The 129,329-nt window shown below is 47.8% G+C and overlaps 42 protein-coding genes and 2 non-coding genes across 44 annotated transcripts in view; 19 read left to right on the plus strand and 25 right to left on the minus strand.

Moving 5' to 3' along the window:
• BDV37DRAFT_295022 (SDR family oxidoreductase/polysaccharide deacetylase family protein) overlaps positions 1-2,586 on the plus strand; it is a gene marked incomplete at its 5' end in the record, with an annotated part of 3,758 nt that extends 1,172 nt beyond the window's left edge. Inside the window, 4 exons of the mRNA XM_032089769.1 lie at positions 167-746; positions 809-1,104; positions 1,168-1,545; positions 1,608-2,586. Of these exons, the coding sequence (XP_031940077.1) occupies positions 167-746; positions 809-1,104; positions 1,168-1,545; positions 1,608-2,080 (1,727 nt within the window). The 3' untranslated portion in view covers positions 2,081-2,586. The remainder of the gene's footprint in view (positions 1-166; positions 747-808; positions 1,105-1,167; positions 1,546-1,607) is intronic.
• On the minus strand, positions 2,264-5,387 carry BDV37DRAFT_153780 (ATP-dependent Clp protease ATP-binding subunit). Its single transcript, XM_032079029.1, has one exon. The coding sequence runs from the start codon at positions 5,230-5,232 to the stop codon at positions 2,446-2,448; it is 2,787 nt and encodes a 928-aa protein (XP_031940078.1). The 5' UTR covers positions 5,233-5,387; the 3' UTR covers positions 2,264-2,445.
• A 2,545-nt stretch (positions 5,388-7,932) lies between these two features.
• Positions 7,933-9,516, plus strand: BDV37DRAFT_272619 (uncharacterized protein; the record flags this gene model as incomplete). Its single annotated transcript, XM_032084902.1, has 4 exons — positions 7,933-7,995; positions 8,062-8,211; positions 8,591-9,292; positions 9,373-9,516. 4 exons carry the CDS (start codon positions 7,933-7,935, stop codon positions 9,514-9,516), a joined length of 1,059 nt encoding a protein of 352 aa, XP_031940079.1.
• A 448-nt stretch (positions 9,517-9,964) lies between these two features.
• On the minus strand, positions 9,965-11,453 carry BDV37DRAFT_153939 (autophagy-related protein 27). The gene is made up of 3 exons (XM_032079030.1): positions 11,100-11,453; positions 10,445-10,964; positions 9,965-10,391 (listed from the first exon to the last, which is right to left on the minus strand). Exons 1-3 carry the CDS (start codon positions 11,362-11,364, stop codon positions 10,196-10,198), a joined length of 981 nt encoding a protein of 326 aa, XP_031940080.1. The 5' UTR covers positions 11,365-11,453; the 3' UTR covers positions 9,965-10,195.
• Positions 11,454-12,142: 689 nt separating this feature from the next.
• On the minus strand, positions 12,143-12,216 carry BDV37DRAFT_t142. The gene has a single exon. It is a non-coding gene; the product is annotated as a tRNA-Val (tRNA).
• A 2,048-nt stretch (positions 12,217-14,264) lies between these two features.
• BDV37DRAFT_154007 (tubulin-binding prefolding complex subunit GIM3) lies at positions 14,265-15,321 on the plus strand. Its single transcript, XM_032079031.1, has 4 exons — positions 14,265-14,378; positions 14,436-14,570; positions 14,709-14,776; positions 14,850-15,321. Exons 1-4 carry the CDS (start codon positions 14,361-14,363, stop codon positions 15,040-15,042), a joined length of 414 nt encoding a protein of 137 aa, XP_031940081.1. The 5' UTR covers positions 14,265-14,360; the 3' UTR covers positions 15,043-15,321.
• BDV37DRAFT_154014 (transcription factor domain-containing protein) lies at positions 15,195-18,600 on the minus strand. The gene is made up of 4 exons (XM_032079032.1): positions 17,761-18,600; positions 17,584-17,681; positions 16,755-17,528; positions 15,195-16,696 (listed from the first exon to the last, which is right to left on the minus strand). Exons 1-4 carry the CDS (start codon positions 18,220-18,222, stop codon positions 15,601-15,603), a joined length of 2,430 nt encoding a protein of 809 aa, XP_031940082.1. The 5' UTR covers positions 18,223-18,600; the 3' UTR covers positions 15,195-15,600.
• A 4,085-nt stretch (positions 18,601-22,685) lies between these two features.
• On the minus strand, positions 22,686-23,612 carry BDV37DRAFT_252007 (uncharacterized protein). The gene has a single exon (XM_032082364.1). It carries the CDS (start codon positions 23,439-23,441, stop codon positions 22,968-22,970), a length of 474 nt encoding a protein of 157 aa, XP_031940083.1. The 5' UTR covers positions 23,442-23,612; the 3' UTR covers positions 22,686-22,967.
• Positions 23,613-25,007: 1,395 nt separating this feature from the next.
• BDV37DRAFT_284408 (proteasome assembly chaperone 4 family protein) lies at positions 25,008-25,740 on the minus strand (the record flags this gene model as incomplete). Its single annotated transcript, XM_032087491.1, has 2 exons — positions 25,008-25,235; positions 25,513-25,740. The coding sequence occupies 2 exons, from the start codon at positions 25,738-25,740 to the stop codon at positions 25,008-25,010; spliced, it is 456 nt and encodes a 151-aa protein (XP_031940084.1).
• Positions 25,741-26,115: 375 nt separating this feature from the next.
• On the plus strand, positions 26,116-27,580 carry BDV37DRAFT_272623 (N2227-like protein-domain-containing protein; the record flags this gene model as incomplete). Its single annotated transcript, XM_032084903.1, has 2 exons — positions 26,116-26,234; positions 26,455-27,580. The coding sequence occupies 2 exons, from the start codon at positions 26,116-26,118 to the stop codon at positions 27,578-27,580; spliced, it is 1,245 nt and encodes a 414-aa protein (XP_031940085.1).
• An 853-nt stretch (positions 27,581-28,433) lies between these two features.
• On the plus strand, positions 28,434-31,935 carry BDV37DRAFT_252012 (Hsp70 family protein). The gene is made up of 4 exons (XM_032082365.1): positions 28,434-29,631; positions 29,694-30,626; positions 30,680-31,118; positions 31,171-31,935. Exons 1-4 carry the CDS (start codon positions 29,032-29,034, stop codon positions 31,368-31,370), a joined length of 2,172 nt encoding a protein of 723 aa, XP_031940086.1. The 5' UTR covers positions 28,434-29,031; the 3' UTR covers positions 31,371-31,935.
• A 3,241-nt stretch (positions 31,936-35,176) lies between these two features.
• Positions 35,177-36,359, plus strand: BDV37DRAFT_272625 (heme-dependent oxidative N-demethylase family protein; the record flags this gene model as incomplete). Its single annotated transcript, XM_032084904.1, has 3 exons — positions 35,177-35,709; positions 35,773-35,895; positions 35,948-36,359. 3 exons carry the CDS (start codon positions 35,177-35,179, stop codon positions 36,357-36,359), a joined length of 1,068 nt encoding a protein of 355 aa, XP_031940087.1.
• A 247-nt stretch (positions 36,360-36,606) lies between these two features.
• Positions 36,607-38,275, minus strand: BDV37DRAFT_252017 (thioesterase-like superfamily-domain-containing protein). The gene is made up of 4 exons (XM_032082366.1): positions 38,095-38,275; positions 37,599-38,028; positions 37,008-37,531; positions 36,607-36,932 (listed from the first exon to the last, which is right to left on the minus strand). Exons 1-4 carry the CDS (start codon positions 38,194-38,196, stop codon positions 36,885-36,887), a joined length of 1,104 nt encoding a protein of 367 aa, XP_031940088.1. The 5' UTR covers positions 38,197-38,275; the 3' UTR covers positions 36,607-36,884.
• A 585-nt stretch (positions 38,276-38,860) lies between these two features.
• BDV37DRAFT_154113 (uncharacterized protein) lies at positions 38,861-40,055 on the minus strand. Its single transcript, XM_032079033.1, has 3 exons — positions 39,676-40,055; positions 39,444-39,614; positions 38,861-39,388 (listed from the first exon to the last, which is right to left on the minus strand). The coding sequence occupies exons 1-3, from the start codon at positions 39,798-39,800 to the stop codon at positions 38,992-38,994; spliced, it is 693 nt and encodes a 230-aa protein (XP_031940089.1). The 5' UTR covers positions 39,801-40,055; the 3' UTR covers positions 38,861-38,991.
• A 658-nt stretch (positions 40,056-40,713) lies between these two features.
• On the minus strand, positions 40,714-42,749 carry BDV37DRAFT_272627 (MFS transporter; the record flags this gene model as incomplete). The annotated part of the gene is made up of 7 exons (XM_032084905.1): positions 40,714-40,860; positions 40,906-41,336; positions 41,390-41,437; positions 41,536-41,911; positions 41,981-42,394; positions 42,460-42,553; positions 42,691-42,749. 7 exons carry the CDS (start codon positions 42,747-42,749, stop codon positions 40,714-40,716), a joined length of 1,569 nt encoding a protein of 522 aa, XP_031940090.1.
• A 1,503-nt stretch (positions 42,750-44,252) lies between these two features.
• Positions 44,253-46,725, minus strand: BDV37DRAFT_154147 (alpha-amylase). The gene is made up of 8 exons (XM_032079034.1): positions 46,366-46,725; positions 45,890-46,297; positions 45,242-45,831; positions 45,163-45,186; positions 45,082-45,102; positions 44,808-45,030; positions 44,498-44,750; positions 44,253-44,426 (listed from the first exon to the last, which is right to left on the minus strand). The coding sequence occupies exons 1-8, from the start codon at positions 46,433-46,435 to the stop codon at positions 44,402-44,404; spliced, it is 1,614 nt and encodes a 537-aa protein (XP_031940091.1). The 5' UTR covers positions 46,436-46,725; the 3' UTR covers positions 44,253-44,401.
• Positions 46,726-47,715: 990 nt separating this feature from the next.
• Positions 47,716-48,808, plus strand: BDV37DRAFT_272629 (putative mitochondrial phosphate carrier protein (Mir1); the record flags this gene model as incomplete). Its single annotated transcript, XM_032084906.1, has 3 exons — positions 47,716-47,849; positions 47,948-48,367; positions 48,424-48,808. The coding sequence occupies 3 exons, from the start codon at positions 47,716-47,718 to the stop codon at positions 48,806-48,808; spliced, it is 939 nt and encodes a 312-aa protein (XP_031940092.1).
• Positions 48,809-53,137: 4,329 nt separating this feature from the next.
• On the minus strand, positions 53,138-54,449 carry BDV37DRAFT_295039 (glycosyltransferase family 32 protein). Its single transcript, XM_032089770.1, has one exon. It carries the CDS (start codon positions 54,296-54,298, stop codon positions 53,228-53,230), a length of 1,071 nt encoding a protein of 356 aa, XP_031940093.1. The 5' UTR covers positions 54,299-54,449; the 3' UTR covers positions 53,138-53,227.
• Positions 54,450-56,166: 1,717 nt separating this feature from the next.
• On the minus strand, positions 56,167-58,289 carry BDV37DRAFT_154199 (cytochrome P450). The gene is made up of 4 exons (XM_032079035.1): positions 57,849-58,289; positions 57,754-57,788; positions 56,881-57,687; positions 56,167-56,817 (listed from the first exon to the last, which is right to left on the minus strand). Exons 1-4 carry the CDS (start codon positions 58,237-58,239, stop codon positions 56,284-56,286), a joined length of 1,767 nt encoding a protein of 588 aa, XP_031940094.1. The 5' UTR covers positions 58,240-58,289; the 3' UTR covers positions 56,167-56,283.
• A 329-nt stretch (positions 58,290-58,618) lies between these two features.
• On the plus strand, positions 58,619-60,649 carry BDV37DRAFT_252030 (GPI-anchor transamidase). Its single transcript, XM_032082367.1, has one exon. It carries the CDS (start codon positions 58,736-58,738, stop codon positions 59,945-59,947), a length of 1,212 nt encoding a protein of 403 aa, XP_031940095.1. The 5' UTR covers positions 58,619-58,735; the 3' UTR covers positions 59,948-60,649.
• Positions 60,630-63,882, plus strand: BDV37DRAFT_252032 (cell division control 45 family protein). Its single transcript, XM_032082368.1, has 2 exons — positions 60,630-61,563; positions 61,617-63,882. The coding sequence occupies exons 1-2, from the start codon at positions 60,790-60,792 to the stop codon at positions 63,423-63,425; spliced, it is 2,583 nt and encodes an 860-aa protein (XP_031940096.1). The 5' UTR covers positions 60,630-60,789; the 3' UTR covers positions 63,426-63,882.
• A 195-nt stretch (positions 63,883-64,077) lies between these two features.
• On the plus strand, positions 64,078-65,658 carry BDV37DRAFT_272633 (uncharacterized protein; the record flags this gene model as incomplete). The annotated part of the gene is made up of 3 exons (XM_032084907.1): positions 64,078-64,858; positions 64,921-65,384; positions 65,458-65,658. The coding sequence occupies 3 exons, from the start codon at positions 64,078-64,080 to the stop codon at positions 65,656-65,658; spliced, it is 1,446 nt and encodes a 481-aa protein (XP_031940097.1).
• A 146-nt stretch (positions 65,659-65,804) lies between these two features.
• On the minus strand, positions 65,805-68,933 carry BDV37DRAFT_252035 (polynucleotide adenylyltransferase). The gene is made up of 8 exons (XM_032082369.1): positions 68,535-68,933; positions 68,324-68,472; positions 67,884-68,258; positions 67,609-67,820; positions 66,943-67,552; positions 66,784-66,898; positions 66,615-66,732; positions 65,805-66,476 (listed from the first exon to the last, which is right to left on the minus strand). Exons 1-8 carry the CDS (start codon positions 68,681-68,683, stop codon positions 66,405-66,407), a joined length of 1,800 nt encoding a protein of 599 aa, XP_031940098.1. The 5' UTR covers positions 68,684-68,933; the 3' UTR covers positions 65,805-66,404.
• A 206-nt stretch (positions 68,934-69,139) lies between these two features.
• Positions 69,140-70,995, minus strand: BDV37DRAFT_252039 (homoserine acetyltransferase family protein). The gene is made up of 6 exons (XM_032082370.1): positions 70,376-70,995; positions 69,820-70,315; positions 69,647-69,756; positions 69,445-69,592; positions 69,315-69,394; positions 69,140-69,259 (listed from the first exon to the last, which is right to left on the minus strand). The coding sequence occupies exons 1-6, from the start codon at positions 70,518-70,520 to the stop codon at positions 69,162-69,164; spliced, it is 1,077 nt and encodes a 358-aa protein (XP_031940099.1). The 5' UTR covers positions 70,521-70,995; the 3' UTR covers positions 69,140-69,161.
• Positions 70,996-71,000: 5 nt separating this feature from the next.
• Positions 71,001-73,023, plus strand: BDV37DRAFT_252043 (flavin reductase family protein). The gene has a single exon (XM_032082371.1). It carries the CDS (start codon positions 71,492-71,494, stop codon positions 72,287-72,289), a length of 798 nt encoding a protein of 265 aa, XP_031940100.1. The 5' UTR covers positions 71,001-71,491; the 3' UTR covers positions 72,290-73,023.
• Positions 73,024-73,730: 707 nt separating this feature from the next.
• On the plus strand, positions 73,731-79,692 carry BDV37DRAFT_272637 (putative C6 transcription factor; the record flags this gene model as incomplete). Its single annotated transcript, XM_032084908.1, has 9 exons — positions 73,731-73,846; positions 73,919-73,968; positions 74,028-74,360; positions 74,421-74,518; positions 74,566-74,614; positions 74,736-76,499; positions 76,594-77,193; positions 78,586-79,215; positions 79,640-79,692. The coding sequence occupies 9 exons, from the start codon at positions 73,731-73,733 to the stop codon at positions 79,690-79,692; spliced, it is 3,693 nt and encodes a 1,230-aa protein (XP_031940101.1).
• Positions 79,693-81,233: 1,541 nt separating this feature from the next.
• BDV37DRAFT_295045 (multicopper oxidase) lies at positions 81,234-83,280 on the plus strand (the record flags this gene model as incomplete). The annotated part of the gene is made up of 3 exons (XM_032089771.1): positions 81,234-81,642; positions 81,695-82,169; positions 82,239-83,280. The coding sequence occupies exons 1-3, from the start codon at positions 81,396-81,398 to the stop codon at positions 83,278-83,280; spliced, it is 1,764 nt and encodes a 587-aa protein (XP_031940102.1). The 5' UTR covers positions 81,234-81,395.
• A 908-nt stretch (positions 83,281-84,188) lies between these two features.
• On the plus strand, positions 84,189-85,456 carry BDV37DRAFT_252048 (DUF1014 domain protein). The gene is made up of 3 exons (XM_032082372.1): positions 84,189-84,263; positions 84,429-84,529; positions 84,648-85,456. The coding sequence occupies exons 1-3, from the start codon at positions 84,210-84,212 to the stop codon at positions 85,150-85,152; spliced, it is 660 nt and encodes a 219-aa protein (XP_031940103.1). The 5' UTR covers positions 84,189-84,209; the 3' UTR covers positions 85,153-85,456.
• On the minus strand, positions 85,444-86,846 carry pex7 (putative peroxisome biosynthesis protein (Peroxine-7)). Its single transcript, XM_032082373.1, has 2 exons — positions 86,571-86,846; positions 85,444-86,514 (listed from the first exon to the last, which is right to left on the minus strand). The coding sequence occupies exons 1-2, from the start codon at positions 86,732-86,734 to the stop codon at positions 85,611-85,613; spliced, it is 1,068 nt and encodes a 355-aa protein (XP_031940104.1). The 5' UTR covers positions 86,735-86,846; the 3' UTR covers positions 85,444-85,610.
• A 748-nt stretch (positions 86,847-87,594) lies between these two features.
• On the plus strand, positions 87,595-89,130 carry BDV37DRAFT_272641 (uncharacterized protein; the record flags this gene model as incomplete). The annotated part of the gene is made up of 4 exons (XM_032084909.1): positions 87,595-88,206; positions 88,321-88,704; positions 88,778-88,960; positions 89,014-89,130. The coding sequence occupies 4 exons, from the start codon at positions 87,595-87,597 to the stop codon at positions 89,128-89,130; spliced, it is 1,296 nt and encodes a 431-aa protein (XP_031940105.1).
• Positions 89,131-89,628: 498 nt separating this feature from the next.
• Positions 89,629-91,053, plus strand: BDV37DRAFT_295050 (uncharacterized protein; the record flags this gene model as incomplete). Its single annotated transcript, XM_032089772.1, has 3 exons — positions 89,629-89,673; positions 89,731-89,806; positions 89,853-91,053. 3 exons carry the CDS (start codon positions 89,629-89,631, stop codon positions 90,503-90,505), a joined length of 774 nt encoding a protein of 257 aa, XP_031940106.1. The 3' UTR covers positions 90,506-91,053.
• Positions 90,804-93,129, minus strand: BDV37DRAFT_284430 (transcription factor domain-containing protein; the record flags this gene model as incomplete). The annotated part of the gene is made up of 4 exons (XM_032087492.1): positions 90,804-91,790; positions 91,846-92,872; positions 92,923-93,008; positions 93,064-93,129. The coding sequence occupies 4 exons, from the start codon at positions 93,127-93,129 to the stop codon at positions 90,804-90,806; spliced, it is 2,166 nt and encodes a 721-aa protein (XP_031940107.1).
• Positions 93,130-93,513: 384 nt separating this feature from the next.
• BDV37DRAFT_295060 (putative tryptophan dimethylallyltransferase) lies at positions 93,514-94,977 on the minus strand. Its single transcript, XM_032089773.1, has 2 exons — positions 93,726-94,977; positions 93,514-93,667 (listed from the first exon to the last, which is right to left on the minus strand). The coding sequence occupies exons 1-2, from the start codon at positions 94,865-94,867 to the stop codon at positions 93,529-93,531; spliced, it is 1,281 nt and encodes a 426-aa protein (XP_031940108.1). The 5' UTR covers positions 94,868-94,977; the 3' UTR covers positions 93,514-93,528.
• BDV37DRAFT_154355 (uncharacterized protein) lies at positions 94,978-95,356 on the plus strand. The gene has a single exon (XM_032079036.1). It carries the CDS (start codon positions 95,089-95,091, stop codon positions 95,278-95,280), a length of 192 nt encoding a protein of 63 aa, XP_031940109.1. The 5' UTR covers positions 94,978-95,088; the 3' UTR covers positions 95,281-95,356.
• Positions 95,357-95,749: 393 nt separating this feature from the next.
• BDV37DRAFT_252062 (putative CUE domain protein) lies at positions 95,750-97,198 on the plus strand. The gene has a single exon (XM_032082374.1). The coding sequence runs from the start codon at positions 95,791-95,793 to the stop codon at positions 97,192-97,194; it is 1,404 nt and encodes a 467-aa protein (XP_031940110.1). The 5' UTR covers positions 95,750-95,790; the 3' UTR covers positions 97,195-97,198.
• Positions 97,199-97,862: 664 nt separating this feature from the next.
• On the minus strand, positions 97,863-99,583 carry BDV37DRAFT_252063 (putative ubiquitin-conjugating enzyme). The gene is made up of 4 exons (XM_032082375.1): positions 99,416-99,583; positions 99,252-99,346; positions 98,414-99,168; positions 97,863-98,332 (listed from the first exon to the last, which is right to left on the minus strand). The coding sequence occupies exons 1-4, from the start codon at positions 99,475-99,477 to the stop codon at positions 98,249-98,251; spliced, it is 996 nt and encodes a 331-aa protein (XP_031940111.1). The 5' UTR covers positions 99,478-99,583; the 3' UTR covers positions 97,863-98,248.
• Positions 99,584-99,979: 396 nt separating this feature from the next.
• On the minus strand, positions 99,980-101,817 carry BDV37DRAFT_272647 (uncharacterized protein; the record flags this gene model as incomplete). Its single annotated transcript, XM_032084910.1, has 2 exons — positions 99,980-101,089; positions 101,128-101,817. 2 exons carry the CDS (start codon positions 101,815-101,817, stop codon positions 99,980-99,982), a joined length of 1,800 nt encoding a protein of 599 aa, XP_031940112.1.
• Positions 101,818-102,021: 204 nt separating this feature from the next.
• BDV37DRAFT_154403 (uncharacterized protein) lies at positions 102,022-103,811 on the minus strand. The gene is made up of 2 exons (XM_032079038.1): positions 102,860-103,811; positions 102,022-102,781 (listed from the first exon to the last, which is right to left on the minus strand). The coding sequence occupies exons 1-2, from the start codon at positions 103,311-103,313 to the stop codon at positions 102,156-102,158; spliced, it is 1,080 nt and encodes a 359-aa protein (XP_031940113.1). The 5' UTR covers positions 103,314-103,811; the 3' UTR covers positions 102,022-102,155.
• A 57-nt stretch (positions 103,812-103,868) lies between these two features.
• On the minus strand, positions 103,869-107,054 carry BDV37DRAFT_154396 (putative homeobox and C2H2 transcription factor). The gene has a single exon (XM_032079037.1). It carries the CDS (start codon positions 106,734-106,736, stop codon positions 104,157-104,159), a length of 2,580 nt encoding a protein of 859 aa, XP_031940114.1. The 5' UTR covers positions 106,737-107,054; the 3' UTR covers positions 103,869-104,156.
• Positions 107,055-108,611: 1,557 nt separating this feature from the next.
• Positions 108,612-108,683, minus strand: BDV37DRAFT_t141. Its single transcript has one exon. It is a non-coding gene; the product is annotated as a tRNA-Glu (tRNA).
• Positions 108,684-108,949: 266 nt separating this feature from the next.
• On the minus strand, positions 108,950-109,778 carry BDV37DRAFT_272649 (LamB/YcsF family protein; the record flags this gene model as incomplete). The annotated part of the gene is made up of 2 exons (XM_032084911.1): positions 108,950-109,660; positions 109,728-109,778. The coding sequence occupies 2 exons, from the start codon at positions 109,776-109,778 to the stop codon at positions 108,950-108,952; spliced, it is 762 nt and encodes a 253-aa protein (XP_031940115.1).
• A 443-nt stretch (positions 109,779-110,221) lies between these two features.
• On the plus strand, positions 110,222-114,462 carry BDV37DRAFT_284439 (bifunctional urea carboxylase/allophanate hydrolase; the record flags this gene model as incomplete). Its single annotated transcript, XM_032087493.1, has 9 exons — positions 110,222-110,292; positions 110,355-110,474; positions 110,527-110,800; positions 110,854-111,574; positions 111,636-112,939; positions 113,001-113,154; positions 113,208-113,637; positions 113,724-114,127; positions 114,227-114,462. The coding sequence occupies 9 exons, from the start codon at positions 110,222-110,224 to the stop codon at positions 114,460-114,462; spliced, it is 3,714 nt and encodes a 1,237-aa protein (XP_031940116.1).
• A 112-nt stretch (positions 114,463-114,574) lies between these two features.
• On the minus strand, positions 114,575-116,396 carry BDV37DRAFT_252076 (putative JmjC domain protein). The gene has a single exon (XM_032082376.1). It carries the CDS (start codon positions 116,337-116,339, stop codon positions 114,678-114,680), a length of 1,662 nt encoding a protein of 553 aa, XP_031940117.1. The 5' UTR covers positions 116,340-116,396; the 3' UTR covers positions 114,575-114,677.
• Positions 116,397-116,615: 219 nt separating this feature from the next.
• Positions 116,616-118,635, minus strand: BDV37DRAFT_252077 (GTP-binding protein Obg). Its single transcript, XM_032082377.1, has one exon. The coding sequence runs from the start codon at positions 118,401-118,403 to the stop codon at positions 116,751-116,753; it is 1,653 nt and encodes a 550-aa protein (XP_031940118.1). The 5' UTR covers positions 118,404-118,635; the 3' UTR covers positions 116,616-116,750.
• Between the last annotated feature and the right edge of the window lie 10,694 nt (positions 118,636-129,329).

Here is a 129,329-nt window from a genome sequence, read left to right on the forward strand (position 1 = left end):
CGCGATTGTATACTACCTCTATTACACCATGCCTTCTGACGGTAGAAGCTGGAGAGGTGGATAGTCTAATTCCCATCATTGCGTTCCACATCTCATGCATTTATGTTCTTTCTTCTTTTTTTTAAATGAATGGCACATTCCATGATCTAACATAATATTTATATAGATCAGGGGTGCAAAGTGACAGCACTGGACATCCAAGCCTTGGAGGTTTCTGATATACAAGGGGAGCCCTACTCCCGGCTACACGTCCTGAAAGGTGATATCACGGACGAAGAATCCGTCCAATCTAATATTGCGCAGGCCAGCAAACGATTCGGGCCTATCAACATTTTGATCGCAAATGCAGGTATCACAGATGAAAGCAAAGACTACCCTATCTGGGAATTGCCAGTGGAGACCTGGGACCAGACATACCTTGTCAATGTCCGAGGAACATTCCTGACAATCAAGCATTTCTTGCGAGCAGCACGTGCATCTCAACAGACCCTTGGTAAAGAACTGGATAACCTAGCTATCGTAGTAACGGGAAGCGAAACGGGAACGTTTGGCCAGGAAGGCCATGCCGAGTACGCATCTGGGAAATCTGCCTTGCAGTACGGCTTGATCCGCAGTGTGAAGAATGAAATCGTTCGCCTCAATAGCAAGGCCCGAATCAATGCTGTTGCGCCTGGATGGGTAGATACACCCTTGATAGAAGGAAGGCTCGACGACCCGAAGGAGATGTGGGCAGAAGCCCAGGCTACGTATGTTTCTCACGTTCAATCCCCTACTGCCGCGCCTCATGGATCCTCGCTAACTAGAGTAGTGTACCTCTAAAGAAAATCGCAAGGCCGGAGGACGTAGCCCGTACAATGGCTTTCCTGGCCTCTCACCGCGCGGCGGGACACATATCAGGACAGTGCTTAAGTGTCGACGGAGGAATGGAAGGTCGCCTGATCTGGAAGGAGAACGAAGCCGTCAAAAAGACAGAGGACCAAGTCGCTCACCCCAAGTCGAGTATAGTCCAATCAATTCCAAGGGTTGTATCAAAGCCAAAGCGGAACAAAATCCGGATAGCCATTTCCATTGACCTAGACGCGGTATCTGGATGGCTAGGGACAGGTAAGCTATCTTTTCCATCTTTAAACAGTCTACAAACGCTGAACAAACCCCTACAACGATCAGGTCAGCATCCCGACAACATCCTCGCAGACTACTCCTCCGGATTCTTCGCCGCCAAAGTTGGCGTACCCCGTCTCCTACGGATGCTCAAAAAGCTCGACCTAGCCGATCGTTGCACCTGGTTCATCCCGGGCCACTCCGCCGAGAGCTTCCCAGAGGAAGTGCAACAGGTAGTCGAGTCAGGCTGCGAGATAGGACTTCACGGCTACGCCCACGAAGGAGCATACCAACTGACAGTGGAGCAAGAACGGGACGTGCTAACGCGGTGTATCGACATTGCAACCAAACTAACAGGCAAGAAGCCCGTCGGATACCGCGCACCTCTATACCAACTGCGCGAGTCCACATTAGACCTACTAGAAGAGTACGGATTCGAATACGGTGAGAGAGTTCCTCCCTTTCTACCCTGACAATCCCACCATTCTAACTCAGTGCAAAAACAGACGCTTCCCTAACAGACCACGACTGCCACCCTTTCTTCGCCCCCAAACGTCCGCCGCTCCAACCCATCAATTTCTCCCTCCCCGCCTCGACCTGGATGCACCCCATCCCACCTACAACAGAAGACCGCCGGCCCCTCGTCTGCGTCCCCTGTAATTGGTACATGGAAGATATGACCCCCATGCAGTACCTTCCTCATACGCACAACTCACACGGCTATACCGATGTCCGCGTGGTCGAGAACCTCTGGCGGGATCGGTTTTTGTGGATTCGCGAGAATGAGGACGAGCCTATCTTTCCCGTCCTGATGCACCCTGATACCAGCGGGATGGCGCATGTCATTGGGATGTTGGAGCGGCTGTTGACATGGTTGAAGGGGTGGGGGGATGAAGTTGAGTTTTGTCAGACGGGAGAGATTGCGAGCTGGTTTAAGATAAAGGAGTTAGAGAGAAGTGGGAATTCGTCAGTTGTATAGGTATAGATACATTAATAATTTTCTTTTCTGAAGTTTAGAACATCTACGATGATTACCATTTGGAAGCATTGATTGGAATGTCAATACCGTTTGTACATTCAATTTAACGTATAGAATAAATTATTTGATTAATACATCCAGGTAATTCAGCTGAATCTATTGTTAAGGCACATCGTTTCAATGCTGTGTACAAAGTGCATATAATATGTCCAAGATAAGAAATATCGACAACAAACGCCAGTATCCATATTCAGGCCAGAGGGAAAAAATAAGTCAAGTTATCATCATCAGTCATCATTCCATGTCTTCAAAAGCATACACCCCCTTTTTATTATTTGCTGATAATCCTTATTTTTTCGGCTAATTTACTCGTAGAGATCCATGTCACCACTGCCGTCTTCCATCTCGGCTATGGCTTCATCTTCACTATCGAGCATATCTTGATCTTCGTCAACCGGGATCTCATGATTCGGCAAGACGTCGATACGACCATCGCGCATGATAACGCGAGCCACCTCGCCATCGAGGATGCTTCCACGGAGGATAAGAATAGCGAGGCGGTTAAGGACTTCACGCTCGATGATCCGAGCCAAAGGCCGAGCGCCATATGCGGGCGAATAGCCTGCGTCGCCGAGGTAGTCTTTGACCTCATCTGTACATTCGATGGTGACGTTTTTGTTGTTTTGCTCCAAGCGCTTCTGAACTTCGTCCAGACGGAGATCGACGATCTTGCGGATTTCCTTCTTCGTGAGGCGATTGAAGATGACGGTGCTAGAGATACGGTTGAGGAATTCGGGAAGGAAGTAGTCACGGAGAGCACCCATGACCAATTCACGAGTTTGAGGGTCGATCCGTCCATCCTTGGTGCTGGGACGAGACAGGAATTCGGCACCCAGGTTGGATGTCATGACAACGATGCAGTTCTTCGCATCGACAATTCTGCCTTGACCATCTGTGACACGTCCGTCGTCCATCAGCTGGAGGAGGACGGTGAGGACCTCTTTGGCTGCCTTTTCAACTTCATCAAAGAGGAGAATGGAGAACGGGCGTCGCCGGAGGCTTTCGGTCAGCTGGCCACCAGCATCATGTCCGACATATCCCGGAGGTGCACCAATCATACGGCTCAAAGAGTGGCGTTCCTGGTATTCAGACATATCGAATCGAATCATAGCCTTGGGGTCATCGAAGAGGAACTCCGCAAGAGCCTTTGTAAGCAAGGTCTTACCAGTTCCAGATGGACCACAGAAGAGGAAACTTGGCGGCGAGTTGGGGTTGCTGAGGCCAGATCGTTGGAGTCGGATTGCATTCGATACGGAGGTCACAGCCTCCTTCTGGCCGACGACTAGCTTGGCGAGGTGTTTCTCCATATTCAATAACTTGTCCTTCTCAGTGGTCTTAAGTCTGGTGACAGGAATACCAGTCCACCGGGCAACAATCTCATTGATCTGATCGGGGCCGACAGCGTCAGCGAGCAGTGTCTCTCCAGCGTCTCCGGAGCGAGAACGCCGTTCTGCATCCGCTTTTGCGCGATCTTCCTCGAGCCTTTCGATCAGAGCTTTGGTCTCCGGAATAGCATAGTACTCCAAGTCAGCAGCGGTTACAGTATCTCCGGACCGCTCTGCCTCGTCTCTCTTGACTTTGAGAGAGTCGAGCTTGATCTTGGCATCCTGAATGGCTTTGCTGCGCTTCTTCTCGCTTTCGTATTTCTCACGCAGCGGGCGCAGTTCCTCGGTAACATTGGCTGCCTCCTGCTTAGCTGCCTCCAAGCGAGCTCTAGATGCGTCGTCTTTCTCGCGCTCAAGGGCATGGATTTCAATTTGCAGCTGTCGGAGCTTTCTCTCCAAGTTATCCAGGGCCTCGGGCTCGGACTCGCGTGTCACTCTAACAGCGGCGGCAGCTTCGTCAATAAGATCGACTGCGGAGTCGGGAAGACGACGAGCGGTCAGGTACCGCGAAGCCAGGGTGGCTGCGGAGACAATGGCACCGTCGAGAATGTTGACACCATGGTGCACTTCGTACTTCTCCTTTAAACCACGAAGGATAGAGATAGTCTCGTTAACAGAAGGCTCCTTCACCAAGACCTGTTGGAAACGTCGTTCAAACGCCTGGTCCTTCTCAATATATTTCCGATATTCGCCTAGTGTCGTGGCACCGATACAGTGCAGTTGGCCGCGAGCCAACATCGGCTTCAGAAGATTAGCGGCATCCATGCCACCCTCACCGCTGGAGCCTGCACCCATGAGAAGGTGGATTTCGTCGACAAATAGAACGATCATTTCCTTAGACTCTTCGATCTCTTTGAGGACTCCTTTCATTCTTTCTTCGAACTCACCCCTGTACTTGCTTCCTGCAACCAGTGAGCCGACGTCAAGTGAAAGCAACTTGCATTGAGCCAAGTTGGCCGGGATATCGGCATTCACGATTCGGCGAGCTAACCCCTCCACAATGGTGGTTTTTCCGACACCAGGCTCACCAATGAGCACTGGGTTGTTTTTCGTTCGGCGACTGAGAATACGAATCACTCGACGAATTTCTTCCTCACGGCCAATGACAGGATCGATCTTTCCCTCTCTTGCCAGGGCCGTCATATCAATGGTGAACTTCTTGAGGTTCTCATTCTCGCTTTCTGAATCCGCTGTCTTGGAATCTACTCTCCTCGTACCGCGAATTTGCTGAACGGCAGAGTCTAGTAACTTGACGTTAGGAATGTTGGCATCTGCTAATGCTCGCTGGACCTGAGAGTCCTGAGCGACAGACACAATCAAATGGTCGATAGCGACGAAGCTGTCCTTCTGGGTTTTGGATAACTCGCTAGCTGACCGGATAACCTTGGCTAGTGCTGGAGAGACACTAACGGACTCAGGTGGAGGATCTTGGCTTGGGCAACGGACCAGGATCTTCATGAGAGAGCGTTCGAGGAGCTGAGGGTCGCCATGGGCGCGTTCAATGACTTGGCGGAAGAGAGGGGCGGAGGCGGAATCGTGTGAGGGGTGCGCCGGAACTTGTTGGTCTTTTGATTCATCTAAGGAAGGATTTAAGAGGGCAACTGCGAGGTGAACAGGGAGTATCTGAGAATGGGAGTATTGTTCAGCCAAACTGCTGGAATCCAGCAGGGCCTTGTTAGCTCTGTCTGTGAATTGAGCACCGTTCATGGTGAAACGGGATGATCAGTTGTGTGTGTTCGAATATATGCAAAGTTAGTTAAGGCAGTTGAGGTAATTAAGAGGAATAGGAAAGGTTGATTTAACTATTATTATAGTTATCTGTATGATTGATAAGAAAAAAAGGAGAAGGATGCTGGTGGTTGGAATTCTTGGATGTCTATATAGCTTGGTGTTGGGCATCCTTTTACCTTCTAGGCCTTCCATGACGACACTAGGGACTTCCACCGCCTTCCAGAAGCACCTATGAAAAGGAGGGGTGAGTTCTTGGTCACTGACGTCACGTGGCGTGGTGGCCTGATTGAACGGGCGACTGTCAGCTACTCTTCAACACACATGACCTGTGTCAACTGGACAATTCTATATACTATGACAGTACGGAGTACGGAGTATGTACATATTGCACGTGCTATGCTTAAGACTCAGTACAACACTTTGTAGTACATCTTCTAATATGCAACTGCATAGCTTCCTACAAGTACCTTGAACTAGTTACGCTAGTCTATACTAGTAGTTGCCTGAATGCCTGAATGCCTTCACTGCCTGGCAGCCTGAGATCAATCTACGCAGTAGTCTACCAGTACGATGGTACATCAGCGTTACTTGTCAGTACACAGTAAGGTACTGGAGCTTCCTACCTTGTTCAGTATTTCCGAGTACCTCCAAGTCCCCACCCACTCCATATGGGCCAATGATCTGCCGGACCGATTATCAACCGGCGACGATGATTGGAGTAGCGGTCGCTGGGTCAACTTCCGACGGTCGAGTCTCGAGTTTCTGCCCATCTAACTTAAAACCTTGATTGTCCCTCAGCTTTTCTTACCCCCACGATGGGATGAATCGTGATCCGATTGAATGCGATTGAACCGTCCAACAAGGAGAGAAAGTACTATACCGCGTTCGGTCAAGATAGGGACACTGGATCACCTGCATTGGCACGATAACTTAAAATATAACCAATGCCGTCCGACCGCTGGTGCCATGAACGGTCAATATGGACCGCGATCGATCTCCATTGGATGTTTCAGACGCATCTGCCCTTGGAAACTAAGGTTACTAGTCCATGACACATCATGACAACGGACGAGAATTCAACTCGGCATGTTTTCCCATCACCATGGACGCCTTGCGTGGTCTGCACGATGCGCGAATAACTCTTCTCATAATACATAATGGTAATGAGAATATTTTTATTATCCGCGGCTTTTTTTTTCTCTCTCTGTCTTAACATCTCTTCTCTTCCCTTTGAATTTTGTTTGTTTTATTTTTCAATTTTGTTTCTAGACTGAGAGATTTTCGGGTCTAGTCCATCCATACATACTAATCAATGAACATCCCTCATCTGGCTCAATCTCGATTTTTTTTAGTTTATTCTTTATGTTATTTTTTCGACTTTTCCTCTTAACCGCCTTGATTTGTATATTAACTCCACGATGTTAAGATCGTCGACTCTCGTTCCTTTTTCTTTCTTTCATCCCACGTTTTTCCCTAACAATCCCCTGTCCTTTACCTTTCTCTCGAGTTTTTTTTTTATCTTCCATCCGCCTCGTCATGACGTCAAAAGTGGGCACGGCCCAAGTTGCCCTGGATTTTTGACGGATGGGATGACTTCAGGCAGCCGACTGTTAGCATATCGTCCCGAGGCATGATTGACTATCCTTGGAACCTTGATCCCCTCCGGTACGTAAGTACTAGCCCGTCCTTGCATCTTGCCTGTCCACTTTTTTCCTCCCTCAGCGCAGGAGCCTCGTTATGCGCCCGTGGTTCAGGAACTGGAGTCCACTTCGTGTCTTGTCTAGACCCTAAGTGCGCCCCTCGGCGCAGGGGATTCGATGAGAAAGGAAGGCAATGCGGCGGAGCATCTGGTAGATCGTAATCCGAATTATCCTAGAGAGGGGACGTTTACCTTGTGGAGGTACTATCATAACAGCTATATCCATACTACTTCTGACTACCCTGCACCGGTGTCAAAATCTGTGATCGGAGAGACCACCTGGTTTGTCCAAGTGGATGTGAATTAGTATCTTAATCGCTGTTTCATTTGGGAAATAGTCGTCAAGCTAAATCTGCAAGTTATCATGCTGCTTCTCCTTCGGTTTGCCATCCATGTCGTAGTCTCTCGTTGCACTTGCTTCTTGGGGAATAATCCTCAGGCGTAGTTTACTTTGTGATAGCATCTCTACTAATCAGAATCATGGAAATTCATTTTGATTTTATTTTAGTATCCTTCGTCAGTGGCTACCATCGTATATTTTTCGATTTTATTTTTGAATTTCTCTTTTCTTATTCTGGGCCCCCTCATCCATCCAAACCCAGCGGCCCTATGAAAATCTATAAGAACCCACTCGTTCCTATCTTTCGTTCCCTAGTTCCAGTTTTTTTTCTTTTTTATCGTGTTCAGTCTCAGTTCCTTATCGACCTGAGTCAGTACTGATCTGGAAACATCTTCTCTCCATTCCCCATACCTACTGAATTCTCTTCATCGCTTTCTCTTCCGGTATATTGCCTCCCGGATCGTCCCCCCATTCTGTGTAAGATTTCAACCAAAGAAGACCAGATATCAGTAGCTACGCCTGTGGTGAAAATCCCTGGCGGTTGGTGTACACTCCATATTGCTCAGAGCCCTTATTTGAATCGTTTCACCACCATTCAAATAGATAGTGTCTGTCGCAGATACAGACTATTGCAAAGATGTCGCAGAAACCCATCTTTGTCGCTACTCACCCGCGCGCATGCTCAACAGCATTTGAACGAGTAAGATAAATCCCTTGGATCCCTCCTAGTCCAACTACATAAATGCGGAATTACTAACATTCGCAGGTCTTCATGACTCGCCGGGATACCATCCAGTGTATCCATGAGCCATTTGGCGATGCTTTCTACTATGGCCCAGAACGACTGGGTACGAGGTTTATGGACGACGAGAAGGTCCGCCTTGAGAGCGGCTTCAGTCAGTCAACCTACAGAACCGTGATGGATAGAATAGAGCGCGAAGCTTCTGAGGTCCGACCCTTGCTCTTTTCTCTTTTCCTCTCTTCCTCTTCTTTGGCTCGTAATGCACCGTCCTGACAGGACGGTGATGGATCGACCTCATTGGCATTCAGAATGCGTATGAGATTGATGTAATCCCTGTGCCCTATTGAATCTCAAGCACGTCTGCATGGCTGTCCCCTCTGGACTTCTGCAAATGCCAGATGAGGCACTCAACCCTTTTCCTCTTTTTTCTCACTTTTCCCACCGAAGGTGTCGGATCTCAATTCCCATCTCGCAAGTGAACCACGATTTTCTCTTGTTTTCCTTTAGATTGTCACGTCGTGGTCTTCAAGACGAGTCACTTACCGGATCACAGGGCAAAAGAGTTTTCATCAAGGATATCATCCACTATCTCCTTCCACCAGGCGGGAAGCCAGCCAGTATTGCGCCATCTCTGCTTAAAGTGAAGCGTGGTGTCGGCACTGAGACCAACGGTCATGTCGAAGCTGGGCAAAGCACCAAGCAGACGTCCCAGTACCCATACCCCACAGAGCCAGAGCCAGGTAACCCCACCGTCATGCCCAAGGAACTTCTCTCCAAGTTCCACTTTGCCTTCCTTATCCGCGACCCCCACTTCAGTGTCCCTTCATACTACCGCTGCACCATTCCCCCTCTGGACGACGTCACCGGGTTCTATTATTATGATCCGGCTGAGGCTGGATACGACGAGACCCGTCGGACATTCGACTACCTGCGGAGCGTCCACCTGATCGGGCCTCATATCGCAACGAAGGAGCAGGACGCAGACGAGATCGACAACAAGCTCAGGCCCGTGGTCAACGGGGTTGGTGCGGCGCACGAATCGGCTGAGATCTGCGTCGTCGATGCGGACGATATGCTCGAGAAGCCGGGTGCGATGATCGAGGCGTTCTGCCGCAGCGTGGGCATCGACTATGACCCGTCGATGTTGGACTGGGACGATGAGTCCGAACAGAAGCAGGTGTGCGATGCATTCGAGAAGTGGAGGGGATTTCACAACGATGCCATCGAATCGAAGGGCCTAACAGCCCGGAAACATGTAAGTTCGCAGCAACAAAATAGAGCCAGCAACGTCTGGACAAGGGGGGGGGTAAACAGTCACTAAACCATGTTCACCAGGGTCGTCCCGTGAAAACCGAAGAGGAATTTGACGCCGAATGGTGCAAGAAGTACGGCCCAGAGGCTGCCGCCCTAATCCGTAAATCAGTGGATGAGAACATGGCGGATTACCTGTATCTCAAGCAGTTTGCCATGAAAGTGTAAGTCGAAAGGAAGAGATGAGGAGGAATTTAGGTTGCAGGAGAACAGACAGGAGGAATCCACTTTTTCTTATTAGGTTTCCTGGGTTGTTTGCTTGTCTGTTCAATGCCGGTGATGATCATGATGAGATATTAGCTCTGATGACGCCATTTGATACTCCGCGCTCATTCGTGTTGTCCTTTTCTTTTTGAACTCTCCTTGCGTTGGATCCTGGGGTTTTCTGTTTGAATTACTGTTGTATCGTGTTGTATTGGGAGACTGAGTCTCATCGCTGTTACAAAGTTGTTTTGTTTTTTTGACCCTGCGTAGAAGTCCGAGTAGATTCAGGTAGGGTACTCTATACAGCCTCGGCAACACTACAACATACCATAGACACTACAACATACACCATAGAGTTAGAAATTAGATTCCGCTCACCCTACCCCGTATTCTGCACCAAATGTCTATTATTCAAAATGTGTAATGGTATATAGAGGGAAAAGCCAGAAAGACCAATGCATATCATTCATCGTACAGTACTATCATGCACGTGCCCAATCCACCCAGTCTGCAACTACCTTTCATAGAGGTTTTCTGAGATAATATCGCACACACGGCCCCATCGTGCTGTAGAAACAAAAAGCGATCCCAAAACATAAATGAGCGAAAGAGAAATACCTCCACCACGCTATACCTCACGGCATTATACCGCACTGTAACCGCCTCTGGACCCCGATCCTTGGAGCGTGTTGATCACCCGACGGAGCCAATCCTGGAAGATATAGGGGATATCCCGGATAGTGTCGCCGTGAGGGAGGAGATCCCATCCTCGGGCGCCGTAGCGGTTATAGTTAAGCCAGGAGCCAAAGATAAGGTAAGCAGCGATGCAGAGGAAGAGACTGAGACTCATAATTAGCATCCATATAGATCAGGGATAATGAAAGGAACATACATAATAATCAACCAAGTAAAGAAACCCCAGTGACTAGACGAGTCACCTTTCTTTCCTTCCAGGTAATGATCACAGGCATACTTGGTCTTCCAGTTCAGCTTGAGCACATACGAGTCGTCATCGGCCTTTCCGAAACTCTTGAATTGGAGACTGTGCGACCGGTCTTTTTCCTCGTCAGGCGGCTGTTCTTTATCATCCCCACCTTCTGCGCGTCTCCGCTCGGCCTCTTTCTTCTCGTCGTCGGTCTCATCGGCCGTCTTGAGGCCTTCTAATCCTGACCGTTCAGGATCACATTGGAACTCGAGCACCGCGCCCGCATCTTTCTTCTTCCCCTCGTCATCGACGTAGTTGCCTCCGGAAAGTTTGACCAGTAGGCCCTCCTCATCCGGGTCGAGTTTCTTCAGCCGGGTGATCTCAGGGTCTTTGGTTCCGTGGCCAAGATGCTCGAGTCCGACGATGGGGAAGGCACGGCTTGTTTCCTCGGAGCCGTCGACCGGGTATTTGTATTGGAATCCACAAACTTGGATATAGAATAGTTAGTATTGTGCATTGTTTGTTTAGGTAGGTTGAGTGGTTAGGAATATGACCAAGGTCCGGGGTGTTGAGTCTTTGTATGAAGAGCGGATAAAAAAAAAAAAAAAAAAAAAAAACATACTGTTCTTCGATGTCCCGCACTTCAGATGGCCCTTGATCGAAGCTCCCTTCAGAATGTTACATATGTTCAGTACATATGTGGTGTTCACGACGTGTTCCTCTGTTTTCTCGACATTGTAGAGCGAGTGGACACCGCCCAGCTCACTTAGGTCATACTTGAACCCGTCGACGTTGATGTGAGCGCAGTCAAAGCCACTTGCGGCGCTTAGACTCGGTAGTAAGGCGGAGGAGAGGATAATCGAAGAGAGGCCTGCGGGTATTCGCATGGTGTAGACGTGAGGGAGGGAGGGTAGACGAAGGGCGCCGGTGTCGTCGGTGTATTGCCTCGTCACGGTTTGGTGATAGCAGTGTTGCTGCGGTGATCAAGGCGACAGAGCTTGACTTGATACAATCTAGAAAAATAGCTCTTGAGATATCACCCTATATTTGTGGGTTTAGTGCTATATGGTGGTGAAGATTGATTTGATGGAAGGCTGGGATATCGACGGCCGGTATGTTATGTTTGGTGACGATAGCTTTGGTTTGGTCGTTCGGGATTATCTTTCTTTTCTCCGAGACCAACGTCAACCACTGCTGCTGTATAATTATGTATCAATGGATACAGAGAGGATCACTCCAGTAATCCAGTGATATACTTCAGGCTTCAGTTTGAGACTGGAAACATATAGGACAGAGAGACTCTATTAATGTGTTGTAAATATGCTCTTGTGTTGCTACAGTACTTACTCCGGGGCACTTCCTCAGAGCACATGACATGGCCGATGATGATGTCACCCGACCGAGAACCAATCAGCTTACTACGGAGTACATCTTGTCTCTGAGTACATGGATGCTACCTAGTCGCGAAGAAAACATCAATGCGCTTGGCCAACAGGTTGCAGTGAGAGTGAGTTCATCGGACACTGCGGAGTATACCTTTGTTCTTGTTGAATATGCATATAAGGACGAATGGAGTACCGAGTAGACCAGGACGCTATACTGCGCAGTAAACAAGAGAGGAAAAAGAAAGGAAGAGACAAAAAAAAAAATATATGCAAAAAGAAATGACCAGACTGGGGCTCGATCCCAGGACCTTATCGGTGTTAACGATACGTGATAACCAACTACACCATCCGGCCAACTTATTGGAAAACGGTTCCCGTTTAAATCTTAACAAGCAATACAAAAAAAAGGCATTCTCCTATTCTCCCACATTCAAAGTTATTGTAGTATACTCAGCCCCGGGCTCTATCCAAGAGCGTCAGTTCGTTCATGGTATACCCTAGACCCTTAGATGAAGAAGAATAGTCTCTCTTTTAACCTTCCTACGTCGAGAGGTTTTATCATAGTCAATTACAGGGAAATCAGTAAGGCAGGCCATGAAATGATATATATAAATTCCGCATAATATGCAGGTATTCCCTTGCATATAACATCAGACATTTTCCAGCAGCAGGCCTGGACATAGCTTCTATCGTCCAAAGAAAAATACACATCACACCAAAACGAATGTGAGTTTCAACACGAAAGGAATGAATATAAACACGTCTAGCCCCAAAACAAGAATCTGGATATAATCCAACGAAATGATTAGTACCGTCCCAAGCCTTTCCATCCTGCAAAAACATTTCGATTTCGTGTCATAGTCCAGCACTCGAAGCAGCCCAGTAGCCTGATAGAAATTATGATGTTGTTCAAAGGCGCTAGATCGTTGTTGTGCTCAATGACCGCTTCTTCAAACACTGAGCTTACCCGCAATACTGCGTCATCACTTGATGGATCTCGTCTGGGACGGAATCAGCTATAGCTCTACCCTATCCACAGGAGATATGCGATACTCACCATCCGAGACGGGGCCACATTTTGATTCCACACATGGTTTGACAGAATTCAATATCGCCTGCGAATGGGAGCAAATGCACCTGATATCAACACCGCACTCGGGTGCCGATTGCTGTATACCTTGCTGAATACAAGGTTTGGCGCAGCTGATGTCCTGTGCATTTGCGATGGCAGCAGGGATAAGCGCAGCGAGTACAGAGAGTCTCATCTTGAACGGTAGACGGCGATAAATGAGTTGGGTTTACGTTGGGGGATCAAAGTAACGTGAATCGCAGATGAAAGTGAGGAAGGAGAAAGAGACAGATGCGGCCTTTATATACTATTAGTATCTTTGACCAAATGCAAGACCGGATCTCATATGCTCTCATTTAGATGAGATTTGCATGCATGTCTCAATTGTTACCATAAAACAGTGTCTTCCAGATGGTGTGTCGCACCTTAGGAGCGAATCGGGATACCAACTGAGAGAAGATGGGGTACTGAGGTACTGAATATGCATATCATGTGAGGGATCTGATAAGACATTCAATAGTCGTGCCTCGACCTACGTACTACGTAGTAGTCTGGTAGTCTCCAGTGATGCACAGCAAACAACATAAGAACCACATATATTGAACCTGAAGCGCAGTTCAACCGCCCCGCACAATCCACAGTTTATCTAACCAAAGGGCCCCTTACTGAGTGTGAAAGCCTCCGGCCTCACTAAATGTGAAGTTTCCGAGCCCTTGACCTGGCTTGCATCTCTTCGATCCACTTTGTGGATTTGAATATCAGTCCCTTGCTCCAACCATCGAGTTAACACCGATTAAGTCTCCGAATCTGGGCCGACCACTCTAGCCAGCCAGATGAGATAAAGGCCTTAACACTTGTCTTCGTCAGAACTCTCCATCTTAAGATACAGTAGCACTATATACTGCGAGACAGGTATTTTGACGATCCATACTCTATAGATTATGCCCCGGCATCCCAGAACCTCAAGATCATTATCGAGCACGAGTAATCAACGCTTCTAACCCCCTGGGATGAGCCCTGTCAACACACACACACATGGGATACTTTCTGGGAGCTATTTCTGAGTGTTTGCCAGGGCTCTATCGGCCTCTAGAAGTATGTCCCGACTGTAGGTCATGTTCTTCCAATTAGAAGGGATGCCACGTGCCGGGCATTTCGTCACAGTCGACTTCTTCTCCGGGATATAAACAAAAAGTAGGTAGATGTATGTATGGAGTATCAATATAACGCACTTATATGAGGACAACAAGCTTCAAGTAACAAGCCCATGAAAACAATCAGCCACAACATCCCCGCCAAGAACAGCCGTGCACAGACCACCCACCGAAACCACATCCAACCAAATTAAACTCAAGATCTATCAAGACACAAAACCCTCCACCCCTCCCCTGTACTATAAGATATAAAAACCGACAACCCAGTAGCAAAAATGATGCAACATCGCATGGTAAGTCGGCTCAAGTTTCCCGGTCCAACATAGCCGAGCTAATCAAACACCCCACAGCTCTCGAAAGAAGACGAAGTCTCCGCGGCAGGCGAAGAGAATGAGGTCCGTCGCGAAGACCAGGAGAAGATCAACCGCTTCAGTCGTCTTCATCAACGTGAGACGCTGCTAGAGGAGCAGTTGAAGGCCAAACAGGTTGGTTTTTGCCTATCCCGTGTAATTGTTTGCGTTTTTGTATATCTTCTTTTCGAGTCACTGGCTCCGGGAAGCGATGCGTTGATACTATCATGGCTTTTGTGGTCCGCATACTGACCTATGATGTCTATATCGCAGAAAGATAAAGAGGATCTCGAGGAGATTTCTACGGAGCTGGAACTGGCCGATGAGGATGAACTAGTGCCGTGAGTGTTCATTTATTTTAATTTTCGACTCGGTTTTCCTGCTTCAAAGTATTTTTCGCTCTGACTCGAACAGGTACAAGATTGGGGACTCCTTCTTCCAACTTCCCCTTGCTGATGCTCAATCTCTCCTGTCTTCATCGACGGAGCAGATCGACTCCGAGGTGTCGGGGCTGGAGGAGAAGTTGAGCGATCTGCGCGACGAATTGCAGCAGTTGAAGGTGGCGCTGTATGCGCGTTTTGGACGGAGTATTAACCTGGAAGTCTAAATTATCATCGTAGTATTCAAGGGTCTCAAGGATCTGTGGAATATGCAGTATGAGGGTGGATTGAAAGGTTCTATCATTAATGTATAGAGGTCAAAATAAAATCATGATGTCACTGTATATGAAACATAGTCTATTTGTCTAATAAGACAAGGTGAATTTTACAACACAGAAATGCATCTTGATGGTATGCTCAATGTAATCAAACGTATCGTATGGATATCAAAGATTCGGTCGTAAGACATATCTCGTTTCACATGCTCCACTGAACCCCAGACCATCATCTAGACAGATAATACAAATAGATAATACAGTCCACCTCCTCCCTGGCGAAGAAAGCCGTCGCTGCCCTGGGCGCCTGTGTCCTTGGTTTGTCTCGTAAGTTTTTAATCTGCAGAGTGTTGACTGCTCTAAGCCGGTCCTCAGGGCCCGCTTTATATGAACTGACGATGTTTCATGGTCTTTCACAAGCTGACGCCGCTAGAGTGGGTATCGATATGGAGACAAGGGTATGCGGGAGAGCCGCAAAGTATCAAATTATGAGCGACAGATCCCGTGGTATTAGATGATGCTTGCGATTGTCATGCGTGAATGAGATGAGGCCGACTGTGGCTGAGGTGCTGGCTCATCACCTCCAGGGCTAGTCTGCACATCCATTCTGTTATACTCCTGCTGTTGCTTTTGCTTCTCGCTGATTAGATATTGAACCGTCTGTTCAACCCAGTCCCACCCTTCCCAATCTTCTACTTCCCCTGTAGACAAATTGTCTCGGGCACTGGGGTGTGGCATTGGGACAGGACTACCGAAGTCAGTCAATGTCTCCAGCTGAGAGCCAGTCTCGCTGCCTTGCCACACCCAGCTGCCACCAGTTGTACCTTGCATGTCGCCCGACACGTATGCCAACATTTCTTCGTCTCGCTCAAGATCCCCACCGTCGGGGTGACGTAGCCGGTCCACAAGGCACTTCAGGAAAAATGCGATGTACCGCCCACAGGCCGCATTGACCGCTCGGGAGTCTCCAACCACAGCACTTGCCCGGACGCACACCAGTGCGGCATCATATTCCTGGCGGAATAGCAACACTAGCACACAACGCCAGATGTGGGTGCAGAGCACAGTTCCCGCAGAGGACGCCAACAAAGGCCGCCAGTCATCATCCCCAGGAGGCGAAGAGTAACCATGAGGACCCGAAGGAGCCCGCATGCAGCGTGAAAGGAGGTGAGCAGTGTCCTGAGAGATTGAAACACAGTAATCAAGCGCCAACGAGCGGACCTCAGGGGCACAGAAAGGGGAAATATTATGACGATAGAGGATGAGACGGGCGTTTTGCAGGTAGATGAGTGGGAGGATAGAGCGGGGGTCGAGGTATTGGTCGGACTTCGGATGGTACTGCGGGGGAAACGTGGCCTGACAAGTTTGAAAATGTCGCTCGAATATTTCCAGGGTTGCCGGGCTGATCGTGGAGCTTCTCAACGTCCGGACCAATTGACCAATTGACCGAACGACATGTATAGTGGCCAGGAGTGGAGTAGTCTGTTGGCCTTCCGCCACAATGCCACCTTCTGAAATACCCCGTTCGTCGACTGGACAAGGAAGATCAACATCGCAATCTTGATCGTTGATGAGGACTGGTTTTCCCATTTCCAGGGCGAGAAGCCTAAGGAGATAACAGTCAATATAACGGAACTTTGTGTCATGGGGGACTTGAGTCACACCTGTCCCAGGCATACACCCCCCACCATACCCGCTTGCGCATTTCCCCTTCGAGGGCTGACCACGGCCCCGACTCAATATGCAGTCCTATCTCCTGTGCAACCCTCACTGCAGATCCGATCCATACCCAGCTGGCTGACTTTGCGTTGACCTCGTAAAGAAAAAGACTAACCAAAAGCGCGGCTCGGGCTTGATCCAAGGTGAAATTGTCCTTCCAGACATCGATGACCCCGCAGGAGATTCGTATGAATTCTTTACCGTCGTTTTCCCTAGTCTTTTCCAGTGTGTGAAGTGAACCACAAGCGAAGATACCAAACAGAACGGCCGCCCATTCTCGAGGTAGGCCCAGAAGGGAACCAGTTTGGTAAACCTTTTCATACTCCGCCACGAAGCTAGGCCAATGAACTACTGGCAGAACCGAATGAATACATTCATAGTATTGCATGAGGAGACGGTCTGCAACCTCCTTCGGGGGAAGCGGCGGAGGGTCGGACGTCAGGAGCGATTTCGGACCCGGCTGGCGATACGGAGTTGGTACTTTTAGAATTCCTCTTCCATACTTTCGCAGATTGGCTCGAGCTTCGGTTAGGTCCTGTGATACCGGAGCTCTTGGCTGGCGCGGTGGCCGATACCCAATGTCAGGGAGCTTCAATTGAGACTGTCCGATTCCATCAACATCGAGATCAATCAGGTTGTCCGGCCTTAACATGCCCGATCGCAGTTGTTGTAGTTGCTGCTTGGTCGACAGAAGCTGTTTCTCTAAGTCCTGTACTTGCCTATGACTCAATTAGAACGACAAGGCTTTTTATAACAGGTATCCGTGGTACAAACTTGATAGACGACATGCGCCTGTTAGTTTCCTTCGTGAACTGGCATCGCACTTTGCGATTTGTACATTCTGTACAACTAGACGACTCCGAAGCGTCACACTGAACCGGGGAAAGTTAACAAAACCGCCTTGGATGATCTTAAGCCAAAAGGACAGGGGCGTCGGCGAAAACTCGGTACCTTGACTTTGCGCTCACGACATGCATCACAACTAGGGTCTTTCCTCCTCTGACGATAGGCTCTCTTTTGTTGTAGCGGCTGCTGCATTTGCTGCTGCTGCCCGGCACCACTGGGCTGAGGAAGAAGCCCCGACGACCCTGGGGCCGAACCATTGAGTGGTGGCGCATCCGGAAGAATAGAGGCGCCTTCGGCCGGCGAGCCGCTTGATTCATAGGATCGTGAGTATGATGAAGGAGGGGGAGGCGGGGGAGGGTTTGCCATCTGGTGCGGCAGGGGTTGCAAAAGATGAGCCATTCTCAATCCGCTGGCGGGTCTACTCGGCGGAGCGGAAAGAAGAGTAGGTGGAGGGCCAGCCTGTGGAAAAGGACCTGAGGGAGATGTTACCGATTGCACCGGCGGCAACTCATAGGAAACGCCCGGTTGCCCTTGGCTATTCGGCGAACGGAAATACTGCGTCTGCATCTCGAGCCACCGAACGCCAACTCATAGAGGGAGAACAAGAAATACTAATGGGTGAAGTATGGCGAAGGGCGAAATGATTCCGAGTGGAAAGGAGTGACAACCCAACAAATCCCGACACGTGCAACCTTAACTTATTTTTTTTATGGCTCCCTCTCTCTTTCCTTTTCTTTCTTTTCTTTATCCCCTTGTGTTCAAATTTTCTCAATAGAGCGGAGACAAGAAACAAGAAAACAAAGAAGAGAAACAAAAGACAAGAAAAGATGGAGCAACCCCCGAATCCACCCAAGCCGGATGGTAATGGGAAGCTCGAGGCTTCTCCTTTGTATATATGGTTATGACACTAGTCCAGCGTGTCAAGTTACCAATGATTGAAGTGAAGAACGGAAAGCAAGAATTGAGATCCCGACGGATCGAAACCAATGGATAAGGGAGAAATCCCGAGTGGTGGCGAGTGAGTTGCCAATTGGGATTGTGTATCACTTTAAGTTGGGACGATGGTTGACGCCTGAGGCAACCGGTATAGTCCCAGTAACGTAATATAATAGAGGAGATTATAACGCAGAGCGGATGGATACTTCTATTACCTAGCCGAACGGGCAGGTACGGTACGATAAGTTAGGTCGTTGTCGTTCAGTCGGGGAGAAATTAAAGTTCACGTTGCTGGGTGTGTCGACATGAATTGCGCTGTTTGCGGATAGATGGAGGTTGTTAAACCATTACTTTGTTTCGTTCAAAATTTCTCCACCGAGCAGTTTGCTAAATACCGAGGTCGCCGTGAAGGGTTGTGTGAGAGCCAATGATGGGATATGATCGGTTGAAAAAAGGAGTGGGGTCCCAGCGTGGGAAGTATGCTTCTTCTAGAAACAAGGAGGAAGAGAGGAGGGATGGAATTAAGGAAAGGAAGGGAAGAAGAGAAGGAAGAGAGAGAGTGAGGCAAAAGCAAAAAATGGTTACCGGAGAAGAATGACCGTATGGAATGATATTATAGTGATGATGGCCAGTGGTAATTTTAAAAATAAAGAAAAAGTAAAAAAGAACAGAAAATAACATAATAATAAAATTTAAGCATCAAACCGTCGGGGGTGAAGAAATAAGATGATGATGATGAAATTTCCCTTCTGTATTTATTTTATTTCATTTTCATTTTTCTATTTCTCATTCTCTTGCTCTGGTGTCCCTCAAATTTCTTTCTCTTCGTTTACTAGGAATTTCTTGTAAGAAACTACATCTCCAGAAGAAGAATTCTTTGCGATATCATAGACCCTAAAAGGAACATCGATCGACATGATGAATTAATTTCCCAATGCCACGCGCTCAATGCGTCAAGTACTTTATCCTAGACACGCCTACTAAGTAATCGGCCGGGACGGACTCCATTCTCCAGGGTCTTCCTTCGTTCAAGAGCCAGGAAGCGACTCCGAAAGTCTCTCGGCTGACCCCAGTTACTTCTAACCATGGGCTGAAACGACACCGGCTCCTACTCAAATCAGATCGTGAGGAAGGTGGAGATTAAGTAAATTGGAGCTTACTGCAGAATTTATCTTTCTCAGGAATCTTCTGCCGACAGGCCTTCTTTTTGAGTTTTTCTCCGGAGTAGTATCTTTTCTTTGGTTTAGTTGGATTTAGTGTCGCTTAGCTTGATCGTTAGCCTTTTTTTTTCTTTCTTTCCTTGCTTTTCCTATTCTTTTTTCCCCCCATTTTTTCCATTTCTCTTTCTTCCCCCCCAATTACCAAAGTAAGAGTCAGAGAGGGGGTGGAAAAAAGAAGAAGAGAAAGAGTAAAGGGACACTGGGGTATAAAGAGGGGTATTAAATCTTGGTGGTGGACGAGGTTTATACCTCGAGGTATCCTTATTTTCACTGTGAAACGGCCATGGTGGTGAAGGAAACATACAATGTACAGTACATACATACAGTACATGGTGCTCCAGAAGTATGTTCCTGTCATCCACTTAATATATTAAAATCGATGTGAGATTCGGATATCTTCCCGAAATCTATTAAATCCGCGACGAAACCCGACAGTGTTCATACCTGTAGATCGCAGCGTTCGTATGTCTCGAGTTACGGAGATATTACTACCATTCTGATCTATTTCTACCGTGCTCATCAACAATCGTAGTACTCTTTATAAAACTACTTATTTCCTTGACATTAGGCAACAAATGAGAGATCAGACCTCTGGCTAACACTCAAGGTAACCCGAGATCGACAGTGGCAGTGTTAGTGTACTAGGAATTTGAAAGGTAACGTGTCTGTCGCCTTTTCCCACGGTTCATGGTCCCAATGGTCCCACTCTAGACTAAGATACTCTCGGTATAAGTATCATAATGAGATGAATTAATGTTGAGGGATAATCCTAGTCACCGTAATTGCTCATACTGAGCTTAAATGCGTTCTCGAACATACTCCGGAGTAGTCCGTATACCCTGAGAGCTATAAATAAACAGGATCTAGCAACGGGTTTGCTTGACCATGTACCTCGTTACAGGCAACCACCCTGCCATGAGATTAAAGAGCCGATGCTGCCTACTTTCTTCCCAGCACTGAGGGGGTACTGCCACCAAATGAAATCGAGAAGGAGAAAAGGGAAAAAGGGGAAAAAAGGAAGAAAAAAAAAAAAAAAAACGGCGGCATCTATGAGTGATTGGGTGGGAATAAGGAAAGTCAAAAGGCCTTTACCTCATTATTCCTGTGGGTTTCCAAGGTTGATGGCTTGATTGGACCATAATACGGTTTAAGGTTCTATTCTTATTCTCTTCACCGATGCCTCTCTGTGTCGTGCAGTCAGTGCACCCCTGAAGCTGCCTGTCAAAGCTAAAATTAATACTGCTGTAGTAATCCTAATATCCCTGCACACTCGATAAACAGCACAGAGTAGGCAGTGATTGAAATTGCATGGGAGCTCCATAAAGGATCCTAAGAATAATAATAAAGGACCTAAGACCTAATAGGGAAATTGTGTTCCGAGATCCGAACAGGTTCAGAAGGAGCTCTATTGTAGCATTCTCCCAAGGAATCTCATAGGTAGAGAACCTTTTCCCCCCCATTGTAGTCGTTGTGACGATCTCTCGGAATCCTTCCTCGGATGCAGCCATTGGACGGGCCACATGGAAGGCCAGCCCGGAAGCTCAACCGGGACGGCTGAGAGGAGTTTAGCGGGTGGACCGGCTGATGATAAACTTGCTCATAATCAATGAAATGAATATGTGGCGACCCAGCACAACCTACGACATTGGGATCTCCCGAAATTGCCTACTCTCCCAATGGAACAAAAAAAAAAAAAAAAAAAAAAAAAAAAAAAAAAAAAAAAAAAAAAAAAAAAAAATAGAAACAAATCCAGAATGGACTCCTGGCAAGAATTATTACTGGACAGGCGATGATTGTCACTTTTTGAACCCCGAAATATGATCCCCGCTTCCAATCACCGCGGTTCTTCGAAAATTACAAAAGACCCTTTCCCCATCGAACATCCCCCGGAGATTTTTCGCTACCACGTTTTCCGTGTTTCGTCCGAATAACGTCCTTGAACGAAATATGGTTTGTACTACGGGGTACGTAAGCTTTTGGGTAGGTTTGGGGACTTTCCTCGTCAGGTCGGCTTATAAATGTATGTGAATCTAGAATACTCGAGCAAAATAACGACCTGGTCGTCGAGGTTATTACAGTATGATTCTTAATCGTCGTAACACACGGGAACCTCCGTGGTGGGTAATGGTGCCTCCTGCTTGTGGCTGGTGTCGATCAGAGTGCTAAGGTTCTTCCCATAATGCATTTGCTTTCGGCCTGACCTAACCGGCATTAACTGCCTGGCAATGTGATAGCGGCTTGTTAGTGTCTTTCCACTGGTTTCTTATTGTTGACAACATCGAGCGATCAGTGATCAACCGTAGTATTTAGTTACTAATGATTAACTCATGCTACGACCCTTGGATAGTACTTCATTAACCTCTACATTGTCGGTGAATGATACTGCGCTTTGTAAGAGGGGCAACCTGAGTTCGAGCTCCCGTGCACGTCCAGTACCCTATCCAAAACCTCTCGGAGAATATATCCTAGATTTGTTGACGGTGCCTATTCGACAACTGTGGTCTTGTAGACCAACTGACCTTCAGGCGATTGGTTGGGCAGTCTGGGCGGGGTGTTATACCTCAAGGCCTATCACTTTACTAAAGCCTTTTCACACCCGCCTTTTGTCAACTAGATCCATCCATACTGCCCGCATAGGAGTGCCGCAAATTGACCGGGTTGGCTACTGCTACTCTGAACGGAAGGATTCCGTCGGTAGTTCTGACTGGATAGCAATGGCATGATTTAGGGCATCAGTTGACGACTACCGATCCCTGTGCTGCTAACCTCACTGGGACACATGGACTGCGAATGAACCCTGCCCAGGAGACGAGGGATGTAACTATCTATCTCCTGCAGCTGTGATTACAGTGATCAAAATGCATATTTTTTTTTATTGATCTGTTTGTGAATTTTACGACAACCAGCTCAACCTGACTCGGAGCACCAGCGCCCGCGCACCAAATGGAATCAATCTTAACCGAGATCCGCTCTGATAAAGATTGATCATGGGATGGACAATGAAAAGGGTAAATGGGCGCACCGGGATTTCTAGCCTGGCCTTAGCACATACAGCACAGAGGACTGCGCCGCACGCACCTCGGGATTCGGGTGTGTTTTTTACTTAGCGCGTGTATCGGACCTTGTTGAGTGTGGCGCCTCATTCGTTAGGCAAACTTAGCAGCCGTTTACCTCGTCTTTTGGGCTTGGAGGAAAAGGGCTGACCGCACGGGAAATGATCCTTTTAGAGGCTGGTCTCCCAGCTGTGATTGGATCGCCTAGATTCCGGTCCCCATGTGGTCCCTCCCGTGACAATCCGCTGCTGTACCCCATCCTGCTTGATTGATGAGGGGTTTTTTTTTCATTAAGTTTCTTTTTCTTTTTCGTTGTCATTTTTTTTCGGCTACAACGCTTGATATGGTCTTGTTGAGATCTAATCGGTGGATTCCGTGGTCTGGAATCCCACCATGCCTCTATGCAAAACAGGTTCCTGCAGCTATCGACCTCGTGTTGATAATGTTGGCTTATAGCCCAATGTGACTGGTCTAATATCCCGTGCCTTGCCCCCTCTTTATCAGCCTCGATCGAGACTTGTGAGGCTATACCGGTCTTCATTGGGTCTTGAAAATGGGGGACTGGCGACCGCGACATCGCTTGGCTGCAACAGCACACGTGAGGATGAATGGGGATTGTCGCTTCTTGATATAAATCGATTCAACCAATGCGATGGCGTCAGTAGTCCCAATCTATCTGGAGAGCGATGGGAGTAGCCAATCTATAACGCAATCCCGCCTTCACGATAAGAATTTCATTACCGAGTCCCCGCTTTCTACGTTGTCTCTTTCAATCAACCTATATATAGATTTGCAGGGCAATCAGGCGAAATGAGACGCCTGAATCAGCTCCTGTGGCCGCGATAATACTTCTGAATCAACATCGGAGGTTTCACTATGAACGCACTACGGTGAGTGGTGGAAACCCACTCTTGAGGCTCATTGACATTTCAGATACAAATGTTTGTCTCAAATCGGAAAATCCGAGCGAGCTGTTGCACCCAATTAATTTTCATTTATGTTATGGATTCACAATTATATCTAATCCAAAGGGGAAGTATAATAAAACGAAAACGCAACCAATTTTGGTATATTAGGCGCCGAAAAACACCCACACCTAAATAAAGGGGGAAAAAAAAGAGAGAGAGAGAGAGAACACATGGAACCTGGCGCTCCACTACTTTAGACGGATTCTAAATCCGCCGCCTCGGAAACGATTCCGAATATAACCGTTCTTTATTATTGTAGACTGGTTGAATGAGTGCTCAGTGTACCAACTGGAAGACAAAGCCGGTGAAACTCGCAGCATTTAGCTCGCATGATGTCCATACATCCAATACCACCTTCTACAAGGGGCCTCTGAAACCATGGTCAAACTCCACCCAGGAAGTGGACATGTTTCAACATTGCGCAATTGCATCGGAGTCGACCGATGTCCGACATCTGTCATTGAACTGCAAGCTTGGGGAATCGTCCAACCGGAGTTGGTGGCTTAGATGCACTAAGTTATTAGAGTAGTATCGGTAGCCCTAAGTAAATTAATTATGGATTCCTTTGGATGGAGATTACTTTTTGTTTGCTCCTCTCCGTTCTCCCTTTTTGTCCCTCTCGATTGTTTCTATTAGTTTATAATTTTACTGTTTCTTTTCTCGGCATCATGCTTGTTCGGATGCTCGGAGACTAGATACGCAAGTCCAGGTACTAGAGTCGTTATGGGGCACCTTTTGGTTCAATAAGATCCGATTAGGTGGATGTTAATTTGCTGTTCTAATTTTCTCGGTCGAGATGCGTATTCTCGGTTGCTGCAAATAGTAATACGCACCTTACGATCACTAGCCCAATCTTAGACTACCTATGAAAGATAGATGTTTATTGAGGGGGCTGTGCCTCCCTATAGCCGGAATCTCAACTTTGAGCGTCTTAGATAACGAGAATGATTAACACGAATTCTCATAAATTAATTCCATCCCAAATTGGACCCCATCCATCCACACCCAAAACACCACTTATGAAACCATTGAAATGAAAACGAGGGAAAAAGCCAGGGAGTTATTAAAAGAAGATATTATCAAGACTAAAAAGGGCAAATGGTGACTCCAGAGACCGATATCCTTACTCCATCAATACTACCAACCACCCACAACCATATGATCTATTCACTCTCTCATTTCCTGGATTCTTCCCACCGCTGCATAATTACCTCCACTATCTTCGTCAACCCTTCCATCTCTTCCTCAACCAATAGCCCGAGCGCTGTCGGATCAATGCTGCAGCCCACGTAGACTGGGATCCTCATACGACGAGCTAGGATCTTAGCGATCCGAGTCGTGTATTCCACACTTCCAGGGATGCTATATAGCGTTGTGGATATAGTGCTGCGAGGGTTCGAGCGCTGGTATGTGTGAGTATCTGAGTTTCAATTTGATTGGATGAGCAGGGTGTTTCAAGATCGATGGTTGCTTTTGTAGTGGCGCAAGATGCGAGTGGTGAAAAGTGTAAAGATGGTATACATGGAAGAAAGAGTCCCGTATTTTGGATAAACATTCGAGGACACATGGTATTCCAATGTTCCGTATAGTCTTCTGTCTATATGGATATACTCTCACACCGCCAACCCAACTATGTAAAAGTCCGACACAAAATTAATGCAAGAAGAAAAAAGCACTCACATCCGGCATAGCGTAAACGAAGCTCCCCATCGATTTCACGGAGCCCGCCGAGTCACCCGGTGTCGATGTCGCCAGGAATACCGTTGCGCATGTGTCCAAGAATGTGAGATGGACGTGTGCGGTCGTATGCAATGCCTTTGGAAGGGGAAATGATAACTCTTGAGGTTTGGCATGTGGCGTCACGTTTTCGACTTGAGGCGGTATGGGTGCTTCCGCTGCTGTCGCCATGTTTGGAGGATGGATTATTTTGCGAGATATCTATTTTCGATTTGCTGAGTGCAATATACTAAGTCTTTTCCTTCCGAGATGTTCTGTTTCGATGTGGTTGTTAATGTTGATATTGATTGATGAGTGAGACGTTTGAGGTACCGCTCTTGGTTCCCCGCCAAACAGAGCGGGTCCACTATTCACTCTTTTGAGCTTTGGCTACCATCTCAGATCCTCACATTCTTTGTTCCTCCATAATATTAAAATCAACGCTGAGTTATACTTCTTTTCTCTGCCTCCCATATCCATTGGAGGTGACTGTTTCTTTTGGTGTTGGACATATCACAGCTGTATAGAGTACTTCTTGGTTATCACGACGGTTCCAGTTAAAGCAGCATGCCTTCTGATTCGCAGCACCAGGATGATGAAGAGGTTCGCAGTTGGGCAGGGGATTTCGACCCGTTGGCTGACCCCGACGAACGACGAGTTCTCTTTGCTGCGTTGGACTCTTTTAGGTATGGACTTGTGCTTGTTGGTAGTTCGATTGTATTGCTGTCCATATGTGGAAATGTAACAGAGAGGAGATGAGGCGTGAGACAAAAGATGAAGGATATTTCGTTGCTTTGGAGCTCCAATATATTCTCTTTTGGTCTATTTTCTCTCAGTGCCAGTTTTGGCGTCTCGAGACTACATCGGATTGACTGTTCTTAAATTATGTGACTGAACTTCTGCTAGGCAATATCGAAGAACTGCTCACATGAACACTACGCATCGCCGGCGCCAGGCGTTCTATGCTTTGCCATCTGCTCACTGGCAAATGCTTGCGGAGCCACCATTCTCGATTTTGGATAATTTCAACCGGGTAGATGATGCCATTGATGTGAATGCCGATATCGCAGACGCCATCCTCTCCACGGGGCTTTCCTCGTTTGGGCTACCGGCGAACCCCGATCCAGAGGACCCGCGCCAGAATTGGCATAACACGGCGACTTCTTCAGACGTTAACAAAGCCCACTCAACTATCAGGCAATTCTATCGCGACTGGAGCTCCGAGGGCAAAGCGGAGAGAGAAGTCTGCGTGGAACCAGCTGTGCGCGAACTGCGAGATGAGTTCGGCGAGAGACTTGCCTCCGGGGAGGAAATCAAGGTGCTAGTCCCTGGAGCTGGCTTGGGGAGATTGGTCTTTGAAGTCTGCCAGGCTGGGTTTGCTGCCGAGGGCAACGAAATTTCATACCACCAGTTGCTTGCCAGCAGCTGGGTCTTGAACCATACGTCTGGGCCCCAGCACCATGCGCTGCATCCGTTTGCACTACACTTCTCAAATCTCCTATCCAGAGAGCAACAGCTGCAGAAGGTGATGATCCCAGATACGCACCCTGGAGTAGCCATGGTTGAGGCGCAGGCGAACCAGACACCCTTTGGATCGATGGGGATGTCCGCAGCCGACTTCGTGGTGCTCTACAGCAACCCGTCCAATAAAGAAGCATACGATGCGGTGGCCACGGTCTTCTTCATCGACACAGCCCCCAATCTCATTCGGTACATCGAGACGATCGGACACTGCCTGAAACCCAATGGGGTGTGGGTCAATATCGGCCCATTGTTATGGCATTTCGAGGACGGCAGCAACCGTAGCCAGCGGGAAGGAGACCACAATGAGCACCAGGGGATTGGGGAACCTGGTAATGTGGAGCTGACAGAGGAAGAAGTCTTTTGCCTTGTGGAGCGCATGGGCTTTACCATTGAGAAGCGGCAGGAAGTGGAAGATCGGCCGATGTGTGGCTATATTCAGGATCCTCAGAGTATGCTCCAGCCACTCTACAAGCCATCCAAGTGGGTGGCACGGAAGAAGAATCCATAATGGAACTTAGAATAGTACAGGCAGAGAAACTTATCCATATTTAGATCCATGAACAGTCCGCCTCGTTGCCTGAATGTCAAGGCTGCTGATTATTGGTCGGTGCGTAAAGCTTTAGAGTTTGTATGAAACGGTACGGTACATGGCGAGGGATCGACGATACAACATTCAGCCGCAGCCAGACAAAGAAAACGTGGGACCAACAGCAGGCTGAGCAGCGTGGCTGTAATCATAAGGCTGTCCCTGCTTGGGCGTCAATCCTTCCGTACCATGGCTCGCCTCAGGCACATCGCCGGTTTTCCTTTTTTTAGCATCATTCTGATTTTTCAAGGTTACTGTAGACTGAGGGTTCATTCAAGAGGGAGATAATATAAGGAGAAAATTGAAAATGAATTAGTTAGAGCATGAGGGATTGGGGAAATTTGGAGGATAACCTCCTTTCCTAGGGGTATTATGGTTTGGAGAAGCTTCTGTAGATATATATATAGTATTGTCAAATGAGCGACAGATATGTCAACAGCGGAACGGACAACTTGGCGGAATCCGCTAATCTTGAATCGGACATGGCAGAAAGATAACTTGGAACTTGATGCTTGGGGACTTGTCATACCCCTATTAAATACTGTTCGTTTGCCTGACATACACAAGAGAAAGTATAGTGGTATGTACCTGTATGGTACCGTACCACAGCGGTTGTCTCCGCAATGTGTAAATTAGGAAGTTGGGGGCGGAAGGAATGACTTGATGATGTGCCATCATCCATGGTAAGCATCATCAATCAACAAACGGTATCGCCACGTTTGTTTTCGGAAAAAAAAAAAAAAAGGAAAAGAAAAGAAAGACATACAGCCATTCGAAACAAATAAGGCTGAATGAACAAGATCAGTCTACTCTTCCAGGTCGGAGAAATACTGAATTGATATCCCACCGAGGGGTGCGCATTCCAGGGAGATTGATCTTGACGGATGATCATTCTAAACCAGTGACTTTGGGGTCCGTGACTTGCACCTTTCTAGCCTTTCGCTGCCCTTCGTCTCTTTGTTACTTCTTCAACCACCATTGTTTTCCTACGTTACTACGGACTTCACATCGAAACGCCCATGCGTCCCTCCGGGAACCAATTAATTGCCTTATCCTGTGATTTTTCTCTGTCCGGACGATCTCTTTTGCTCGTGTTCCTCCCGTGTTTCCCCCCATCCCCACTCCCAAACTAACAGTAAACTCGGGAGAGGCTTTTCTGACTGCCTAAGCAAAGAGTTGGCACAGCCTCTCTGTCCAAATACACCCACTCGTTTCTTACGCTCTCGCTTTTGACTTTTGTGCCTTTTCTTCCACTCGTTCTCCTCTTCTTCCTTTTTTGTCTTATATCTGCTCTGCATCACCCTCCCCCTCTCCCCCCTCCCTTGTCTCTTTAATACTCCGTTGACCCCATCGTGGTCACTTATTTGGACCTGATGAGCTCACGGTTTAAATCGTTCACTTTTGGAACGAAGCGGAACAAGCATAGTGCCCAGCCTGCGCCAGTTCAACAACAACAACAACCACCACCACCCAACGCATCAAGCAATACACTCGTCGCCCCGCCCTCGAGCGCCACCTCTCCTAGTTCCCCACCTTCTCACCATAGTTCGTCCACGACGAGTCTCCCGATGAACAATCAAAACCCTCTGGGGCGACCCCCCAGCTATACATACCAGCGGCCGACCAGCCCGATGCCCCCAGGCCAGCAGTTGAGTCATCACCCCGCACCGTTGAACACCAATTTGCACTATACGCAACAGCCGGTCCAGCCTTTGGGTGCTCCTCCCGGGTATGGTTTGCAACAGCCAGTCGCCGCCCATGGAATGGGCCAGGGAATGCCCCAGCCCCAATATGGGGTACGGAATCCCGCGGTTGAGGTTGAAGGTGCCGGTCGGAGTAAGGCTCAGCTGATTGTCGGCATTGACTTTGGCACCACATTCTCCGGTGTCGCGTTTGCCTTTGCGACCAACAATGAAGCAAGAGAGGACATCATCACGGAATGGCCCGGAGCAGGAACCCATACTAAACAGAAGGTGATTAATCCAAACCGCACTTGAGGGAGAATACTTCTGTCTGACCAAGCTATTTCACACAGATCCCCACTGTCCTATACTACGATCAGTACCAGAAAGTGGTGGGTTGGGGCCCTGATATTGCAGATGCGCTGGCCCCCACGGGCTATCCGAAGCAGGGAGTGCAGAAGGTCGAATGGTTTAAGCTCCAGCTTATGCTGTCCGGGAACACCTACATCGATCCGATTAATCTGCCGCCCCTCCCGCCCGGTAAGTCGGAAATCGACGTGGCCGCCGACTACCTCTTCAAGCTACGACAGGCGATGCGCGCTCAGCTACAGAAGACCCTCGGTGAGGTGTTTACTCGGGAAGAGCGCAACATCCGGTATTACCTCACCGTACCAGCTATCTGGAATGATGCGGGCAAGGCAGCGACACGAGCGGCGGCTTTACAAGCTGGGTTCTTGCGGGACGAGAACGATAATCGCCTAACGCTGATATCCGAGCCGGAGGCTGCCGCTCTGTTCTGTGCAAAGACCGGGTTGCTCAATTTGAAGGTTGGTGATGCGATCTTGATCGTGGATTGTGGTGGTGGAACTGTGGATTTGATCGCCTACGAGGTTGAGGAGGAACAACCGTTCAGTGTTGCCGAATGCACAGCTGGATCGGGTGACTCGTGCGGCTCAACGGCTCTCAATCGGAACTTCAGCAACATCCTTCGTGCGAAAATACGTAAGATGAAGCTCCCTGACGGTTCCCGCACGGCAGGTAAGGTGTATGCAAAGTGTATTATGGACTTCGAGAATCGAATCAAGGCCGATTTCCGAAACAACGGACAGAAGTGGGCCGTAGATGTCGGCATTGAGGCCGACTTCCCAGATGCCGGCATCGAGGAGGGCTACATGACGTTTACCAACGAAGAGATCCTTCAATGTTTTGAGCCCGTCGTCAACCGTATTCTCGAATTGGTCAGGAATCAGATTATCGCCATCCAAGCGCAGAACCGGTCTCTACAGGTATGCTTTAGTGTTACTCGTCTAGCTTTTCCTTTGACTAATCAGCATTGTAGAACGTTCTTGTGGTGGGTGGATTCGGCGCATCGGAGTATCTCTTCCAACAGATCAAACTCCATGTACCGCCTCAATATCAATCAAAGGTGGTCCGTCCAATGGATTCGGTCGCTGCGATCGTTAAGGGCGCTGTCACTGCTGGGATCACGGAACGTGTGATTACACACCGTGTGGCCCGTCGACACTACCTCATGGCCACATTGCAGCCGTTCAAAGAAGGATATCACCCGGAACAATATCGTGTCCCCAGCCTTGACGGCAGAGATCGCTGCAAGTACACGCGACAGATCTTTGTGCAGAAGGGTGAGAGAGTGAAGATCGGGGAGCCGGTCAAGGTTAGCTTTTTCCGACAGGTTGCGCCGGGAGCAACCCTGATGTATGAGGATATTCTGTACGCCTGTGACGAGGATGTCTGCCCTGAATACACGAAAGACCCCCGTAAGTTACACATCCTGCCGTTCCTTACGACGCTCTACTAACTGTGTACCAGGGATCAAGGAGGTCGTAACACTTACATCGGATCTATCGCGCAAGAACCTGGAAACCGATTTTGAGCGCATGGATACCCCTCAGGGAGTCTTCTACCGTGTATACTTTGACATCTACCTCACGCTGGACGGCAGTGAATTCAGCGCCGAGCTCGTCTGCCAAGGCGAGGTTATGGGCCGATGCCGAGCCAAATTCCGGTAAATCGGGCACATTCACTCTGTTATCGGTATTATAAAAAAAAACTCAAGGCCAACCGACGGACTCGGTTGACCGGCAACTGCACAGGGCGGGCGTTTATACCATCTTTCTCATCTATTCCCCTTCGAAGCCACTGGGCAATGTTGCCCAGAGGTCCATCATGGAGTTTACCTCTTATCCTTACCTTATGTTCCTTCATGTTTGATGTTTCCTGGATACCTTTATATGAGCCCACCTTGATGATTGGTTGATTTATTAATTCAGTTAATGAGAAAAGAAAAATACTCACGACGAATGCCCGTCCTTTACCATACACCTTACCTCATCATCTCATCACCCATCCGGGAGCATAGCACTAGTCAATCAGTACAATCTAATCAATACATAGCAAAGCACACCTTCCCTCGCCACCCATCAAGTCAAAGACAAGCGATACGTAACCAAGAGAATCACAACCCATCACCTGGACATACCTTTCAAGCAAACATAAAGAACAAAATCATCAGCCAGCCCAATAACTAACCCCACGTTTCCCTTCTGGATGTTTCCCCTGTAAGAACGTGGCAAAAGGAGGGTAAATAAGAATCAATATACATCTCCAATCCAACGTCAACTCAGGGAAGTAGAAAAAAAATATAACTCAAATCCGTAAGACAAGGATAGAGCAAACATAAGCTTAAACCCTACTTGATGCTATAAAGAAGACGGAATAACTACCCTTCAGGTGATCAACGGAAGGAAATGGAATATAGGTGAGCGGGTGGGTTCTGTTCCAGTCTCTCCTATAGGTAAACTTCCATCGAAGAGGAGATTGTCTCGCACACTTAGGTAATAGAGTGTGTCTTGAGGAACTGATACGCTATTTGTTTAGTATTCGGCGGGAATCTGCAATGGTTTCACTTATTAGGATCTACCTTTAGAGGGTAACTTAGTTGACTTGGCTACTTGGGGTGGAGGTAGTGGAGAGAAGGATTCGTTACTAGATTGCATGATTCATGTATGTACTTGTGTTTTGGTTCGATTCATGTTATCCTGCTCTAGTGGTGTGGGATTCTGGTTTACGACGGGGATAGATATATCAGGCAGCTAGGTAAAATCTCTATATGGGTGGTAGATCTCGAGATGTTTCTCCTGTGGCTTTCCAGAATAGGTAGGTGTGTGGTTGAATACGGAGTACTTTGTTGTCAGTACAGAGGACATAATGCATCGATTCATGGCTTTAGATGGTGTGCACTTCATTTAGCGGTAATAGCGAAATGTTGAATTCTACTTTCACTGTGTGAGATGCTCGATTGAGTGGACAATTCTTCCGAAAATCATAGTTACGTTAATGGGCCCAGTTCTGAAGCCAAATGGAGGATATCCGCCGAGAGGCCCCATTCTAGGGAGAATTTGGGAGCCACAGGAGGCCTTGACAATGGCCTTGAAGCGAAGTCCGTGCCCACAGCCCCAGTCCCTTGATACTGGAGAAGGTTAGCACGAGTAGGTGTCCCACTATCGGCCCCAGTAGATTCCTCCTATTAGACAGGATATCGCCGAGGAGACTCGAGGAGAAGGGTCTCGACTGAGTTTACCAGGCCTGTCTAGACAAGTCCATCATTTATAATGGAGGAAAGCCGTTTGGTCAGTGGGTTGCGAATGCCCCATTGACGAGTGGATCATTGCTAGTTAAGAGTGATGCTTTCGTGCACGGTGGGTAAGACCACTATTTAGCCTTGGTATCTCTGCTTTTATGGGCTCAGTACAGTCAGACTAGGTAAGAGGGGCTCATAAGTAAGTCTTAGGTCGTGTCGTAGCTGCTCTGGTCATTGATTGCAGGTTGGGAGCCCGAGAAAAGCAATTATATCGACGTCATTAGTCAGACGTAGTTCAATCGGAGGGTTTGGATACTAGTCTGTGTGAATACGTTGTGAGCGAGGGTGTGAAAGGTTAAAAAAAAAAGGATAAAATATAGGGAAAGAGGAAAAAAAAGAAAAAAGGTAGAAAAAGTAGGGAAGAAAGGGACAGCAAATGAGGCGTAAAATCTCGTCCGATCATGCCAGAAAAAGGAAAGATGCAGGAAAAAGCAAAAATCAAAGTAAAATGCGAGGGGAGAAAAGGCCACCTACATTGTCAAAATGGGAAGTGGGCAGCAGGAAAAAAAAGCGCATTCTTGGATGAGACACCGCTATACTAGGGGGCTGGCTAGTACACCATTGATTGTTGATTCTTACTAAAAACCAAGCAGGATTGCGGCAAGCGCGCTTTGCGCGAGATAAGGCGGTTGCAGCGCAAAACCCCAGATATCTTCAGTTTCGGGGAGGGTGGAGTCGCCCAACCAAACCGACTGTCTTAGAAACCCGAATTCTGGGCCCTTGGTGGTGGATCGTCAAGTGAGTAAGTGCGCACTTCCATAGTATGGATGTGCATACATTCGTACCGAAGTAGATAAGTAGTTAGTTGAGGTTCCCCACTGGCTGGGGCGTACCTACAGTGCACCACCCTAGCATGTTTAGTCTTCCTATAGCTTCGCGGGGACCGAAAGACTGTAAGGACTTGTCCCTCATGGTACGTCAGTGTCGGCCCCGTACCTTCTCTTCTGATCCTAGTCTCGAGGGTAGTGCCACGGTCGCCCAGAGAAGATGGACCAGTCGTAGTACTCCGAATGACTAGCATGCCAGCACGTCAGTGAACATGATGTACAGTGGTACCTGGACTGGATTCCATCCACAGCCCGGTGACCTATGACAACAGGCGCTCTAGAACTGTGTGACCATCAACCACCAAATTGGGACTCGGCCCACGCATCGACGCATGCGCTGTGCCCCAGAAGCTCCCAGGCAATATTCATTCTGTCGTACAAGTGCGCTTGGTTAGCACGATGTATGGGTTTCTGCAATACCAGGCCAGTCACCACGCAAACGTGCCACCCTGCGCTATTTCTAATTACTTTTTGTAATCCCAGGTTGATGTCATGATGCCATTATTGGCATTCTGCATCTGCCTTTCGGAAATCAAGTCGAGTGTTGCTGGAGCGGAACTGCAGGAACTGTTAGGCAGTAGAGACAGTCCCTAAGTCAGGCTCTTGGTTTAGCTCACGAGGCCTTTCATTCTTATGCGCACGGACGGTAGACGCGTGAACTCCGGCTGACGAAGAGCAGAGATACCCTCAGCCCTTTCGATCGGACGGGCCATGAAGCTAGTCAGTTCGTACTTAGTTCAAGGAGGGGAGCATCCTGGTAATGCAATTGTACGGCCGATTCAAGGACTCCGAGTAGTGCCCCAGCTGCGGATCTTGAGGCGCTGTACTCCGTACATTGAGTCCATTTGCCTGGCCCTTCCCTGATCCACTTAGAGTTCACTTACCCTGACTTTCTCATCCACCCCCGTCCCAGGACCCACTGAAGCTCAATTGCTATGATAGCTGAGAAAGTCTACTAGATCATGTGGATGCTGTCAGTTCTTTTTTCTCTTTTCTTTTTTTTTTTTTTTTTTTTTGGAGCGGCGAATTGCGGCTTTTTGCGGGGAAGTCCAGGACGTATCAGAGTTCGACCCAGCTGCCTGAATCAGGAATGTAGAAGCCATTGTAGCCTTTGTAGGTAATCGTCTGACCCAGACGATCATCGTTTCTTAGGGTCCATGGACGAGATAAATTTCCAGCCATTGCCCTCTTCCGAAGAAGGTTTTGCCATGTTGACGTTAACAGTGATTCCTGGTCGTGGCGTTCGATGAGTGAGAGACAACCAAAAGTTCCTTAACATCATCCTTTCTTTCTTTTTTCCTTTTTCTTTCCTTTTCTTATATTGATTGGATTCCGGGTAAAAAAGGCGATGAATACCCTTTCATGCATTGGATTTTTATTTCTTTTTCTGTCCTTCATTGCTGTTAGATTCCGAAATTATTTTCCTTGGCTTCAGCCCAAACACCGTCCACAAGATGTTAGTTGCGAGGATCTTAAGCCCCCTCCCATCAAAGGGAGGGAGCGATATAGAGTTATGATGGATATCCGGAAACTGGATGCCCAAAACTGGCTTACCATCGACAAGAACTACATGGCGGAGCATCAGGTCCGGAGTCAATTGCTGCAACAAGAAAAGCAAAAGGTCCTACAATGCCTCCCAGAGTCATATGAAGCATGCCTTGAAGCGTTGGAGGAGGTGGTTGATTTCCTGTGTCAGCGGTTTCCAGACAAATTCGAACATAAGAGGTCCGGCGACGAGTCGACCGTTCACAGCAAGGTGACCGGCGAAACGTTCGTTTTTGGGGGTCAAAACAAGCAGGTCGATCCGCTTGAGATAGCGGTGAGACTGACCATGGAAGACCTAAGCATCTTAATGAAGAATGCGGACGACGAGTACTACTTGTTAGTTTGAAGATACCCTCCTTGGCCTACTTTCAGGGTAACGACAGCTGACCAACAAGGCAGGGCCGCCAGTGCAAGCCTCTTTCCGGTGGGATGGACTGTTCAGGAACGAATTGGATGGACAATCTCGCGGCTTCATGAACCCGTGCCTCTGTGGCATCAGCAAGTCGCCGCTTCTGTTAGCAAGTGAGTGGATATGATGCTCTATAAAGAAGATGGGAAGCTGACTTCCAATTAGGTTCTTGAACCGCCTTACGCCATCTTCACCAATGGAACGGTCAAACTATTTTGTTGAAGTGAAGCGCTCTGATGAAGACTTGTTTGAGACCCTTTATCGTCCTACGACATTGTTTGAGGACAACCCCAACCCATCCCCTGAGGATATCGTCATCCGCCGTGAACGACAGACCTTCCGTAGACTGCCTCGGACTGGAACACTTGTTTTCGGCGTCAAGACGTTCCTTACCACCTTGAATGAACTTCCAATGCAGGAACTGCGAAATCTGGCCAAAGAAATCAAAAGTTGGCCGGACTATGTCGGCGAATACAAAGGAAGGGAGGTTTGGGGGGCCAAGGCGTTGGAGTTCTGTGAGAAGCGAAGCCGAGAGGAAGAGAAGCTGAAGGAAGAGGTAGGAATGATGGAGGTGTAATTGGGAGGGTCACGACACTTGTAGCACTATTCTTTTCCTTTTCTTGCATCGGGGGCATTGTTTTGGGCTAAAACGGGTGGGTGGCACTCTGATCTTTTTTTTTGCGAAAGCGTTCTCATTTTCTTTTCTTTTCTTTTCTTTTTTTTTTTTGCATCAAATGCTGTCATGGTTGCTTCGTTTTTTCTTTTCCTTTTCTCTTCTCTTCTTCCATTTGCCACCGTGATTTCATGATGGGCAGACGAGAATTGTTCAATCCATGTATGCTATACCTGCAAGATATATATGCAAGAAGATCGATTTCAACACCTCAAAGATAAGCCGAAGTGATCAACTCAAACGTATGTACAAAGAATGATGTATACAAATGTAGACTGGGGGACAGGAAGCACCCGAAAGGATATATGTGATGAATGTCTATGCAATAATGTATTATAACCAAAAAGCAAACGGAAAAGTCTAGTTCAGAAATATATATCGCCAACAAGATGAAAGGGTATTTGGTGTTGTTCAATACAGTGCAGCGGTCTATATCTTTGACCGAGGAGGCTCATCTTGTTTTAACCTTACAACACCCTATACCGACCATGCATTAGTGAATCGCATTCGACAACAGACCGGGAATCAACAAACGAATGATAGGGAGCATACCTCTTGCGTGCAGGTGGCGATTAATGTTCCATCTTTAGACCAGATATTCTGGAGGACCAAACCCCTCCCCTCGCCAGCCCAAGGGCTCTCCATCTCCGTGACCATCCACTCGTCTGCGCGAAACGCCCAAGGATTGTGGAAGTAAATCGAATGATCAAGACTGACCATCATGCCGACCTCTTTATGGTTGTGTTTGTTCTTCGGGTCCTCGGCTTTGCTGAGGGCGCCCTCCAACCGACGGCGCAATTCAGCGGCTTCTTCGTCCTTCAACTCCTTAAACGCTCGTGAGATTTCGTCATCATCTAAGTCGGATGGGTTCTTGAGTGCGTTTAGGGCTGCCTTGAGTTCGGCGGGGGAGGCAAATCGAGGGATGTCATGGACGCGCGATACAGTTCCGACAAAATAACTATCGGTCACATAGGCGAGGGCGGAAAGATGGGCGTGGTGGCCGCCGGCCTCGGAGATGTTTCCTCGTGCGCGCATGCAGCGCCGGATTCGCTTCTCCTCCGGCTTTGACGAATCCCCTGGGCCCGTTAGCATGACTGGAACTTCATCCCGCTCGTAGCATAGCACGCAGGTCATCATGCTTACGGTTCACAGTCCCGAGTTTGTGCGACTCGAATGGCCCGCCTCCAACGTTATAAAGCTTCCTCTGTGCATCCGCAGAAGAATCGTCTGGCAGCGTGACAACAGGCATTGACTTCGCATGCTCCAGCTTCTTCTTCCCACCACTGTTGGCCCTGCTGAAACTCAAGGTGGTGGTGAAAATCGGTCGACCGCGTTGCCTGGCTTGAACAGTGCGCGTGATGAAGCTCCTACCATCGCGCACTCGCTCGACATGGTATAGAATGGGGATCTCGGAATCGCCTGCGAGGACGAAATAGCAGTGCATGCTGTGGACGGCGAAATCCGACGGAACCGTCCGCATCGCCGCGGCGAGTGACTGGGCGATTGCCGCACCACCGTAGATGCCCCGCGCGCCAGGTGGGTGCCAGAGAGGACGAGTATTGGTAAAGACATCCTGTCGATAGGAATAGAATGGTTAGAGACAGAGCAAGGTAGGTGGTGTGGATTTGGACAAACGTACCGGACCAATATCTATCACAGGCGTTAACTCCAAGACATTTTCGATGGGGGCTTTGGAAGAATCTAGCGGGGGAGGTTCAAAGAGAGTCACCCTTTTCGCCATGACTGGGTTTAGATGATAACCGGATAGTTCTACAGAAGGAGATCAGATGAACAGTGAATAACGATGGAGGCAATGTATTGAATTCATGGGGGAGTGGGAAAAAGGTGGAGGGAGGACTCTTGACTCCGTGGATGACGCGGGCAGGAGATTCCTAATCGGGTAACTACCGAGGCGTTCCTGTTTCAACTTCCATGGTTGCGTGCCGAATCTCCGTCGGCATTCTAAGCTATGAAGAACTACCAGTGAACCAACAACTTGGTTGCTCCCAACCCACCCAGTCTTGTTCTTCTCTTTTCTTCTATTCTTTTCTCATACCCTCGTCTACACGATCGAGAAGACTCGCTTCACAGAGCACTGACTTCTTTTTAATCTAGGGAATAGAGTAGACATACAGAGTTTCTGTATTGCTGTAAGCACGACTGCAGAAAGCATGTGATGTCTGGATCAGGGTCGAAAGAAGGTATCAGATTATAGAAAGATCCTCGGTAGATCAGCATCAACGTTATTGGTTGGCCTTCGTCTTCCCAACACATTCACAGCCCCCGTAGATTTTTCGAACTCTGTCTTGTCGGATACGGTGTGCTGCACTGCATGCCTACATTGGTGTGAAGTATCGTGTAAGTCATACTTAGTTAGTCTCTTATCCTTAGACGATCAGAGACTGGAGATGTGAAACCTGGTATGCGCTTGGTAGTGATGAACACGATCCGCTGACCAGTCAAGGAAGAGCCTGGATATTTCGGAGTATATTACCCCATCACCTCGCTTCATTTATATGCACGTAGGTTGACCAACTCAGCTATAATAATTGTTCTCGCGAGGAGGAGGCATGAAAGAATCCCATCCTTTCCCGGGATTGATGTGTTCCGGAACTTTAACCCTGAAAGTCTTTTGCATAACCTTGGAGCTCGATCGCTTTTTATCTTGATTTTCTTGGAGAAGCCGGAGGAGCTGTTGTCGCTGCATCTCCTCTTCCGTCAAAGGGATCATTGTACGGTCGGACTCGTCGACTCGAGTATCATCGGCGATGCCTCTTCCATATGCCCATAATGCGCATAACGCGTAGACGACTGCGAATATAGAGGCAAGAACCATGCCCACTGTTGCCAATCGGCCGATGGGGAGTAACTTTCGACAGAAAATATGAAGAACGACATTCAACAGCCCGAGGAGGTTGGAGAATAGACAAGGTCTGCGTGGTGGTGAGATTGCAATCCAAGAAGGGGAAAAACACGTCGGGCATTTACAGGAAGACAGAATGAATCAAGTATGTACGCTTACGATACTGGGCGCCGATTAAGATGAGCGACAGAAGGTATGCATTTCCGATTAATGCCAATGCTGCTACAGCTGTGCCTGTCTTGTCTCCACGAGAATCATCCTTGGCGTCTTCAAATGCTAGAGGCATGACGAGAAACCTTTGCGATGGCATCTCAGTCATCAGATCGTGAATACAGAGGAGGGCAGAAGAAAACATACCCCACCAGCATCAAGTTCGACGATAAGCCCGCCAGGAATTTCCAAGTCGCTCGCACGTTTTCGTGATCGGTCGGCTGTTGCTCCTGAGACACAAGTCCAAGCTCCTGATATTGAGGCGAATCCATGTTTCGTCTCTTGCGAAATATACGAGATATGTTCTAGTAATACTATACAGGTCCTGGAAGAGACCAATAGCTCATATAGGATATAGATAACAGAGGTGTCCTGCTGGTAGCAATAATCAATGGTATTAATGTAAGTCAAGAATATATCACAATATTAGAACGACCGATTGAGGGAGATTAAAGCCGCAAGGGAAAGGCAGAATGCTGATAAACGAAGGACAGCAACCAGAATATCAAGAGGGTAAGTGGTAGATAGGACAGTTTAAGCGTACGATATCGGAGAAGAAGAAGGGAGAGAAGAAGAAAAAAGAAAGGAAAAAAGAGAGAGGCAGGGGGATTAAATGAAGCTGCAAGAAAACAAACGGTCTCCGTTTAGATTGTAAATCATCCGCGCCCGTGCTCTGGGATTGGCCCTTGAATCTGCAAGTAACAGGGGTGATTGGCTCTCTCCACTTAAGTTGCGATTCTTTGCATCTGAAAATCTCACTTGCAAGCGAGAAGTTCGTAAATCTGCACTGCTCAGCCACAGGTACATCAGCCTGCAGTGCGAAAGCCAACATTTGGACATTGATAAGCAGACAAAAATAGTAACTAACTTTGTCGACATCGCGAAGGAATGCCACAGTTCCCCTCTCCAATCCAAATTTCCCCACTCATCCCGAGACTAAGGATGAGCAAGGAGCATGTAAGTTCCATATCACAGCCACTTCCCCAATCCGTGCAAGAGAAGATCTAATCTGGAGATACTACCTATTCACATACATACCAGAATTCTCATGACCATGGGGGATTTGGAAGGAAAAACAGAAGAGTAAGAAAAAGAATTAAGATGAATTTCTCGAATTTGATCAATTGGTTTTGTTTCTTTTATACAACATCAACTTGGGTGTCGCTCGAAGTCAGACGAGCGTAGCTACAACCGATCGCTCTGATTCTCCAGGTCCTTGGGCTCGACATGAATCGTGGAAACCTCACCCGACCTTCCCACGCTTCGATCCGTTGGTGGTCCCTGAGCATCGGTCTCCTTTAACCGCTTGAGCTCTTGACAGAACTTGCTGCTCTCTCGGATCCGAGCTCCATAACGAATGAAGACAAATGGAATCACGGTGACTCCAAGGCTCAAAAAGCCAACAAGAGTGTATGCCCAATTTACCCCAAGGCGATCGAACATTGGCTTGGTCGCTAAAGGCAACATAGCCCCCAAAATACTCCGCGTACAAGCAGATGCGGACATAGCGCTAGCAGAGTAGGTTTCGTACGCGTCGGCCATATAGTTGGCCATGGCCATAAAATTCAACAGGTATCCCGCCCCGAACGGAATCCCCGATAATGCAGGAATCGACCAGTGAACGCTGGGAAAAGCTGTCCAGCCCATGAAGAAGATAGCTACAACGTATAATGGCCCTCCGAGGCAAGCAAGAGGAAGACGACGGTATTCTTCAATATGGGCCCATTTCACATTCCGGGCTTTTGCGCGGGATAAAAACTTGTCGTACCAGATGAATATCACGCAAGCACCTACAGCGCCGACGCCGACTGCACTGGGAAATCAGTACTGTTCTCGGGATCTCAGGCTTCATGACACTCACTTGGGAGGAAGCAAAGTCCAGATTTAGCTGGGTCCATTCCGTAGATATCTGCATTCATTTCCAGGTTAGTGAGTTGTAGCTGGGAGAATCTGTCTGGGAATGGTCGCCATGAAGCAGGATGGGAAACAGGCGGAAGTGTCACTAACCCTGGAAAACCAATGGATAGGCCTGAAAGTAGAGATAAAATATTGCGTAGGTAAGGGCGAGGTATAAACAGGAACAAGATATGATGGGCTCGTAGAACAACATTCGCAACGGCCGTGCCAAATGGATAATGAGTGTTCGTTTAAGATCTCGACTACCGAGATCCAACGGCGATACTATATCTGAATTACCCGTCTCCTTCCGTAATCTCTTAGCTCTTTGTTGAAGGATTATAGGCGCGTATGTTTCAGGCATCACGAAAGCCATAGGTAGACTAATGGCTGCATACGCGAGACCAAACCAAAAACATGATCTCCAGCCGTAACTCACGAGGAAACCTGACGCTAGAGGCCCGAGGACGGGTCCAATAGTTGTAGCCTATGAAGGTTGGTTAATATCCCAACAAATACTACCAACAGTACTAGGTACTGAAGATAGGGTATTTACCGTCATGTAATACGCCATGAGTCGACCACGAGCCGTAGGGTCTGCCTCTATATCGGCATAGATGCCGCCAACGATAGCGATGGGCGCAGAAGCAGCCATTCCATCGAGCAACCTGAGGGTAAGCAAAGATGGGTACGACTTTGCCAGGGCAGATGCCATCATGAAGACGGTATATAACAAGAAAGCTATCAATAACGGATACCTTCGTCCCTTAGCCTCCGAAAAAGGGCCCCATAACAGAGGCCCTAGAATATAGCCGACGAGGAATACAGAAATCGGTAAGACGAGGATCTGCTGATTTGTCACGCTAAATTCCTGGGCGATTGCTTTTGTGGCTCCGCCTGTGACCGAGGAACCGACAGTGCTATTCATGACCTCATTTGCACCAGTAACAAGCACAAATATTTTCCAAAACTAGTCCATTAGTATGGAGATATTATGCTGTAGGAAGCTCTTGATTTCGGACAGTTCTACTGTACCTTTGACCAATTATTAGGGTGATCTGGATCGTGTGGCTCAAAGGCCACCACGGTTTTCGATTCCATATGACAGCAGCTCCAACGAGAAGATGTGCTTGATTGACTGTCGGAGGAATGAGAGTCATTGGCTTGATCGTTACTAGACAAGCTATATGGTTTTTCTGATGAGGTGATCGCTTCCTCTAGTTAACATGTTAGCTCAAGCGTAGGATCTGATGAACTTTCGGAAACAAACCGTTTATTGTCTCTCTTGTATGGCATGATTTCGCTGAAAGTGAGGAGTTAGGCATATTTTATATAGTGACCGTCGACTAACCTATGGATCTTACACCGTACCAGGACGCCAAGGAGCTTTGAGAACTCATGTCTTAATAAATAACGGCTACCGTAGCCATTGATCCCAAAGGAGGCCAGAAATAACAGACAGGAGTCGTCATCTATGTCAATCTCAACTATTCCAAATATACCCCTGTGATACCCTCTATTAGCACAGAGAGGCGAAGTGGATCATGATCTACTCGATGAATATGTGGATATGTGTAAACATGTTGATCCCCCCACCAAGGAAGAGCGCTCCATCATTCTCGGATCAACGGCCGTGCAGTAACTGGACCGGAGCAGAGCATATGAGGCAAGGCATGATTCAGTCCTTTTGTTGCGCTTGGAACTAGTAGGCAGATCGGCGTGTTCCAAGTGATTCACCCTAAGCCCTACCAAGACCTTAGAGTTGCGGTTCGTCATGGCAAGAACGGATCATCATTAACAAAGCTCCTTTACTGAACTCAAGCTTAACTCAGAAAAGCTTGTCTATGGCACCCATAGTCCGGACAGGCAATCCGAGTTGCGGTGACTTGAACCTTGAAGTGGTATCTGAATACCTTGTTTCACATGATGACACAAGCCATATAGATTTAGCCGAACTTGAGAATGTTTAGGAACAGTTGCCAAGGTTGTTAGTTTGCGTGGAGCCCCTACCGTTAAACTTCGCCAATCCCTTGCATCGACATCTTTCCCTTCGGAAGCAGATCCGTCACAACGGACAGAACGCCGAAGAGAAAGAATATCGAGCTTGCCCTTTGGGAAAGCTCCCACACTGAACTGAGAATGTCTGGCTCTTCATCTTCGAGACCTATATCATGCATGATCCGACACTTGGATCATTGCAGTTGAAGGGTTCTTGTGCGCGAGTAGTAGCTTCTTTGGAGACAATCTGGTGGACAGAGCCACGTCATGACAAGCATTCCCGAATAACAAACCGATAACTCCTGACTTAAATAGTGGAGCATATCTACTTACCAGGAAGCTTGTAATGGCCAACCTCCCTGAATTTGCCAATGTAAACGGACACCAGAAGAGGTTTGAAATCATTGCACAAAAGAAGTTAAATAACAAGGTACTGCGGATATTTCCGCTTGTAGAACCTGCTAGAATTCCGTCTTTGAATTTGAGACAACAGGGAATCTTGTTTGGGGCACAGGAAGATGATGGGGATGTTGTGTGGAATCGTAAGCTGTACGCGTAAAATTGGATCTATCATCCACTATTCTGCGTTCAGGTTATCACGCTAGTTCAGCTAAAATTATATAAAACAAGGGTAATGATTTGTACACCGTGGCAATTCTTGATATAAGCAAAGCATAACAGTGCTCATAGTAGTCGGTGATAACCCTAGAAACAAGGTGGGGAAAAAGATGGAAACCTTTGTGATATCTGTAAGAAGCTAGCGATCAACGTTTTTTTCAAGTTAGAAACTAGCCTAATAACCATAATCGATATACACTTAAAGTGCCCGTTTCAACCACTAGATGGGTATTCGAAAACTCTTAGTATATAGAATTTTGATAGATCAAGCTCAAGCTATTGAGTGGAAGGAAATGGTAACGCCGCCGGATAATAGGTCAAATACGCCTTGTCAGATATCTGTATGAGACAGACAGGCCGGTCAATCCTCGTAAATCCCTCCCTCACTATCGATAGATTAGCTCAAAGAAACCTATGTTGAGAAAACATATGAGGGAACGGATGAAATGGCGCTCACAAAGGTTCCTGAAGACTTTCTCTCCCTTCTGCGGCCGAGTTGACCCAGACACTAACCTGCATTTCATAAACAGGAAATATCCCGTAACCTTTCTTATCAATGATAACTGTCCTTGGATGCCACCCCAAAATGTCTGTCCATTGTTCCTTGGCATGGTTCCGCCCGACGTACATACGTTTCTGAGACGCACCCGCGTTGCTCATGATGCACGCTAGACCAGACGGGTGATACAAATTGCCATAACGGACGAATCCTACTATTTGTTAGGCGGTAATGACCAAGCACCTCGAATACTGCTAGGGATGCACACCGATGCAATTGGCCTGATCAAAATAGTCGCATTGTTCGCCGTAAGCGTAAAGCTTGCGAGCACGTGCAAGAACTGGAAGCTTTCCACCACAGGATGGAGTCATGGGATTTTTGACACCGCATCTGATACCGTAGAGATCTCCATAAAATATACATGGTTGTCCCTTGTCTCGGAGTAGAATCAAAGCATAGGCGAGGGGCGTGAAGAATGATGCAATCGGAGCCTGGGTAGCTTATTAGTTGTTTTCAGGATCAAAAAGGGCCATGTGTCCTACCTCTAGGGACTGTCCTGGTTGCTGTAGGATGATCTATTAACATCTCCATGGATGCTGGTCCACGACAGGTCTCTCCCTTACCGTATCATGATTCATAACTAGTGTCTAACTCATGCGGTAAGCATAGTGTAAACGAAGGATAAAACCAGAGGGGTCTTACAATTGCGTGTGCTGGCTTGGTCTCTACAAGCGTATCATTGAAAATCTTGCGAAGATCTGCTCCCCCCGTGCGCGAGAACCTCGAGAAGCGCCCCACCAAGGGAGCATCAAACAGAGACAGCTGATGGTCCATTTTCTGCAGATAATGCATAAGAACCCTGGCATCGCCGCTCCAGTACTCTGCAACGAAGGAAAACTGCGGCCCGACGGTTGCTCGAACGTGATTGACAAACTTCTTCTGGAAATCAGCTGAGTAGTGTTTGCTTGCATCTAACCTCATGCCGCAGAGAGATAACTGGCTTCCTATCCATTCTCCCCATCGGAGAACGTCCTTCTGAACTTCTAGGTTGGAATAATCTAGGTCGGCGAACATAAGATAGTCATAGTTTCCCTTCTCGTGCGCCACGTCATCAGACCATCTTTTGCTAGCGACTTTGTATATCGCATTTTTCTTCCGAGCTTCATCCCAGTCAACGCCGCTGAAATGATGCCAACTATATTTCATGGGACTATATATGCCGCCACGGCCCGCGAAGCTGAATCCAACCCAGCCCTCGATCTCCTTTACAGCGGAGATTTCAACACTGCGGTCTTTTGTACCAGCCAAGAGCATTAGTTAGCCAACTGACACCACGAATAGAGGCCATACCTTTTGGATCCACTTTTACAGCCGGAAATCGTTCGGTGTAATCTGCACCAGCTTTGTGATTAAGGACTGCATCCCAGTAAATGCCAATACCGAGATTCCGCGCAGAAGAAGCTAGAGATTGGAGTTCTGCTTTGCTACCCCATTTTGTAGATCGTGACCCCTTCTGGTCAAATTCCCCTAGGTCGTATAGATCATAGATGTCATAGCCATTACCGGAAGGGGTCATTGCTTTACATCCCGGAGGAATCCAAATACTATCGACACCGATAGATTTCAGACTCATTAGTGAGCGTTGAAGACGTTTCCAATGCCCTTGATCATCCGGAACGTGCCATTCGAAACCCTGTAGCATGAGCGAATTATCAGGGGTATCCCATGATGGGAGTTTAGCTAGATGCTGTGCCTCTTCTATGCATAATCGCGTATTCAGTATCCACAGAGTGGCAGCTTATCTATAGAGAGGCAAGAGAACTGACTTTCAATCCTCTTCCATTTTCTTCTTTCATCCCTTGCTTTGGGATCACACCAGGACGGGATGGGTAACATTGATGGCTTGGATGGAAAGAAAGTCGCCGCGAGAGACTACGAACTAAAGCTGATGGAAAAGTCCAACAAGTGAAAACTCATTTTCTGACAGGTACCAAATATAGAAGAGGTGCGTCATCATGCACCGTTCTATTCAATAGACGTATCAACTGTTTCGGTACCCAAGCAGTCGGTGTGGAACAGGGGCCAGATACTGGATGACTTTTAAAAATATGATAAAACCGCTGTCAGGTGTTTAGTGGATACAAATCAGAGCAAGCAAACAGGCACCCTCGATTCGAGTTGAAGATTAGGTGGTGATTGAGCTTTTGCGTGGTTGACCGCCATGGGTGATCAGAATTGTTTATAATTGACTTGTTAATCACGGTGCCAGCAGTAAAGTGTTCTAGTTCCCTCCACAATGAACGATTTAGAAACTCGACCGTAGTTGTGAGATCCTTTGTTTTTTCTTTCTCCTTTTCCTGGGTAACCTTAGGTGGATTGGAAGTCAACCTTGGAAGTTGTGAAAGGAACCCAAGAGATATTGCACCAATTAAAGATTGTACAATCACCCGGCGGCTGCCTCAGGTATCCATAAGGGATGTCACGGGTGGGGATCCGAGGGAATGACATAGTATCAACCCGGGAACAGCTGAATGGCCAAGAGATATTAAGTAAAGTATTAAGTAAAGCCCGACAAAAAGTTGTAACAGTTATTGAAATGATAGGACACTGTGACGCAGTGCATTCTTTGCCCTAAGATTACTGACGGTCATGGAAATGCTCCGGTAATTCTATTGGCATAGTAGGTAGGCGTTCCTGTTCATCGGGCGGTCATGAATGCCTGAGGCGACCAATTGCCAGTACTATCAAACCTGGATGATAACATGGGCCACGTAGCTTTTTCTTGGTTTTTATCCCTTTCGTCGACTGTAAGTAATTGAAGAAAAATGAAACGAAGAAGACTGGTAGTCAGAGGAACTATATAGATAGTCCTGTAAAAGCAACCATAAGAATTCAAGAGGTAGATATCTATCTCTCTGCTGTTGACCGGGCGATCGGATTTAACGGTGGCAAGTCATCGTGCCTCCGACCCTCACCCGCATTGGCCGCGAAAAGTTTTCGGGTTGCGACTAGTGCCGACCGCCATCCCTTTCAAATCCTCTCCTCCCGGATTCAATTTCTTTCCATCTCAATCCCTGAGCTTCAATTGCTTGACATTTCCACCCTCCATCTCCCCACTCTTCTCTTCCCTTTTCCTTTTTGTGTTTAGAGCAGAGTACGACTCTCCATATAATATAATGTCCTCTAAAGCCGAAACCCCCGCTCCCGCTGCTCCTCAGCAGCTCAGCGGCCTTGCTCTCTACTCCAGATTCGCCTTCGCTGGTGCTGTCTGCTGTTCCGTCACCCACGGAGCTCTTACTCCTGTCGATGTGTAAGTCCAATTGGGTCGCCATAATTGCATTAAATGCGCCTTGTTCCGGCATTCCCGCTTGTACTGTCCGTACTGATATTTCCTTTCCTGCTGTGCAGCGTCAAGACCAGAATCCAGCTTGACCCCGTCACCTACAACCGTGGTATGATCGGTGGTTTCCGTCAGGTTATTGCCAACGAGGGTGCTGGCGCTCTCCTCACTGGTTTCGGTCCTACCGCCGCCGGTTACTTCCTCCAGGGTGCTTTCAAGTTCGGTGGTTATGAGTTCTTCAAGCAGCAGTGGATCAACCAGCTCGGTTACGAGACTGCCTCCAACAACCGTACCGCTGTCTACCTTGCCTCTTCCGCCACCGCCGAGTTCTTTGCCGATATCGCTCTTTGCCCTCTTGAAGCCACCCGTATCCGTCTCGTCTCCCAGCCTACTTTCGCTACCGGTCTCTTGAGCGGTTTCGGTAAGATCCTCAAGAACGAGGGTGTCGGCGCTTTCTACTCTGGATTCGGACCTATTCTCTTCAAGCAGTAAGTTTGCGCTAGTCTAGTCCAATTTGGGCAATCAAGTCTAATCGAAATTCCAGGGTTCCCTACACCATGGCCAAGTTCGTCGTTTTCGAGAAGGCTTCTGAGGCTATCTACCGCAACTTTGACAAGGAGACCCTCACCGATGGTGCTAAGACTGCTATCAACCTTGGCTCTGGTCTCATTGCTGGTTTCGCTGCCGCTCTCGTCTCCCAGCCCGCCGATACTATGCTGAGCAAGATCAACAAGACCCCCGGCGAGCCTGGTGAGGGTACCGTCTCTCGTCTCATCAAGATCGGTAAGGAGCTTGGTTTCCGTGGCTCCTACGCCGGTATTGGTGCCCGTCTGTTCATGGTTGGTACCTTGACTGCTGGTCAGTTCGCCATCTACGGTGACATCAAGCGTCTCTTGGGTGCCACTGGTGGTGTTGAGATCGGCAAATAGATTATTACCACATGACTAGTTTGGTGTACTATATGCTACTAGATTTGCGTTAAAAATATTTGTCCGCAATAGATTTCCCTTCGCGATTTCTTTCTCTGTGATTGCAATTGCAACGATATCCACAACAAACCGGTACTGGCTAAACATGCTATGGGCGTGCTGTAATGCTTTATTTTCCGTTCATGAACGTTCGGTTAGTGTAATAGTATTAATAGTAGGGTAATTTCAGGATGGAGTAGGAACCTCATTTCAACGAGGTTTCTGTTGAGGTGACTTAAAAGCCCTTGCGATTTCAAGCGAAAGAAAGCATCTCGAATATATATGGGCACTCTATTCTCTCCCACGCGGCCTACCGAAGGGAATATTCGACATGTATGATTGTTTAGTCAAGAGAGACCCAGCCAGGAAAAACGTCTATACCCTGATAGATTAATAGAGTACGATATCTAAACAAGGAACAACCACTCATGATTTGGTTCAGGCTGCAAGGTATATAATAGATAGATACACATTGGCTTCAGATAACACGACATCACATAAAAGATATGTTGGATACACACCCTTTGGACTTTTGTGGCCACCCAGTAGATAACAAAGTAGTGTTGAGCCTTCGCCAGAAAATTTTCTTCTGCGACACGCCTACAGATAAGGCTTTGTCGGCTCTCTGTCCAAATAGCGTGTACCAAGTGTCTATAGACTGGTATAAAAATTGGTCAGGGAGGATTGCGATGCGTATGAGAGGAATGCGCACGGAAGATAACCGAAGGACACATTCCCCGATGGCCTCATATGTGCACGCTCAACCACCTGCCTGTCAATGGTGACGGCACTCGTTCTCCATACAGCGCTTAATCTGAGGTAGCTCTCTGGGTCTAATCCAATCCTCAATGTGTTTTGTGCTGCAGCCGAGGCCCTATAGTGTTGAATGAGACGGATAGGAGAGTACTGCTGCAGCTTCATAACTCGAAAGGATTGGCCATTAGCCTAATAGTTATCGTGAAATGCTCTGCCATTTCCATTGCTGGCGGAGGTTGCGGCTAAGTCATTTAATGGCCTAGCAGAACAACCGCCATATTTGTGGGCAGGAATGTCAGTCCAGATCCCCATCATCGCCTCTGGCGACTTAAAGATCGACTGAAGACTAGCTGGCAATAGCTATGGCCATCGTTCTATGTACGTGATGCTCAGATAAAGATCAGCATAGACACCAAGCTAAGAGGTTTATTGTATAGTTTTTCGGTTCATATCAGCCGTCTACGGCGTGGGATTCACCGGCTCGATATCGAACAATCTGCTCATCGAGGATATCCCGAAGGATCGATACGCTTAATGCTGACCGTTTGGGGTTTTGTGTCGCTGTGAGTTGGTGCCGAAGGTGGGTGGTAGGTTTGCGTCGAAGGGGGTAGATGGAGGACAGAAGAGTGGCGATAGGGCTTCTATCTCAATGACTGGGTAAGGGGACGAGGTATGTATGTAGATGCGAACAATTCTCATTGATATACACCGTATAGAGTTAGATACACGTGTGGTACTATGAAGTCGTGCTCGGTCATACCTAGTTTGGCATTGATTCCATATTCAAAATTCTCTGGTATTCTCCGAAAACCCAGCTACTATTATGAGGACAATAACAACCGTCAAGTAGATCACAAGATGTGGAAGGTAACCCGTCAAGGCACAAGAGGGCGAGGAATCGCAGGTATCCATGAACGTGAGGCTGAGTCTTCGAGAAACTCCAAGGGAGATATATGAACGAGGCGAAAAAGACAGAATTTTTTTTTCCCACATGCTAATAACAGGGACATCAGCCCAGAGGGCACAGAACAGAAGATCTCTGAAACCAATGAGCCATCCAGCTCTAGTCTGCCACATTCGCGGCAAGTCAGAAATTTCTGCTGCTTCCTAAACAACAAACTCTGTCAGTGTATTGCCAAGGGTGTCCATGGGGGAGCTAAATCCAGGGTTGCATATGTTCTCCATAGTGGTTGCCAGATGGCGAGCCTCTATTGGAGAGTGATATGGCTACTTTCGAGTACAAGGGGGAAAGGAGCTGACCGAAGCAAGCTCATACCGTGTCTTCTTCGCCCCGCACTGTGCCTGCTCACTTTACCCTGCTTAACAGCGTATGCATCTTGAGGATGATAGCAGTGCAGTTTTGCAAATGGCATGAGGTAATGGAGTGCCACTTTAGATTACCACTACAGAGCATGAAAGATGTATAAAGGTATGGTGTGCCCTAAGGAGCTCTCGACTTCAGAACGAGAGTGTAATTGCGGTCTCGGGGAGTACTGTGAGTAGCATTTACATAACCCAAAGAGTAATTTGAAATATAATCAACCTTGGAATGGGAGAAAAACGGAGTGCCTCCGGACACGGTGCCCCATCGACTTGATTGTGTGGATCAAACCACAGCCCTTCCGAAAAAGTCCACCCGAGTCCTTCTCTGGTCACACCACCGTCAATAAGTCCAGGAGATCTGCAAAGAGCAGATGATGGCGTGGGTCGTTCTGTACGATAGATGGAGTACGAGTGGATAATTGTCGTATTGAGCGGGATATTACTCTTGATAAGGTGCGAATTGCAATGGTGTGCTGATAGGGTTGGCTGTAAAGCACGACAAAACCGCCAGGATTGTGATCACTATGTATGAAAACTGGTTAGGATCTTGGTTGGTGACAAGATAGGGTGGCTGCATAGGTTGACAATTCCGTGCGGGCCGCTAATGTACAACTCGAGCGCAAAGAAATACACTAGTATACAGGTTTGTATAACAGTTACCTTACTCGGAAAAAATATTGGTTATAGGAGCGATATACCAGGCATCTCGAAGATGTCGTGGTGGCAGAGTGGCTATACCTAGACGCATAGTGTCCAAGAAAATGGGTCTTCAGTCATATTCTTGTAGTGAATCTATTAGTACTTCCTAACCTTGTAGACTTTATGTTTATGCAGGGGAATCCTTGGCCTCTCATGTTCTATGCCATAAGGGAAGATAGTACATAGGTCCACTACCAGAATATACCATATGAGGTAAGAGAGTATAGTCGGTGGACACCTGAACTACATAGAGCCCCGGAGAAGTGAAACATGCATCCTAGACAGGGACAAGGCAGTCTGGAGTTACATCAGAAATGAGGAGGCGGGGACGCCACGATACATGAGCCGTGGACAGAGTAAGAGCGAGCAACCTCCGATATTAATGATTAGGGTCCGTCAAGGCAGAATCGGTGGGCCCCTTTGAAAGCTTGGCAGGATTGTCGATTTGCCCTAACGAGGTCGCTTTCTCTCTGTTGTCGGTGACATGCCAGAATAATCGTTCGACTTCCCTTGGGTTAGGTAGGACCTCAGTGTACCTCGCTCCAGAAAGAAGCATATGGAGTCTTAGCACGCCGTAATAGATCGACTCAACTACTCGTAATATCCATGTTCTATACCTTGTGATGAGTGGAAGAACCAGCATATCCCAAGCAAAATGCAGGTCGACCGGCAGTTGATACCTGCACCAACACTAGATAACCCAACTATTGAACCCTTGGCTTGGTACTACGGAGTACGTCTATAGACGCAGCGTAACCTATTGGTAACCTTGAGATATAGCTTACTCAACATATACCTCGCTTGAAACATACTGTTCCCCCATTCAGCAATACAAATGCCAGTATGATAAAGTTTGAGATTCAAAGATCAGCGTTATACTCTGTAAGAACCTCACTGGGAACTCCTTCAACGCAGCAAGCATTGATTTGGCCATGTTTCAGCCCCTGAAAAGCCGATGGTTGTGGCCAAGACCGAGAGGCGCAGCATGTTTTACCCTCCGCACTGCGGCACTGCCTCGCTGAAGTGGATGCTTTAGTCAACCTACAAGGGCAGATGGTTAGGGCCCCAACCCAACGGTTCTAGGGTTCGATACCCGCAACATCCCCACAAGGGTCCCAATCAATAAGGCTTTAGGGTCACTGTTTCTAGTAGGATTTGCTCTTGTTGGTAGCTCTACCTCAGATGTCAAAAAATTACTAAGCGGAAGAGTTTCATCGGTTTTTATGGGGCAAACAGAAGTTCAAGGTACCAAGCCACCAAATAGAAGCTTGTAACGGCCTGGACTGTCTTAGGGTGTTGCTCATACACGTTGCACCTAGGCATTATCCTCCCTCCCCTATCTTCTTGTTGGTGCTGTAGGGCCTAATCTTCGCTTCTTTAAAGATAGTGTTCCATTGTGTAAAGAATTTATTGTAGATCGCCGGTTATCTATTAGAATATATATTCAACATAATAGAAGCTTCTCGCTGTATAATGCGCGGCAAAGGAGAGTATGAATCAAGGCAGTATGGAGTGAAGGAAAGCAAGGAAGACAGTAGAAAGAACGAACGAACGAACACAGCACCCACATTCCATTGAGCTGGTGAGAAAACAAACGAATCATCACAAAATGCCTGCTTCCTCATCCCGCCTATCTAATATCAAGGTATATCTCGACCGTCTTCTTCTCACCCGTAGGATATAAAACGTCAACACCAGTACGCCAATTGCAACTGCTCCAAGACAAATCTCACGCCAGTGTTTGTAGATGTAACTAACTATCGCTACATCGTTTCCATGCCAGGTGGATCCTGGGGCGTGTCCAAAGAATGAGTACGCAGTGGTGTCGTACATCATAGAAGGAAGTATAGCAACGCCATGTGGCATGGTAATTTCCTCGCCCGGGCCATTTTGCACTTTTCGAAACCACTCTGTCAAGAGGCTGCTGAGATACATCGGCCCCGTCGTAAAAAACACAGTGATATACTTGGAGAGGTAGAAGCCGTCGTGATCATGCAGAGCCAGGGCAACTTTGGTGATGAATGGATGTCCTGGGGTACTCGCCATCAGGTCGTTACTGACACCGTATGGTTGGGTCTTGGGCATCCAGGCAGAGAAGTCCAGCAGCGGGTCCAACGGTCGGCGACAAGCTATGTCCATATCGATATACACGCCCCCATAATGCCACAGTAGAAAATAACGGATGGCATCAGCGCGTTGAATGTTGTATGGGTAGGCATCGTAGGTGGGAAGGAACCAGTCAAAATGGGTTTCGATGAACTGACGAGAGGACTCGTCGGTCCAGAAGTATTGCTTGTAGGTGGGATTCAACGTGCGACATGACTCGTAGGTGCCTTTCCAGTGAGAGGGTATATCTTCTGTCTTGTATGTTCGGTGGATGATTCGTGGGATGGAGGCAGGAGGAGTTATGCTGTCTGCAGCATCGAATTGGATCGGTTGACCAAGATGAATAGACTCATTGAGCGCTGTAACATAGGCAGGAGAAAAATTGTTTAGCGAAAGTGAATGGGCTCTAAGGCTGTCAGAGAACTCAATGAACGATCGTGTAAGAGATACTAAAAGAAAGACTAGGGAGACAGTAAAGAATGAAAAGAGAGGGTGCAGCCATAGAAAATTCCAAAGGGTAATGAGGGAACTCCAAACCCTGCGTAGAAGCCACCACAGCGATTCCATGGTAAGGTCAATCTTCTTTGGCCTTCCCTCTTGACTATTCCCCGTGTCTACGATAAAAAGATCAAGTATACTCTCTACATATATTAGGCTTACTCCTATCGTGGGCCAAGTGCAAGATGGCTGAAGGGACTGGTCCACTTAGATCCGCTGCGGGTGTTGGCTTGGATATTTGCCCGTTCATGCTAAGTTGTTTCAAGATACCCAACCAAAAATGCTCCACCTCTCTGTATTGACTAAACTCAGACATATGGCGGGGCTATGCCAGGTCAATTACATCAAACGGTACGTGATAGGCATCGCTACCCATAGTCAACATGGCTCTATCCTTTGTTTCGGGACAGAGTGTGTCGCTTGAAGGAATGTATATTCCGGACTTCAATGTTTTACTGATCTCCTAAATGGGTGGCGTGGCATTATAGTCTATAAGAGAGCGTCTGCAGATTATCGAAATGAGAGGGCTGAAGGTAGAACTGGGAGTGAAAATTTTGATGGACGGGCTCAGTCCCCCTGCATGACCGACGCTACTCGCTACACAAAGGAGGCTACTGTAACTCAAGTGCTTGGCGGAGTGAGATGCTAGTCCATTGAAGACCGTACTATAATAGACGTATCCTCTGCCATATTAGCCAACTATCTAGCTGCTCATATGCTTGGCCCTGAATGTTTGAAAGTGCAGCGTCTATGTTGTGTAAAGTTCGGCATCAGGTATAATCAGTGCCACAGACGTTACTTATATCAAGGATAGTATGTTGGAACAAAGTATGATAGGCCATTTGGGAAGAGAAAATATTCTAGTACAAAAGCACACCGCGCTGGCTAGTGTGGAAAGCGGAGGAAAATGGTGGATCACCACCAGGTCGATGTTGCTACTGCTGTGTATATACCCATTTGAAGAGCGAAGTTACTCCGAGAATGACAACTTGTTGAGGGCAGATAAACTTGTTGTAATCGTCCACATTACTGAAGCTGTTCGTTTTTTATGATGGAATGACCATGAGACAGATATAAGTAACCTGTGCATGCATACGTCCTCTAAAAGATGAGTTCAGCATGCTCTATTATGCTCTGAATTTATGGTTCATCAACAACATCCATTTCTTATCTAGTAGACTCTCTAAGAAGAGGTGCTATCACCGTTGTATCTGTGACAAGGCTGGAGAGCTTGGTCTCAACTGACCGCGATGGCCCGGAGCAGTGAAGGGGCCCTGTTAGTGGCATCGGCCATCTTCCGAGTTATGGTTCGTCCTGACCAAAAGCTGCACCACTGTTAGAGCTGGCATTTATCCAATAATTGGTAATTTGAAGCAATCGGCCAGATGATGCCTTGCTGCGCCTCGTCAACCCCTGATTTAGGGCTGCGGGAGATGCTTGGCGACGTTTGCTAACACCACTCACGGCTTTGGATTCAATTTATCATAATCCACCTTAACCACAATCCTCCCCACTACTAACCATGGGACTTGACGTAGAACATGGGTTAGGCCAAGAAGACCATAGCATACCCTATCCTACTGTTCACGCCCTCGTTTGCTATCCGTCCAAATGCCTCTCGTATGTCTTGCTATGTGCAGTTACTCGATCCTTTCTCCCGAATTATATACGAAAGCGTCGCGGTTATGTCGCTTCCATTGATCACAGAGATTATTTACTGGTGGCTATCACGACAAGGTATACGGCGGACAGTAAGGAGAGGCTTAATTCTGCTGTACTATTGTTGCAAAATGTTTCCATCAGAAACATCAACGACATCAACAACATCTCATACCAGAAGATGCTAAAAAAGAAAAAAAAAAAAAAAAAAAAAAAAAAAAAAAAAAAAAAAAAAAAAAAAAAAAAAAAAAAAAAAAAAAAAAAAAAACACAAAGAAAGGATGGCTGTGATCGACGGTATGAAAATGACCCCAATGTGACACCTAAAGCACTCATGGCACTTCCTCTGTCCATTCGAACTGCGACTAAGCTATATGACTCTCAAGCCTTGCTAACTCACCGTTTCTGGAACAGCAGCGGTACTTCATCACGCATTGACAATGTGATAAAGGAAGTACTTTCCTGTAAAACTTTCTCCGCCCTTCGACGCATATCGTCCTCGGTCTTACACCCACTGGATTTCGCCAACACAACATGATACTCACGGAAGATAATAGCCACGGCAACTACAAACTCGACCTGAGCGAATTTCTTGCCAAGACACACCCGGAAGCCGTCGCTGAAGGGAATATATGACCCTCGGACTGGTTTATGGATTGTGTCATATTCTAACCCAGGTCCAGACAGACCCACTCCCTCGTTCTTCGCAAGGAAGCTCTCCGTGTTCTGCTTATCCCACCTCTTGGGATCGTACACAGCTGCATCTGGCCCCCAGTACTCTTCAGAGTAATGAAGCCCACTAGCATTGACGCTGATATAAACATGCGGCGGAAGGAGATAAGACTGGTTCTGATACGTGATATCGACTGCGGAGTCTCCTGTCCATCTGGGAATGGTTGTCACTGGAGGATACATCCGAAGTGTTTCAAGCTGATGGACTCAGTGATCATTCTCGGAACAATGACAATCACAAAGGTGGGCTATGTCACATACCATTACACATAAAGGGCTAACGAGCTTTGGGTAAACCCGTCTGTAATCCCACTCGACAGGGTTATGAGGCTCGTCACATGTTGCTTCTCGAATCCCCTCGTACAAATACTCCTGTGCATCTTGATTGAGAGCAAGGAGCACAAGAGCAAACCGAAGAGCAACAGCAGTGGTTTCATGCCCAGCGATTGTGAATACGAACAGGTTCCCAAGTATCTCATCATCCGTAAGATCAGGGTCGAGTCCTTGGCCTTTATTTCTCTGCTGTTTAGATCTGACTAAACCATCAATCAAATTCTGTGTTAGGCTTTCCTTTGTTTCAGCCATCGATACTAAAGCCCGTAGATAACTGCCTATATCGTCGAACGCATCAAAGTCTTTCTTGAAGAATGGCAGTATGGACCGTGGGATACATTTGGGAAGGCCATTGGCTATAAATATCGAGGTTATGTGCTTATTCAAATACTCCATCGCAGAGCGGAATGTGAAGTGATAGCCTGGAGAAGGTGATATGGCGTCTTTGAATAAGCCTTCAGCACTGTCAGTCGAATTTTCAAGGATGGGTTTGAACGGAAGCTTCACTCCGTATCCAACACTGCAGATAATATTGAGAGTGAATTTTAAGATGTCCTCTCTAGCATCTGTCAGAATAAACTCGGATTGTGAAGAGCTTCGAGTGTGCTCATCCTTCCAATATTGCATCATTTCGTCCGTCTGGCGGATTGTTTCCTCCCAAACCAGGGCGCTAGTTCTCTCATTAAACGCTGCCGCTGTATGCCGACGCAGATGTGCCCATTGAGAGCCTTCGGACTATGATTTATTAGCTGAGCCTTTGAGCACTCGATGTCAATGCACATAATGCAGTGGACACCTTACTGTGACAATATTGGGACCATATATGTCCAGAGCCCCTATGATGTGGCTATTCATTAGTTTTACAGCAACACGTGAGCCATGCCAACATGATTTACCATATTGTTTGTGGGGTTTTGGGAAACCCTGACGAGACATGCAGATCTGAGAGGCCACTGAGGCGTCGCCCACCATGCAAGTTGAGACGGCTGGTGTAATAAGCATATAAACTCCCCCATGCCTCTTGTGGAGGCGGTCCTTTGTCATCCAGCGGGTTTTGAAGCCGCTATCATAGATATAATCGGCCAACTTGGGTGGGAGCCACGTGTTGATCACATATGGAACGATTCGAGTCTCGAAGAGAGATAGGAAGAATAAATTATGCGACGAGATAGGAAATGAGACGTATGGCAATCCAATCTTCCGCACACGGTTCCGGTGTTGAATGAGACAGAGACCTAGGTAGGCAGTATAGCTGATGAATAGAGAAAAAATGATGATTCCAATCATGCTTCTGCAGTTTGTTAGTAGTTGTAGCTGACAAGGTGGATATCGTCTCGGTCCCTTAGTATAGACAAGGAATCAAAGCGACTGCCTATGCCGTTCTTATTAGGACACTGTCACATTCTGCCTTCGAAGTACCGTGACCTATGTACTACTACTAGTACTACTACGACTGTTTCATTCCAGTACCGCCACAGACGTCAACGTGATTGGTGTTACGGAGTTCTCCGTAGGAGGGACTCCTCTTTTCCATCATGCTTGTTGCCTCAGGCTGCCAAGCTTTGTTTGCGGGATTTAATGCCTCAGGCATTGAATCTTCTGGCTTTGATGGATGCCTTATTGATCATCCCGATGTTCTGGCTGATTACTACTTCTTCAGAAACATCTCCACCTACCTAGTCGTGCTCACTCCTTTATTGTAACTACTGTGTTCACCCCTGTCTGTCGTTCATCACGCAACCTTTCTCTAATTATATTATGATTTGACGTTCGAGCGCTCATTATGTCTCCATACTTTGGACTCCTTAGAGTCCTTCCCTTCCTCCTCACAGCCTTTGCGTCTTTAGCTTTATCTGAGCATACATCGAACTGGGCCGTCTTAGTTTCGACTTCGCGCTTTTGGTTCAATTACCGCCACCTCGCAAATGTCCTCTCGCTGTATCGTACCGTCAAGCGCCTCGGAATCCCCGATTCGCAGATTATCCTGATGCTTCCCGACGATATGGCCTGCAACCCTCGCAATGTGTTCCCGGGAACAGTCTACAGCAATGCGGATCGCGCAGTCGACCTTTATGGAGACAACATTGAGGTGGATTACCGGGGCTACGAGGTCACCGTGGAAAATTTCATCCGCCTGTTGACCGATAGGCTAGACGAAGATGTACCACGGAGCAAACGCCTTGGCTCTGACGCGGGAAGCAATGTACTTGTGTATATGACAGGACATGGAGGAGATCAGTTTCTCAAGTTTCAGGACTCCGAGGAGATTGGCGCTTGGGACTTGGCGGATGCCTTCGGTCAGATGTGGGAGAAGAAGCGTTATCACGAGCTATTGTTCATGATCGATACCTGTCAGGCCAACACGATGTATACGCATTTCTATTCGCCCAATATTATTGCCACCGGGTCCAGCGAGCTTGATCAGTCTTCATACTCTCATCATGCCGACAACGATGTTGGAGTTGCAGTGATTGACCGCTGGACGTACTACGTCCTCGAGTTTCTTGAAACCCAGGTCACAAGTGCGAACTCTAAACTGACATTGGGCGACTTGTTCGATTCGTACGACGAAACCAAGATCCACTCACAACCAGGCGTACGATGGGATCTGTTCCCTGGTGCCGAGCAGGAGGGCCGCCTCCGAACGGTGGTGGACTTCTTCGGAAACGTCCAGAACATTGAGGTTGAGAATACCACTGCGACAGACCCGGGATCCCTAAAAGAAGATCTCATTGAGATTGCGCGACTGGTTGAGAAATGGCGCGCACGCGACCGAGACTACTTGGTCAATCAAAACGACTCGTCGCTTCGCGCAGGTAACGACAACTCTGGACCACAAGTTTCTTCATCACATCATTCGTCGCAGAAGAACTTTGAGCCTGCCAAAATGTCCCAGGAAGCTCCTTGGGAGAAACGATTAGTCGGAGCATCTGTCTTGGGGGTCTGCGCTGCTGTCTGGCTGACTGGATCGATCCTAGGCAGGCCCTCGGTTTGATCATGGTTTGAATTTCAACTTAACTATATATTTCATGTCTCTATAGGTTCATTCTTTTGCTCATCCATGACATTCGGTTGTGCTTTCCTATACTACCAGCGTACAGTGTGACTACAGCTTGTGGTCTTGCATTATGTGATACCTAGTTTCAGGAGTACTGACAGGCGTTGTTGGATTATTTGATCTTTTTTATCTCTTCTTTCTTCTCCCTCACTCTTAGTGTATGCCCTTTTCGCACATAATGGACATACTGCAGCTAGATATCTTGCATCGACGGCATTACAAACGCTCTTCATGCTCAAATCTAGTTGAAGAGCACGAGTCATCTACCTCCGAGCTACTCCGTACTCTGCATGTATCTCAAGAAAACAAAGAAGCGGAGAATAACCTTGTGCGTTAGTCATTGTGATACTGAGACAGCTAAGACAGTTTCTATATGACCTGTGGAGATTCATGATTTATTAACTGACTATTATGAATATGATTTTTGACTATTCTTCCTTCCCTTGCTTATTCTCTGACTAGTAATTTTATGCGGGCCATGAAGGATGTTTTTATGCCAGGAAATTAAATTTATTGAACCAAAAAGCGGGCTTGGCGGCAATCTCCGCACGTGTGGCGTCCCGGACGCGTCTGGACATTCGCGACGAAGTGCTTTTGTTACCCCAAGAGACTCGCCAACACTCGGGAATGGAGCCAACCAAAACACCATTGACTTTGTTTGTGTGAGCAGCCCGTGGTTTGATTGTTTCTCAGCTTAGAGCAGGGCCTCTTGGAGGCCTAAATTCAGTATCTGTTGGCTCCTTCGTTCGCGTATCGTTCGTCAACTTCCCCCGGCTGCCATGTATCTACCTCGCCAGCTCATATCGCACCTTTACCTACAACTCCTCCGATCACACCATCCGCTGTCTCCGCCTGTGTTGATTCTCGTGGCTCTCGAGCCCGATGCGCTCTGCGCTTGTCGAATTCTCACTGCTCTGCTAAAACGCGATTATATACCCCACAAAATCCAACCAGTTGCGGGATATGGCGACTTGTCTCGTGCGGGGGAGGAGCTCGTGAAGCCCATGCAGACTACCAATGGTGGTAGTGGCGGCGTGGTGGTCTGTCTAGGAGTGGGCGGCTTGGTGGACCTGAGCGAGATACTTTGTCTCAGTAACCCCGAGGAGGAAGTGGAGGACATGGGCGGGGTTGAGGTCTGGGTGTTTGATGCGAGACGACCGTGGAATTTAGCCAATCTTTTTGGTGGCCAGCCCGTGTCGGAGCAAGCACTGGGCGAGATTGATGCCAATGCGCGACGGAAAACGCGCGGTGTGAACAAGGGATGTATTACTCCCTCATACAAGTCAGGTAGTGGGGGTATCGTGGTCTACGACGATGGGGATATCGAGGAGGACATGAGCAAGGAGCGAGAAGCATATTGCGCATTGTTAGAAATGCCAGAGATAGATGAAGAGGACGAGGGGGATCTCGGTGAAGACTCGGGCAGTGAAGGGGAAGTAGACCAACCGTCCAGTTCGGATTCCAGAAAACGCAAGTCATGGTCACGGACGGACGACGAGGATGAATCTGACGAGGAGGACGGGCCGCCTCGTCAACGGAGGAGGAGCAATTCGGTATGTTCTACGTGGGGTTAGTATTCCTTTTGTGGCACTAATGTAGCTTGTAGGGGTCCTCGCTTGTTTCCTCCCCAACTCGTCAACGACCCAGGGCGCATGATCCTTTCCATTCATCACGCGCTGTCACACCAGTACTAGAATCGCCGTCGCTTGCCCAACCCAAACAGCCATCCGCGCGTTCGTTGAAACGGCGTCTACTGCGACTAAAACGAAAACATGAGAGTGTGCTACAGAATTACTACTCCTCCGGCACCTCATACTCAGAACCTATATCATCTCTAGTGTACTCGTTGGCATCGGAGCTTGGTCGTGAAGACAATGACCTGCTATGGCTTGCTATCGTCGGCGCATCTAGTCTAGAACTTAGCGGCCGCACAATGTCTGGTGTCGGTATCTCCAACTCGTCGGAATCTGGAGGGTCGGCTGGTTGGGGTGGAGAACGGGGTGAGCGTATACGACAGATCTTACGAGACGAGGTCCATCGACTGAATCCGCCGGATCCTTATGAACGTGATCGAGATATAAGAGGAGAGATCAATGGTGTTATCCCAACCACGGCAAAATCACCCACAGATAAGTCTATTCGTTTGTCGCCTGAACCCAGATTCATTCTTATACGACACTGGTCGCTATATGATAGCATGCTCCACAGCCCCTACTTAGCATCCCGATTACATGTGTGGACCGAGAATGGTAGGAAACGACTAAACAAACTCCTAGCCAAGATGGGCATCAGCCTGAGCCAGTCCCACCAAAGTTACACCCATATGGACATGGAATTAAAACGAGTACTGCGTCAACGCCTCCTTAAGTATGCACCAATGTACGGCCTGGATGGTTTGGTACCCGCGGAAGCATCTGGACATGCTACCTCTCGTGAGGGATGGGGTTTTGTGCGCTGCTGGGGCTGGAAGGCTTGTTTGTCTGCCACTGATGTGGGTGTTATTATTGGTGCCATGCTCGAGGTCGGGCCAGAGGAGGCACCGGGGTCGTGGGACGCAAAACACCTGTCGCGACCAAGGAGCGCGCCCGAATTGAATGGCGTCGACTCTACCGAGTCGGATCTCGCCAGCATTGTGCCCCGATTCTGGTGTGCATATGACGCCCTATCTCTGACGTCCGAGTCACCCACGCTGCTCCTAGAAGCGCTTCCCCTTGCTCAACATCTTCACCGCTCGATTTTGCGCACCGGTACTTCTTTACTTTCAAAACATCAGATTCGACACTTGCGTGCATTTCGCATCGCTGTTGTCAAGGATGGGCCGGACGTGAAGTTGTTCACTAATCCAGGGGCGTTGACTAAGTTGGCCCTGTGGATTGCCGAGGCAATTCGGGTACAGGAACGAGAGCGAGGCGATTCAGTCAAGATTGGGCGCAAGCGTGCTGCAGGAACCCCTTTGGTACTGGCTGGACTGGATGAAGATCGAGACCTTTATGTAGTTGTCGGGACTGGTGGGGGAGGTGGTGTGGTTGACTTCGCCGCTTTGAATAAACGGCGAGAAGAACGTCGGAAAAAGAAAGAGGCCAAAGAGACGAAGCGAAAGGAAAAGGAAGAGCGGCGCGCGAAGCGTGCGACAGAGCGGGCTCGGCGGGAGGCAGACGGCGAAGAAGACTTCGAAGAAAGCGAAGAGGAAGAATCATCCTCTGAATCAGAGTCCGAGTCGGAAGACGACGACGACGATACACGCGCCGATAAGCATCTGCTGCGGAACCGTTTTGGAATTGCGTTCCAAGAAGTTGTCCAAGAAACTAACACTCGCGTTCGCATTGACAGCTTTGATCATTGTGTGGTCGAAGTGCAGAAGGAAGACCTCGGTGCCTTCCTTGAAGCCTTGAGTTTCCGCAGTGTGGTCGGCTAAAACGGCGCTTATGACTTCACTTAATACTATCTCGAATCTCTTTTGTTGGGCTTCCTTAATGACCGGTTCGAATGGCTGCGTGGGTTGTCTTTCGTTTCTACTTTTTTTTTACGATGAAGATCTCTTGAGCATTGCGTACGATGAGGCTTGCGGAGTGCAAAGGAACGGTTTCTGCTATTCACAATAAAAGGGAAGGGAGGACATGCGTAATGACTGGTTGGGATCTATACGATCATTCTTTCTTTTTCTTTTTCCTATTCACTTTTGGATCAACAGCATCTGCATCATTGTCATAGTCATGACCATTTTGCATCTTCTCTGCACATGTCACGGCGCTTGCGGTGTTTTTGAGAGCCCTATATTCCTTATTCTTATTCTCCCCCGATTGCATTGTTCTGTTAGACTGATTGGATTCTTCAATGAGTGATCATGTTGTGGATAACCAGGTGCTAGATCTTTCTATAATCTAGAGAGAACTTGAAAGTTCCGTTTTGGCCATACATCGGACTAGTCTCCGATTCTCTTTCCTCCCCCCCGCATTTTCTTCCCCGTATGTGTGGGGTTCAAATATAGAGCGTCCCCCCGACCATAACAACCTCAATCTCTGGATCAATTCAACATCCACTCAATTCCACTGGGAAAACGAGCCATCATGTCCTCCCCAGAAGAATATCCCATTGTACCACGCGAAAGCACATTAGCCCAATTGCCCCCCGCATATCCCGCAAACGCCCAAGATCAGATCTCCCAGTTGCTGGCCTCCTCAACCCTCAATCGGCTAGTCGTACTCGACGACGACCCCACCGGAACTCAAACATGCCATGACATCTCCGTACTCACCGTCTGGGATATCCCAACCCTAACGGAAGAGTTCAGACAGGACTCCCCAGGATTCTTCATTCTGACCAACTCGCGCGCGCTCCCACCCCTCGACGCAGAGAAACTGATCCGCGAGATCTGCGAGAACGTCGCGCAAGTTGCCAAGTCCGCAGGACAGACTGTGGATATCGTCCTGCGCGGCGACAGTACATTACGGGGCCACTTCCCTCTCGAAACGGACGTTGCGCAGTCCGTGTTCGGGGACGCCGACGGGCTGGTGCTGGCCCCGTTCTTCTTTCAGGGTGGACGCTTCACCATCGGCGACGTGCACTATGTGGCTGAAGGGGAGAATCTGGTCCCGGCGGGGACGACACAGTTCGCGAAGGATGCCACCTTCGGATACAAGAGTTCGAACCTTCGGGACTATGTCCTTGAGAAAGCGGCCGGGAGGTTTCAGCCGGAGCAGCTGCATTCGATATCGCTACACGACATCCGGGTGGGAGGCCCTGAAGCAGTCTTCGAGAAGCTGATGGACATCCCCCGGGGCGGTGTCATTATCGTCAATGCCGCAGCGGAGTCCGACATGCATGTCTTCGTTGCCGGTTTGCTCTTGGGTATGAATTCCCATCCCCTGGCCTATTCCCTCGTTATTTTCCCAGAAGCTAACACGCAATAGCTGAAGCAAAAGGTAAACACTTCCTCTACCGCACCGGCGCAGCCTTCGTATCCACGCGCCTCGGGATCCGCTCCAAATCCCCCATAACAGCACGCGAACTCCAGCTCCCCGTCCCCAGAGAAACAGGCGGGCTAATCATCGCCGGCTCCTATGTGCCCAAGACGACAGCCCAACTGAATGTACTCACCTCCAAACGCGGACAAACAGGCCAACTCGCCATCCTCGAGATGGACGTCGAAGAACTGATTGCGTCGCCGGAAAGCGCTGCTGGCGCAATCCAGCAGACAGTCAAGGAGGCCGAGTCCCGTCTTCAAGCCGGCCAGGACACCTTGGTCATGACGAGTCGCAAGTTGATCACGGGGGATAGTGAGCTATCATCTCTAGCTATTGGGACAAAGGTCGCGAGTGCCTTGGTCAGTGTGCTGAGGCAGATTCAGGTGCGGCCGAGGTATATTATTGCCAAGGTGAGTTGTTTTGTTTTCCCCGAAATGTTCTGAGAGTTGGAGGCTTTGTATGACGAGATACTGATGGTTTCAGGGTGGGATTACATCCTCTGATGCCGCGACTAAAGGCTTGAATATGAAACGGGCTTTAATTGTTGGTCAGGCGGCGCCTGGGGTGCCTTTGTGGCGATGCGATGAGTCCACTTCGAGACACCGCGGTGCTCCTTTTGTGGTTTTCCCTGGGAATGTTGGTGGGGAGTCGACGCTGTGTGATTTGGTGGAAGCTTGGAGTTGAATGCGTGTTGTTGGGTGTATATACATGCTAGACGTAAGTAGATGAAGTGAGTGTATTCAGTACAATGGCTTGCCTGTACCGGATCGATAGGAACCAGAATAATCTGACAACTGCCTACGAGTAGATGGTGCTTTGAAGAGCAGTAGTTGTGACTGGTGGCCCGTAGGCCACGAAAAGACATTCTTTATTTCAACTAAACCTAGCTGGCGCTTACACCAGGCCTAACTGAACAGCAAGGTGATATGTACAGTCTCAGACCACCCGCAGTGTAGACCTACAACCTCCGTGCGAGTGCAGTAACAGTAAATAGAAAATTGGGCGGGGGGTGTTATGAACCCAACCGCGCGTAATGCAAGTATGATCAACCGCATCCACTGTCACGAACGCCTGCAATGAGGTAGTCGCTTGGTGGGCAAGATAACACAGATATAGTATCTGTATGGTCAAGAAAGAAAAAAGGTAGTGGAAAGAGAAAAGAAACCAACCTTGAAACTCCTGACGTCAGTTGCAACAGTGCGTCTCGGGGGACGAGTCACTAGATCAACTGTAGGTTTTTGTTTTTAGTGGATTTCAGCTGGGATTATACTAAGAGATGTGCCGCCCATTTACTACATGTCATCCAATCCGGATGCGGTTCTTCATATGGCTGGCTGCAACGGTGACTGTTGATGTCGGGCATCTCACTCACGAACAGATCGGGGACCTGCCCCATCGTGGTTTTGGGCCTAATTACGGTTGATAGGCACTCACGCAGGTGTTGCTGTATTGGGCACTCCGTTGGACGGAATTTGACGTTTCGCAGTCGGAAGTGACGGATCCTGCAGGAAAAAATCAACGGTTGATATCAGTCATGTTCAGACGTCAGGACTCTTGAGAATTGCTAAGCGCGAGGGGTCGAATTTCGTAGAAGTAGCTTGCCGTCCATAGTCCACTCGAACTTTCTTGTTTGCACTTACGTCCAATGATTCGATGCCTCGTTTCTGACCGCCCGCTCCGGCTTTCTTGATAATCTTCTTCTTAGGCCGCTGGGGACGCGTTTCTCCTGGTTGAAAGACATCTTCGGGAAGGTCGAAGCTGATCCGAGTGTTAAAGTACGAACCCCTAAATTCCAGGTGAAACACTTACTTCCGCACATGGATGATGGCCAAGTCGTTGATACCGGGCTGATATCCAGGCCAAGAGGTACAAGTCGACTTAAATATCTGGGCGTCGGTTGAGATATCCAACGACCGGGATTGGCCTTGTCAAGTCAGTGGGATCAGACAGGAAAATCGGCTAACATACCTGGCTCTAATGGCTTCAATTCCAGCCCGATATAATATGTTGTGGTGTAGATGGTTCGACTCTCGCCATTGGCCTTATCCTCCACGGTCTCGGCGACGTCTCGTTTTTCGATCTGACTGTTAGCCGCGGCCTGGTGAGCAGCGTCGTTTATCTCATCGGTCGTCTCTGTTTTTTGGCCTTTATCTTGATACTGGGTAGAGCCATTCTTCACAGCTTCGGCCTCCTCGTCGCTGCTGACGATATGAACCCTTTCGAAGCCTTTGGGGAACGGATGAGCAACTGCGATGGTTGACTTCCTGTCTAAAGCCCCGACCAAATGTCTAATCTTTGATTCAACAAGTCCAGACCAGACCGCTTCCGCCTCTTTGGTTCTGCTTGACGCGGTTATGCTGAGGTAGTACTTATAATCGCGAGTGAAGAATGAATGTCTTGCGAAGAGGTCGTTCCAAGTGTTTTGTTTCAGGAAGATTTTGTCTACGATATCACCACCTCGTTGCAATTCGCGAAGGATAACAGTCTTGGTTGACATGGAGACGTTGTGAGTAGCGCACATGGAAGGGTATGCGGGGGTAATTATCGGCATCAGGTGAAAGCGGTCACCGTGATAAATCTATGACCAGATCAGCGACCTTTCGAGATCATCAAGTGACCAGCTGCGGTACCCACCTTTGGATTCCAGACTTTCATCTGGAGAGGTCCATCCTCAATTGGCTTCAGCAACACAGGCTGAGGCCACGCCCATTTGTTCATTATCCGGAAGAATTTGCCCACAATCACTGACCCGGTCGCTTGGGGGTATAACTGGCACACTCTAGCTACCAACATAGCCCAAGCAACACCGCCGGGGAAGCCCACGATATTAGAGTAAATGGCTCTGCCTGTGCGTAGGTTGGAACGGTTAGCTGACGAGCACTGGAAGGGTCAAGAACAAAGCTCCTTACGTTGCGCCCAGAGTTTGATAGCACGCAAAGCTAGACGGAAAGTTTTCTGTTGAGGTACAAGCTCCAGAATCTCGTCAGTCACACGAGTTCCATTAAGTGATCTGACCTCTTTTTCATCCAAGCCTCTGAGGTAGTCATTGTTCTTCAAATCGAGGTTGAGCGGAACTGAAGGGACGATCAGGCGGGCATAAATCAAGTCGATACTAATACCGGAAAACTCGAGTTTGATAATAGGTACGAAGGCATCTGGAACAGGGGTCATCTTCTCAATAGCCCCTTGTGGAGCCATTCTTTCAAGAACAGGGGGGAAATCGGAAAAGAAATCGTCGATGACAACATGCTTCGGACCAACAATCAAGGTATCGATATCCGACCCTGCCACGAAGCGCAATCAATACTCGGGAAGTCAGAACAATTATCAAGCACTGCTGGCGACTCACCAGGTCCGTAAACGCCGAGGCGATAACTTCCATAGGTAAAGATCTTTCCTCCGGCGGCCTCCACTGCAGCAGGGGATAGTCCCTTCTTTCGGCTAACGACTTTGATAAACTCGACCGTGACACGTTGGATAAGTTGAAGCGTGTTTTTCCTGTCAAACCAAGGCAATGAGCGCTTATGTCGAGCATTGTGAAAGGCTCCCGATTGCCTTACCTGTGCTCGGTCTCTGTAGGGCTTTCAAAGTTGTTCTGCAGCTTTAGTTCAGAGATCAGATCGTCATTTGCAGCGAGCTCATCTGGAGTCGGCAAGACCGTAGAGATCGGAGGAGTAACCCCCCATTGACGAACTGGTGGTGTGGCCATAATGACTGTCTATTTTAAGGTGTAGGATCATGCGGCGCTTAAGTTCTTAGAAAGCGGAGATGAAAGACTGCAAAGCTAAGAAAGAACGTATGTCTTTTAGAGCTAGGAAAGACAAAGGAAACACGACAAAAAAGGGGGGGTACAGGAACGTGACAAGACAAGAAAAGTGAAGGAAAGGGAAGAACGGGGTGAGTGAATTGATGGGAAAATGCCCAATAGTTAAAGAGAGGCTGATCAAGCCAACGATCGGAGTTGAAGAAAGAAGGTTTATCGGCGCCACGCCTGGTCAACTGACTCAGCAGTGACGCCTGTGTACAATCACGTGCTACTGTGGATTTCCCATACATCTTCGTCAACCAATCATATGAATTGCATCATACCCCAATTTTCAATGTTTCAAGACGGGTTGCAGCCATGCTATCTCACCCACTTCTCCATGGAAACTTGCTATAGAAAAGCAGACCTACGGCGTAACCAATTACAATGACGCTCCCGAATGCTTCCCCAGAAACTGGGCCAGTTGCTTGTCAAGCCACTCAACATCATCCTTACTGTCACCAGGGCCCCCCGCCCAGTCTACAAGTAACATGTCAGCAATAATCCTTCTGCAGTATGATAGATGTCCACTTACGACCCCAAATGGAGGGGAAAACCCGAAGTGTACCGATTCCCGGTTTCATGCATGCAACCTCATACTCAGAATCTTCCGGGCTGCGGCAATTAGCTATCGGATTGATCTAAGGAAGGGAGATGTGACATACGGAAAGTAAAGGTCGGTTTTTCCCGGCAACACCAACGTCTTCGCTTTGATTGAGGCCATGGCCTTCTCAAAGTCGCCATTGTATGGCTCTTGATTGCTCACGTTCCCTTGCTGCCATGTTTGCAGATGAACCAGCAGATTTTCAGGGTCTAGATCCACGTTAACTACGAGAGCGAAGACAGAGCAGAGCTGTGTGGATTTACCTTTAGATAGAGCCCACTTCTCCCAGAAACCTTGCATAAAGTCCTCCAGGCTCTTGTAGCCAAGTGTAGTCTCATACAGCTTTTCTCTGTAGAAAGCTTGGCTAAAGCCCCTGTATGAGAGAGAGGGACATTAGAAATGGTACAGCAGGGCATGGCTTGTTGTCAGTCCTTACCAACCAGCATAAACCCTGCCCAAAGCTTTCAAGCCGATTTGCCTCTCCTGGGCATTCCATATTCTTGACGCCTGTCCAGCCTCGAGAGAGCGGGTATCTCTCAGTACAGCAGAGGGCGTGTGCTTTGCTGCTAACAGCGCACCTTTCACCCCCTCCAAGAACACCTGGTTATGCAAGGAGGTCCTTGCTGACCCGCAGAATGGCACCACCAAGTCCATGAAGTCCGGGTACTGCGTCGCCCACTGATAGCTTTGGGCTGCGCCCATCGACCACCCGACCACAGCGTGCAGATGCGTTATGCCCAATTGCTGTGTGACCAGTGTATATTGGGCGCGCACGTTGTCGTAGAAGGAACATGTCGGAAATACATCGGAAGCGGAATAGTTGGACGGGGAGGTTGATTGGCCATTCCCAAAGAGCGCCGGGATAACGATGAAGTACGTCTTGGGATTGAGTGTTTTGTCTTCTCCGATCAACCAGACGTTATCCGAGATCGCTGAATGTAAGAGATATTCTGTTAGTATGGCTGCGGAACTTTCTGAATTCTAATACGTACATCCGGAAAACCATGTGGGGTAAACGATAGCTGGCGACTTCGGGTCACCAAATGTCTTGTATGCGATAGACGCCTCGATGAGTTTTTCTCCACTTTGTAGCTCCCAATCTCCAAGCTTGAAGGTTTCAAAGTCTTGGTGGGTCATTTTGGATATTCGATCACAAGAGATGCAGCGTGTGATGGTTCTGAACAGCTGTAGTGCACAAAACCCTTTGGGATGAGAGGGGATGGGAAGTTAATTACGTGAAAGTAGGCTCGCTCTGATAGTACCTTAACACTCTATTTATACTAGATATAGGTATCCTATCCCAGTTTGCTTATCAATGATTGGAGAAGACCCCCGAAACTGACAAATGAAAGTTTGAACACGAGAGAGTTTGAACCACCTTGATAAGCCTAGGTGAACAACCTGCATAGTTACATCGTCCTTGGGATAGCAAGGTTGGAGAAGTGTGGAGAAATGTGTAACGTCACGGCCGACGTGGTTTCGATTCCGCCCTTGAGGGTGCAAGGATACAAATCAATACTCATTTGACATATAATCATTCTCAAATAACCTACTTCCTTCATGATGATTGACTCCATTCTCAAGAGATGAATGTCAAGTACAAGCCATCAACTACTAGTAACTATCTCCTACCCAAAGCGTAGGTGAGGGGTTGTTTTCGGGTGCTGACAAAACTCAAGCTAATATCGGCCCGAGAGTCGGCAGTGAACTCTACATCCACGCACTCCGTTAAGTAATTCTCACCTATTGGGGCGTCGGATTTGGAAAATTGCACTTTATGGTCCGTGGAAATTGCACAATGAGAGACCCGCAATCTGCTCAACGGATGTAATGATGCGATAGCAGCTAGGTTTGGTAAATCCACCACTGTGAATACCTCCCATGCATCGCACTGTTGTGAGAAGCACCTTGCGTTTTTCGACTAGCCATCTCTATAAGCAGTTGTAAGTTTCCTTCGCGCCCAGAAAGGCGTTTCCGACTCGGCAAGGCATCATACACTTGGGCAGAGTCCAGGTCACACAAGTCGCGATCAATATCGCTGATGAACGTATAGTGGAAGCGGAAATAGCCTGCACGGCGTCAAGCCTTGGTACAATCGTTCATTCAGCATGACTTCGGCATTTTTTAAAGCGGGTGACGACTTTGAAAAGGTTCAAGCTGCTCGGCCGGATTTTACACGTGATGCAGAGGTCACTTTCTCAAAGCCCCCTAAGCCAGACTGGAAACAGGGCGAGGGTGCGAATGATGGCGGCGAAAGTTTGAAGAAGAATCATGTCGAGATCGACCCTCATGAGGAAGGAAGGCCGGTTTCATCTAACTACAAGATCTTAATCTCGGGGATGGTTCCTAGGCCCATAGCGCTCATCAGTACCAAGTCGAAGGATGGAAAGTCTGCCAACTTGGCGCCTTTCAGTTATTCACAGGTCGTCAATCATGACCCTCCTCTCTTTGTCGTCGGCTTTGTTGGATCGCTTGAGAAAGCCAAAGACACGCTGAAGAACCTCGCCGAGACAGAAGAATGCGTCATTAACATCATCTCTGAACATTTCGTGGAGGCAGCAAATGCGACCGCCGTCAACGCTCCATATGGTGTTTCCGAATGGGAGATATCCGGATTGCACCAGGCACCTAGTTCGGTGGTCCAGCCAGCCCGCGTGCAGGAATCAATCTTATCTATCGAAGGCAAACTCGTCGAAACCAAAGAATTTGAAAGCAGAACGACGCCCGGAAAGAAGACTGGAGTATTGGCCATCATTGAGGGTGTCCGATTCTGGGCGAGAGAGGATGCCATCAATGAGGATCGAAGCGTGATTGACCTTAAGGTCTTGAAGCCCATCAGTCGGCTAGGGGGGATACAGTACGGGCGAACTACCGATGCGATCGAGATACCTAGACCACAATTCTAAACATGACGGAACTGTTCCAGCAGGGTTGGTTCCCGACTAGTACAAAAAGAACTGCGAGCTATGTTGGAGAGGAGTGCACATCGAGAATTGATAAGTGGCAATTTGACATAGGTCTCTGAACCTTGTAGCACCTGAGAGTTCGTCCTGTATTGTAGAATGTAGGCGTTCTGCAACCCCGACTTGAAGCCATGTCACTTTGCTGGATATGTAGTATGAAAGTTGGAAAGACTCTCATAAACTCCGATAAATGATCATATTATTTTCCAAGAAATACCAGGTTTAACGTGCCAGAGATGTGTCTCCTTGGGTGGGTTCTGATCAATTAGGTATCGGAGTTGATGCCGAAAGTCGGTTGACACTGCGATATGTGGGGATAGAAAAGAGGGTCTGATTTCCCCAACAACCCACTGCCTCGGGGACTCCGGGCGGGAAAAGAATGGAGACCCCAGAGTCCAGACTCCAGCTTTATAAGTGATTGTCCGTCCAGCTCCTTAGGCGGTTAAATTGACGCAAAACACCTGCAGGAACCGATCCATGACAATGGTATTTAATTTAGTTCTTCTGTATATTCAGCCTATCTTCCTGTTTTTTAAGCTTCTCTGATTTTCACGATATAGCGCTTGGTTAGATTGTCGCAAGATAGATTTTTGACTCCAAAGCTCGACAAGTAAGGTACATTTGGGGCACGTCACATGAGGAATCGCTGGGTCCAACCTGGAATCCTTTTGGGCCCGGAATAGTGCCGATAGTCGCGTGGATGTAAAGAATTTTTTTTAAGCTTCCTTTGTACAGTTCATTTCCTGAGCCACATACCATGGTGGTTTTAATAATAACCACAGGTGTACGTAATATTGGTAATTTCGCCGTAAAGAATACTAGGTCATGCGATTGGAATTCCAGAAGTCCAAAGGTCAAACAAAGAGCAAAGGGTCTGGTCTGGGCGGTCAGGCCAGAACTGGGGTTTTCTCTTTCGGACAATAGATCTCACCATTGGTGAGCCCAAGGTGGTCAGTCGGTCCCTTTCGCGATCCCTCATGGACGGATACCACATACTGTCCTAACCTCCTATTGCGACTTGTTTCTGGTTCAGACCACTGCCGCCATCCAGTTGCCCCCTATCACCAATTTACCGCTAAAGCGAAACAGAAAATAGTAATACATTACAATCACACGTTCCCCTCACCCGCCCACTTTATTTCCACGCCAGCCCGCGATCATACTATTGCCCGGAAAACAACGTGGGATTCACCCATCGTCCATGGATTTTTCTCTTTACCTAGTGCTTCTTCCGAAAGACATTCCGTATCGCCGCTTTTCCCGTTTATTGTCTTCTTCTTTTGCGACTCCCCCGGACACCGTTACCGGTGACGTTCGATTGCTATAGAGCGAGGAAGAAGCAGGTGCCCAATGTGTTGTGACCACGGATGATCATTTGCTCGCAATGAGCCACCCTTCTCCCCAGAAGAACGGCGGCAATAATGTTCCCCCTCCAAAACAGATTCGCTTCGTCTCAACCGATGGACAGCCCCAGACTAAACGACGTCGGGTCAACGCGGCGTAAGCATACTCCTGTGAACCTTTGTCCATTGTTGCCTCCCTGCGATGCTGACTCAAGCTTCTGTCGAACAGGTGTCGGACATGTCGCAAGCGCAAGATACGATGCTCAGGTGAACAACCAGGTGGGTATATGAGACCACTGTGGCACACCATTCATTTTGCTAATACGGTCTTCATCCAGTGTGCAAAACGTGCTCCGACTATAACCACGTATGTTTAGGATACAGCGAACCCACTGCTCATACTCGATCGCAATCCGATGTCGCATCACGCACCCCTGCCATTCCTCCTTTACTGGGTCCAAGTGATAGCTCCTGTACAGCAGTGAAAGTTGAGAGTCGTTCTCCAGATTCTCCCTCGCAGGTTTCAATACCACCCAGTGATGATCGTCCAGACAAATCGTCCGGGGCACCGAAGCCGTCGGAGCTAAAAGATGCTTCTTTGATGAGGGAAACATCTTCCAAAATTCCGAGGGATTCTGAGCAACACACTGTAGGGGAAAGTCCAGAAAGTAGTATGTTGCGCATAAACCTCAAGGTTGGTTTTGTGTACTCACTGTAACTTTCTTCAATAGGCCGTACGTCTTTGAGCTCTTCCGCTCGCACGCATGTTCCCTATTTCAGATACTTCGGGCCAACTGCTATTGTCCCTGGGTTTAAACAAATGGTTCGAGTACTCAAGTTGGTTACGTAAATGCACACATGCTGACTCCTATTCAGGTTGTCCAGGTCAGGGGCTCGCGCAAGAGTAATGCGTCGCTATCGTCAGGTCAGTAACACTTTGTCTACGGGTTATTTGACCTGTTGGGTGATTATTTTCTTTGTGCCTTGGCCCTTTTTTATCCCATTCCTATTCCAACGTGTATTGATTGATGCCTTGAACTTCATAGAATCAATGTCTCCTCTGCGAAGCCCAAAGTTCACGGACCTCGGTGTTGGTCGCCTAAACCATCTCGCTGATAGCCGCGACAACCGTGATGCCAATACTATCCCCTTCTACGATCGGGATGATTCCTTGCCAGTCAGCAATCTGGTGACACACCTCTGTGATCTTTTCTTCGTACACTTGGGATGCAATTTTCCTTTCCTCCAACGTGAAAGGTTCCTCCGTGACTTGAAGGACAAGAAAATCGACACCATGCTCGTGGATGCTGTTTGTACCTTATCCGCACGGTTCTCTCCTCATCCTTTGCTGAGTCCTCCTCAAGCTCCGCCCATAGATGGCTCAGAACCAAAGCTGGATGTGAGGAAGTCAGACCGCGGCCAACCATTTGCGCATAGAGCAATGGGCGCTCTCGTCGATGTTTTATCCTGCCCCACATTGTCTGTTGTCCAGGCGTGTTTGTTGCTAGCCTACGAAGAGTTTGGCTCAAATCACGACAGTGGCCTGTGGATGTATCTAGGCATATCCATTCGCATGGCTCAGGATCTCGGGATGCAGAAACTGCAGGGTTTGAAATATAACTATGGCCAGAGTGGTGTGACTCCGAACGCAGTTGTAACGGGGCAAGCGGGGAAGTTGAGAGAGGAACAGTATGACGACCCCCAAACCTCTCAGGGATCAATGAAGGATGCACAGGATAATGAAAACCAACGTGCTTGGGAGCGGGAGAGGGTTGACACCTTCTGGAGTATATTTTTTCTCGATCGAGTCATCTCATCAGGGACAGGACGACCGGTGACTTTACGTGATGAGGACATAGAATTGTGCTTCCCCCTGCAATCGGAATCCTTGCTGCCTAACGGCTGGCCAGCGCCTTTCCCGCCACTTATACGCATAATACATCTGTATGGCAGGGTCACGGATCTCATCAATGGAATTCAAGATGTGAAACATGTCACCACGGACACCCTCAAGAGATTAGCCGGGATGGAAAGTGATCTTACTGGCATATACCAGCGTTTGTCGCCTAGGCTTCATTTTAACGCGGCCAACTTTCAAGCGTACGTAAAGGCAAAAGAAGGAACGAATTTCATCCTTCTCCATTTTTGGTTCCACACTTTGATAGTCCTCCTCCATCAACCAACGCTACTAAACTCGTTTGGGGGTTCTATACAACACCTTTATCCAAATAGCAGGGAGTTGTCGATGTCTTCTGCCAAAACCATTGCGGATATACTTTCATTTTCTGAGCTCGTTGACGGTAAGAGCTTCATCGGCAATCCATTTACTAGTCAGCCGATGTACATCGCCGCGTGCGCGTTTCTGATGGAGAGCACTTATTACTCGCCGTTGTCAGGGCCAGGCTCTCCTCCCTGCCAGCCTTTGTTGACAAATCAAACAAGTGGCTTTGTTATGCCGAATTTAGACCACCCGTCAGATGGATCAGAACGAAAGCCGACTGCTAAACATATCCTCCTTTCCTCTGCTGCGAAGGAAAACTATCAGAGATGCTACAAAGCCTTGAAGGCTCTCGAGACTTACTGGGAGGGAACCAAGTATATACTCACTGTTCTCGACCAAAAGGCCAAGGGAATTGTCGATCCTCTATTATATACCGAGGAAGAGATGGAGGGTACCGCTGAGATCGCATCGGTTCAACCATTTGCACCTGGTTGGCGTCAGCCAAGTGCGCCGCTAGGTGCTGTTGGTGACTCCGATGAGTCGATCATAGGTTTGGAAGTACGGTCACCAAGAATTGATCCCAGCCAAGGTAGGCATTTGAGTCCCGGTTCTTACTAGTAGCTCCCTTTCTCAGTTGAATCTTGGATATCGACGGTATTTGGGCTGACTTCAATTTCTTCAAGCCATTGGATGGGCTCTTACAGGAGCAACCAACTCTTCGCAGCCAAATCTTAGCGTACTATATCAAATGCCAGCTGTGCAAACGGACTCCGTTCCTAATAAGCCAGCTTATTCGTCTCAGTATAGCCATAGCTACCCTAGTTTACCGATGCAAACTAGTACTGGTCCTAGCTCGAGCTCTTATACTCAAACGCTCGAGCCTTCCAGGTCTACCGCCGCTGCGCCGAGCTCGCCGATTACAGCTGGCCCTGGAAAATATTCCCCACTTGCCCCATCTGGCCGCGTTTCAACATCAGATGCCAGCCTTCTGTTGGGTTTGAACACATCTTTCTCGACGTCCGCATCCCGACCTCCTCATTCTCACCCCGCCTACAATCAAAACCTTACCGCTACTTCATCCCGGATTGGTGCACCAACCTCCGCCTATAACTACAACACCGCCTCTACTGGAAACGGCCAGCCAACAGGTAGCAGTCATATGAATTCCAGACCCTCACAAATGCACCCTAGCGCGGGTTCCCACGTTAGCGATATACTCATCGAGAGCCAAGATATTGATATGGCTTCCCTTCAACAACAAGACCAATTTCCATTCACCTTTAGTGGAGAAATACTCCCTTGGCTAGAGTACCTCCCACAAGATGTCCTCAACTACTTCGGGGACCATCCGAACTACCCGTCTATGATGAACCCCGATGACGGTACTTCACGGCCGCCGCATTGAAACCCGTGATTCTTTTGTTACTTTTATCACAGTGTCTACGTGTCATGTCCAGCGATCATTCGTGCTTTATCATGATTGGGAAGAGGTTTCCGGCGTCTAGGGTTCTTGGATATAATTTGTTATATACAATTAGAGCGAGCGCAGGCTTTTCTTGTTGGTTTGTCTCTTCATTCTTCCCCGTACCAATATTGCATACAGCAAGCGTTTGGCTGGGAGGGAAGTCAGCACGGTTATCTTACGTGTCCCCATACGTGTATGTTCATCAATTATGTCGTGTCCAAGTATGTTCCGTGCATCTCTTGGATGGGGAAGAAGCAGAGGTCATGTGCCATATTAGTATACATATACCATAACCATATTGTTACTCTATAATTAAACGCGAGGATTTGTTGATATATTGCATTGTATTCTTGCGACCAAGTTTGGGTGAGGTGAAGATAGAATTGATTCTCGATGCTTGATCGAATGAAATGAGCGGTTGCCCTGCACGACAAAGGCGGTGAACCCCAACATCAACACATTGAATGCATGGCCATCAATCAGTATTCATGATCATCCCAGAGATCTATTCTTTCTTCCACATATCATACATATTATAATCTTTATTACCTTATATCGGTGGATACTCGTGGTCCGCAACCTAAGATCGCACTACGATTAGAGATCCACTGCCCTACATTCCTGTGGAGCCATTTGTTGTCTACCGCATTCCTGGACCGAGAAAAGCAACTCTATACTTTCCTTTTTTTTCCCTTTTTTTTTTTTTTTTTTTTTTTTTTTTTTTTTTTTTTTTTTTTTTTTTTTTTTATTTTGTTTTTTTTTTTTTTTTTTTTTTTTTTTTTTTTTTTTTTTTTTTTTTTTTTTTGTGTGATCCAAGGTTCAATGGAGGAGCTAGATCACAGTACTCAATTAACTGGATCTACAGCCTCGCTACGGGAGGAATCAGACCTCTGTCTGTATGTTCCTAATGGTGAGCCGCCGTCGACGGCAGAGACAGCCCATCTATTTCACCAAATCCCGGACCACAATGATACCAGTTCCACACATGGAGATACGCATATACTAGCTCAAGACTGCGGGTACATTTCCTCGGCATCCTCAACGGGACAGTCTTCTAGCGACTTTCTCGGCGGTGATGTAGATTATGAAGAGCTACGGGACGTGAATTCCAGAGCATCGAGCCGTTCCTCGATTTCCTCCATTCCTGCTTCGGTGCTTACCAATCCCACCAGTGGGGTCAAATCAGCCGTCGTGCACAGATCTCAGCAAGATATGCTTTCGCATTCGTGGGGCGATCATAACGATACCGATCGTGGGGAAATGGAAGAACATCTGAGATTGACTCCTACGGTTCGGAAGCACCACAGTGTCTTCCGAAAGTCCAGTTCGGTCAGAGCGATGCAAATGCATACCGAGGATGAGGGTGACGGCGAGTACTTGACACCACCGAAACGCAGGGGAGGGCATCACATGTCGGATGGCTCATCACAGCTGAAGCGATCTTCGTACTACTCGCCGACCGGACTCGTGGCGAAGCAAAAATCCCAAAAAGATTACCCTCTCGTACTACTACATTGTAACTTGCTTCCACCATCGCTCCCTATCCCAGGACTAGTGGACTATCCGGACCAAAAGCTCTTGAGGGAAGTATTGCCGCCGGAGTATTGGAGGCGGTGGAAGTTACTGGAGGAAAAGATTGGATCTGTGGTACTACGTGAACGGGGTGTGCTCATTTCACATCCTGAGGATATGTACGATCTTCTTGAGGAGCGGCTATTGGAGAGTTTGGAGTTGCAGCGCCCAAGGTTTGACCATGGGCACTTTTTGGGTCATGAAGAGACCGATACGGACAGAGATAGCCAGTTTACAGCGGAGGAGAGCGCAACAGATGATGAACAAGGTGAGCAATGCCCAGACTGTGGAGGGCGCGTCGTCCGACATAGTGAGGCAGGCCGGAAGTGGGAAATCAGGGTGTTTGCAGCCAACGGACTGATGAGAGCTGGAGCATGGGCTGCAGCTTGGAGAGAAATGGAAAAAGTAGATGTGGAGGTTGGTCTCTGGCTTCCATCCGACGTGAGAAGAGATCTAGAAAAGAGATTACTCGAGGGCGAAATATCCCATCCGGGTAACCGACTTCAAGTGCCACAGTTACAGGAGCCTGTCAATGACAGGCCCACAAAAGTCCACACTGATCCAGCCCATGCACAGACCCCTGCTCTTGAAGTTGACAAGCCTAAGCTTCTCGCCGCTACAAGAGTTGAGAGCTCCAGCTTGTCACCGACTCCAGAAAAGATTGTGCCTCAAGAGCATCGGCAATCTGGTAGGCCATCCTACCCTCGAAGTCCAGCAGCAGAGATCGAACTTCAAACCCTTTTAGTGAACTACATTCGAGTGTTAGCCAGTGATCGCCGCAACGTTACAATTGCGCTTCTTACCGTCTTGGTTGTTTTCTTTGCTCTCAACGCCAGACCCACAGCAACTCCAGCACATCTTCAGCCGTTTCCTCCGGACATGCTGGAGATGGTTCCCCAGTCGACTATATCTCCTCTACAGCACTCATCGTCGATCTGGGAGAATCCTACGGGGATCATAAAAGAAGGCGTGGCGACTTCGGAAGTACGAGCAGCGCCTGTTTCATTTGAGCAGCAATATCTCCCTCCAGCTCCTACTCAACCGATGAGCCCTGACCATAGTAATCTCCAATATGGTGACGCTTCCGAGGTGGGTCTTGCCAAGCCAGAACAATCATCGTCTGAGGCTGAGGCCCACTCTGAAGGAACCACAGTTGTAGCCTCCCAGGGTGTTGTTGAAAGGCGTTCTTCCTCGACGTGGCCGTTGAACCCAGCCGTTCACCCAGTCCTATTTGAGGCAGAGACAGATCATACTGAATTGACCGACAAAACGGACCCTATGGCAGAAGTCCTCAAGAACGGTGGTGAAGAATCCTCGGCTATTTTGGTAATATGATTTGCACGTTTTGAATTTCTGATTGACGACCGATATGATATGATTGATTGCAATCTCTAACGTTCTGCTTTCTATTCTATTGATGTTTTTGGCCCAGTGAAATGACCCTATTTCAGCGCAGGATATAACATTTTTACCTATTAAGAGCATGGATTGGTGTTTGTTTGTTTTTTCTAATGAACTTGTTTTGTATTATTTTTTATATTTTTGCTTCTTCTTTTTTTTTTTTTTTTTTTTTTTCTTTGTTTGTTTTGGACTCCCTTTTCTTGATGATTCTCCTTTCGGATGCCTGTGGAGTCAATTAATTGCAAGGCGCCCTACGATCTATTGAATTTATGAACATTGACTTCCCTGGTTTCGGAAGTGTTTTACTCAATTATCTATTGACTCTATAATCAACGCTTCTCGTGCTTCAGGGTTCCCCAAAGTGAATAATAGGTGCTGGATAGATCAACCCAAACTTACCCAAAACTGCCAAGTGCGTTGCATCCGCCTGCCAGATTTCTGCGGACATTTTCACCGACGCAACCTTTTCCTGCGGCTGCCTTTCGGTATTGAAATCGATTTGGGATAGCTCACTTTGCCCCCTTCACCGCTTCAGCATTGATACATCGTCGATTAAGTTTGTGTTCTATATTTGTCTCTTCATGCAATTCACTGCCTCCCTCTGGCCAGGCCGTGGAGTGCCCTGCATCCTTCTTATTTGCTTTACTAATTAGAGCAAACAAACCTTGGCGGGATTACACCAGATATGGTTAATATTGGCCATTACCACATAAACTCTGGATGTATATGACTACTCGTCTGTCCGCTCTATACTCCAGGGTGCCAGTCCTGTTTCGAACTCACCGGTAGACATGTTCCTACCGCTATCATCAATTATCCCTTGCATTTTCAGCCCCCGTTGCCACGGCTCTTCGTTGACCTTTGCTTCTTTCAACGCTCGGGACTCCGTTGGATACATTTAAGAAATCATGGAGAACAGAAGAGACAGAAAGTGCTCTAAAGGCCAGTTGTGGGCTCTGCAATCCTTTCTACGCACTGAAACAGCCTTTGTACTTATCTCTTTTAGTTAGACCTATGCTGCCTTAACAGTTATAGTACGATTCCGCCATGGCTCATTTTCATAGCCGGCTGGGCCTGTTGGCTTTATTATGCCTTGTTCAATGGGTGTCTTGTAAGGTCGTTCAATTCGAACTCAACCTCACATGGGAAAATCACGAAGTGGCTGGGGCTATGCGAAAAATGATTCTCAGCAACGGACAATTTCCCAGTCCGACTTTACGATTAAAACAGGGTGACAAAGTTGAGTTTCTGGTTCACAACTCAATGCCTTTCGGGACGACCGTTCATTTCCATGGTAACATCCTCTTGTACCCGCCGAAAAACTCTGGTCTAACTTCTGGGATCAGGTATTGAGCAACGAGGTACGCCGTGGTCCGATGGTGTACCAGGACTATCACAAAGACCGATAGCCCCCGGCGATCAATTCCTCTATACATGGACAGCAACGCATTACGGAACATACATATATCATGCCCATACCCGAGGCCAAATAGAGGATGGACTATATGGGGCCATCTACATTCAGCCAGATGAATCAGTGGAAAAACCATTTCATTTGATCACTGAAGACGCAGAAGAGCTACAGGCTATTGGTAGGGCGGAAATTGAGACTAAGCCTATCATCCTCTCCGATTGGCGTCACTTAACATCTGAAGAGATCTGGCAGGCCCAAGTAGCCTCTGGGATTGAGAACTTCTGTGCCAATGCGGTTTTGATCAATGGTAAAGGGTCTGTACTGTGTCTGCCTCAAGACCGCATCGACGCACTCACCACACCTGCTCAGAGGGGGGCGCTGAGGAATAATTCGCTTACTGATATGGGGTAAGCCACATCATCAATCTGCTTTCATTCACTTTCTAGAATATTCAAATATATACTAACCTACCCCAGGTGTTTGCCTCTTGGAGACCTTCAGAAGATCAACCTAACACCACAGGGTTTCCTTCGCGGATGTATACCCAGCCAAGGCCCGGCTGAAATATTCGAGGTAGAATCAGCTTTGCAGTACAGAAGTTGGGATTTAATAAATATAGCTGGCAGTCTAGAGCTAGCATTCTCTATTGACCAACATCCTTTGTATGTCTATGCGATCGATGGGCGTTACATCGAGCCTATCCGAGCCGACGCGATTACTATTCCTATCGGGAGCAGGTATTCTGTCCTGGTTAAATTAGACCAACCTGCCGGTGAGTATACAGTTCGCTCTGCCAACACTGGAGCAAACCAGATCATAAATGGCACAGGCATCATGAGATATGGAGCTTCTACTTCCAACCAGAAGAAGGTATCTCAGCCATGGATTACTGAAATCGGCACCAATGCCACCGCAGAGACGGTGTTCTTGGATGAGACGAGGGTCGTCCCCTTCCCGGTAGAACTCCCTTCTTTGCATGTGGACCGGACATACATATTAAATGTCGATCATATCGGTGACTCGTACATCTGGACATTGGGCAATCATAGTTACCCACAATCAAATGAAGAAGCGACCCCTTTGCTTTTTAACCGCAGCTCCATCCCCACAAAGTACACCATCACCACCTTGAACAACACTTGGGTGGATCTCATCGTCAATGTGACAACTGGCGGCCAGCCTCCTCATCCAATCCACAAGCATTCGAATAAATACTTCGTGATTGGATCAGGATTCGGTGCTTTCCGCCATCGCTCAGTTGCCGAGGCTGTGAAAGACATTCCTGAAAGCTTTAATCTCCGCAACCCACAGATCAGAGATACGTTTTTCAGCCCACCTGCCAACGCAGGCCCATCGTGGCTTGCGATCCGATATCATGTGGCCAATCCGGGTCCTTTTCTGCTGCATTGCCACATACAACCACATTTGAGTGGCGGTATGGCCTTGGCCATCATGGACGGCGTTGATACTTGGCCTCGTGTGCCGGAAGGGTATGAGCTGCCAGCTATAAGTACCTAAATGAATGATGTTCCATGTAGATATATACTAGTGTACTTTACGGGATGGATGAGGACTGTAAAATAATTCTTTCATGCTACAACGTAAGACCTAAGTTACATAACAGCCATACAATATTCGAGTATTGTATCACATCCCAACATTAGCCATTTGTCTTCGGTATTGAATACCTTCGTTGGATGGCAATAGCTTTTTGATCCATGATACAAGAGAAGAATTGTTAATTTGTGTCTGAACGTCAGAGATAGCAACACTGGCTGCATGGAATAAAGCCAGCTACATCAACCTTCACCTGAGGTCAACCATATCCTATCCCCAGGCATCCAATTCGAAAGGCGTGAGTGAGAGCGCGTCCACTTTCTTGGGACGAGTCTCATGGAACCCCTCTCTATTGGTCTCCAATGCCAAGTGGGTTTCCGCGATTGTTTGCAGGTTCAAGTTGTACTCCGCATCTTATTGATTCATTTGGTGTGAAGTCATGTTGATGTGAGACGTCCCTTACGATCAACTGATCTGATCCCTTCAAGTTGCTGGCGGATGGATGATCACAGTTGGGCCGTTTAGTGCTAGCTAGCCCTATCAGATTCTGAGTAGTGGCGACGCCGATGATAGCATTTATGATGCTTGATAGAATATCCACGAACACCCAGGCCACAACAATACTACATACAAGCTAACAACCGAAACCACCTATAATTTTTCGAACATGATAGTTCGCAGATCTATACATCAAGAAAAGACGGAGGGCTACGTCAATCATGTGAACCTGCATAAAGTTACATAAGTGAAATGTTTAGTCAGGCTCCACCCCATTCCCAATCGGTCTTAGCTCTGACACACCCCTCCAAGAAACCCAACCAAACACTTCTTCATACCTCGCTCAACAAACCCCCAATAGCAAAGGAAACCGGGAGAGAAGACATTTCAAAATGGGTCCCAAGAAGGGCGTCGAGAACTCCAAGAAGGCAGCCGGAAACGCCCGCGTACGTGAAAGGCCCCCCTTCCCTATCCCGATCTGATAATATGTTCGGATCTGATAAATCTGAGCTTGCTTTTGTCTTTGCCCCGCCCCCGCCACATGGTTGTATGGCACGCGACCAACAAGATATATATGGATTGTATTGCTGATGCGTATGGATTTGAAATAGAAAGCGGAAGCGGCTGCCGCTAAGAAGGCGGTTGAGGATCAGAAGCGTGCAGCTGAGGAGGATAAGCAGTGGGCGAAGGGTGCTAAGGGTAATGCTAAGAAGTGAGTGCTGACCTTTTTCTCTGTCTTTTATTTAAGCAGGAAGGAGGGAAGACTTCCAATGTGGGGTATGATTTCTTCGTTTGTGCAATTAGTATGCTAATCAAATTCCCAAATCCAGAGAAGCCGAGGAAGCCAAGAAAGCAGACGCAGCCCGTAAGAAGGCCGAACGCGATGCTCTACTCGCCGCCGAAGAAGCCTCCCAGCCCTCGAAGCCTAAGGGCAAATCGAACCAACCGGTCAAGAAGTCCCGCGGATTGGATCTTTCCCAGCTTGACGACCAGCCTGCGTCTCGTAAGGGAACGGCTCTCAATGCCTCGGGTATCGATAACGCGTTGGACGCCCTGTCATTGACGGGCAAGGATGCAGGGAAGATCGATCGCCATCCGGAGAGACGGTACAAGGCTGCTTATGCGGCGTACGAGGCGCGCAGGATGCCCGAGGTGGAGCAGGAGAATCCTGGTCTGCGGAGGCAGCAGCGTATGGACCTCATTAAGAAGGAATTCGACAAGAGTGAGGAGAATCCTTTCAACCAGGCACATGTCGCATTTGATGCATCGAAGGATGAGATTGCCGCTGTTCGCGATGCGGAGAGGAAGAAGACAGAGGCCAGATTGACGAGATAAGGCCGCTTTCGTTTCTTATTTCGTTTCAATTGGGGTTTGGCATGATCGTTTAAGGAGGGGGTGCTCCTCTGGGCGCTCTAGTTCGCACAGGACGTTTGAGATGGGTCCTGTTGTCTTGATATACCCGGCTTTGGCTTCTTGATTTCATGGTGAGTTCACGGCGGTGGACTTAAGTGGGAGAATGCCATGTCTAAACTGCGTCACCGTGGAAGGTGATTCGTATACTTATAGTGATGATTGATGTCGGATAGTATAGATTTGTCTAACGAAAAAAAAAAACAAAAGCATATTCTATACCCCAAGTGACAACAGTACTTAATAACCAGAATCGTAGTCATAAAGTATTCAATATCCGACAGGCCAATCAATCGCTGCCAGGAAATGGTATCATGCAATCTAATATCCAATACAGAAGGAAGAAATAAACCAAGACGGGTCATCCAAAATCAGATGGGCGTCTATCCCATGACTGCCCGGACATCCCACACATACAGACTTTCGTCCCATCCCACACTGGCACACCATCCCTCACTTCCAAACATACACCAGTCGACTCCTGTTACGAACTCTGTATGACGCGCCATTCGACCCATCTCCACTCCCATCGTTGGACTAGGACCCGCCCGCATCGAGTCGACATCCCCAACGACTCCAGGGGGGGATTGGTCGTTCCATGCACGACAGGTCATGTCGTAGCTTCCACTAAGGAGAACATTAGATAAGTGTGGCGACCAGGAGACCTTGCGGATGGCGTAGTCGTGTCCGACCATCACGGTTTGTGGGCCCTGCTGCGGGGCACGAATGTCGAAAGTGCGAATCGTCCGATCCACGCCCGCGGTGGCCAGGATAGAAGGTCGATATTTATTCCAGTCATGTGTCAGAGCTTCGGAAGGAGGACAGGCGGCCGGTGGAACACCCGGTTTACCAGGAATCGGAGATACTGGGGCCGCATGGATGGGGATCTGGAGAGTGAGGTGGTTGGAGGCGGAAGCCGGAGTTCGAAGGTCAAACAGACGGACGTAAGAGTCGGACGTAACACAGGAAAGGATGTCGGGAGAATGTGGCGAGAAGGATGCGGAGTAAGTGCAGCTGTGTGTAGGAAGAGTGACGAGAGAATGCGGACGATCGGGGGTCCAGACGCGCACAGTACCATCCCAGCTACTGGAGCAGAAACGGTCTTTCGCGACGAGATTCCAGTGCACACTGAAGACCTCGCGGTTATGTTCCTTCCAATTCTGGACAGGGAAGTCGCTCAGGTTGCAATCGAACAACTTAATACTACCGTCCCCGGAGGCTGTAAGAACTTGGTTTTCGTGAATCTCAGACCATGCAAGGTCGTAGAGCGAGTCTTGGGTGGTAAACCTGGCATCGTCTGGTTAGAATGAATTGACTTGGTCATCTTCAATGGAAACCTGTACCATTTCACGGGTACAATTCCGTTTGGAGTTAACTCCAAAATGTACATCCGTCCATTTCCCACGAGTCCAAAGTTGGCCGACGCGGCGACGGCCAGCCGGTTATCGAAGAACGGGGAGTACTTAACCGCACAGCCGTTATAGCCCTCCGTGCGAAAATGCAGCATGGTTCTGGGAATGGTCCAGGGCGAAACCACACTGTTGATGTCACAAGGAGGTAAGGAGGTAGAGGAGGAGAAAGTGGTGATAGTAGATTAGCGACTGCGATGAAAGATCATATCGCAAAATGAATGGTGACTGAAATCAAAGGACTTGTTGCGGGGAGATTCTCACCTCCCTGAGCCGAGGTCCATTTACCGTGATTGGTGGAGTCCCCGTGATTAGCGTCAACGTCATAAAATTATCCACTTTAAACTATATACATTCTCACTTCAACAACAAAATTGTTGTTAAAGTGCACTCGATTCTTGCATTACCATGTTATATCTATCGCAGTCCTCTTAAAGATGACACCCCTAGCATTCTTGACCGACTTACAGCCGATTTCCTCTTCACAATGCAGATTATCATCCAGGATTCACGCATACCCCAGTTATATCTTACCCCAAGAGGCACATATTATGGATGGCATAGCAATAAGCCGAACATATATCAAAATAATGAAATGAAATGATAATTCTGGTTATAAAAAGCTGAGACTGACTGCATACTGGCCTTGTATCGCGACTTGAGACCATCACATAAGTCCTGATACAATGTTACTCTCGTTTGGCATAAAGATGCAGCTTTCTAACGAGAGAAAATGATGGGAATAGTTTTTCACACTCTAAAGCTACTTAGAGTGATGTTCCTATCACTAATTAGTGTGCATATTTCAAAGTGATGTCGAATTTCTGAGATATCGGTGCAATGCTGCTTTGCCGATGTGGAGATCCGGGGTCCTGAAGTTAAGCCGATTCTCTTGGTTTATCTTTATTTTTTTGATCTATGATTGTTTATCCAGTATCCAAGATACCCCAGATCAATCATGTCAAGTCGTGCAACGCATCATCTCCGGGGTTGTTACCCTCGCGCGCTTCGAACTTCATCAGCTTTACGCGCATCCAACATAGTATCAAGACGATGCACGCATCCATCAACTGTCAGGCCAATTATATTCGGTCATAAAAAGAATTGGCAATATTCATGTCTACGCCAGTTCAGCGCATCCGCCCTTTATACGGCCGAAACTAAGATCATCTGCGTCCCCTCCATGGCCGAATCCATCTCCGAGGGTGTCCTGTCGACCTTCAACAGACAAGTCGGCGACTACGTTGAACAAGACGAAGAAATCGCCTCAATCGAAACTGACAAGATAGATGTCGCCTTAAATGCTACACATAGCGGAACAATCACAAAGTTACTTGTCAGCGAGGGCGACATCGTCACGGTGGGACAAGCTGTTATTGAGATTAGCCTCGAAAAAAGCGATACAACCTCACAATCACCACCACAATCGCAAGCGGAACGAACTTCTGAACCTCCTCAGGAAGCCACTCAAAAACAACAAACACCTACTAGGGAAACAAGACCCTCCCAAGAGCCAATGAAAGAAACGACCTCTACACCCACTCCTACCCCAATAGCCACTCCACTGCCCGTACCACACAGCCAAGGTCCGGTATCAGCCTTCCAAGGGAGTCGTTCAGAGACGAAAGTTAGCTCACTCATCCATTCTATGCATCCACCAGATAGCTGATTATCGAACCACCAGGTCAAAATGTGTCGTATGCGCCTGCGCACGGCAGAGCGTCTGAAAGAATCGCAGAACACAACTGCGTTCCTGACGACGTTCAACGAAGTCGACATGAGCAAGGTTATAGAGTTCCGCTCGCAGAATAAGGAGGCCGTGCTTCAGAAACACGGTGTCAAGCTGGGTTTCATGGGCCCTGTGGCGCGGGCCTCCGCGCTGGCTCTTCGGGAGATTCCGGCTATCAATGCGTCCATTGAGAATGACGACACGATTGTCTTCCGCGACTACATCGACCTTAGCGTTGCCGTTGCGACGCCCAGAGGCTTGGTAACACCAGTGCTACGTAACATGGAAAGCCGGAGCATCGTGGAAATCGAACAGGGTATCGCGGAGCTGGGTAAAAAGGTGAATCGCTCAGAGTTGCTACTAGCACTTGTCTACAATCAGAACATATTCGCTGACATCCACGATTCTTAAGGCTCGCCATGGCAGATTGACCATGGATGATCTGATTGGTGGGACCTTTACGATCAGCAATAGCGGAATCTGGGGTTCGTTGTTTGGCACACCCATTATCAATATCCCGCAGACGGCTGTGCTTGGTATCTACGGAATTCAGCAGAGACCTGTAGCTATTGATGAACGAATAGAGATTCGTCCGGTAAGTCCTTGCTCTCTGCTCTGCGTAAGATTGGGTTATTCTGACTCTACCAGATGATGTATACTGCGTTGACTTATGATCATCGGCTAGTCGACGGCCGTGAAGCAGTAACGTTCTTGACGCTGGTCAAGAAGTATCTTGAGGACCCAGCTAGTATGCTTATACCGTGAATTGTATGGGTACAAGTATATTTATGTTTTAAGATCATCGGATCAGTGTTAGTCAATATTTCACTTTAGAGAAGTAGAGTATATATGTACAGAGAACTTGCTCATATGCTGGGAAGCCCCTAACTAGTAGCGAAGAAACAACACAATTAGAGTAGAGTAGAAGAAATAGAAAGATGGCCACAGATATGCCATTACATCACTGTGTAATTAATCCATACAACCGTGCATCCTCTTAACCAGAATGTGGGAAACAGAGGTCCCCGGCTTCTAGATCATTCATAGATAGAGTCGCAATCTCCGACCCCCATGTATACATACCCACGCCCATTATATCATGATGTACAAACATAACTGAGTTTGTTCTTGTGCAATTGGGCCTGCGTTAGTTAGCTCAAACAGCCATACTTAATAAGCGGTCCAGTTATCCATTAACTAGACTCAAGCCCAAGATTGATGCTCCTGACATCGTCATCTTTATGGCCTGCCTTCCGGCTCGAAATGTCGAACCCGCCTGGCCAGTCAGCCACAGCAGTACCCGATAATGTGAGACAAACCGAGAATCTACGTGCTTTTTAACTGGGCTTTTACTAAGAAGTTTAGGAGGAAATACTGTCGCTAGATCTTGAAGAAGATGACTTTCTGTATCGTATAAGAAGGAATTCACGGATCGTATTATGTTTCCATCCTTGATAGAGATATCCTCCCACCTGATTACAGGACAGATAGCTACCGGGTCCTTTCGAAGCTGCGAAAAATACTGAGGTGGGAGGAGGAATGGAATACGCTTACTGTTCGAAGAAGTTCCCAGGGTGTTGAGAGCAGTCCAAACAAGTCTCCGCCCCACGGACTAGATCTCAGACAGATTGATATCCCGGACGCTATCTTTGTCGATCTTCTAGACTTGACAACAGTTTCTCGGATCAGCGACCGTATCTCGTGTGTTAAGCATGGTAGGGAGTCGCGCATACTAAAGGTTGCACGATTTAAACATGAGATTCCGGCCTTGCAGCAGGAAGTTGCAGTATATTCTAATCTGACATTGTCTGGCTTCCCACATGCACCGAAATTTATTGGCTTTGTCTACGAGGAAACAAAGTTTCGCGTAGTTGGCTTCTTGATAGAGTCAATTACAGGGAAACCCCCAGGTGTTCAGAATCTCAGAGATTACACGGAAACTGTACGTCTCTTGCATGCATATGGAATCGTTCATGGGGACCTCAATAAATACAACTTCTTGATAACAGAGCACGGTGCCAAGGTCTTTGATTTTGAAAACGCCGTTGTTCAAGGAAATGTGGACCCAGAAACAGCTGAGAATGAGATAGAAACCCTTGCAGTCAAATTGGAAGACGAATCCGGCATCGGCAAGCGTTAAGTTCCTGGTTTGGTTACTCATAATGCGCTTTCATGGGTAAAAGAGGCTTACTAAAAAGGTGAAATTTGTCGAGAAACTTCAGTATCCTTTATGTTCAAGCTGTCTGATGTGTTAGAGGGCGCAATCGTATAAGCATAACATCCAAGGATATTTTGGGGATGCCTTTGAGTGTAGTGACAGTAATCTGCGAATCGAGGTAGGTGCCTAACATATCTTCGGCTAGCTCGCCGAAAGAGGCCAAAGAAGATGTTTCTAAGTATGCCGTACCAATATATACACACATCGGGTCTCGAGCGATTCACGAAAGGTTGAAAAGTTCCCACATGAGGCCATCAAAATCTGGTACACCAGTCAATCCAAAAGACTCCTCGAATGCGGGGTCTCCAAACAGTTGTAATGAGTCCGATTGATCAAGTGTAGCTTCTGGAAACCCTACGTTGAAATCACCAAAGCCGGTTGGGTTTGTATCCAAGTCTATGAGCTCCTGTTGCTGGTTTGTTGTGTCTTGTCCCAAAGGCAACTGGGAAGAGACATTAGAACTTTGTTGCATATGATTCATAGCTCGTACTCTTGAACGAAGCCGAGGAGTAGCCGCTGACTCCGCTGAACCTCGACTTTTCAAAAGTCGCCTCATAGTCACACCTGAGATGTCATCAATGCAGTCCCTAGCTCTCTGGGCTTCAAGCCAATATTCGCCGATACTGCTCAGAATATTGAGGGCGGTGGTTATATTTTTTGAGAGCTCATCTATTCGTATGTTTGTAGAAATATCCGGCAACTTCCAAATGCTGTGAAGCACCACAAGTGTCCCCAGAAAAATTGAATGAACAACCAGCCGGCTGTACTGCAGGGAGTCATGCTTATACAGCTCCCGGAAGCTTTCCAAGAGCTCCATCGCGTGTCTAAAACATAAGATGGAAGAATCTTCGGATGGATCTGGAATGGCAGGACTGGGGCGCAAGACTAGTATCATCATCTCATGGTATTTGATTTCACAGATCTTGACGTTCATGTTGTTGGTATTATCAGTATGTGGTGTCTCGGCCTTCCAGGCTTGCAGTCGCTCTAACATCTCCCTTTGCCAAACGAATATATCTCGAATGGGTGGGTAGGCGTACGCTGGTGGCTCTCGTGATATACTATGCATGACATACTTGATTTCCGAGTTTAGTCTGGCGGCTTTGAATAAGTGTATGCCAAAGGATATATGAGAAGGTGGCTGTTCAGGGGATCTTTCTTGGGCATCAGGCCCCATCAGCTCAAGGTCCGAGATGTCCATAGGAAGCTGGAACCGTTAGTCCCATACGCAAAAGTAGTCTAAGTATAAGCGAAGTACTCACACGCAGATCGCACGCTTCATCCCGGATACCCACCGGTCGCCCCATCATGGTCCCTATCGTCCGGTCAAACGTATACACCACCCAGAAAACCCGAGTTCTCATTTCCTGCTCCAATAAAGAGATTTTCAGAGATGGTGTGTTTCGTATGTCCCGCTGTAACCCTAGATCGATAAGAGAAGCCAGGCACTGGTAATTCAGGTTCCATATATTGATTCCGCAAGATGGGTTGTGGAACCCATACACCATAAGCAATAGCAATGACTGCAATCCGCCCAAGGTTCCATCAGGAGACATATTACTAAAATGCTGCATTGCTGTCGCATAATATCCTTCAGCAGGCAGACGAACTTTTGACCTCCGTGAGAGATCAGTGGCAGCAATAGCCATAACCATGTACACCTGAAAGGCCACTACTGGGCTGACCTCTTCTGACGAGTACATTTGATCTATATAGCTCATGTGCGACGGCTGATGCAAAAATGGATACATGATGTGAATGCTTTCAAAGTATTTAGCTGATAATTCGACAGCAGTTTCCCGTCGCGGGGGCAAAGAAGCGGGTGTATGAAGAATCTCTGCCGCGAGAGCGGTCGACTCTCCTGATAATAAACCTATGGAATCATTGGCAGCGTTACGTCGCTTCTGATGCCGACCGGCACTAGAGAATACGAGGTTTGCAAAGAAATATCCGCTTGAAGGCCCAATATAGCGGGGTTCGCCTCCGGGTGAGAGCGAGACAAGTCCTATCTCATGGGCTTGTCGAGACTCCATCCGAGAAAGAGAGCGCAATGGATGAGGTGGTCCACTTTGATATTGCTGTCTGCTCTGCCCCGAGCCCTGCTCCTCGCTTGGGGCAAGCTCTCTCTGAGGGCTAAGGATAGACGTTTCCTCGTGGTCCTCGATCAGGACTGGCTCTTCCTCCTGGACAAGGTTGTCTCTGGACTGTTCATCCAAGTCTGCGTTTGGACAATTTTCTTTTACTAGTGATTCCAGCCATTGTATTCGTTTCTCCATGCTCGCGATATACCTTTCCAAGATTAGAGTTTCTAGTTATCTCGGGGAAGGCTAAACACTAACGAGCGCTGAACAAGTTGCTTGCCATCATTGATACAAGGAGTTTTAGCCTTCTGGCATGACCCACAGCGAGGAGTCTGCCCATCGCACTGTATAAGCTAGCGTCAGCTGCAGAAGCTAACAAGTTATAGAGCAGAAACGTACGCGGATCTTCCGTCGTTGGCAGCGGCGGCAGGCGGCGCGGTTCCGATTCCTCCTCGGCGAGTCCATGGCAGCGAGGGTATTAGGATATGTATAGTAGTGAGTATACTTTAATCAGCATAACAAACTGAAATTCATTGATAGAGGGTAATTGTGCAACGGACTCCAGCCAATGATCGGGAGGGAGTTGAAAGAAAAAGGATCGAGGCTTCGAAGTCGTGAAAATAGAAACGGAGTTCTTCCGCTGGGACGAAGCGGATCTCTTCCGAACGTTCCCGGCTAGCCCTAAGACACTGGGTCTACATGAAGACATGATATGATTCCGATGTAGATAATTATGACAATCGACTAATCAGACTATCTTAAAGCGTAGCACTTTTTTCTTCTTCCTTTTTCTTTTTATCCCAGGAGTACTTTGACTTAAACACATGTCCAAAGTCGATTTTCATGGTTCCCAAGTTGAGATGACTATTGCTTCTCTTCCGTCGCCCATGGATTGTCAGTAGAAGAATGGTAATATATGCTTATGTAGACTCCGATATTCTCGGTAAATGTAAAAGAAACCCAGGATGTCAGACGATCCGTCTGCCCAAGATCATATCTGGGGCTATTAAGTGCGAGTTCGATTAGACTCCAGTCAACAATATGTACATCGAAAGACTTACAAGTAAGACTGAATAGCATCCAAATATGATTTGCCCATATCAACCATTCCGATTTCCTCCATGAAATGTGCAATCCCGGTAGCAATCTTTAGGTCATTCTCACCATGCACAGGCAAGTAGATCTTGGTCAACGGCAATGGATCTCCGCCTCGCATCTCGTAATTCCACATCAACGGGGTTGTCTTGGAGGTGTCGGCTCGATCATCATGTTCTACTTTTATCTCAAGCTCTCCATCCGGGATCTGAATATGGTCAAATAGTTGCAAGAGATACCGCAACCCCTGGTCCATAGATGGGCCCCGCAACCGAGAGCCCAGGGACCAGGCTTCTTCAAGTTTCGCCCGAGTCATACTGGCTGAGCACGTATAGATTTTGAGGCGACATTTTGACGGCTCGATGCAGTCCCACGAGAAGAAAGTGTACGGGCTATATGAGTTAGACTCTTGCAAGTAACGGTCCACCATTGAAAACACCTCAGAGCAGTCCACCTCTCTCTGCAGGTCTTTAACCGTGTTGACCAATAATTCCCGTGAGGAATGTCCAGATATTTTGCATTTCAACCCCGGAAAGGCATAAGCTTTTACTGATATAGCGCCATCTCTCACAAGGTCGAAACCGAACAGCGTTTGCGTTCTCACATATGTGTCATCGACCTTGCTCTCTTGTAGTATGGCTTTTTCTGTTGCATCAATATGTATGTTTTGAGAGACTCTATCCCACAATCTCGAATCGAACCCTTTGATATTCAGTTCCGACAGGGTCGAGAGAAACTCCTTTGCTATATCTCGATCGTAGGCAACGGTCTCGGTACCTCGCGCTCCGCTGAGGGGCTCAAAAGCTATGCGAACAGTTGGTTGCTTTCTATGCTGCTGGTAGTTGACACTGAACTCCACAGGAAGACCACTTCGGGTGAGAGTACTTCGAAAAACTTGTGGATAGGGCCCTAGGAAAGGGGCGACGACACGGGCGTAGAACTCAAGATACTGGTGTTGCTGCTCGATGCTATAATCTGACGATATCATAAGCTTGGCTAGGATTGGGCCAGTTTTGTACCACCATTGCTTCCAACTCTTGTTCGGAAATTCGAGTGTTTCAGATACAGACTCGAACACAGTAGAATTCAGCGAGCAATGGATGTGCATCGTGGTCGGGGAGGCGAGTTCTGGGGCGAGAATTCAAGGCCTCAAGTGGAAAATTCTGTGGGATCGGTGAAAGCTGGGGCTTATCATGCCACTGTGCAAGATAAAAGAGTCTATCTTGTAGTTAGTCCAAAGCTTAGTCAAATAGCTAGTGAGCAAACAAGCAAGATTATAATTTAGACTGCTTCGTAATTCTGCAGTTTAATGTAACCTGTACCACGTCAATGCATACAGACAATTGTTCAGCAAACAACATTTTGATTGTTGCCTTGGTAATAACGTCACAATTCCAGACATATACATGGAGCATAAGATTAGATCCTCACAGAGAGTTTTCAATCAATATTCAAGCGTGGTATTGGATTGGGTGTTGCATCTCTGTAATTTCTGGAACCCTAACCAAGATTAAAATGTAAGACCAAGACCAAGTTTCTATGGCTTGGTTCGCATATACTCTTAACTTGGTTGTATAAATGAGTCGGTGTGAAGCCCGACCACATCTGACGCGCAATGAAGCACAAACGATGCTTCCTTCATCCCATAATCATCGAGTAAGATTGTAGGTGGTCAGACGGACTTCGGGGTTACTTTGACGCCGATGAACGAATCAGTACTTCGAATGCGAGGAATTTGGTTCTAGTACATAGCTCTGTGATACCCTGTGCGAAGATACCTCGGTGAGCATGTTTTAGCTGCATCGGATGAGCAAGAGGGAAGTAAAGTACATAGCTCTTCATATAGTACCTGTATACAGGTACTTCCACAATGTATGTTCGCAGCACCTGATTGGCCATTTCCAGAGCAATCACGTGGCCCCGGAAGTGTCAATCGCATCTTGAACTTGAATCTTTCAATCCGATCTCTCAACACAACCCCATAGACTTATTTTACCTCATGGCTTCAAATTGGAGTCGCAAGTCCTATCTATGGACCGTTTCATAACCCGGAAGAGGCCACGGCCAAGCTCACCAGTCGTGCAGGCGGCATCGCCATCAGAATCGCCACTCCCGGATGAGGACTCAACAGATGTAAAGCTAGCACTACTTGTGTCACTTTTCCCAGAGATTGCACAGGAGACGCTTCTGGACGTTCTCGTATCATGTAACGGATCAGTGGAAGCCGCGGCATCTACGATCCCAGGACAAGCCCCTCCCACCAAGAAGCGGGTGGTACCGGGTACACCGTCTGTACAGACGTCTTTGACGTCTCTTGTCCTCCAGCCAGACACAGGGCAAGATTCGCCCATCAAACGAAAATCACTGACTAAGAAGGGGAAAACCCTGCACTTATACTCCCCGGAGGATGTCGCGGCCTACACGCCATGTACAATTATCCACAATTTCCTTCCAGCAGAGCAGGCGAATGCACTCCTCATAGAACTTCTGGAGGAATCCAAGTATTTCTCTAGATATAAGTTCCAGCTGTTCGATCGAACAGTTGAGAGTCCTCATTCGGCTAGTGTATATGTTTCTACGCCGGAGGAGTACCACCAGCACACGTCAGAATACACATACGGCGGGACCTACCGGTCAAATGTGCGTCAGATCACACCGCATATGCAAGCTGTTTCCGCCAAAGTGCAGCACACTGTGAACAATGAAGTACATCACCGCATTAAATCCTTCTACCCCGACGGAGAAAAGCTCAAATACCAGTCTCCTAAAGAATGGATGCCAAATGCCGCATTCGTCAATTGCTACGATGGTCCCTCAGAGAGCGTGGGGTATCACTCGGACGAACTCACTTACCTTGGTCCACGGGCTATCATCGGTAGTCTGAGTTTAGGCGTAGAACGAGAATTCCGCGTTCGAAGGATTGTACCCAGCAATGATGACGATGAGAGCTCTCAAAGCGAGAAAGACACGCCTACACCACAATCTGAGCCGAAGCAGTCACGAGTGGCATCTGACGTTCGCGCCGATGCTCAAGGTCAAATCTCCATTCATCTCCCCCATAACTCTCTACTAGTTATGCATGCCGAGATGCAAGAAGAGTGGAAACACGCCATTGCGCCTGCCCAGACGGTTTCACCACACCCACTGTCCGGAAACCGCCGCATCAATATCACGTATCGCTGGTACCGCGACTCCCTTCATCCACGGAACACCCCTCGTTGTCGGTGTGGTATGCATGCCATTCTGCGCTGTGCTCAGCGCAAGCGGGAAACTAGAGGTAGGTATATGTGGATGTGCTATGGAGGCTTTGCCCCTGGCAAAAAAAGCTGTGGTTTCTTCCAGTGGGCTGAGTTCGATGACGACGGGGAACCAGTCTGGAATAAGAAACAGTCTGAAGACAATGCGCCTATCTTGAGAAATTTTGTAGATGAATAATGTTTTGTTAGCATAGTGGTCGGGATAATCAATTCTTATTATTAGTCTGACGAATCTCTGTCATGTAAGACTAAGAAAAAGGAAAGGGCTTTTTAAGCCTGTATCACACTTCCAAAGTTGAACAAAGCTAAAGAACCCCAAATTTCATCCTCGATTATAAACCACTAAGTATAGAATTAGGGTACGTGTGAAGCATAGGTATTTCACCCATCCTGCAAGTGACGAAATAACCACCATCTCTCAGCCAAAGTTGACTCAGCCAGCAGCAATTAATACTTCCAACAGCAGTCTACAATCTCAATTGGCTGCCGTTTGGTCGTAATCGAGTATTCACCTGATCAACGGTTCAAATTTCGAGCCAACGGATCGTATGCAAGAGCCTCGTGGATAGGGATAACGACGTTGTCCAGGTACATTGTAATGCCTGGCAAAATCAACTAATCTTTCGGAGTGCTTGTCGTTATTTTCTTCAGCTGCCTCCCGTTGCCAGAGATAACAACTCATCCCCTCCTTCAAACCATCTCCTTCTCTTGGTCTGGTTCCTGTTTCGCACAGGGCGCCGGTGGAGAGATTGTTATATCGGGGACGTCAGAACTGGCACGAGCAGAGGCTCTCTCCTTCTGTCTCTCCTGGGGATTGATGCAGAAGAGGTAGTGAGTGTGAGGCCGACCACTGCAGGCCCCCGAAAGAGCTAGAGCCATGATGAAGATCACACCGATAAGGAATATCGGAATAGAAATCAGTCCAATGACAAAAAAGGTGTCGTACTGATTAGCCATGCTTGTAGGTCTATTTACTCTGATAGATGCGGCGGGTATTCGGTATGCAAAGAGTTATGAGGATGTCTTCTGTAGGCAATGGATAGATGATGAAGAGAAGCCTTCCGCCCTGTTGCAAGAAATCGTAGATATACATAGACCAGCTGATTTGGGAAAGAGCGTACCTATGGGTGGTGTAGGCAAATAAGGAAACAAGTAGGCCAGAGTTTGTACAGATATTTATTTCTTTCCTGTATACATGAACAATGAATTGGGTATAAATCGCAGGGATCGAACTAATGGTGCGCTTCTTCAACCCGTGGGTTTATCATCTCTTTAACTGAGGTCAGAGTGGCGTCGTCCAACCGAGAAAAACGAATCTGCAAGCTGCGGTCAGCGATGGCCACAATGGGCTGCCTTGTAATATCCAGCATGAATCACTGAGGGAAGACTGTTCTTACCGAATCCTCAGCCCCTCCGCTTCGTGTCGCATTGCCAAACAATGTTGCTTCCGAATGACTCGCCTCGACCTCATCTTGGACTCGCTTGGCCCAAATCCCATCCCAATGCCAATCGCCGGGAAGCCGCGCCTGCGGGATTCCTCTTTTGGTGCCAGCTTTAAAGGTCGAGTTGCTGCTATCTTTTCTGTGAGCCTTCCATGCATGCCAGGCGCTTGGATTTCCAGCAGCTTCGAGTGGCAACGAGTCGAGAACTGTTTCGTCATCGAATGTAGAGCGAATATAATCTAGTAGAGCAGTAACCGGGACATTCTCCCTTGTCTGGACGGGTTTCTCTGCTGGAGTTGATGTAGCACTCTCCTCTCGCTCATTGTCTGCTTGATTCTTCGACGGAGATGTAGGTCTAGAGGCGTCGTTTGGGTTCTGAGCCGAGTATTTGCCGGCTGCATCACCACCGGTACTGAATCCATTAATACTCACGGCTCTCGAAGAGTCCGCTGAATTGATCACATTTCGTTTACCTCGACCAAACCAGTGGGGAAATCCATGTCGGAGACTGAATCCGCCGGGCGGTAATCGCTCCTCGTCTGAAGCACTGACAGGATCTTCGCTCGAAGCGTTTGTACTAAAGGTATATGTGGTAAGGGGAACGATCAATGGGTGGAATACATCGGTAGAGAAGGTCACCAAAGGTGGGAGATCGGGATATGAAGGCGGAAATCGGATCTGGAAACGGAGGATAGCAGAAGCATATGGACCTAAGCATTGCCGGAGAAATTTGATTAGCTCTGGGTGATACTCAAGTATTCTGCTTATCCCAATCAAAGTGAAAGTATCGTACCAGTACGAACGAATAAAACCCCCGTCCAGAGAGTAGGATCATTCGGAGCAGGGCTCACATAGAGTCCTGGAGGGGCCGCATGAGTTAAGCTCGCACTAGTACAGTTGGAATTTGTCAATTTGGCTTCCTTCCGCAAAAACACTAATAGAGTAAGTGAAGCTTACAATTCCAGGGAAAGTTGATGTTTACGCAGAGCGGGGATTTTAGGCAATCTGGAGGTGGACATATTGCTGTATGAGACTCCGTGATGCTGCTCCTGAGTTACCGCTTAGGAACACGCGACTGTGGTATATTTTCTGGCAGAATCATTTGAACGCTCCGCGGGATGGCCCCTTGAATACTGTATCTTCGACACAGTCAGCATCTCCGATTGATCATATCATAAAAAACGATTTATTTTTAACCCAAAAAATCTCACTGTAGTTCCTGGGATGTGCTTGTTATGTTACATACTTTACAGATCCAAAGAAGCTTTTTGGTGGAATCTATAGCATTGAAGTATCTAAGTAAAGAACCTCCTTTCCACGGTCGGAGGTTCTTGAGCTTTGACTATGGCGGCTTCAGCAGACCGCCTTCCTGTTTAAATAGGGCGGTCAGGTCCTCAGCACCTTACAAACAAAGCTGTTACGTCCGCTATCTCCGAATGCCCACTATGTATTACTGTACCATTTCTTGAAGTCCTAGTCTCCATTGACTTCTGTGGACATTCTACCTTGATGAGGCTATTATCATACGCTCTTCTCAAGCCAACTCTCCACTGCCTTACGTCTGTCTGCCTCGTTGACTTCACCGCCATCCTCCCGATCGTCCGACATCTCATCCTCATCACAGTCTCCAACATCAAACCAAGGATGCTTGTATACATGCCTTTCATTTGCTGGATACCCAGTTGATCTTAACCATCCAAATATTCCTCGTGTTGTACCGGCTGACAAGTCATCTGATAAGCAATCAATGGACCACTGACTTGGAGTTCTCTTGGGCACCGGCTCAATCTGCGTGCTGTTGTCACCTGGCTGGTGGGCGTCAGCCCCACGGGCTTCCAACTCTTTGCCGTCTACGAGCTCCCAGTACCATGCCCAGTACTCCAGACAATGGCAATTGCACTGGATATGTTTCTGAACTTCAGGCTCGGCATCTTTAAGCAAAGTTTCCCCGAAAGGCTTCCATGGCCACACAGGAAGTCTACCATGGAAACCACAGCCGATGATATGAAGTAGTCGGCATTCATCCTCGCGTCTGATTACTCTGCCATCACTTATCCCTGGGCTCTGTGTAATGAATGAGTCTATCGTGTCCGTCCATGCCGCGGCGTGAAGCTCCACAGCTACACATCCAGCTTTTATAGGCTTTAAAGCCTTAAACTCATCCAGGAGCATAGCTCCAAGCCACAGTGGTGCTAACTTCGGTAGTCGCCTTGCAAGAATCTTGAGAAATTTTACTATGTTCCTTTCCTGTGTCGCTGGACCTATAACGACGAATACAGCACTCATCCAGGCCGCGACCAAGTTACACTCGATGTCTGGGTTGAAGAATGTAGCGTGAAGTAGGGATCGGATGCCCCACGTATTACAGCTTAACATCATGTATCTAGGAAGAAAGTCGCAGTGCTCATAGATGTGGGTTGCTGGAGAGCAATGTAACTCAAGTGCGCATCCCGAAGTAGCACTCATTTTCGGAACAGGGAGTGATATTGATTTGGTCCAAACAAAAGGGATACAAAGTGCTGCGGACAAGGCAGCCGAGCATTGACCATATAAACGCTTGTAGCAGCAGAAACGGGCTAAATACTCCACAGCCCTATCTGAAGAAGGCTGTTGTCTTTTGGCGCTCGACGACTGTTTAGTTCTTAACATGTGGCGCCTGATATCGCAACAGCCCAAGGTGAGACATAAGTTCTGCCGTTATAAACTGTCGTTATGCTCCATCCTTCATAGACTGACAGGATAACATTCCACCAGTGCACTTCATCGTCACTGGCATCAACTCCGATGTCTACTTCAATCCTGCTATGGGAAAGTGGGACCTCACATCGGGGATCCTCTTCCTTCAAGGCAATCATACACCGGTGCTCTGGAGATTTACTCAACAATTCAGACCATCGAGCACTCAGTATATAAGCCCAAGCAAGAAATAATACCGCGATGTAGTTACCCTCGTCGTACTCCTCGAGGCTTTGAACGCCAGGCCATTCTGCGAATGGAGCCGAATCTGAGAGCTCTACATTCATCGCAGTTGGAGTCGCAAGTAGAAGCTTGGGGTGTATTTCTTTGGGCCCCAACTGACAATCCCCGTTGGAAGTCTTCCAAGTCGAATGACCATTGACATAAAGACCACCTGAGCTCTCGGTGCACTTGAACGGGGCTGGCTCGTTTTCGAAAATCAACCCATGTCCAAGGAATGATGGCGTTTGGCCGAGCATGCCTTTGAGATCAATACATTGGATTGGGAGAGAAGTAGAGCCTTCCAGGTCGACATAACTCGACCATAATGCATAACTTTCACGCAGCACACGATCAAACGTCTCCTTTGTAGGCTGAACAGCATCGTCGTTATCGTCATCCATAGTAAATTGAGGGTCATGGGCCGAACGAAATATGGAAATGTCGAATAATATAGCATTTGCAAAGACACCATCAATTAGCCAACATAGTCTTGGAACTCCCCTCTCCTCGATTGTCGCTCGCTTATTAAAAAGCACAAATATTTTATAGAAGCAAAGGACGTGGCAAATAAAACAATTGACTGTGGTTATTAACTCTAACGCAAGGGGTCTATTTGAATAGGCAACAATCAGGCAAACGCACCCGCCCTTCTAGCATCCCAGCCTGTCCCACCGATAGCCTTGGATACACGTTCTATCGAACATCTCAACATAACTTATACAGCGATAAAGAACAAACCTCAGTTACTTGGCATGGGTTGCATTTGTGTCCCTTCCACCACACCGGGATTTGGCCGAATGAACCCTAAGATGGTCATGCCCTCGCCAATCCCCTCGTAAATTCCACCTGCAATACCCTCAACCCACCATGCAGCCAGACTTGACACCGCAACACCTACTTTCCCATCATGGAGACTGAGGACTGTTGTTCCCAGACTCAGGCTCCGTTTGCCCAAGCTATCGGCAGCATCCAAGCTCGCCGACACAACGCGCTCGGTAACCCGATGGGACCGTTCGAATTGGTATAATCGGTGCAGCACAATCTTGAGGTATGGCATCAGGAACTGAAGCAGGAGAAAGAAGTGAATAATACTAGAGGCCAGCAGCCGGTGGAGATAAGAGCGCTCTGCCGAGTGTCTTGTGTTCACGGGTTGGTTAACGAAGCCAGCTGCGGAAGGAGCAGCGAGAGAGTTGGAAACTTGGCCAGGAAGGCTTTTCCTGATTCTTGCAGTTTCTTCGTAAGTCAAATCGGCCGGTAGGGCCTGAAGAAGATAGCATAGTGCATCCATGTACAATGACCGTACCAGGTGGCTGTCATAATCGCGTCGCTGGGCCTCCACTCCTGCATGTTGGAGGAATTGAAACGCTATATGAACAAGTCAGAGGCGGTCTTATACTTTTCTACATCTACAGCACATGTCAGTGTGTTGGTATGGATGCATACCTGGGACGACATGATTCCAGCGCAGTCCAGTCTCCTCTTCATATTTGGACATCGCAAACCCCATAGGCTCTACACCCTTTTTCTCTTCGGAAGGTATGATATAACTAGTGTCCGAAGACTTCCCGCAAACCGAAGAGCCACACGAGTCCTGGCCGTTACTACTACTGCCCGCAGTAGTAGGGCGTTGCAGGTCCCCCAAGGCCAAACCGGCTTTTTGTCCGTACAATGTCAACTCCGGCTCCGAGAAAGATGGAGAGAAACTAGGACCATTGAGCTTGTGGCCTGTTCTTGCTGCGTTTATATTTGAGTCCGACTGCGCCGCGCGATGGAGCGAAGGATACAGACGGGGAATGTGTCGTCGAATGGCAGCCGGGAGGAAATCGGGAAGCCCCTGAGAGAGAATCATTGTGTCTCCCAGAGTTGCCTGCTCGTCCATTGTCTCTATTTTCTCCATGGTAGTCTTTGAGATAAGCGAAGGGCATCAGATGAGGGGCAGTTTAAGGTCGGGTCTCGGGTGACAGAAACGAAGCTTGGATCTGACGCAGCAGTGTCATAATATCGGGATCTATGAACACCAGAGAATCATGGATTCACGGTTCAGATGAGTTCCTTCGTCTTGAAAAGATCTTGTGAGCACTTTCCAGCCATGACGAGGGCGAAGTATGGTTCAAATGATGCTGTAGATGTTTAAACATCCGATTCATGCAGGGAAAAACCGTTGAGACGCGAAAAACCTCCGAGTTTCACATGTCAAAGTGGCGATCTAACGACTTTTGACCCACAGTTGAAGTCTTTCCGATAAGGAGACACTAAAGATAGATCCCAACTAAACAAGTCGGTCACTGACATCCAGAACCCTAGACAACAGACAGGCAAACAGCACTTCCTTCAATACTACCTACACATCACCTACTGACCGACAGCCAACAAAACATTGATAATTAGGGTGAAAATAGTAACCTACCCTGATATTTCTTAAGTAATTTATGTGTCATTCCCAAGGTCACGGGTACGCCCTGCCGATGATCACCCATCACATGCAGCCAATCATCAGGTTTATCGCTGACACACTGGCGCCCTTGATGCGATCATTAATTAGACGGAAGGCAAATCGTTCTAGATTAATTTCAATATATAAACTAACACCGCCGCCATGTTGGGAATCGTTGAGAAGCTATGCATGAAAATTACGGAGAGGGAGGGTAAAAGCCCTCCCAAGAAAGAAAAGAACACATCACGAAACTTTTGAACAGCTCCAAAATCATGGCCCACTATTAACAATTCCAACCCTTTACTCTTAGAAACCACTATTACCTGGTGATCGCGGCCCTTGGTAAGGAACAGCATCGGCCATCAAAACATCCGTATTTTTTGGGCTTGGGATAGGAATGGGTGCAGACCCGACATTAGAGCCCGGCAAAGTGTCCGCTTTACTTTCGTCCCTTCCAGGTAGGAGGCTACCCTCATGCCGACTGTCTCCCCCTAATTCCAATCCTTGGAGGTCACCCAAATCCAACTCCTCATAACGGTCATTCAGCTGCTGCAGGAATTCAGGATCAAATCCCATTTGCACAAACGGGTCCACTGAGCCGCTCATAGGCGTCGAAAACGATGAGACCCCGGCTGAGAGGCTGCTTCCCCAATCAGTGGATAAGCCAGAGTGTGTCACCGGGGGTACCATTCCAAAGCTACCAGCATAGCTATCGGTTGAGCTCCCTGGAACGCTCGCTGCCGCTGAGGACCGACCAGTGCTTGGGAAAGCGGGACTTTGGAATCCAGAGCCAGAGTGACTTTGGCTGAAGGGGTGACGATGAAATATGCTTCGAGCCACGGAGTTGGTCTCAAGGGGCGGGCGCAGTAGTCCGCCTTGGGCAGCATAAGGCGGTTGCATTCCCAAGTTAGCGAATTGAACATGCTCTGAGCCCGGCACGTCTTCAAGTCCAGCGACACGTTTCAGAACTCCAAGCCAGACTGGGTTATCCGCGCAGGTCTGGTTCCAAGGATCGGCATTTTCATAAATGATGCGTCGGGCTTCATCTTGCAGCATCTGATCCGTTGGGGTAACACCGGCAGCCATGCGGTTATGTATATAAACCATAAGCTCGCGCTGGAGACGCTCATAGCAGTTAGCGTCTCCCGGCACAGTCAAGCTTGGCGACTGCCCTGTGGCGCGCGAAGGTTTGTAAGGATCCAATGTGAGCTTTTCCTGGCCAATGAGGTACGGAGGCATCGCGTTCTCGACCAAGTTTTCGACATCGGGATCGAAACCCCAATCTCCCTGCCATTGAGTCATGTCGGCACCACTCTTGAAATGGGAAGCTAGATGGTCAACTCGATCTTTCCACGTTGTGAGAATAGTTGTACAGAAACCGCACCGCGACCTTATCTCGCAGGTATTACTTCGCCATTTATCCATTGAAGGATGGAACTTCACGTCATGAACCAACCTCAGATGTTGATTGAGATGGTCCTTCCGATAGAAGGCTCGCTCAGAAGGGGATTTCTCTTGGCATGTACTAAAGTTGTGCGATTCAAGATGGTCGTTGTCAGGATTGGCCGCCATACAAAATACACAGCGGTTTGCGCCGTCCATGAAAACGACACCTCCATGGGGCGAGCAGGTCCACTTCTCCAAAGCTAAGTGCAGCGATTTTTCATGCCGTTGCCAATCATACTTGGTCTGGAAGGAGTCGGCACAGAAGGTACACTGGTAGATACGAGTGCTGCGAGTCTTTTGTTGATTGAAAGTGTTCATGGGTGCTGGGGCTTTACGGCGGCGGCGACGTTCCTTTCGGTCCATGGAACCGAATGACCCCAATGAGGATCTATGGGAGAAGGCGGAGGCGAAGGACAGGTCAGATATAGATGAATGAGTGGCTGACCGACTTGTCTCTAAGCTACTAATGGAAGGGGCACGGAATATATTTGAGTTGCCATGGCTTGAGTCATTGCTTGACCCCGTCTTCCGAGAATGGGAACGCACGTGACTCGATTGAGACGATCGCTGCCGAGCAGAATCTAAAGGTGTGTTCACCAAGGCTCGGAGAATATCAGATGTAGCAGCAGGTTCGTTTTCAGGGGGGGAGTGCTTCCAACGCTCAAGTGGAGTCATGAGATGTATATCCATCTGTTGTTGCCTCGGGATATCCATGGCACCGGGAACTGGAGAGCTGCTGCGTGGAGCGGGACGAACTTTACCACGCCGTCTGGCATTGGCTAGCCAATTGCAAATTTGGGTCCGCTTCAGCCCTGTACGCTGCTTCAATTCATCTTTCTCTTGTTCATTGGGATACGGATGGTCGCTATGCTCGTATAACCATGTCTTGAGAATGCGGACTGCTTCACGCGAAAGTCGCGAAGTACTTTTTGTTCCCCGACCATCGACATCGCCAACAAAGGTTGCACCGTAAGCCGATCTAAGTGCTTTCTTCCCCGTTAAGCCACCGGTTGGGATGTAGGTATTTTCATTGATCGGGTGTAATGTGTCCAGAAATTTGCCAGGTGCTTTGGCATGAGTGAAACTACACTCTCGGTATAGCGAGATGCAACAGGTACATCCACTGTTTTGCATGACTCCCCTGTTGGCAACAAAACAGTCCAATCCCATATTCCTGCAAAAGTCACAGGGCTCTTTAGCACGACCCATGGGATAGACACCGTTTTCCATGGCCGAACCCGGGGATTGTTTGATGGCGGGTTCAACACCTTGCTCCGATAAATCATTGGGGAAATCCAATGGCTGATCCAGTAGAAGTGATTTGTAGTTGGCAACAGCATCATCATTTTCATCGAAATCCCTGCTGTCTGAAGCCACATCATCATCACGAAGTTGCGACTGGGACCCATATGAGGCTCCGTCGAAATCAAAGAACTCCATTTTGGCGGCGATGCTCCGGTTTAACTCCGTTACAAGTTAACTGGAAGCTGCGGTGCTTCAGTGACACCAGCCAAAGGAAAGGGTAATAATCAATGCAGTCTTAATAGGAAACAAATCGCCGGGGGAACAGAGATATCGGGTAATACTGAGAGAGAATGGGTAGTGGGGGGGAAAGATGGACGACGGGATGAGAAGTAGGATACGGTTTTTTCGTCTGGGGTATCAAAAGCATGCCGAAACCAACACTGCTAGTACCTTCGATGTTTGGACCACATCCTTCTACCTGTCCTTGGTCTTAGGACACGCCTTCAGAGTGTGAAGATCGTATTCGGCCCCAATCGGCACCGCCGACGACCCATATCGAATTATGGAGATAACGCCCTTTATCGATAACCCAAGGGCAGGGTGGTCTGGGTTATCCAATGACTGATTGACAGCGAGAAAGAATCAAAGCAAGATTGGGTCACGACTCATCTGCACGCCCTTCCAATGACAACGCCATGCCTCTTTCGGCCATGCATTGTCTCTGCGGGGAATTTTCCACGCCCAGACTAACCTAAGGCAGTAACCATGAATCATCGGGCCGTTCTCTCCGACGATATCGGAGCCCGGAGTTTGAGAAACTCTCCCCTTTCACCTAAATAATTAATATTCTACTCCGGATGCTACGAAGAACAACAAGACAACCTAAACTTGGCATGAAAACAAGCGTTATGGATTTTGCGTCATCGTCGCTCAGATTCCTTACCCTCTTTATCCATGTGATATCTACACCACTGCCCCGTGCTTCGTAAGCTCTCGCGCTAATGCAAACGCCATCACCCGTTAAATATACTAAACACATAAGTATGATCATCATGGGGCTACTATTACACAGTACTAGCAGTATTTCACCTACAGACCATGCAACGTATCACAACATATCTGATTCTTGGTCTATAACTATACCTAAGAATAGCACACCGATATTTGCTACTACAGGTATCAAACTTTGTCCTAGTTAGCGCGATACTGGAATTCTCCGATCTTAACCATTCTCTGGGGGCATTTCATATCTGTCGAGTTAATATTATGACCTCATCTGGCTGATATGCCAAAGTTTCTGAAAGTACAATACACAAGACGCATTGTACTTAGATGCCAGACAGTCATGCCGTGTGTTTGGGGTATAACATGGCATATCTATCAATCTGTGGGAGCCCACGAGACAATATACTTCCTGTGTGGGAATTGCATATAATAGGGCAATGTCACATGTGCATATATATGTGTAGGGCACGCGCAGTCTACGAATCTAAAGATTATGTCACTCCGGCAAGTACGTTTCATACCCTTCTCCATATTATCGATTACACCTATCCCGAGCCGGCCTACGGAGTACTTGAGAATGGAAGATACCAGGATATCGATTAAGTCGCATAAATACATACCAATCTCTTCACCGTCCATGCTTGCAGGAGAACACTCCGTACAGCTAGAAACACCTGTTGTGCGTATGTGTGTATTTGTTGCCTGAAGCTACATCAGGCTGTCCTTAAAAAGTAGCAACTGATCATTATTGCTGAGTAAACTACTACCCGGTGACAAGGATGAGACTGGAGGTTGTGACAGAATACCCATGTCTATCCAGTATAGTTAGCAATTGCGAATACAATGGACTAATCATGTATTATGTGGTCGAGGGCTTATACAGGGTCATATCAAGTTCGGGGTGATCAATCCGTTTCTGCTGAATAGTGAATGGACCTGTTAAGAATAGGAAAGGAAAAGGTCTATTTAGAACTGAGACGAATAGCATGCACAACAACAAGTTGAGTACGTCGAGATTAGTATATATAGACTAACTACTAACCCAGCAAAACAAAAAAAAAGTGATTCCGATGCGGGGAATCGAACCCCGAGCTGCTGTGTGAGAGACAGCGATGTTAGCCATTACACCACATCGGATGTTGTTGAAGAGTTGCTCATACTTTTCATATATAATCCAAGTACACCGGATTAGGTACTAGTATTCACCTTTTATCCACCGAATGAGGCAACTTCTCGTTCAGACTTCTTTTATTCCGGTCTGTCTAACATACAAAAATCTGGATCCCACTTGACTAACCCGTCAATGGCTTAAAGATTATACATTCGGTTGCACGACAACTTTTGTGTTACTACCTGTATTCATCTCGAACGGAGGGGGAGATATGTATACTTCCCCACCAGGTTCACTTCCCATGTTTCCGATTAAATTCATCTGCCACCTTTCTTGTGATTCGGACGATGTCCACGCAACCAGGCGAATCGGAATGGCAACAGATAGATAGAGGATAATTTTTCAATGGCAGCTGTACGACAGTCCCATCGACCGCAGTCACCGACTGCTCTTCGACCTGTTGTCTAACATGTCGCTCCACATCGCCAAGGTCCCATGGTTTCTTCTTCCGGTCAATGACGAGCATTCCTCTCGAGTCGTATTTGACGTCACCGTATAACTCGGCCCAGAATTCTATCCCAAGATCATTGGCAGCCTTCTCCATATTGGTCCCAGCAAGCCCGAAAACAGGAACACCCTTAGGAATCCCAAGCATGACTGCCTTAGCCACCTCATAGTCTCGACACATCATCCCGTATAATACCCCGTGGGGTTTCACGTGGCTGAGGGGGACATTCTCCCGGTCTAAGAAGCCTTGGAGTGCCCCCACCTGATAAATGGTCATAGCTGTGAGTTCCTCGGGTGATAATTTCATCTCCCGTCGTCCGAAACCTTGGAGGTCCGGCAACCCGGGATGTGCACCGATCCGAACGTTATGGGCTTTACAGTTCCTAACGGTCTCCATCATGATTAGAGGGTCGCCACCGTGGAAGCCACAGGCGACATTTGCGATATCAATCATCGGGAGGAGTTCGAGATCTGGACCGCAAGCCCAATTGCCGTACTAAAGGCCATATTAACTACTGAGCATATCAAAGCTGCAAAGCCCGGAAGAGGGGAAAATGACGTACGGCTTCGCCCATGTCACAGTTGATCAAGGCTTTCTGCTGTATTGGAGCCATGATGAATGTGCTATTTGTAACGGACTTTCAGACCCCTCTGAGGATAACACAGCCACGAAAGAGTATTATATGAATAAAAACGAAGAGATGCTCCAAATTGCGAGGGGGGACTTCTTATGATATCAGTTTCCCATTCTAGCTACGCAGAAGGAGGGGTGAGTTCCACTCTTATCGCTGCATTGACTCCGCACGCCTCCAATTTCTCCAACCTATTGCCATCGATCAATGCCTAACCCCAAATCTAAACAACCTGCCAAGTTTATCAAGGAGCCGTGACTCGTATCTGAGATCATGGCGCCCATGCTATTGGTCTATAGCGCCGAGGACTTTTCCAGCCTGGAGGGTGAAGGAGCTTGACAATTTGCTCACTCAATTTATTAAGCACCCCATGCCACCCAAACAGCGAGACCAGTGGGACTCCCATCAATGCATCCTGACCTACGATGGAATCACTTCAGACGTTACTGGTCGCAAATCGTGGTGAAATTGCCGTCCGGATTTTGAAGACAGCAAAGTACGAATCTCTAGGTCACACCTATCACTCGGCTCTGAACCCTAACAAACTGACTGAACTAGAAAGCTAAATTTGCGAACAATTGCACTTTACACCGAACCAGATGCTGCATCCGCTCATGTTCAACTAGCGGATGAGGCCTTCCTGCTCGATGGACCACCTTCAAAAGCATACATCGATGGGTCAGTCTCTTCTGTTCTTCTCTGCAACGGCCATCATCTGACTATATCCTAGAGATCAAATCATCGAGTTAGCGAAGCGTAACCATGTGGATGCTATCATTCCAGGATATGGTTTCCTGTCAGAGAATGCAGATTTCGCAAGAGCCATTGCCGAGGCCGGCATGGTTTTTGCTGGGCCATCGCCAGAATGTATCGAAGCATTTGGGCTGAAACATACGGCACGAGACCTCGCTACAAAGGCCGGGGTACCTATTGTACCTGGATCAACAGGTCTTGTGACGAGCGAGGATGATGCTGTGAAGGTGGCTAGAGAATTAGGATTTCCGGTATGCCATCAGCCAACCTGTTTCCTTAGCAAAGCTGATATGTTGCAAACCAGGTTATGCTCAAAGCTACCGCCGGTGGCGGTGGGATGGGTCTACTAACATGCAGCTCCGAAGATGAAGTACGTGAATCGTTCGCTACTGTCAGGTCTAGAGGGGAGGCCTTGTTTAAGAATGCAGGAATGTTCATTGAACGATACTATCCATCTAGCCACCATATCGAAGTTCAGGTCTTTGGCAATGGAGACGGCAAGGCCATCGCTATCGGCGAACGTGAATGCTCCATACAACGAAGACACCAGAAAGTAATCGAAGAGTGCCCAAGTCCATTCGTTACCAGACACCCCGGGCTTCGAAAAAGTTTGAGCGACGCTGCTGTTCGTCTTGCGGAGTCTATCAAGTATGGATCAGCTGGAACGATCGAGTATCTTGTCGACGACGAGACTGGCGCATTCTTCTTTCTTGAAATGAATACCCGACTTCAAGTCGAGCATGGAATAACGGAATTATGCTACGGTGTTGATTTGGTGGAACTCATGTTGAAACAAGCAGATGCTCAACTTTCAGGAAAGAAGGGCCTTGAGGCAGCCTTTCTTACGAGTATTCCTGTTGATTCTCCTTCAGGTGCCGCTATCGAAGCTAGAGTATATGCTGAAAATCCGACCAAAGACTTTGCTCCTTGTCCCGGAACGCTACAGAGTGTTGAATGGAAGGAACTGCCGGGATCAAGGATTGACACGTGGGTGTACAGAGGCATTAAAATATCAGCAAACTATGGTATGTTGCCTTTGACCTACAGCCAGAAATAAACCGAGCACAAACTTATCTGAGGCAACAGATCCTTTGCTAGCGAAGGTCATGCTTCATTCCCCGAGCCGAAAGCAAACTATTGAGGGCATGAGGACGATATTAACACAATCCCGAATCTGCGGCCCCTCAACTAATCTGGAATTTCTGGCTGAGATTCTTACTGACGAGCGATTTATCACCGGAAATACCCTAACCAGATTCTTGGACAATTTTCAATGGAAGCTGTCAGCTATTGATGTTATGTCCGGTGGTGCTTATACACTCATTGAGGACTGGCCTGGCCGTCTAACTTTGGGCAAAGGGTTCTGCCATTCTGGGCCAATGGATCCTTTAGCGTTCCGCATCGCAAACGCACTTGTGGGAAATCCCGTTGGGCTGGAGGCCCTTGAGATAACTTTAAGCGGCCCAGAACTACGTTTTCTGGGGCCTGCACTTATTTCTCTCTGCGGGGCGCCCATTGAAGCCAGTCTTGACCACGTCCCTGTTCGTATGTGGTCAAGAATTAGAGTAGAAGCCGGCCAGCGACTGAAGATTGGCAAGACCATCAAGAATGGTTGCAGAGCCTATCTAGCAGTATTTGGAGGCTTCTTGAATGTCGCCGAATGGTTCGGGTCAAAGTCTACATCTCCAATGGTTGGCGTTGGAGGTTATCAAGGCCGGCAGCTTGCATCCGGTGACCTACTATCAATAACTAACAATGTACCTGATACTCGTGGTGAACTCTCCATACCGGAGCACCTCATTCCCCAATACCCTGATCATTGGGAGCTCCTTTCTATGCCGGGGCCTTACGATGAAGGGTATCTTACCCCTGAGAGTATTGACATGTTGTACGAAACAGAATGGAAGATATCGCACAATGCAGCAAGAGGCGGCATTCGTCTTCTCGGACCGAAGCCGAAGTGGGCTCGCCCGGATGGAGGAGAGGGTGGTGCCCATCCATCTAATCTGATAGAGTACGGGTATGCTATAGGTTCACTTAACTGGACGGGTGACGACCCTGTGATCTTCCCGCAGGATGCGCCGGACTTCGGTGGGTTCATCAGTAGCCACACGATTGTTAAGGCGGATTTGTGGAAGCTAGGGCAGGTGAAAGCAGGTGATACACTAAAGTACAGATCTACCTCCTTGGAAGATGCCTTAGCGGCACGCAACCATATGGAGAGATTTGTCCGCGAAGTTGTCAAATGCTGTCATGACGGGGGAAACTTTGGTGACATAACTCCCTTGAGAGATACTCCCCCATCAGCGCTGACAGCAGAGGCTCGTGGCACTGGAGTTGTTCACCAGATCCCGGAGCAGGGAACCCAACCACTCGTTAATTATCGACAGGTAGGTAGTATTACCAAAAGTGTTACATCCCACAACCTTAGCTAATAAGGTTCACAAACAGGCGGGAGACGACTATATCCTAATTGACTATGGCACGGGGTCCTTCGATCTGAATCACCGCTGTAGAGTTACCGCGCTGAAGAAAATCTTAAACGAAGGCAACGGAGATATCACATTCAATAACGGGCTGGTCTCAATGATCGGGTGTGGAAATTGTAAGATTCACCTTGTCAGACAAGACCATATAGTGCTAACCCTTCAAATAAAGCCCTCATGCTCTACTACGACGGCACTAAACTCCCTCAACAAAAGCTCATAGCTTATCTCTGCAACCTCGAGACCAGACTGGGCGATCTCAGCGAAGCAAAGATGCCCAGTCGGCTATTCAAGCTCCCACTGGCATTTGAAAGCCAGCGCCAAAAGGACGCAATCGATCGATACATGGAGACACAGCGTCCTTACGCCTCCTACCTCCCAGACAACATGGATTTTGTCGCAAAGAACAACGCCTTCACAAAGGCAGAAGTTGAAAATATCTATTTAACCGCACGATTAATGGTCGTATCCGTTGGATTCTTCACAGCGCTTCCCCTAGCCCTCCCGGTTGATCCGCGCCAGCGAATGAACTGCCCGAAAATGAATCCCAGCAGAGTCTACACACCTGCAGGTTCAGTGTCGTGGGGTGGTAGTTGCATGGCGTAAGTAGCGTTCCTTCATATCCACACAAACTGGTTATGCAGTGTATTGTTCAATGAATCCTAACGGAAGGTCCATGCACATATAGTCTATACAACGTCGACTCTCCCGGGGGCTACCAAATGACGGGAATGACGATCCCAGGCGTCGACATCCTAGGGTCCAAGAGGGGGTACGCACCCGATAGGCCATGGCTCTTCGAAGAATTCGACCAAATCACATTCTATCGCGTATCAGAAGAAGAATACGAAAAGGAGCTAGCCCTCTTCAACAGCGGCAGATACGAATACCAATGGGAAGAAGTGACATTCGACATGGCAGAGCACAACAAGCTCCTCCGTGACACGAAAGAAGAAGTAGCAGCCATCCGAGCACGCCAGCGCAAAGCACAAGTCGAGATGGACAAACTCGAGGCGGAACTCTTAGAACGCTGGGCGAAGGAAAAAGCGGAAAAAGGTGTCCCGGTTAATGCGATCGAGAGTTTATTGAAAGGTATGTGCAGACCTCTATCTATTGACTGTGCCATATTTGTGTCTGGGAAGAGGTGAAGCAACAATTATGAGAAGGAATGTCTACTAACTGTCTATGTAGATCCTCAGGTTCTTCCCATTGAAGCTCCGTTGAATGCTAATATTTGGAAAGTCGAGGTCAAGCAGGGTGACAAGCTCGACGAAGGCCAGGTCATGGTCATTTTGGAGGCGATGAAACTCGAGATTGCGGTACGGGCTGAATTGCATGCCGCTGGGGCGACAGTGGAGAAGGTCCTAGTCCAACCGGGTGATTCAATAGAGGCCGGCAAGCCTTTGGTATTAGTGAGAAATGCTTGAACTGGATAGCTATTCGGCACTTTGTTGTTTGTCCGAGTCTTATATGTTGATACGATTCTTGTAGCCAATGATCAATGAATTTAACACACGAATGTCAGGCTATGTTGACAGAAAAGAAAGAAGCACCTAAACTCCACAGCCCCATTTCTGTTCCTAAGATAACACCAGCCGATAATAGGGTATCTGACAAGACAAGCAAAGAACGCCATAAGACTCTATTCCCACCAAAAACTAACGCTGATTCCTGCCTTCAGGCCACGCACATAGTGCCACCACCCAACAGGAATATATAAGCACTCTCCTTCCCGAAGGACCGTCTCAACGTATTCCGCCTGTAGAAAGCCCGGCCACATTGCGTCCCATTGATCTGACTCGGCCGGAGAGAGTTCAATAGCTGCGAGGTCCACTTGCGATGTGTTGGACATATCAATGAGCGGTAGTTCACTAGCTTTACCCTCCGCATCATCTCTGTTCTCCGATGACTGGACGGCTTCCATTCCTTTCGGATATATCTGGGACGCGGGCGTCTTCGGAGAGTAGAGACGGATGTACTTTGCGCCCACAACCTGGACCAGGATGTTATGGTACGGGTCGTGATGAAGAGGCGATATAGTCCAAGAGGGTCCGATCCAGGTATTGATGATCGGGTCAGCAGGGAGGCCCAGCTCCGAAGCTGAGCTATCATCGCCACCATCGTGATAGCTATCCAGGCCCGTAGATACAGGCTGCGAGCCCGTCCCCTTGAGTTTCCCTTCCTGCTCGCGGAGCTTCTTCATGTATACCGGTGTTCCGGGTTCCGGCCCCGGCGGATTGATGTAACAATAATCAGGGATACAGATATCTTTTCGCAAGGCTGGAATCTGAGCCAGCAGATCGTGCTGCGCCATGTACCCGGTATGTCCCTCGTCATCTTCGGTCTCATCTTGGTTCTGTTCACTGTCAGAATGGTTTGAGGACTGCATCTGTCCACGCCACAGATATCGGTCGACGAATTCCCGGAACGGCATTATCCGTTGTCCCCATCCCTCATCTGTATACGATCGCCCGATCTCCACTGGGACAAGTCTGCGCCCGCCAAAGGTGCGATCGAACCAGTAATCTTTCGAGGCCCAGGGCCTACTCGACATCGCCGGCCAGTGCTCGACAGCATCGGTAATCACCAAGGGAGTCTTTATATGGCGGATATGATGTTCGATGGAGTCGAACGAAGGAGCTGAAACGCGAGGGATGGGATTCTTCAGTTCGGGAGCAGGGATAGTATCCGGTAAAAACAACGGAGGGGAGAGTTTTCTGCGTTTCGCGGCCCGGTCTGATGTGTCGTCGATGTCCAGGGGGTGTTCACCGTTGACGGCTCCCTCTCCAGAGGACATAGTGGCATCCTGAAGCGCATCGAGTAGGGATTCGATGAGGGATTCGCGCAGCGGGGCACCGGTCATGATCAAGGCTTTGTCGAGAATGCGTACAGTATGTGATAACCATGCGGCATTGGGGGACACCTTCAGCGCCGCTTGCTCCTTTTCACTAATCATGTCCTTGTTCATGTCGCGGAGCAGGTGTGGATATAATGGTATCTTGTGTGGCCCGTTGTCTATATGTGAATTTCCTTCGCGTGGAAATCCACAGTTGTGGCATGTATTGAGACAAGCCTTGACGATCGTCGCGTCTGTGTACAGGCGTCGCCAGCATGTTTGGACATTTTTGAAAGGGAACACGCGTAGATTCGCATCGGCAAGACGCAGAGCCTCATCTGGGGTGTTTAGAACGAGTTCGCGATGGGCTTCAAGGTCGTGATTGAGACATTCGAGGATGGGGTCGTCGGAGGCTGGATCTGCGATAGCGGAGAGTGCGATAGTAATGATGTGGTGGAGGAGAACCATTGTCTCCCTAGTGAGAGATTTGAGAGGCAATACCTGGATAGAATTGTTATCACCGGCGCCAACCTGTAAGTGAAGGTATGGTTAGGGGAATGGTGGCTTGGAAGTCATGAGTATTGATTTTGTTACGGTCTCACATTTTTTTTTTTTTTTGTTAGTTCACTCTTATTTTACCGCAACGTCATGCGGGGATTATATTTAAGTCTGATAGCACTACTAGTTGGTAGCTTACAGTAAAGACCATAACAACCCATAATTTTCAGATTATTCAAGTAAATAGCGGCAGGAAGTTCTTTAATATCTTAAACGTGAATAATATACAAGGATCCTATAAATACAAGTATTGAAACCAGGGTATCACCGTGTAGTCAATGCTACTTGGAATCCTAGCTCCATTTGGCGATTCGATGGCGATCATTGCAAGAACTCCATGACAAGTTTTGGAATGCGCTCAACACCTTGTCCTCTCATGGCACTCACAGGAACAGCATGTATCTTCTCCCTCCACCCATCAGGGTGGCCTCCGGGGTGCTCAACCTGAGCCTTCTCCACAGCCGAAAGATAGTCTCGTAATTTCTTGAACTGCTCTTGAGTTTCTGGCAGGTCGGCCTTGGTAGCCACGACGAACCAAGGTTTTGTGTGAATAGGGGGAAGAGTAAGGTCGGGAAGCTCTGAGTTAGAGAACGCCTCAGGAGGTTCGGACTGAAGCTCAGGTAGACCATGGGTCGGTGGAACCCATGTTAGGGAGTCACCTTCGTCTTTGAACGCTGGCTCTGTGTCACGTATCCGTTCATACTCGCTGAGTTCATACCATAGGTTTTTAAGGCCTTGGATGGGGTCTCCAGCGCTAAGATCCACCACAAAAGCCAGTATACCCGCCCGCTCAATATGTCGCAGAAAACCTAGGCCCAAGCCACGGTCGAGATGTGCATTTTCAATCAAGCCAGGAATATCGGCAATGGTAAAGTTAGTTCGCGGGGCCTTTCCCTTGGACTCAACTAGCGGCCGTCCTTTGAAATCATCAATAACGACCGTTCCAATGTTCGGTGACAGTGTCGTGAATTCCCAGTTCCCAATCCGCGTGCGACTGTTGGTCAACGATCGGAGTAGCGTACTTTTTCCAGCGTTAGGCTTCCCAACGAGCCCAACATCGGCTAGCAGCTTCAACTCAAATTCTAACTCCAGACGTGTACCACCTTCACCTCTAGAGGCAAACTTGGGCCGATTAATCGAACGGGACACCCAATGCGGATTCCCCAAGCCACCGACACCCCCGGCGGAGAGTAAAATAGGTTTATCCATGTGTTTCGATAGATCAAGATGAATCGGAGCTTTTGGTTCCAAGGCGGCGATATGCTGCCTCCTAGGTGGGTTTCTTGGAAACACCGTGGTCAAGAAATCCGAAGGATTTGCGCCTGGATAAAGTACCCATCGATCATGACGAATAGATGGCAGCCCGATCTCGTCTAATTCGTCGACTTGCTCGGTTTGCTCCTGGGCTCTCAGCCTTTTCCGAAGTGCCCATTCCTCAGCAACTGGATCATATCTGCTCACTTCACGGACCACTGTCCCAACAGGCACCTGAAGGAGAACATCCTCGCCGCGTCTGCCGCCTTTGCTTTTGCCCTGTCCATTCTTTCCTCGGCCAGCCTTTATGACGCCCCTGCGAGCAAGTTTATGTAAACTCGTAAGCCCCTCAACGGCCTGGATGTAGATGCTCCCACCACTGCCGCCATCGCCGCCATTCGGTGGGCCTTCTTCAATGTATTTCTCTCGGAGAAACGAAACACATCCGTTACCGCCGGCACCAGCATAGATCACTGAGCGACATTTATCCTGGAAAATGAATCGAGAATAGTCTTCAGGTGAGGGATTGAGGTGCGAAGGTACGGAATCTTGGTCGGGAGAGGAAGGGTTTTCTGCTGGTCGCACGGCCTCAGCTTCTGTGCTGTACGGTCGATGACATTTCCAGGCAAGCCCTATCAATCCTTTCCTATTGGGTATATACACAGTGCGTCGGAGGAGAGAAGGGAGGGTTCGTGATAAAGGTATTCGTTGCGTCGTCATTGTGCAGCACGAGCTGTGTCGCTCATACTAGGGTGAGCGATTGGTTGAGATATAACCTGGGAGATAAACCTAGAGTCAACTCATAAGCATTTTCCCTCTGCCGCCTAGCTTGCAAAACACTTCAACTAGAAAGTAATCGTGAAGAGGGTATTTGATAATCGATGTTGTCATAGCTCTAGAGCAAACCTGCATTGCACGTGACCTTATCAGCACCTGATGATAAAAGATTCATATAGATGCCTTGCAAATGAGGCAAAAATGGACGATTGACAACTATCCATAGATAACATAATGGCTCTGGTCAATAGTTGTGTTTTGATTTGGGCCAGACTGATTGAGACTCATAGTCTAGGATGTGCTGCGGATATTTGTGGTCAAAAATTCCCTCCGTTGCTACCCTAATCAATACAAATTATTTCATTCTGGTCATAGAAACCACAGAAACTTCGAAAGAACTAGTTCTACAAGATTTACTTATTCAGTACTTTTGCCATTGGGACGAAATGAAATAAGACATCAACCGGCTTGTTTAGGGTATCTATGCTTCAATCTCCGTTCCACAGTTCCTCGCAGCTCAATGCAACCCTACCACCGTTTCAAGGTATAGATGACCATGCTATATCCTCCAACTGCTATTACGAAGCCCGATCCCTGCGCGGGATATGATACTGGACAGCTTGCTATATGTGAGTTATAATGCCAACTATACATCTAGCCTTACGAAGCATACAGGGTTGACTGACGAATGAACTACGTGTACATGATAGTTCGCCCCTGACTAGCGGTTATCGCGACTGTAAATGCTGGATAGGGCATTCACACAACAGAGTGCCCGATTTCATACTGTGATGAACACATACCATATATAACGGGGGACCCTGCACTATAGCTCTGGACCATTCTTTCTGTGTAACCGTTGGACGGTTGCCTTACAAGATTGCAATAGCTACTGCAAGGTACAGTTACTATTGGCTCACGTTCTCTCCTGGGCATCATAGTAACTATGAAACTATTCCGCAATCCCCTGCGAGCATCACTTGGCGATACTCAATCCCTGTATGCTTGACTAGCATCGTCGGCCGAAGAACAAGGAGTCAAATACAGCACAGTGCCAAGTACACACTTGCGAAAAGGGCCATGGCCCGCGGTAGTGATCAGCTGTGCATAGGGCAAGCATAATATAAGGTATGTGGCATACCTTGTCTTTACTTGCAGGCATTAATGGTAGAAGTCTACTGTACCTCAACCATATCCTAGTCCCCCATGACTCGAGCAAAGGCACCAAATAATATTTGTAACCGCCATAGCCGAGCATGTAGAATGAGACCAAGTGTCGAAAGTGCATTCATACATGGTATTAAGCAAATAATGGCAGACGGGGTTTCGAGGATATAGCACGCGCTACAGTATCCCAGTGTGGTTACGCTGAACAGCACACAGCAATGCGACGAACGTAGCAGTAGCGACTGCGATAGACCATTACTCCGGAGTAGACTGGATACTGTGCGAGTTCCCAGTGCCACCTGTCCGTTATTGACTCTCGATAGCAAGCCCTATGCTCATAAGGTTAGCAGTTTCATTTTTAACCGTACATACAATACCGTCGGTCAACATCTGCATGGTGCCGCCGTGCCGCAGCAAGCAAGCCCCAATACTGATTCGACAGCACAACTAACAGAGATTGCGAATAAGCAACAAACATCCAACGAACTTCTCAATGGCATTGTCTGTCACATCGGCTCCAGTAATTAATAATAGATAGATTGCGCAGTGGACATGTCACATATTGATATTCAATTGGTGGGGCGGGACTAACAGACGAGTGGCGCCAATAGCGTATGATTGAATCCTGCACACGATGGATTCGAATAGGGTTTGGAGCTCTTTGCGAACTAAAAAAATCGATATGCTTAGTTCCTGGCTGATCAACAAGGATATTCCCAGTAATCCATGGATCGACCGCGATAATTCGCGAATCGATACTTGGGAAATGTGATGGTGACAGATCAGGTGAGCCAATCAGCCTGACCGGAGATGCTCTACCGACTGAGTTCTCGCAAATGGATAGCTAAGCACGTACGCACCTTCAGCTACCATACGATCGGTAAATTCGATCCATGGAACACCCTCCATCTAGAGTTTGGTCAAGATGGGGGGCAAATGGGTGAGTCCCGGAATGCGGGACGCGAAACCGCGCATGACGAGGAGATTTGTCAACGAGGCCAGTCCAAAGTCCAGACCCTAAGATGAGTCCGTACTTTTGCCAGCTTCCGCGGGGCGAGGCCTATTCTGGATGGAGGATCGCCTCTAGCGCTTGACTATGCGATCTGAGCTTACGCTAGACTAGTTTATCGGCTTCACTTCACCGATGCACAAATAAATCCTTGATTCATAAGGGACATCGTTGTGGCGTCTAGTACCCTGGACCGGGAGTTGAATCACATTTTCTTTTTTTTTATGTCTTCTGATGTAGCCGGATTGTTGTCATGGTTCCATTATAATAGTGGCTATTAATTGCTAACGGCTATACTAGCTCCAGAGGTCCAGACTTACGAGGGTCTAGAATCCATGATCGCGGCCCGGAAGTCTCCAACCATAAAGCAGCCTCGCAGAAGAATAAAGGAAGCCCTGTTTCAATGAAATATGGTATCACTAGCTGGTCTACTTTGATGCGTCATGGCCGCAGGGATACAAACATACCTTGCTGGATATTCTGCACCTCATACCTGGCGTACTTGGCAAGGGCGTTTCTTCCAGAGCGAACATACCAATGTCAGGATCGATGGATGATGTGGTCGGTCAGAATACACCTGGTGGGTAATTTGTACCTGGTATGGGCACGATCGACAACAAAGGCTAGTTGGGAGATACTGCGTCGAACAAGGAACAATGGAAGAGAAAGGAAAAAGAAAAAGGCAAAAACCGCAGACTCTCGATTGCATGCATATTTGACAGCTGTGACAAATCAAGTATTACTTATCGATGATCTAGATTAAGGTTGATCTCTCCGTATCTTGCAAAGTCCGCAATAGGTAAATGGTAAGAGTGCATTCCAGCGATTGCCCATGATGATTATACATACCACTCAGCTGTAATGAGGCTGGGTATTGTGCATACACAAGGCAAAGATGGCATTTGGGCAGATATACAGGCTGTAAGACAGCATCCCAGATAAGGCCAAACAGGTTTGTGTGACCGGGTGAGTATAAACCTGGAACAAACAAGCATGAAGTTGGTGGTAACTTGATGAATGTTGGAGGGTCTATAATGTGATCATAATGAAATAATGGATTATGTGCCCGGCATGCATAAAAGCATCCACTTGGAATCAACCTCGTCCCTTTGTGATATGGCAAGGCTCCACCTGTATGTACATATGTACAGAGGCGCATACAGGGTAAGCAACAAAATTAGACAGCAGCATCACTAATCGGTTCAGTGTCTAAAGAGGGCTAAAATTAGGTTGTCATCACATCTTAACCCTACCATTGTACATATGTGGTACCCATATGAAAGTATTGATCGAGATTGTTGGGCTGTGATAGATCAAATAAGATCTTGGGTTATTGGTGGTTCACTATCACAGGACCTGCATCTGCGAAGCAAATCTTAAGTCCATTGTGGCCTAGTGTAAGAAAGAGGAGTACATGATCATCCTGAGGATCAAGCGTTGATTGGATTTGACGCAGACGTGCACGAAGTACTTTGACTTTGAGGAGCTGAGGTTCCCCATTTGGGTGTGTTCGCGAGACGGAAACAAGTCGTAACACAAGCGAGACAGCCGTTGGAGCGGTGCTTTCAGAGTGGAGTCTGTATCTGTTCGACAATCAACCAGCTGATAGGCAGTTGGAAATACCGGGAGTGATACAGCGGGAGAGACAGAGAGAAAGAGAGAATCCTGCCTCACATGATGGTGGCAGGGCACTAGAGGTCCCAAAAAAAGGGGCGGGGAAGCAATTCCTACGACTAGCCGCCGTACTAGCACGAGTGAACAAGTCAAAAATTGAGGAATCAATCATTCCAATTTAATTGCGATCATTTTTTATGAGACAGGGACAAGAAACTTTGGGGCTAAGAGACGACTAAGACCACACCCCTGGGGGACGATTGTTATCCGTCACCGCGGCACCGGATCATGCATTCCGGTGGAGAAATCCTTTAGTACGCGCTGGAAGACGGTTTATACGTAACTTCGTGTCTTTGCCACTAGGAGGATTTTAATATTCCTAGACCGGACCGGGAGGGCTAGCCTAGATCCCCTTCAATACATACGTACAAACCTTACTTCGGTCGTCGTACTTTCAAGTTGAGTCTTTTTGTCGACCCCCATTCTTGGTACCTTTCCGGTATTAGCTTTACTTGGTCCGAAAGGCCCGGCCAAATCGCGACACAGCACACAGCATCATCGATCCGGCTTCTACGGATGATTAGTTCGGTTTTAGAATTGAGGAAATTCGCCACGGTCAAGGATTTCGTTTACCCCCTTCCCTTCCTGGGCATGTGGAGCAAATTATCTCGTTGCCATTCCAGCGTGAATCTCGTTGGAAACTAGTATGGAGTACTTCGTTGCCATCTGGTCGCAGGAGTGGAGTTCTTCCGTCAGTCACCAGAACCGGAAGTACGACGAGGAACGGAACCGAAGTACTTTGTTGGTTCCAAAAGCCTTCCCCGGAATTAGCTCACGACGTCCCAGCAAATGAAACAAGGTGCCGCCTCCAAAAGCATTCTAATGACCCAGAACCATGTTTCACCTCGCACTAATGTAGACGTAAATCTCCAAACCGAACGGTTTTATTGGTCCGGGGGTTGGCATCCGTTTCCAGGCACAAAGCCGTGGATTTTCTCATACCTGCGCTGTACCTTTTCTGGTAGGAGAATCTTCGCCTGGTCCTACGAAGTACGTAGTGCTTACTCGGGAGATGCTTAGTCGGAGAATCCCATATTTTGTTCCACCGGAAGATAGTGGTATTGTTGTTGACGTCAATCGTAGCACAAGCAAGAGTGGATTCAACAGATTTTTCTTTCTCTTTGGTCTCTTTGAAATTACGTTTATGCTCGGTGTATTTTGTACGGTATCCGGAAAACAATGGTAAGGCAGGATTGGAAGAGAAAGGAAGAAGTCCGAAGGAACATCCAAAAAATCAGAGATACGACCTTGTGCTCTACAGTGTGTAAATTCAGCTCAGCCACTTTGGATGGCTGCTTGTCATGACATGCAAGCTGAACGATCTCTAAACAAAAACCACACACCATACCCACCATACCCACCACAACCGCACTCGCATTTGCCTCCGGTCGTCTAGAATTACTGCGTATTAGAGTAGAGCTGGTGGGCTGATTTTGCCGACTAACTCATCGTGGATAATGCCACATTGAATGGTTCTAGAAAGATTCGACACATGTTGGAGACACGGCAACATTAATAATATAGAGTTAATAATCATTGTGAAACATCGGTCTACACACATCTCCGTACCGGCCTGTCCTCAGCAAAGGCCAATCAATCAATCATTCTGTCATTCGGTCGGAGATTAAGAAATTGACATCTTGTCAAAAAGGCGGTGAAATAGTCTTTGCAAGTTCTCACGCGCGCGCTCTCTGCTTTTTTTTTTTTTGTATTTCCTTTCCCTGACATTCCTTATTCTACTTCCTGGCAAATGCTTTATTGGAGAGAAAAGAAAAAGATATAGTATGAAAACTAAACCTGAACCATTTCAATTTTCAGGGCTTCCCGAGGTTACGTCCCGACAATCTGGAACAGAGCTGCGGCTGTAGAATGATCCACAAAATAATATAACCTCCGTCCAACAAGAATTCGGTGGCTTGTTGTTCTGGGGGCTGCGACATGGAGCTTGTAAGTGGTCTGGAACTGTATTAATTAAGGGCAAAATGTACTGGCCAGAAAGGGTCTTCCCTGTACCAAGCACAGCATGACAGGAGAATGATAGTTCTCTGACCGGGTTTTCAACATATGTAAGAATAACTGTAGACTGGACCTCCCTTAAAAGGTTAACGCCCTCACTTGAACAACAAGAGCGAAATGACGAAATGATCTCGCTATGACCTCTCAAGAAAGAGCAACGAGAGAATGACCTGATGCTGCGGTATCTTCCCCCATGCCATAGTAATGCCCTATGCGCAATTTATCATGATCGCGGGGCAACCCAAACCCCGCCTCCAGCCAGCAGAGTAGTCAGAGTCAGCAAGTAGATAATGAATTAGCCTTGCATGACGAGATGTATAGGTAGAGTAATGCACATACATGCCCGATATAATTCTATCCTATCTTCATATTCCACGAATTCGTTTTCCGTAGATAGCTGCCTACCAGTCCATAATTGTGGCTGTGTACCGAGTAATCCGATCAGGTCATCGTTTATTACTCACCGTATATTGTAATTTTGATCCTGAAAGGCCTTCTGCAAGGTAGACAAGGTCCGCCGCCGCCAGTGATACGTTAAGGCTGATTGTATCAAGATTTACCCGCCATTTCATTCCTGCCCAAGCTAATAGGACGTACCCCCACTGGCCGACCTATGACAGTAGCGGCCTGCAAGAATAAACTGCGGCAACAGGTAATAATGGCCCAGGATCTTGACAGATGCTGTCAGAATGTGCCCTGCATGGAGGATTGTACCCAAGGAATCTGCACGCCCCTCCTTCCTACCTCTTGACCGCTTACTGCCGGTGATTTCACGATCCCTGATTGCCCCTCACCTCCACTTCATCGCAGAAGCAACTTGAAGTCATTCTTGCCGCAGTGCTTCCTCGTTGAGTTGCCAACAAACCCACCAACGCGACTGGCTTGACCTTCAAATGACTCCTATTAGTCAGTGTCAATGTCTCAATTGGTGTAAACGGCCCAATAATCCCCGAAAATCAACAACGCCCAATACTCACGGGCAGTAACTCGCCGGACAAGGGAGGTTCACATGACTAGCATTGATGCATACATCGGTAGGTGCATCGCCATGGCATTTCATCGGCTGTTCTTGTTTTTTTCATCCCCCTCCGGCCCGTCCGAATGGCCGCCGACATTGACACGATGCTAAACTAAGAGAGACACGATGTTTTCAATCGTCCTATCCTGCGTAACATACATTGATTTGAAGAGCGACGCGCCGACACCGCCAGATAATGTATCGTGACATCTTCGCATCACCCGCCAACACGAGGAATTCGGGGAACACTTCCTCTATCAATTTATTTGAATTACTCCTAGCTCTTAGACAGAGATTAAAAAGGTTTGGGTCAGACGGATCGTAATGCGAACGTAATTTCAAAAAATAAAAAAATAAAAAAAAAAAAAAAAAAAAAAAAAAAAAAAAAAAAAAAAAAAAAAAAAAAAAAAAAAAAGGGAGAGAAAAGGTCTGTATTTCATGCATATGGTACGTGAGTAAAGAATGATCTAAACCCAAAAGAGAAATCCTTTCAAACAGAGAAGAAAAATGGATTCGGCACGTCACCGTATGAATGAGCAAACGTATCGGGATCTCCGGGGAAGCACTGGCATTGACCTTAATGTGGCACCTGCTGGTTATTTGGAGGGGAAATACTCGTGACAGAGTCGGACTTGAGGAGATTCAGTTTGTTTGCTTTCGATCAGCCTGGTTTACCCCATCGGGAAGTGTTCCCTGAGAATGGACCTCCTTCACCGTATAGCATCTTTAGGTTGCATCCTACCTCGTGGGAACCATGTGTAGTGTTGGTGTATGGGCTGTTGTGAACACAACGGCTACATTTGATCACCAGATTCAGTTTCAAGTTGACTTTCGGAATTCTCTTCCACAATCCCTATTCCTGAGAAACCAAATTGCTTGAAATTGGATCGCTACCTGCCAAAGTACGATGACGTCGTAGCTGCTTCTCCTGTCGATTATTTCCTTTAGGCGCTCCTATAGCAACTGATCTCAAGTGGCTATGGGTCCCGTCACATCCCAGTGAGAAGTCAAGAGATCACTTGCAGCATCTTTCCTTCTATCGTTTTTCTTTCCCTCTTCCTCGTACCCCCGTTTGGCTCGCGTGGCCCCAAATCGGCGTTAACACTAAGTCAGGCACTATGAGATCCACCACCTATGTGAGAGTATGTACTAACTATTTACCTTTTGCAGTTGTCACGTATCATGGGAGGTATTTACGTACTGTGTGAGGTACCCGACCCTGGCCCGTACGGTATGGGACCTGTATCGGCAGACAGGATCTGCCATAGAATTCCAATCCCTTGGTCCTTAGGCTGAGGGTACAGGTTTCCACCTCCGCCTTTCTTTTAGTGCCTGTATACACAAGTAACGGTCTGTCTTTTATGGTTCCTATTTTTTACATTTGAATATTTATTTCTCTTTTTATTCCCTTCTTTCCTTCCGTTCTCTTCCGACTGACTTTTCCGAACCGAAACTAGTCCATTTGATCTTTATAAATTAGAAAAGCGTATATGATGCCTTGGAATAGAACAATGGAAGATCGTCGGGTATCAGTCACGGCCGTTGTTGCGATAGTCATGTTTAGTGTCGTGAAAACCCCAACAGACTGGCAACTGTACCCACTATATGCGGGTAATTCGTACTGAACGAGAATGACGTCAAAGATATTTGCCCAAAAGCTGTTGTCCCTTTCAATGGACGAGGTAGAAACAAACGACGATTTTTTCCTATAGGTGTTGTAGTTCTTCCGGCCGACCAAAACCTAAAAGAAGGGAGAATAGAGTTTTGACTGCAGCGTTAAATCAGCATCAAATTATATGCTGCAACGCAGCTCAACTCCTCGCTTTTGACCCTTTTCTCTCGGGAGCTCACCCTTCCTACTCCTGCCCCAGGTCCTGTCCTGCTATTATGATGGTGCAAAAAAGGCTAATACGACCGCCTATGTAGTAGCACATATGGCGAGCAACTAGGTTCCCCGGAAGATTTTCTTGCCCAACTATTATAGTAGAGGAGAATATCGAGGGGTTATGCTTACCTGCTCCCTCATGCCAGTGGGAATCCAAGCAAATTCTATGGCCAAAACCACTCTACGGCAGGAATTATCCGAGCTATTTGAATTAGAATGTAAATTTACCAAGCTTTTCTTTTCTCTTTTTCTGCTCTCTCTATCGCTCTTTGTCCCTGTCTCTCTCTCTCTCTTTTAGTTATTTATTTTATTTTAATTTTTGAAAATAAAAAAAAAAAGAAGAAGAAGAAAGAAAGAAAGAAAGAAAGAAAATTCTTCCTGAAGATGGCTTCATTCTTCCCTTTGCGACAAGGAGATGAACTTTAGATGAGCAGTAAACGTCAATCATCCTGTCTCCCGATCACCAACCCGTTGCTGGCCCACTTAGGGTAACTGGAAGCAATAGCGCCTTTCTCACCGTAAGGGTTGTCGATTGCTCACCTCTCCCCTCCACCGTTACCAGTCCATAATTATCGGACCCACCCTCTTTTTTGTTGATGATAGTAATACTGTATCTGTGATTTTCATCCCTTCTACCCTTCCCCCCCCCTTTTTTTCATTTTCATTTTTACTTGATCTGTTTGTGGTATTCACCCTCAATGTCAGATCATTTTAGCCTCTCTTTCATCTTTTTGGAGATTTTTCTCCTTTTTTCTTTTTTCGTTTTTGACCTAATTTACTGAATCAAGATGTAGCACTTACCACTGGCCCTGACTGAGTACACCGCATATTAGCAGCACTTGAAATCAAGTTTCCTACTACAACTTCACACCGTTCCCCCGCAAATAAGACTGCCAAATGCTTGTCACTTGAATATAAGCTAATCTTTTGTTGTAAGTAGAACTCGGTAGTGCGACTTGTAAATATTCTTTGTCCATTCCGGCCTCGTAGGTAATAGTTAGTACATCCCTGTTCGTGCGCAATTGAAAGAATAAGAATGAAAATGGAGTAAATAAAATCCTCGATCTTTGACCTATTTAGTTGAATTACCCAGCATTAGAGTGGGCTGAGTTTTCTGGAATTCCGCTGGAGTAGATCAGAATAGAAGGAGAGAGAGAGATGATGTCTGGCACAATACAGGACCAATACATACATCATACGGAATGCATACGGAGTTTCGATATTTTCTTGTCTTTACTTTTTTTTTATTTTTTATTTTTTATTTTTATTATTTTTTTTATTTTTTCTCTGAGGGGACCTAATTATTCGGGGGCGGGACACACCACAGGAGAAAGTGGGTAGGGGTTGTTTAGATCTATCATCTCACTAAGTCGCACTAAACCAGACTTCTGGAAAGCTGATCATCCTTGCCTTATGGGACGGTTTAGCGCGCTTCTAGAGACACTCTCTTTCACTTCCCCGGGCCCCGGGGCTCAGGTCCATGGGTTTACCAGTCAATCTGTGGCGGCGGCTCTCAGCTTGGAGCAACTGGGCCACTTTGTCTTTCTCTCTGTCTCCCTTATTATTTTAGTTCTTATATTATTCCCCTCTTGGTGGTGGGATGAATAGTAACCTGTTCCTGTTAGCCCGACTCTAATCGGAATTGGATCCTGCCGTAGCGTATCTTCTGTTTGATTCGACGGTGACGACTCTTAGGATGATTGTTATTGTTTAATATTCCAATGGTATTATTATAATACCGGAGACAGTTACGGTGTAGTTTTCCGTCAGGAAAAGAAACAAATACTTTTCGTCCGATGAGGAGCCGGGCTACTTTTCCCTTTCTTGCTTGAACACCGTACGGAGTAAGCAAAGTAGGTACCTAAAAGTACCTGACCTCCAATGAATCATCTCTCTGGGGTGATTGGTAACTTTCTGTTGACTATGTTTTGCTATTGGCTCCACCCCTTTCCAGCAGGCACTGGGCCTCCCTTCCGTGGATGTGGTACGTCCCATTGTCGGGTCTGGTTGGTCTCCCGGGTTAGTTGGACGGCTCCGATCCATAATCTGTTTCTGCCGGTTTATCTGCTGAAAACATCATACCTTCTTGACCCAAAAAAA

Source organism: Aspergillus pseudonomiae (genome assembly GCF_009193645.1).
Source record: "Aspergillus pseudonomiae strain CBS 119388 unplaced genomic scaffold BDV37scaffold_47, whole genome shotgun sequence".
NCBI classification, from domain to species: Eukaryota; Fungi; Ascomycota; class Eurotiomycetes; order Eurotiales; family Aspergillaceae; genus Aspergillus; species Aspergillus pseudonomiae.

Coding starts and splice junctions, on each gene's coding strand:
- BDV37DRAFT_252048 (XM_032082372.1), top strand. CDS start 84,210: ATGGGTCCCAAGAAGGGCGTCGAGAACTCCAAGAAGGCAGCCGGAAAC. Junction 84,264..84,428: donor AGGCAGCCGGAAACGCCCGC/GTACGTGAAAGG, acceptor GATTTGAAATAG/AAAGCGGAAGCGGCTGCCGC. Junction 84,530..84,647: donor GCTAAGGGTAATGCTAAGAA/GTGAGTGCTGAC, acceptor TCCCAAATCCAG/AGAAGCCGAGGAAGCCAAGA.
- BDV37DRAFT_154355 (XM_032079036.1), top strand. CDS start 95,089: ATGCATACAGACAATTGTTCAGCAAACAACATTTTGATTGTTGCCTTG.
- BDV37DRAFT_154147 (XM_032079034.1), bottom strand. CDS start 46,435: ATGTTACCCATCCCGTCCTGGTGTGATCCCAAAGCAAGGGATGAAAGA. Junction 46,298..46,365: donor AAAATGGAAGAGGATTGAAA/GTCAGTTCTCTT, acceptor GATTATGCATAG/AAGAGGCACAGCATCTAGCT. Junction 45,832..45,889: donor TGTAAAAGTGGATCCAAAAG/GTATGGCCTCTA, acceptor CTGGTACAAAAG/ACCGCAGTGTTGAAATCTCC.
- BDV37DRAFT_154403 (XM_032079038.1), bottom strand. CDS start 103,313: ATGGAGAAAATAGAGACAATGGACGAGCAGGCAACTCTGGGAGACACA. Junction 102,782..102,859: donor CTGGAATCATGTCGTCCCAG/GTATGCATCCAT, acceptor TTGTTCATATAG/CGTTTCAATTCCTCCAACAT.
- BDV37DRAFT_252076 (XM_032082376.1), bottom strand. CDS start 116,339: ATGGTTCTCCTCCACCACATCATTACTATCGCACTCTCCGCTATCGCA.
- BDV37DRAFT_252030 (XM_032082367.1), top strand. CDS start 58,736: ATGTCTCCATACTTTGGACTCCTTAGAGTCCTTCCCTTCCTCCTCACA.
- BDV37DRAFT_252017 (XM_032082366.1), bottom strand. CDS start 38,196: ATGGCGAAAAGGGTGACTCTCTTTGAACCTCCCCCGCTAGATTCTTCC. Junction 37,532..37,598: donor CAAACTCGGGACTGTGAACC/GTAAGCATGATG, acceptor TAACGGGCCCAG/GGGATTCGTCAAAGCCGGAG. Junction 36,933..37,007: donor TCGCCACCTGCACGCAAGAG/GTATGCTCCCTA, acceptor TGGTCGGTATAG/GGTGTTGTAAGGTTAAAACA.
- BDV37DRAFT_252035 (XM_032082369.1), bottom strand. CDS start 68,683: ATGGCCACACCACCAGTTCGTCAATGGGGGGTTACTCCTCCGATCTCT. Junction 68,473..68,534: donor CCTACAGAGACCGAGCACAG/GTAAGGCAATCG, acceptor TTGGTTTGACAG/GAAAAACACGCTTCAACTTA. Junction 66,733..66,783: donor GCCATCATCCATGTGCGGAA/GTAAGTGTTTCA, acceptor CACTCGGATCAG/CTTCGACCTTCCCGAAGATG.
- BDV37DRAFT_154396 (XM_032079037.1), bottom strand. CDS start 106,736: ATGGAGTTCTTTGATTTCGACGGAGCCTCATATGGGTCCCAGTCGCAA.
- BDV37DRAFT_252039 (XM_032082370.1), bottom strand. CDS start 70,520: ATGACCCACCAAGACTTTGAAACCTTCAAGCTTGGAGATTGGGAGCTA. Junction 70,316..70,375: donor CCCCACATGGTTTTCCGGAT/GTACGTATTAGA, acceptor TCTTACATTCAG/CGATCTCGGATAACGTCTGG. Junction 69,593..69,646: donor GAAGTGGGCTCTATCTAAAG/GTAAATCCACAC, acceptor ACGTGGATCTAG/ACCCTGAAAATCTGCTGGTT.
- BDV37DRAFT_252063 (XM_032082375.1), bottom strand. CDS start 99,477: ATGTCCACCTCCAGATTGCCTAAAATCCCCGCTCTGCGTAAACATCAA. Junction 99,169..99,251: donor GGTTTTATTCGTTCGTACTG/GTACGATACTTT, acceptor GGCAATGCTTAG/GTCCATATGCTTCTGCTATC. Junction 98,333..98,413: donor GCGGAGGGGCTGAGGATTCG/GTAAGAACAGTC, acceptor CGCAGCTTGCAG/ATTCGTTTTTCTCGGTTGGA.
- BDV37DRAFT_295039 (XM_032089770.1), bottom strand. CDS start 54,298: ATGGAATCGCTGTGGTGGCTTCTACGCAGGGTTTGGAGTTCCCTCATT.
- BDV37DRAFT_154199 (XM_032079035.1), bottom strand. CDS start 58,239: ATGATTGGAATCATCATTTTTTCTCTATTCATCAGCTATACTGCCTAC. Junction 57,688..57,753: donor ATGGTCCCAATATTGTCACA/GTAAGGTGTCCA, acceptor AATAAATCATAG/TCCGAAGGCTCTCAATGGGC. Junction 56,818..56,880: donor TTAGCCCTTTATGTGTAATG/GTATGTGACATA, acceptor TGAGTCCATCAG/CTTGAAACACTTCGGATGTA.
- BDV37DRAFT_252032 (XM_032082368.1), top strand. CDS start 60,790: ATGTATCTACCTCGCCAGCTCATATCGCACCTTTACCTACAACTCCTC. Junction 61,564..61,616: donor AACGGAGGAGGAGCAATTCG/GTATGTTCTACG, acceptor TGTAGCTTGTAG/GGGTCCTCGCTTGTTTCCTC.
- BDV37DRAFT_153939 (XM_032079030.1), bottom strand. CDS start 11,364: ATGCGAATACCCGCAGGCCTCTCTTCGATTATCCTCTCCTCCGCCTTA. Junction 10,965..11,099: donor GTGCGGGACATCGAAGAACA/GTATGTTTTTTT, acceptor TCTATATCCAAG/TTTGTGGATTCCAATACAAA. Junction 10,392..10,444: donor TTTACTTGGTTGATTATTAT/GTATGTTCCTTT, acceptor TATGAGTCTCAG/TCTCTTCCTCTGCATCGCTG.
- BDV37DRAFT_252062 (XM_032082374.1), top strand. CDS start 95,791: ATGGACCGTTTCATAACCCGGAAGAGGCCACGGCCAAGCTCACCAGTC.
- pex7 (XM_032082373.1), bottom strand. CDS start 86,734: ATGCTGCATTTTCGCACGGAGGGCTATAACGGCTGTGCGGTTAAGTAC. Junction 86,515..86,570: donor GGAATTGTACCCGTGAAATG/GTACAGGTTTCC, acceptor AGACGATGCCAG/GTTTACCACCCAAGACTCGC.
- BDV37DRAFT_252077 (XM_032082377.1), bottom strand. CDS start 118,403: ATGACGACGCAACGAATACCTTTATCACGAACCCTCCCTTCTCTCCTC.
- BDV37DRAFT_295060 (XM_032089773.1), bottom strand. CDS start 94,867: ATGCACATCCATTGCTCGCTGAATTCTACTGTGTTCGAGTCTGTATCT. Junction 93,668..93,725: donor GATGCTATTCAGTCTTACTT/GTAAGTCTTTCG, acceptor CGCACTTAATAG/CCCCAGATATGATCTTGGGC.
- BDV37DRAFT_252007 (XM_032082364.1), bottom strand. CDS start 23,441: ATGTCGCGGTCGCCAGTCCCCCATTTTCAAGACCCAATGAAGACCGGT.
- BDV37DRAFT_252043 (XM_032082371.1), top strand. CDS start 71,492: ATGACTTCGGCATTTTTTAAAGCGGGTGACGACTTTGAAAAGGTTCAA.
- BDV37DRAFT_252012 (XM_032082365.1), top strand. CDS start 29,032: ATGAGCTCACGGTTTAAATCGTTCACTTTTGGAACGAAGCGGAACAAG. Junction 30,627..30,679: donor CGCAGAACCGGTCTCTACAG/GTATGCTTTAGT, acceptor TCAGCATTGTAG/AACGTTCTTGTGGTGGGTGG. Junction 31,119..31,170: donor TGAATACACGAAAGACCCCC/GTAAGTTACACA, acceptor ACTGTGTACCAG/GGATCAAGGAGGTCGTAACA.
- BDV37DRAFT_154113 (XM_032079033.1), bottom strand. CDS start 39,800: ATGGATTCGCCTCAATATCAGGAGCTTGGACTTGTGTCTCAGGAGCAA. Junction 39,615..39,675: donor TCGAACTTGATGCTGGTGGG/GTATGTTTTCTT, acceptor GCCATCGCAAAG/GTTTCTCGTCATGCCTCTAG. Junction 39,389..39,443: donor TTGATTCATTCTGTCTTCCT/GTAAATGCCCGA, acceptor ACCACCACGCAG/ACCTTGTCTATTCTCCAACC.
- BDV37DRAFT_154007 (XM_032079031.1), top strand. Junction 14,571..14,708: donor AGCAGTTGAAGGCCAAACAG/GTTGGTTTTTGC, acceptor TCTATATCGCAG/AAAGATAAAGAGGATCTCGA. Junction 14,777..14,849: donor GATGAGGATGAACTAGTGCC/GTGAGTGTTCAT, acceptor TGACTCGAACAG/GTACAAGATTGGGGACTCCT.
- BDV37DRAFT_153780 (XM_032079029.1), bottom strand. CDS start 5,232: ATGAACGGTGCTCAATTCACAGACAGAGCTAACAAGGCCCTGCTGGAT.
- BDV37DRAFT_154014 (XM_032079032.1), bottom strand. CDS start 18,222: ATGCAGACGCAGTATTTCCGTTCGCCGAATAGCCAAGGGCAACCGGGC. Junction 17,682..17,760: donor GTCGTGAGCGCAAAGTCAAG/GTACCGAGTTTT, acceptor TCCCCGGTTCAG/TGTGACGCTTCGGAGTCGTC. Junction 16,697..16,754: donor GGGGTGTATGCCTGGGACAG/GTGTGACTCAAG, acceptor TTATCTCCTTAG/GCTTCTCGCCCTGGAAATGG.